At 38.1% G+C, this 129,453-nt stretch overlaps 1 protein-coding gene across 4 annotated transcripts; it reads left to right on the forward strand.

Annotated features, from left to right (window-relative positions):
- The first annotated feature begins 6,155 nt into the window (after window positions 1-6,155).
- Window positions 6,156-86,896, forward strand: BAZ1A (bromodomain adjacent to zinc finger domain 1A). 4 transcript variants are annotated; one of them, XM_012528778.4, is made up of 28 exons: window positions 6,156-6,290; window positions 6,736-6,906; window positions 18,972-19,250; window positions 36,436-36,576; window positions 42,441-42,542; window positions 46,557-46,644; window positions 51,000-51,134; window positions 53,975-54,074; window positions 54,595-54,761; window positions 57,531-57,626; window positions 58,380-58,518; window positions 59,664-59,810; window positions 63,239-63,334; window positions 63,456-63,680; window positions 64,433-64,598; window positions 64,697-64,810; window positions 67,204-67,328; window positions 69,572-69,897; window positions 69,979-70,168; window positions 70,768-70,928; window positions 71,634-71,788; window positions 73,588-73,736; window positions 78,417-78,664; window positions 78,754-78,977; window positions 80,339-80,811; window positions 82,361-82,503; window positions 85,415-85,502; window positions 85,888-86,164. In XM_012528778.4, exons 2-28 carry the CDS (start codon window positions 6,794-6,796, stop codon window positions 86,082-86,084), a joined length of 4,587 nt encoding a protein of 1,528 aa, XP_012384232.2. In that variant the 5' UTR covers window positions 6,156-6,290; window positions 6,736-6,793; the 3' UTR covers window positions 86,085-86,164. The 4 variants fall into 4 exon arrangements, with proteins under 4 accessions (XP_012384232.2, XP_004467953.2, XP_058149539.1 ...); XM_004467896.5 differs by having other exon boundaries at window positions 69,572-70,168; window positions 85,888-86,896; XM_058293556.2 differs by having other exon boundaries at window positions 67,204-67,319; window positions 69,572-70,168; window positions 85,888-86,896.
- Window positions 86,897-129,453: the final 42,557 nt, after the last annotated feature.

Raw genomic sequence — 129,453 nt, forward strand, 5'->3', positions numbered from 1 at the left:
CCTTGATTTGGACATTTCATGGCCTCAGAACTGTATGCTTTTACCCTAAATAAAATTTCCATTATAAAGCCAACCCATTTCTGGTACTTTGCATTGCAGCCTCATGGCAAACTAAAACAATACAATATATGGGGGTTCTCCTTTGTAAAGCATAGTGCCTGGTTATTGGTATCAAACTTGCAGTATTTATTTTGGTATTGCCATGTTTCAACCACTTAGCTGACTGGTGAAAAAAAAAATGGTCTTAAGGTGCTTAAACATAAGAAAAATTAAAGAACACAGCAGTCTTCTATAACAAGTTTCAAGTGCCTACCATGTTCCAGGCATTCTGTAAATTTTTAAGTGGATATGGCTTAAGCAGTTTGTCACCTGCCTACCACATGGGAGGTCCCAGTTTTGGTCTGGTACCTCCTAAAGAAAATGAGCAGACAGTGAGCACAAAGAATGGGGGGGGGGGGCGGGCAATAAATAAATAAAATAAATCTTAAAAAAAGAACATTTTAAAAAGTAGATAGTAATCTGTAAAAGGATGTGATAGGAGATTATAGTTTGAACACTAAAGGAAAAATGAGAGAAACAAAATATATTCCAGTATTTTATGCTCCAGTATTAACAGAAATTAGATAGCAAAAATTGCTACAACTTTTCTCAGATAGATAATTCATTACAGACAAAATAAAACTTACAAATTGGTTAAGCTATTGATTAAAATAAGAAAAAGAACCCCGTAACCCACATTTTAAAAACTTCCAATTGTTCCTTATATGTCTTGTTTTTAAAAACAATAATAAGTCTGTTTGGTTGAACATAGTATTGTTTGTTCTATAAATTGGTTCATAACTAATTATTAAAGTAAACAATCTAGAGTTTGTTTTTCAGAATCTATATTCTATTTTCACATTAAAATTAAAGCAGCTGCCCATCTGACTCTAGTTCTTACTATAATTAAATAAACTTTGTATTTTATACATCTATCTAACCATCCACCGAATATGTATTGAACTTCTGACATGGGATAGACACTATGCTAGGCCCCGTAAAATAATTAATACAGACATTTTTACCTTTTTTTGCAATTCTAAACTTTTACTTCCAGTTGCGAAGTAAAATACTTTATTACATATTACATAAACTATCTGTCAGAACCTGCCTCTTCCCCTTCTAATTCTATATTTTTAAAATGTTTATTCATTTCTCTATAGTAAAAAGTCTCCCTGACCCCTAGCCATCCTTTTCCCAGAGGCAACCAATGTCCTATTTTCTTGTACATCCTTCCAGATTCATTTTATGTATCAAACAAATATGTTTATATATTATACCCTAAACACTTTTCTGTGCCATGCTTTTAAAAAAATTTCCTCATTCATTTTATGTCTGCATACTATTTGATTGTATGGATATATCATAATTTTTTAATGAACTGTTCCATTGTTTTTAATCTTATGTATTCCTAACAAACACCAAACTGAAGAGTATGATATTTTTGTGAAATATCTTCCTATAGATGGAACTTCTGGTCAAAGTATATGTGCATTTGTAACTTTGGAAATATATTGCCTATTTGCCATCTATACAGGTTGTGCCTGTTCCTTCACAGACTTACTAACTATTCAGTGGTGATCTTTGCTAATGGAAGGATGAAAAATCATCTTACTGTAGTTAAATATTGCTTTTCTCTTATGAGTGAGGTTGAGAATATTTTTCTACATTTTAAGAGCCATTTAGGGGAGCAGATGTGGCTCAAGCGTTTGAGTGTCTGCTTCCCACATGGGAGATCCTGAGTTAAATCCTGAGCCCTGCTACCTGTATTTGCCTTTCTCTTTCTCTTGAATTATTGTAGTTATTATTTATAGGAATTCTTTATATATTAAAGAAATTGGTCCTTTGTCAGTAAGTTGCAAATATTTTTTCCCAACTTGATGTTTGTCTTTCAACTTTGCTTGTATTACTTTTTGTCATGCAGAAAACTTTATTTTTATTTTATAAAATTAGCTTTTATGGAGTCTGGGCTTTGTCTTCTAGTTAGTCTTTCCCTACTCTGAGATAATAAAAAAACAATTCGTCCATGATTTCCTCTAGTACTTTGATAGTTAACATTCTTAATCATTACAAGTTCTAAACTGTTTTGTGCATAGGATCAAATTCCCTGTTTTAATTTACACCTTAACTAGATTAGCAAATCTGTCTCATGGAAATAGAGAATAATAATAATGAGTGTGGAGTCTAGAGTTTATAAGACTAGAATTTGAGTTTTTCTGCTTCCAGGTTGTATGAGCTTGGGCATACTACATAATTAACCTCTCTGAACCATACAGTCTTCACCTGTAAAATGGAAATGATAAATAGTAGATTTTATTCTACCAATGCCTGGGTCCCTACCCCAAACATTGTTTTAATTGGTCTGGAGTAGGGCCAAGGCATAAGTGTTTTTCAAAAACCCATCAGGTGATTCAAAGGTGCAGACAGGGTCCAGAACCACTATCCTAACACGAGGCCAATGGTTTCAGATATAAAGGAAAACATATTTATTGCTTCTAGAGAGCAGTATGTAGAAATGTTTTATAGGTAAAATGCCATGAATTAGTTAGGTAGATATTAAAAAATAGAACATAGAAGAGTTCAGACAGCTATTACAGTTACATGAGAAAAGGGGATACAAAGTTAAAGATGTTCCTTATGTATTTATGAGGCATTTTTCTCAGAAGAGCCTAGGGCAGCTATATTCTAAATACTTATATTTCATTGCTATGTAAGAGATAAGAAACATGACATGCTCATATTTGTTAAATATGTTAAATGAAGTCTGGAGATAGATAATAGGACTCATACCAGTTCAATTAGACAAATTTAAGATTATTACCCAATTCACTTGACCTATCCAATGCTTTTCCTGGATACTGCTAAAAAAATAAATTGCTATTTCCGGTCATCAGTAATATATCTTATCTCCAAATGCAGTTTAGCAAGGATTTGGAATAGTATTTTTAGCTTATAAATAATAGTGTGAATAGGGTGATTAGGTATTAGGGAAATTAGAATTAGTAGGACGTTAGATATTTTCAAACCTAATGAAGGAGCAGTAAAGGTCTAAAGATTGTGGACAAGGAGTCAGGTGATCTAGATTCCAGTTCAGTCCAGCCACTAACAGTTATGTAAAATCGGTCAGCCAACTTATCCTTTCTGAGCCTCAGTTTCCTCAGCAGCAAGTGAGAGAATTTCAGAATTCCCAAAGGTTTCTTTTGGTTCAAAGTCTTGTGATCACTGTCTCACTAGGTCACCTAAGAAAAACCTTTCTTATATTAATCAGTCAATAGAAGACAGGAAAGTTATTCTAGCTCAAGTTTTTAAACTTATATTTCATAGTCTTGCTTTGTCTCTATCTAAGGTAGTATATCATCTCAAAATTGAGATTTTTGGGGGGTATAGTTCAGTGGCTGAGTGCCTGCTTCACATGTATGAGGTCCCAGGTTCAATCTCCAGTACCATCTAAAAGTTTTGGAGATTTTTATCCAAACTGATATTAGATGAATATATGTCCTGCCTAACTAGCATATGTACATTTTACATTTAAGCAGGGACCACTGGTACCTTCACCCAGAGGACTGACCAGTGAAGGGTGGGAGACTGCATCTTGACTCGCAAGGATACATTGGAGCATGAGCTTTCTTTTGACCTTCAATTCATACTACATAAATGACTTTGTTTAGAACCGATCCTAGGTCCCCCTTCTAGATTTTCTTCTAATCCTTCTACTTCTCCTTTTGTATTATATTACTCATGAGCATTAGGACTCAATTATTATATTGGCTGTCTTTCCATCTTCTCTTCCCTACAAGACTGTGTATTTTTTGAAACCAGAACACATTTATATTGAATTCCTAATGTGAGCTCAAGTAAATGTTTAACTGAATTAAAATTTTAAGTGATTTCAATTTCATTGTTTTTATCAATCTTTTTTGCTATCCTGTTTTTCGATAGTTTTCTTTACAATATTTCCAATTTTTTGACACAAAGTCCCATTTCATGACAGTACTTTTAAATTACTTTCTGAAGACAGCAATGAGCTTTTTTATTCTCAAAAGTCAAGACATATTAATCAATAAAGTAAGGAAGTAATCATGATACCAAAAGCAGAAATAAATAATAAACCAGGTAAGCTTTTAATACTGAATGTGTAGAATAACTTTAAAAGAAGTGTTATTTGGTGAGGCAATTTGATCAATTTATTCAAGTATTATAAGTACATCAAAACTAAACTTTTGAACATGTTAATTATAATTTCCTAAACTTTAATTTTTTGGAGTTAACAATGAACAACTATGTATAATATTTATTAAAAATTACCAATTAAAAGAACTCATACATATATATAACTCAAGAGAAGTGACTCATGATAATAAAATTTGAGTATGATAGTAAAAAAATTGCGTATGATAGTATTTGGATGAAACTGGATAAAATTTCAGTTGTAACTCAGCATGAAAAAATATCCAAACATTTAAAATGTTATAATGAAAATGCAAACAACATCGCTTTTGATCATAATATTAACAAAACAATCCTTAAACAACTTAATCAAATAGTGAGATCTAAGAAATATAAATACTTAAGTGTCCGGACAGCATTTCATCTGTTTTTAGTTTAACAAGTTGGGATTTTGAGTCGAGTTGTGAGGGTGACCAAGACAGGCTAAAATTATTTATCTCTATCCCCCTCCCTAACTCCATTTTGAGTCTACCTCTACAGGCTCTAAGCTTTTCACCTGGAAAATTAATAAATACCTTTTAGGTAGAGGATTCTAAGTTGTCAGTACACTACTTGGAGGCTACGAATTCTTGGAGTGCATAATTTTTTGAAAAGTTTAGCCAGGTGAAAATACATATTTGTTTACGAAAGCACTTCCAAACTTCTGTGACTTCTATACTGGTACAGTAAGGGGCATTAATATTACTAAAGATTTTTAAAATACCCAGGGAATATTGGGCCTTTCACAAAATGTTTGTTAGCCACTCTAAAAGCAAGCTAAAAGAAGTTAAAATATAACTCTTGAGATTCAGATAGATTTTTCATTTTCTTCTTCAATGTACACATGTGCATAAATTGAAGCGCTAAAGATGCTCCTACATTGTTTCGGTAACAACTATCATTTCACAATATTTATAATTACAAAAAAAATTTTTGTTGACTGCTTTCAAACTTTCTTTTGACTCATTCTGACATGTTAATTTTCAATAAGCAAATGTCAAGGGCAGTAGCAAAAAAACTTTAAAACAAAACTGGGACATTTTCCAGTTACTTCTAGTCACAAAAATTGTTTTAAATTCAAAAGTCATATGCATAAAAATTGGTTTCACAAAGAAAAATATTGATATAAGAAAGTTGCTTTAAGGGACATTTTTCACTAATAAAGCCATACTCTTTAAAATTTTGAGTGATTGAATTACATTATTTTCCCAAAGAATATTGGTCATTTGCAAAACATTTTCAGCATTGTATTTTAAGTATTACTTTTAAAGGTGGTTAAATATTGTGGGGGTCCTTTAGGCATAATGACAATTTCTACTATAAACTTTTTTAGTCTTTTCCTCTGCTAGTATTTGATTTGCTCTAAGTATTAAAAATAATTGCGGTCAGGAAAGGTATTTTCTCAAGAAAGATGTTTAAACAAGCAAACTATTTTTTTAGAGATACGAATTCTAATTTTGAAGAATATATTTCTTATTTCTCATTTCTCTTTCCATCTTTAAAATACAAGTTCAATCGTAATTTGAGTCTTGTTCCCATAGCGTAGCCAAGCGTTGGTACCGGACTTGAAGACGAAGGCTTTACTTTGCTAGCCATGTGTTTATGAAACCCCAGCTCTTTTCTTAGATCTTTTGGCTGATAATCTCAAACATGGAGGATGCTTCTGATTCTTCACAAGGGGTTGCTCCATTAATTAATAATGTAGCTCTCCCAGGCTCTCCGCCGTCTCTTCCTGTATCAGTGACAGGCTGTAAAAGTCATCGAGTAGCCAATAAAAAGGTAGAAGCGAGAAGTGAAAAGCTCCTCCCAACAGCTCTTCCTCCTTCTGAGCCGAAAGTAGATCAGAAACTTCCCAGGAGCTCCGAGAGGCGGGGAAGTGGCGGTGGGACTAGATCCCCCGCGCGGCGCCCGGCAGCGGCAGCGGGAGGAGCGGCGGCCCTAGGCGCAGCGGGGCAGGCGAGAAGCGACCCCCGGGGAGGACGGAGCCTCTCCTCGCTCCTTTCGTAGTTGAGAGGGTAGAAAGGTGGCAGTCGGCGTGCTTGCAGGTGAGAAACTCCGGCGGTCGCTTAGGGCGCCGGCCAGCGCCGGCGAGAAAGTGCAGGCGAGCGGGGAAACAAAGCGAATCGGGGACGGGGTCGGCCCGCCGCGAGCCCCCTCGTGGCGTGGGGCGGGCCGCTGCGCGCCGAGCACGTTGTGAGCCCGGCGGCCGCGGGCGGGGAGCCGGCGCTGGGGGAGGGGGCGGCAGCCTCCCGCACCGCCCGCCCGCGGCGGAGCGTCGGGCCCCATTGTGAGCCGCCCGCCGGGCGTGCGGAGGTGGGGTGCGCTCCGCGGGCCCAGGCGGCGGCCGCTCGGCTCGCCCGGGACCCCGGCGGCGGCCGGAGAGAACTCGGGTCCGGTGGCAGCGGCCCTGGCCCCGGCGCGGACCCAGCCCACGCCGCCGCCGAGCGCTCCCCACCTCACCGGCTTTCCTTTCCCTCCAATTTTTGATAGGGAAGCGGGGCCGACACGCGCGGCGGAGAGTCGGGGCGAGCCCGCGAGCGGACGGGAGATGCCGCTGCTCCACCGAAAGCCGTTTGTGAGACAGAAGCCGCCCGCGGACCTGCGGCCCGAAGAGGAAGTTTTCTACTGTAAAGTCACCAACGAGATCTTCCGCCACTACGAGTAAGGGCCGGGCCGGGCCGGCGCGGGCAGTGCGGGGACGCCCTCCCCCGCACCCCGGCTCCGCGCAGGTCTCCTCTCCCGCTCCAGCGCCCTTTTGTCTCCCTTTCCTCCCCCTGGACTTCTGGCGGGGCGATTTGAAAGTGACGGGTGGCCGCAGGCCCGCGTTTCTCCGCTCCCGAGCCCGACCCTGGAGACGGAGCGGGGCCCGCGGGTGGCCCTGGCGACCGCGTCGCGCGTTGGGGGAGCGGGTCCGAGCCGAGGCGGCTGGAGTCCCCGGCCGGCCCCGGGGACCGCTCGGAGCCTCGGCTGCCGCCCGCCAGCCTGCCGGGTGGCGGAAACTCCCCGCCTCGCCCCTCCCCGCCGCGGCCACACGCGCGCTCCGCGGCCAGTTCCGGGATCCCCGCCGGGTGGCCGAGGGGATCCCCGCTCCGGCCAGCGGCGCGGGACCGCAGTACCCCACTCCGGGAGGGAATCCCCGCCCCCGGGGGCAGGGGACGGCCGGGCTGGGCTCCGCTTCCTGGGTCGGGAGTGGGGTCTGACGTTGGCACTGTCTGGGTCAGGGCAGGACGGAGCAGAGTTGCGAGTCCGGGGAGCAGGGCTTCCCCTGGGCCCGGGGGTCCTGGGACTCGCGGGCCCCCCCGGGCGGCCTCCTGCGCGGCGGGGCTAGGCCTGGGGGCGGGCGACGCGAGCCGCGCGCTCCGTCACCGCCTCTTTTCGGTGACTAACTCCCGGCCCCGGGGAACTCGGCGTCTCCGCCCCCGGAGACCGGGTGAGGAAGGAGTCCGGGCCCGCCTGGGAGAAGAGGAAGAGGGGAGAGGGCAGGGCCTCGGGCGCTCCGTTTTCACTTTCGCGTAGCCGGGAGGGCGGCGGGGGGAGTTGGGCGAGGAGGTTAAGACAAGTTCAACTCCAGCCACCGCCGTCGCCTCTTTATCCTCTGGCGCTGGTGAGCCACCTGACATGTGCCACTCGCTATTGTTTTGTTTTGTTTTGTTTTTCCTTTTCTTTTGTCTCTCTTGTTTTGATAAGAACTCAGAGCTGCTGCTTGTGCAGTTTCAACCCCTAAATTTCCAGCTTCTTGCCTGGTTTTATGCTAAGAGATCCCCTTGTCCTGTGACACGAAGCAGAGGAGTATATTTTGGCAGACTTTAGGAACTTCAAGTGAGAACCTGAATTGATCAGTCACCTAAAACAGCCCGATCCTCCCTTTTTCATAGGCCTTATTCTCATCACTCAGAAGGAATCCCTTTGTGGCTTGGAAACTAAGTGTTATAGCAACCAAGTAAATTATGTGTAGGAGGCACCTTTTCTGAGCGGAGGCTTGATCCAGGGAGGTCTTTAACAAACTCTGCACCTGTCGGAGCAACGAATAATGAGGTTAGAAAAGTCAGTTCCTTTGAGCATTTACTTTATTTTTTGTCAGTTCCGCAGAAAAATGAGTTACAACTAAACATGTCAAATATTGTTCTAGAGAGAAGTTTTTCAGCAGGCAATACTTTTAAACCAGAATGCACATCTTACTCTGCTCCTGTACAGACTTGTTTTGTTACTCAAAAAGATTTTACTCTTGTAACTATTTAAATGAATGTGGATTAGGTAACTTGACAGGGATAATGTCTTTTTTTTTTTTAGTTTAAATCCTGAGGTTTTTAAAGTTGTCTTTGAACGGCAACAAAATAGTAGATTTCAAACTCTGCTTTCCCTTTTGATATAAGCAATCCTATCTTTTTAAGAGGATTTCTTCACTTTTGAGTGCAGGATGAATATGGCTCTCATCCTTTTTGATTTTGGTATTTTGGTTCTTGAGGTGAACTGCTCTAACGTGGAGAAATTTGAAATGCAGAAATGAGATTTTTGGTGTTACAAACCTACCTACCTATGTTCATTCGTATTAAGGAACTGCATCTCTCTAGACTTATGACATTTAAAAATTTTTAAATAATTTTTGTTTTTTTTTTCTTGTTGCTCTAGTGTTTGGAGTTTTGGAAATTATAAGCAGTTCAGGAGAGATGATTGGGTTTGGGAGGAAAAACCAGTTATCCCCAAACAAAGCAGTGTTACTGGTGTTCTTAGGATTAATCTTTATGATTTTGAATTGGCAAATTGAGACTTCTCCTTGTCCTTCTAAGTAACAATGACCACCGCCTCCATTGTATCTAGTATGTTTGTTATTATTGTATTGTAGTGCAATCTATTTGTTGCCTTACATTTTCTCTTCTTCAAGACCCTGAATTCTTTGAGAAAGACTTTAACCGGGATGAATCCTTAGTGATTATATAAAATAACTCCTTTGTTTCTTTGAACTACATGCTCCTTAATTGCTAACTGTTGTTTGGCCTGCTTTCATAAGTAAAGAAGACTCATTAAAAATAGCATTTATAGGCAAATGCATAATTTAGTTTCTTAAATAAGTTAAAAATTTTGTAATTTTGGTTAGCTGACAATTTTAATTTTTATTTAGTTTTGGCTGCGAAATGTTTAAAAAATGGAACAATCAGATCTGAATGCCAGAAATTCTAGATTTACGGGATAGGAAAATGATTTGTTTATTCCTCAGTGACTTGATCTTCTAAATAAAATTACTGTTTTTTTTTTTAAAGCCATTTAGACCTTGGATGTACATCCCATCTTTGTGTGACTCCAACCTTCCATCCAAAATATAGGAATCTCTTCCACAACATCACTGACAGGCAGTCCAGCTTAGGTGTTAACCTGGCCTTCCAGTGACAGGGATTTGATTAGCTTTTAGGGCAGCCAGTTTCCTTTGTTCATCAGATCTCACTTGTCAGTTCAGTCCTTTCAGCAGCCTTCTTTTACAGATGAGGAAGCTGGGGGCGGGATGGAAGGGGTTGGGGGGAATAAGTCCAAGATCACCCAGTATCCAAAATCATGTAGCTAGTAACTGGTGACACTGGAATTGTAACTCAAGGTCCTAAGACTCTAGAGTTTATGCTCTTATTTACTATCATATGGTGCTTATTATGGAGAATTCTCCCCATTATATATTGAAGTTTACACAAGTGTGCATCCAGAATATAGAAGCATTGCTTAGAATTCAAACTGGCTGCCTAGATTTTTGTGTAGGCAGCATCCTCTGCTGCCTGTACTCAGACATTTGACTTCTTTGCTATAACCCCAAATAATTAAGCTCTAGATTTTAATATACAAACCGGAATACTGTTTATCAGTTTACAGTGGAGGGGGAAGAATGCCTTTCACACAGACCAATTTCCATACCTGATAATCAGCTGTGTGTGAAATCTAATTACAAACAGAAGGCTATGTGGTGAACATGGGATTTTCAAGGGGTCTTGGATAATCTTCATAGCTAGTATCTTCAAACTAGCTCCACTTTAGGGGATAAATCTGTGCCGTGGCCCAGATGCTTAGGTCAATGGTTCCTTTTTCTTTTGGTATAGCAGAGAGCTTCCTAAATGCTTTTCTTTCTGAGTTTTACCTTTTGTATATTAATACTTTCTTTCTAAAGACAAGATAGATCAGTCTGTATTAATGTTTTCTTTCTAAAGACAGAATATATCAGCCAACCTACTTCAAAACTTAGTAGTGCAAAACAGCATTTTATTTGCTCATTATCGTGTGCATTGGCAGTTTGGTATGTGTTGGCCTCTGCTCACTCACTCAGCTGCTGTCAGCAGGAGGCTAGGTAGACGCTGGATGTGCATTAAGGTAGCCTCAGTCACATGGCTGGGACCTGCCTCATCATGTGGTCATTTATCCTCAAGGGCTATTCTGGACTTCTTTGTGTGTGGTTTCAGAGTTCTAAGAAGGGAGAGCAGAAATCTCTGTCATTTCTACCTCATTCTCTTGGTCAGGTAAATTACAAGTATAACTTACATTCAAGGGGTGATGAAATAGACTCCACCTCTTGGGAGAAGGAGCAGCAAAGGAATAGTTCATTGGAGCCAGCACATTTTCACCTCTCTTTGCAAAAATTTACCACTAAGCAGTTGATGAGATACTTTATTCTTAAATCATCCTAATTGGATTTGGAGTACTCACTGACAATCTCTGTAATTGATTTTATCCATCAAAACTATGAAAAACATCCTAACAACTTATGGAAATACCTTTTTGCTTGCCCCTGTACTACCTGTAATATTGATTTAAGTTCTGTTTTTTCCTGAAATTACTATCATTTCTAGGCTTGCCCACAGAAGCTGCCCAGAAGAAATATCTTCTGATCTTAAATCTGGTAACTAATTTTGCCTCTTTCTAATCCCTTTCCAATGCCAAACTTTATCTTCTTTTAAACATTCTCAAAGTCTTTTTTTCTGTTCCCTCTGACATGGTTTCTCTACCATACTGGTTATTCTTCATATTCTCCTACATTTTCTCTGTATAAATGGTGCCGTAACAATAATAATTGATGCTATTTATTGAGTTCATATATAGTATATTGGGCATTTCACTTAGAATTATGTTATTTAATTTTCACATTAACTGTTAATGGAAGGTGTTATTCCAAATTTATAGAAGGGGAACTGAGTTCAGAGAAATGATGTAATTTATCCAAAATCACTTATAACCTTAGTGAAGCTGGGATTCAGATACCTTTCCCCTTCCCATTCATGTGTTGGCTTTTTTTGTTTAGATACACATAAAAAGATTACCAGTGAGGGTACAGTTGTTTATCTTTGACATGTATACTTCTATTAATGTTAGAAAATGTATTCTGCAGACTTCTTTCTTCTTTTTATGAGTGCTATAATGTGTTGTGTGAGAATCTTTGGAGACTGAAAGAATGTGACCTAGAGAGATAAGGCAAATGAATGTATGTTTATAACATAATGTGTAACAGCCAGTGTAATGAGAGCACAGAAAATAGAGCTTGACAACTGGGGAGTTGGGGAAACCCTTAAGTAGGAGGTAACATCTGAGTTGGGTCCTGAAAGGGAGAGCACACAAGACACAGAAAAGGGAAGAGAAGGGCATTATATGTAGAGAATACTCTAAAGAATCCATTTAAAAGATATAGAAGTGTGACTTTGAAGTTCATCTAAAATTGTTTTACAGCCACTGTTGTTTGGCTAGGACTTACCCATAGAGCACTAGTTATGTTTCACCCTTACTGATTTCCACTTAAGGTTTTCATTTCTAGATATTTAAAAATCTTTATTGCTGTTCTTCAGCTATGGATCATCTGCAGATTTTATGAACCTGCCTTGTATGTCATCTTCTAAGTCTGTCTAAGGCAGCACCAAATAAAATACTGTACAAAGTATTGTTTCATTGAATTTGGGTATTGTGGTATTAAACTTCACGTTTTTATTAACCTTTTCCCCTGACCATCTATGAATAAATGTAATGTAGTTTTCATGTAGCTAGTACTTCTCTATATAAGGTATGCTAAATTTGGTATGTCTGTGTCTCCTGATACCCTACTCTTGTAACCCTGTCAGTGACAGAAATTGTTAGAACAACAGTTCTTATGATTACTACTATTCTACATTTATAAGCCATGCTTTTCATCTATTGCATGTCATGTCATATATATTTTTAAAGATTTATTTTTTATTTATTTCTCTCCCCTTCTCCCTCCCCCCCATTGTCTGCTCTCTGTGTCCATTTACTGTGTGTTCTTCTGTGTCCACTTGGATTCTTGTTAGTGGCACCAGGAATCTCTGTCTCTTTTTTGTTGTGTCATCTTGCTGTGTCAGCTCTCCATGTGTGCAGTGCTACTCCTGGGTAGGCTGTACTTTTATCGCGCTGGGCAGCTCTCCTTGAGGGGCGCACTTGTTGCGCGTGGGGCTTCCCTGTGTGTGGGGGGGCACCCTTTTGTGGCAGGGCACTCCTTGCATGATGCATCAGCGCTGCCCACGGGCCAGCTCACTGCAAGGTCAGGAGGCCCTGGGTTTGATCCCTGGACCTCCTATGTGGTAGGTGGACGCTCTATCAGTTGAGCCAAATCTGCTTCCTATGATATTTAATTCAGGAATTACATTAGTTTTTAACCCATGATGGCATTTCTTAGTAAAGCTAATTATTTTGTGGGCAGAGGAGTCAAAGTACTTTAGGTCTTTTTCTGCTCTTTGCTGGATCTTTACCTTGTCATATCTAAATGATTAACATAGTTTTGGCTCTTAAGTGGAGTGTATTTTTCTTAATTGTATTTGGTTTCTAATTTTTGTCACTTCATTCTTAATCTTATTTTACCAGGTTTTTAATTTCCCAAATACCCTACAAGTTAACAGAATATTGCCCTTTGTTCTTCAATTTGTTCATCAGAGAGTTGATTGGCTTTATGTTAGAGATAATGTTTTTAGAAAAATACTCATCTGGTCAGTAAGAAATAATCATAAAAAGCAAGATTTGGCAGACTTTTTCTGTAAAAGGTCAGATTATAAATATTTTTTGCTTTGTGGATCATATCCAATATTGTCGATGTAGTGAGAAAGCAACCATAGAAAATAAGGAATGGGTATGACAGTTTCCATAAAACTGTATACAGAGACAGGTGGAGGGCTGGCTTTGACCTCTGGGCCAGTAGTTTGCCCACCTCTGGTAAAGAGAATTGTTGATAGAATGCAGTCATAAAGTGAAGACATAGTAATGAATATTACCCTGAATTTATTTATTTATTTATTTTCTAAAGATTTATTTATTTATTTACTTTCCCCCCCTCCCCTGGTTGTCTGTTCTTGGTGTCTATTTGTTGCGTCTTGTTTCTTTGTCTGCTTTTGTTTCTTTGTCCGCTTCTGTTGTCGTCAGCGGCACAGGAAGTGTGGGCGGCGCCATTCCTGGGCAGGCTGCACTTTCTTTTCACGCTGGGCGGCTCTCCTCACGGGCGCACTCCTTGGGCATGGGGGCTCCCCCACGCGGGGGACACCCCTGCGTGGCACGGCACTCCTTGCACGCATCAGCACCGCGCATGGCCAGCTCCACACGGGTCAAGGAGGCCCGGGGTTTGAACCGCGGACCTCCCATATGGTAGACGGACACCCTAACCACTGGGCCAAAGTCCGTTTCCCTACCCTGAATTTATATTCATATAAAATACTTTGTATTTTATAATTTTTTTGCTCACAGTAGTAAAATGCACTTTTGGTGAAAGTTTCATCATTTTAGAGATACTGAAATTGAAGAGATACTGAAAATTGTTCCCTAGAGTTCAGTATTATTAACAAAATTCTGTATGTTTGAAAATGTATAATAAAGGATGCAGAAAATCAGAAGTGGGAGAAGGTGAAGATGTGTAATATTAGAAATCGTACAATGCTGGTAGTTGGTGGTGAATAAGGAGAAATAGCCCTTGGGCTTTTTCCTGGCTTCAAAGAACTTACTTTTAAACTGCTACTGTGGCAGACAGTGTTCCTGCTTCCCTCCTCCTGAGGGTAGATCTTTGTGCACAGAGCAGCTATAACCTAACAGCTGCAGATTTTGCAAAGCCATAGACACAAAAGAAGGGAACAGCACAAACACATTGCAGGAGACACTGGAACCCTCATGGGTGTAGAAGGGCACCTGTATGTCACTGGTTACTAAGTAGCCTACTTTTCAACCTGCTAATACATGTTTAATGGAGGCTTGTGGCACTTGTGTCATTGCCCTCCTTAATATATTATACAGTGTTAACAAATCTAAATAGTGTTTATTGCAACTCAAATTACACTTGAGCTGTCCCCCTGCCAGGCACTCCGTGGTCCACCAAATGCCCCAGACACCTAGCTGCTCTGCCTAGATCTGATGGCTAATACAGTAGCCACGTGTTGGCCACATGCAGCTATTATTAAGCACTTGAAATGTGACTAATCCAAATTAAGATGTGCTGTAAATGTAAAATATACACTGAATTTTGAAGACTTGGTACCAAAAAAGTAAAATACCTCAGTAACTTTTGTGTTGATTGCATATTGAAATGAAATTTTGGGGGGACATGTTAGGTCAAATAAAAAATACAAAATTATTATTAGTGTTTCTTTTTAATATTTAAAATGTGGCCCTGGAAGCTTTAAAACTATATATGTAGCTTGTGTTCTATTTCTCTTGGTACTAGTTTAGATGCTGGTTAATGTATAAGATATTGAGATTTGAAGTATATTTTTCTTAAACAGTACTAGGTATAGTATAAATTATTAGAAGTTATGCCTTATGTATATTATATACTAATTGTGTGTTAGTACTAATTGGGAAGCTCAGTCTTATAGATATGTTTTTATAAGAATAAGTTTAAAAGTTGTGTAAAACTTTCTAAGCTGAACTACAGTTTTGTTCAATAAAACTTAATAAGGCCTCTTTTAAAAATCCATTCATTTTATTCCACAATATTGATAACCACCCATTTGGATATTTACCTATCTTAACTAATTAATTATTTATCTTATCAGATTTTCTTATTAGAATCAGATTGCATTTATCTTCTCTGGCATTCCTTTCTTCAGCTCTGCTTATCCTTTATGATCTTACTGTTAATGCCATTTCCTCCAAAAAATGCTCTAGTATTTCCTGATCTTTTTTGCCCTCTCCTCTTTCTCTTCCTCAGAATCCCTAGGATAACTGCCTCTGTCTTATAAAGATAAACACCTTTTACTTTGCATTTTAATGATATACGCCCATTATTTCCTAATAAAGGAGATCATTCAAAAGGATTTATCCTTGTACTGACTTAGTCATATAACTTGGCATATGCATGTTTTTTCTTTAGATATCATTTATGTTAAGGTATGATTAGTTTCCCTTTATTTCCATGGGTTTCATTTTTGTTGTTTTGTTCTGTAGATGCATATACACATGTAATTACCTTAATGGAATTGTTCCACATATTTGGAGATCTGGCTACTGCGGGAATAACCTATACAGATGTACTAATCAGGAAGTGAATGTACAGCAGTTTTAATACTTTTAGAATGATGGGAGAAGGAAAGGGGGATTTCAAGAAGGAGAAGTTAGAGAATAGTAACTACTAATTATATTGGTTACATATAATTATAGAAAATTATTAGAAAGGTAGATCAAAGTATAGAGGAGTAGGGGGAAATTTTTAAATATACCTTACCACTTAGAGATAACCATAGTTAACCTTTTTACATTTTCTGTTGATAAAATATTTTATTATAAAATAATATATGAGGAAAGTGGCTGTGGCTCAATCAGTTGGGCTCTCATCTACCATATGGGAGGCCCTGGGCTCGTGTCCTGGGGCCTCCTTCTGAAGGCAGGCTTGCCCGCAAGCACCGTGGAGAGCCGACTCAGCAAGGTGACACAACAAAAAAAAGGAAGACAAGTAAAAACACAGAAGAGTGCAGCGAATGGACAGAGAGCAGACAACAAGCAAGACACAGGGTGGCAGGGGGCAATAAATAAAAGTAAATACAGACACATAGAAGAAAGCACAGCAGATGGACACAGGGAGCAGACAGCAAGCAAGCCCAAGGGGGGAATTAAAAAAATAATACATGAGTGCATGCTCATTATAAAAATGGAAACAATATAGAAATATTTAGAAAAAGTTTTACTATTAAGTGTAATACGTGATCCTAGATGGGATCTAATAGAGGAGAAAAGGCTCTAAAGGACATAATTGGTACTTATGAAAAAATTAAATATAGACTGTAAACTTTATATCAATGTTAAATTTCTTGAACTTGATAACTGCACTTAAGGTGATTACATAAGTGAATATCCTTGTTCTTAAGAAGTGTACATGGGCAGTATGAAGTGTTCAGAGAGCATGATGTATACAGTCTACCCTCAGGTATTCAGAAAATGGATTGGTACATATATAGAGAGAGAGATGATGGATGGACGGATAGATAGAATGATTTGGCAAATGTGGCAAAATGTTAAAATTGGTGAATCTGGGTATCTGTGGGATCAGGCTGTGCTGGAATTCTCTGTAGGGGATTTGTATTATTTTTGTAACTATCCTGTAAGTTTGAATATATTTCCAAATAAGTTTTTCTTCCTTTATAGTCCTCCTGTTTTTTCTGTAAGGAACATCTTACAGAATAGTATTGTATAAATACGCACATTATTATTGTAATTATTATTAATGTACATGGGATTGGGGTTATTTAGTGACTTTAGTGATTTGGCTTTTTCCTACTCCGTATGCCTTAGAAATCTTCCCATATTGTAGATCTCTTACGTTTTAAAAGTGACTGCCTAAAATTTTTAAAAGAAGTAGTGCTTATATTAAATTCAGAAAGGCAGAAAAGCACTGAGTAGAATTATCCCTCATTCCCATCCCCACTCCCCAACCTGTTACCTTGATTTCTGTATAACAGTCCAGAAATCTTTCTGCTTCTATATGTATCCTCCCACCCTCCCTCCCTTTCTTCCTAACACAAATGGATCATACTACATATACTGTTTTGATAAACCTTTACTTCCAAAAAATAAAGGAAGGATTAAGCTAGAAATAGTTATTTTTTCCTAGTAACCTATGTAAGAACGTTCCTTACGCTTTTTAAAAAAATTGTGGCAACATTTATGTACCATAAAACTTGCCATTTTAACCATTTTTAAATGTGCATTTCAGGGGCATGAATTAATTTACAATGTTGTGCTACCATTCCTATCATTCATTACTAAAACTTTTTCATCACCCAAAACAGAAACATTGTGTACATTATGCAATAACTCTGGTTCCCTTTTTCTCCTAGCCCCTACTAACCTCTAATCTACTTCCTGTCTCTATAAATTTACCTATTTCATATAAATGGAATCATATAATATTTGTCCTTTTGTATATATGGTTTTTAAAAAATATTTTATATATTTATTTCTCCGCACCCCCTCATTGTTTGCACTTGCTGTATCTGTTCATCCTCCTTGTTTCTTTAGGAGGCACTAGGAACTGAACCTAGGACCTCCAGTATGTGACGGAGGCACCTAATCACTTGAGCCACCTCTGTTCCCTGCTTTGTTGTGTCTGTCATTGTGTTTTTCTTCTTGTGTCACTTGTGTCATCTTGATGTGCCTGCCTGTCACACCAGCTCATTTGTCTTGCTTGTCCTCTTTAGGAGGCACCAGGAACCTCTGCTCCCTGCTTTGTTGTAGCTCTTATTATGTTTTCTTCTGTGTCTCTTGTTGTGTCAGCTTGCTGCACCTGTCCATTGTGCCATCTTCTTTAGGAGGCACTAGGAACCAAATCATGTACCTCCCATGTAGTAGGCGGGAGCTCAATCACTTGAGCCACATCTGCTTCCCTATATATAGCTTCTTTTACCTAGCGTGTTTTTAAGGTTCATCATGTTGTAGCATGTATCAGCACTTCATTTCTTTAGTGGTGGGATAATATTCCATTGAAAGAATATGGCATTTTTTTTATCCATTCATCTATTGCTGGACACTTGGGTTGTTCCCACTTTTGGGCTATTGTGACCAATGCTGTGAACTTTGCTATTATTTTATTGACTTGACTGCTTTATCAGGATACACTGACTATTTTTGTCCTTGTAACTGTTTCTGACTTGAAGTATATTTTATCTGATATTAGTATACCTACCCCAGCTTTCTTTTGGTTACTACATGTCTGGTTTTTTTTTTCCCCATCCTTTTACTTTTAACCTACTTATGCTTTTGAGTTTAGGGTGAGTCTTTTGTAGAAAACATATAGTTGGGTCACCTTATACTTTTAACAACTGATATTTTTTTCTGTATTCATGTACGGTATCCATGTATCATAATTTACTTAACTTTTCTCTTATTGTCAGACATTTTGATTTAGTGATTTTTCATTGTTTTGCTAACAACTTTAAAAATTCATAATTTATTTGAAATTGACTCCAGTGTTTCAACTGCTTTGGAACAAAAAGCTTAAAAAGAAAGATTGAGTTTATTTTCTTTAAAAACTGATGGAAATCAAAGTCCAATTTTGATTGAATATACCAGTACAATATAAAATATAAAATATAAATGTCTTGCTTAAATACACGTTTTCTTAGGTTTGTATTAATATGTAAATTGACCAGTTACTAAATAAACCCTTGTTTGATTTCTATGATTGTATATGAAGTTTTGCATTAAAGACACAATCCTTTATCAGTTTTTAATGTAAAATTTGTGTGATGATGAGTAATGGTTTTTTGTTTTTGTTTTTTAATCAGTGACTTTTTTGAACGAACCATTCTATGCAACAGTCTTGTGTGGAGTTGTGCTGTGACAGGCAGACCTGGACTGACTTATCAGGAAGCACTTGAGTCAGAAAAAAAAGCAAGACAGAATCTTCAGAGTTTTCCTGAACCACTAATTATTCCTGTTTTATACTTGACGAACCTTACCCATCGTTCACGCTTACATGAAATTTGTGATGATATCTTTGCATATGTCAAGGATCGATATTTTGTTGAAGAAACTGTAGAAGTCATTAGGAACAATGGTGCAAGGTAAAGTTCTTTTAATGTTTATTTTTGGATAAGTATACTTTCACATTGCTCAAAATTTAAAATAACCACGAGTGAACTGAGGAAAACTTCCCTTTTACTGTCCTTCAGCTATCCTGTTACCCTTTCCATAGTTAGCCTTAGTGTTGGCAGTTTCCAGCATATCTTGCCAAAGGTGGTTTATTCGTACTTTACTATATATCTTTTTTTTTTTTGCACTTAAAATATCTTGGAGATCAGTCTATTACAGTGTAAATTACATTTATCCTCCTTTTAATTTACTGTATAATAGGTTCCATTGTATGGAAATGCCATCTTTATTTAACACTAAAAAACCTTAGATAGAGATATCTACTGTGTCCTTTATTATGTTACCTAATAGTTTAAATATGCCTGCATTTCTGGCTGGTTTTTTATCTTTTGACCAGCTGAGGGCTGAGTTTGACATACTCCACCAAGTTCTCTTTTCTTTCATCCAGGTCATAGAGAATAGAGTGGATTTTAAATGACTTAATATAAGGACAAAGTTTAAAAAAAAAATTATGTATTTTCCCAAAGTCTTAATAAGCATTTGTGATTGGCTAGTCATTGACATTTGTCATAGTAAACTTTATTTTCATTAAAACTTTTTATAGCCTCTTGACTTTTGAGGGGCTGGCTATAAAATATTTTTTAGACATTACCCTCCCCCATTATTGACCCTAATGAAGATTATTTTCTATCTGAATCTTAAACTATAGCAGTCAAAAGTTCCTAAATTATGTTCTTTATTATTTTATTTTGGAGAATCATTAATAATTTATATGCAATTTATAATAATATGTTAGCAAATTTAGTTACTAAATGCTACTCAACAGGAATTTTAAGAAGTCAAGCAAAGTTTGTATTAAGAACTAAACTTGTTTGGATTTGAATTTGGCAAGTAATTGAATAAGTTCTTTAAAAAATTGTGGGAGCAATAAATGGTAAAAATTTAATCTTAATTAGAAGGATTTTCATATCTAATGACTTGAAAAAATCTATTTTTTAAAAATTAGAAAACATAGATAAAAAGTATGAGAGGTTAATATACCACCAACAATCTTACCAAGACAATATCATTTTAAAAAGGATTATGTTATAAATATTATTTTGGAGTATTTAATGGTTTATGATTTCACTGATATGCTTAGAAAATAGGTTGTGTTTGGAAATAATAAGGCCATGTTTGGGGACCATGAAATTTTTTCTCCTATACCATTGTTTTCATTTGACTTGTGACAAAAATGTTTTGGAATTTACAAATTGTTGTGATACGTTAACCTTTAATATTACGAAAATTGCTTACTTCTAGAAATTCAGTGTTTTCTATTTAGACTTTTATTGTTGTACCTAAAAAAAAATGGGCATCAGATTGTTGTTTCTGTTAATAACAGTAGTAAACTGGAGGAGTACATTGTAGAAATGGGAAATCTGGGAGTAATAATACCATTGAAATTTATTAGGAAACATAACTACCTGTTTAAGATGCTTTTTTCCTGAAAAATGTTAAGGCTTAATTTTTATAATACACATGGGCTGTTCCTTTTTTTTTTTTTTTTTTTAAGATTTATTTTTGGGAAGTGGACTTGGCCCAGTGGTTAGGGCATCTGTCTACCACATGGGAGGTCCCAGGCCTCCTTGACCCGTGTGGAGCTGGCCCACGCGCAGTGCTGGTGCGTGCAAGGAGTGCCCTGCCATGCAGGGGTGTCCCCCGCGTAGGGGAGCCCCACGCGCAAGGAGTGCGCTCCGTAAGGAGAGCCGCCCAGTGCGAAACAAAGTGCAGCCTGCCCAGGAATGGCGCCGCACACACGGAGAACTGACACAAGATGATGCAACAAAAGAGACACAGATTCCCCTGCCGCTGACAACAACAGAAGCGGACAAAGAAGATGCAGCTAATAGACACAGAGAACAGACACCGGGATGGGGGGGGAGGGGAGAGAAATAAATAAATAAATAAATCTTAAAAAGAAAAAGATTTATTTTTAATTTCTCTCCCCTTCTATAGGCTGTTCTTAAATCTCTGGTCATGCATAAAGTTTTCCTCCCTTAATTATAAGATTCTAGATGTGTTCTTTTAAAATAATGTCTTAAACCCTTTAATATTATAGTTAAGCATCTAATTGGGTTAGCATGAAAAGCATCTTTAAGAACACAGGAACATGAATTCAGTGCTTAGCTTTTTAACATAAAAACTAAGGATGGTTTCAGATATTAGATCCACTCCTTACATGCTCTTTTCCCAAGATCACTGAGATTATAGATAACGTAGAGTTGGCTTTTTTGGTTGGGGTGGGAAGGGAGGGTGGATTTTGAGACTAGAAAATGAACAGCATGGTTTAGGGTTTGTATATATGGTTTCTTTTTTTTTTAGATTTATTTTTTTATTTCTCTCCCCCCCCCCCCCCCCACCCCTACTCCCAGTTGTCTGCTCTCTGTCCATTCACTGTGTGTTCTTCTGTGACCGCTTCTGTCCTTATCAGCAGCACCAGGAATCTGTGTTTCTTTTTGTTGCATCATCTTGTTGTGTCAGCTCTCCGTGTGTGTGGCGCCATCCTTGGGCAGGCTGTACTTTCTTTCATGCTGGGCGGCTCTCCTAACGGGGCGCACTCCTTGAGTGTGGGGCTCCCCTACACGGGGGACACCCTGCATGGCAGGGCACTCCTTGCAAGCATCAGCACTGGGCATGGGCCAGCTCCACACGGGTCAAGGAGGCCTGGGGTTTGAACCGCTGATCTCCCGTGTGATAGGTGGACGCCCTATTCATTGGGCCAAGTCCGTTCCCTGTATATATGTTTTACTAACACATTCTAAAGGCCAGCATCTTTAACCAAATTATTTTGTTTGATAACTTTGTAACTTGCTGTGAGCCCTATTGAATAGGGGATGATGGGTAAGGAAAAAATAATGAAATAAAATACTAAGAGGTACCATATGGAAAAAAGTAGGTTGAATTTGATGGCATACAGGAAAGTCATGATTTAAAAGGAAATTAGTAAAAATTAAATAGAAAAGGGGGAAGCGGACTTGGCCCAATGGATAGGGCACCCGCCTACCACATGGGAGGTCCACGGTTCAAACCCCGGGCCTCCTTGACCCGTGTGGAGCTGGCCCACGCACAGTGCTGTTGCGCGCAAGGAGTGCCGTTGCCTCTCAGGGGTGTCCCCTGTGTAGGGGAGCCCCGCACTCAAGGATTGTGCCCTGTAAGGAGAGCTGCCCAGCGCGAAAGAAAGTGCAGCCTGCCCAAGAATGGCGCTGCACACGGAGAGCTAACACAACAAGATGACGCAACAAAAAAAGAAACACAGATTCCCGGTGCTGCTGATAAGGATAGAAGTGGTCACAGAAGAACACACAGCGAACGGACGTAGAGAGAAGACAACTGGGGGGAAGGGGAGAGAAATAAATAAAAAATAGATCTTAAAAAAAAAATTATTAAAATTTCACTTTTTTTTCAGTTAATAGGATAGGCCGACACTTAAGAAAATGCACTTTCTTTGTGACCATAACATACCTTACATAACTTATATAAATATTACTGATTTAGAAAGCATTCCATTTAAAGGTTATTTAAATTTAATAATTTATCAAACTAACATAATATTTGCTATAAATAAGTTTTTTAAGTGAAATAATTGAAATTATTTTTAACACAAAACAATGTTATAAAATTTTTAAAGAAATAATTGAAAACCTCCTTCCTAAGTAATTCTGTTATTCTGTATATTTTATAAATCAGCCACACTGCCCTATGAGGTATGAAATAGTATCATAATCTATTTTATTTTATTTTTTATCTACCCTCCAACCCCAAGATGACTCCTTCATCTGTTTGTTGTTGTTCTTGCTTGTTGTGTCTGCTCATTGTCCGCTCAGGGTTTTTTTTTTGGTTTTTTTGTTTTTGTTTTTTTTTTTGAGGCACTGGGAACCAAACCCAGGACCTCCCAGGTGGGAGTCAGGTGCCCAACCGTTTGGGCCACACCCGCTCCCTGCTCATTGTGTCTGCTTATTGCATCTGGGACCTCCCTTGTGGGAGGTGGGCACTGAACTGCTTGAGCCACTTCCACTCTTTTTTTTTTTAATTCATTTTTTAAAATACTACATTCAAAAAATATGAGGTCGCCATGTACCCCCCACCCCCGTCATCCACTCTTGGTAATCTATTTTAAAGGGATGTACCTATACATGCCTGTATTGCTTCCTTATAGTAGTCATACAGAAATATTTTTTTAATTCTATATGACAGATGCTGATTTAGTTTCTGGGGATATAACTGTGAACAGCTTCCCCCACTCACTAAGCCAGTCATTATCCTCAGATATGCCAGATGTGATCCCCACTTCAGGGCTCTTATACTCAACTCTTCTCTTTGCCTGGAATTCTTTCCCCCTGATAGCAATATGATAAGCCCCCTTTCTGTTTTCCCTCAGTATCACTCTCTCTTGCAGCCTTCTGTCAATCCTATTTAAAATTCAGGCTCTCGTTACCCCAACGTTTTACATCTCTCCCTTATATGCTTTGATTTTTTTCTCCTTAGCACTAACATTATATATTTTCCTTATCTATTTTATATATTGTTAGTCTCCGCCACCAGAATTGTAAACTCCATGAACACAGGGATTTTTGCCTGTTCTGCTCACTACTGTATCCTCAGTTCTTAAATTGGCACATATTAGGTGAGCAACAAAGGTTTGTTGAATGAGTAGTGAGGAATGGTGGTGAGGGAAACAAACAAGTATAAACAATACAAAACTAATGTCAAATAGAAGCAGTCTGAAGGCTGTGATACGAGTGATGGGGTTAAGTAGTTGGCACTTCAGCTTGTGTGGTCAAGGAACACTGCTTTTGAGGAAGTGACATTTGATCTGAGACTGGAATGTGGGGAAGGAACCAATTATGTCAGGAATCCTCTAGACAGAGAAAAGCCCTGAAGTAGAAAAATTTAAAACTTCACTCTGACTACTGATGGAGAAATGATTGAAGGGAGATCAAGTGTGGAAGCCCTGGAATCAGTTTGGGGGTGATTCCAACAGGCCTTTCTAAGGCAAAGAAGACCTTTGAGTCAGGTGGCAGCAGTGCAATTGGAGATTCAGAATATTTTGGATGAAGAGATACTGGGATTTGTTGATGGGTTGGATGGTGGGTTGGGCAGTGTTTGGGATTGAATCATGTCCCTCATGAAAGGCACATTCAGGTCCCAATCCCTGGTTCTTAGGGTGTGAACCCATTTGTAAATAGGACCTTTGAAAATATTATTAATTAAGGTGTGCCCAAACCAAATGAGGGTGGGCCTTAATTCAATATGGCTGAAGTCCTTATAAGCAAAGGAAATTGGACACAGAAGGAGATGCTATGAGAAGCAGCCAGTAGCTGGAAGTTAACCCGGAAGGGAAAGGAGAAGACATTGCCATTTGCATTGCACTGTGACAGAAAAGCCAAGGACTAAGGTTAACTGGCAGCCAGCCCCAGAATGCCACAGTCTTCAGGGAGAAAGCATCACCTTGCTTGGACTTCTAACCTCAAAATCTTAAGCCAGGGAAGCAGACTTGGCTCAACAGATAGAGCGTCTGCTTACCACATGGGAAGACCATCTGCCTACCACATGGAAGGTCCGCGGTTCAAACCCCAGGCCTCCTTGACCTGTGTGGAGCTGGCCCACGTGCAGTGCTGATGTGCGCAATGAGTGCCGTGCCACGCAGGGGTGTCCCCCACGTGGGGGAGCCCCACATGCAAGGAGTGCGCCCCATAAGGAGAGCCGCCCAGCGTGAAAAAAAAATGCAGCCTGCCCAGGAGTGGCGCCGCACACACAGAGAGCTGATGCAGCAAGATGACACAACAAAAAGAGACACAGATTCCTAGGCCGCTTACAAGAATGGAAGCAGACACAGAGAGCAGACAACTGGGCGCGGGGGGGGCGGGGAGAAATAAATAAATCTTTAAAAAAAAAAATCTTAAGCCAATAAATTTGTGTTAAGCCAACCCGTTTATGGTACAGGCATACCACGTTTTATTGTGCTTTGCTTTATTATGCTTCGCAGATACTGCATTTTTTAAACAAAGTTTATGGCAACCCTGTGTCAGGTCTGTTGGTACCATTTTTCTTTAAGAATATGCTAACTTTGTGTTTCTTCTCTGTGTCACAATTTAGTAATTCTTGGAATATTTCAAAATTTTTCATTAAATTTACTTCAGTTAGCCATTCTCATATATATTAATGTTCTTAGGAAAGCAAAAGCAATACATGAATTTAAGTTAAAGAATAATTTAAATAGTTATTTTATTCAGATAGATCTTTATCCTAAGTAGTCTAAACTATTATGGCTTTATTTGCTAAAGTACGTTACTTTCACTTTTTGTTGGTTTTTTTAAAATCAGGGAATGAATTTGCATATGATAAAATTTACCCCTTTTAGTGTACAGTTCTGAGTTTAGAAGCAGTCATGCAACCATCCATAATCAAGACACAGAACATTTTTATCACCCCCCAAAATTCCTTTGTGCCCTTTGTAGTCAACCCTTGCCTTTACCCCCTAGCCTCTGACAACCACCAGTCTGTTTTCTGTCCTTACAATTTTGCCTTTTCTACAATATAAATATAAATGGAATCAGATAGTATTGTTGCCTTTTGAATCTGGCTTTTCACTTGAATTGCCTTGGCACCTTTGTCAAGTCAATTGGCAATATGACTGTGGGTCTATTTGGGGAGTCTCTTCTACTCCATTGACCTTTATGGCTCTCCTTTGTCAATACTACAGTGTGCTGTAGCTTTATAGTAATACAGATTATGTACATTGCTTTAATCTTTTATTGATTTTTCCCCTGATGTGGAATGAATGTTTTTATTGGGATTAATATTTTCTTGATGCTTATAATTCATTAGCATTTTAATATTAAACTTTTTGTTTTGAAATCTGGTAGATCACATGCAGTTGTAAAATAATAGCATTCTCATATATCCTTTACCCAGTATCCCCAACGGTGATATCTTGCAAAACTATAGTACAATATCACAATCAAGATACTGACATTTATTTCTTTTTTTAAAGACTTGTTTTATTTATCTCCCTGCCCCCTACCCCATGGGAAGAGAGGCGCTCTCACCTCAGCTCCCTAATTTGCTGTGTCTCTTATTATCTTTCCTCTTTGTAGTCTCTTTTGTGCATCAGCTAACCACATCTGCCTGCTGCAACAACTTGCCTTCTCCAGAAGGCACCGGGAACTGAACCCGGGACCTCCCACTTGGTAGGCAGAAGCCCAATTGCTTGAGTCACATCTGCTTCCCAAGACATTGATATTTATAAGCTCATGATACAAGGATTTCTCATGTTGCCCTTTTATAGCCACGTTCACTTACCTCTTGCCCCCAGCCCCGCCTTTTGAAATCATAGTTACTTTTTTCTTTATTAGAGAAGTTGTGGGCTTACAGAACCATCATGCATAAACACAGGATTCCCATATTATTAACAACTTGCATTGGTGTGGAACATTTGTTAAAATTGATGATAGCAGGGAAGTAGACTTGGCCCAGTGGTTAGGGCGTCCGTCTACCACATGGGAGGACCGCGATTCAAACCCCGGGCCTCCTTGACCCATGTGGAGCTTGCCTACGCGCAGTACTGATGCGCACAAGGAGTGCCAGGCCACACAAGGGTGTCCCCCGCATAGGGGATCCCCACGTGCAAGGAGTGCACACCGTAAGGAGAGCCGCCTAGTGCGAAAGAAAGTGCAGCCTGCCTAAGAACGGCGCTGCCCACACAGGAGAGCTGACACAGCAAAAAGAAACACAGATTCCAGTGCCACTGACAACAACAAAAGCAGACAAAGAAGAAGACACAGCAAATAGACACAGAGAACAGACAACCGGGGTGGGAGGGGGAAGGGGAGAGAAATAAATAAATCTTAAAAAAATTGATGATAGCACATCTTAATAATTGTACTGTTAACTATAGTTCATTGTTTAATTTAGGGTTCACTGTGTATCTATGAATTTCTTTGTAGGATTTTCATTCTGTTAAAAATCACAGGTTATCAAACTTATTTTCCTTCAGATATTCAATTTTCTGAAACAAATATAACTTGAATTCTTGGACTATGACTTGAAATATTGCCAATAGTAAGATAACTTTCAAATTTGAAAATTTCATTCAGCTTTTATCTCCTGAATTGAGGAATCTAGTTCTCTAATTCATAAAGTAAATTTAATGTAGTTAAACTACTTATAAACTGATCAGTGTTTAATAAAAACACGGACTACAACTAATGTTAGATTGCCTTTCTTTGTCATTTCGAATTTGTTTTGGATGCATACAGTAGAAAAAAATTTAGTGGCATAAACAAAATAGCAATTTGTCTTCCATGTAAAATAAGTCCAGAAATACACAGTCTAAGGCTCGGTATGGCAGGTCTGCAAAGTTGCCAGGAATCCAGGCTTTTTCTTATTTTCTGCTCCATTATCCCAAGGTTGTGGTTCTCGTTTGCGTTGTTCAGAAAGGAAGTCTGCTTCTCTTCCTAATCACACTTCACACTGAGGCCAGATTAATAGTTCTAAAGTTTATTATTGTGTTGAAACAAACACTTTCTTGGTACCAAATCTGTGGTGGTGTCGTTTTTCATTATATTTAATGTTTTGTTTCCTCTGATCTTCATCTGTTGGACTTGCCAGTCCAGAGCAAGTTATCATGTCATCTTAACTATCTGCATCAGTATGCCAGGCCCTGCTTAATGCTGAGCCTTCAGAACACTTAAATACCTGTTAGTTTGAATACGCTGGTTGAAATTTCAAAGTATTTTGGTAAAGTGTAAATTAATTTGCTTGATACTTCAGCCAAACCTATTCATGTGGCTTTAATATGATCATTTTTAGTACTAAGGTGTTCTTTTTAAATAATTAAAATGTATAATATGTCAGATAATGTATATACAAAATTGAGGCAAGGAAGGACTAAGGGAATCGGGGGGTGGGGATTGGGGGCGTGCAGTTTTTCATTGTGGTTAGGGAAGATTTTGCTGACAAGGTAACACTGAGCAAATTCCTGAAGGAAGTGAGAGTAAACCATGACTATATCTGGGGAAAGAGCATTCCAGGTAAAAGGCACAGCAAAGGCATAGGTTCTGACCCTGTTTTTCCACAGTATGCCTGGCTTGTTTGTTGGACAGCAAGAAGGCCAGAGTGGCTGAAGCTGAGTGAGCAAGAGTAAGAGTAAATGGAAATGAGGTTAGAAAGGTAATTGGGCAAGATCGTAAAGGGCCTTATCTTATAAAGATTTTGTGTGTGTGTGTGTGTGTGTTTTTTTAAACTTAAGTGAGATGGGGAGATGGGGATTTTGAGCAAAGAACTTACAAATCTGATATAAATGTTCTACAATGGCTGCTGAGCTGAGAATAGTGTACATAATAAAGGGTAGAACCTGGCAAACTGGTTAGAAGGCTATTACAGTAATTCACACTAGAAGACAGTGGCTTGGAGAAAGGTGATAAAGGTGGTGGTGATAAGAAATATTGGATTCTGGATACATTTTGGGTGGGTGTTAATAGATTTTGCTGATAATTTCATGGGGGTGTGAGAGAAAAAAAAGAAAGGGGTAAAATATGCCCTGAGTTTTTGGCTTGAGGAACTGAAAGAATGGCTTTTCATCAACAGAGATGGGGAAGACTGGGGGGGCTGTGGTGGAACAAGGCCAGGAATTTGATTTTGGACCTAGTAAGTTGAGATACCTATTAAATATTTCAGGCAAGATGTTGACTGGGCACTTGGGGTTTAAGAAGTTCAGGGGAGAGGTCTGACTTGGAAATATAAATTTGAGAGACATCAACATATAAATAATAGTAAAGTGTGAGAGTGATTGACATCACCAGGATGACATCCAAGGACATGAGATACAGAGCTGATTGGAATAGTTCATCGAAACAAATAAGATGCTTTTCCTGAAGTTCATGTCTCCTTACACATTCCTCTGGTAGGGTTATAGACACATAAACCCTATAATACTAAAGAGTTTTATTTTATTTTATAATTTTTAATAGCTTATTTTATCTTATTTTTTATCTTTTTTCTAAAAGATACATAAATCACATAAAACTAAAGAGTTTTCAATAGCATACTGATAATATTTAGAACTTAATTAGAAGCATATAGGATTTAATATATTATATTTTATCTAGAATTTTCCTTCGAAGGATTTTTGGTTATGTTACTATCTATTTTAATAATGGATTAAGTCTACAATAAGAGTAGAATGATTCTTATTGTCTTGTGACAGTAGGTCAAATGCCAAATTGGAGAAATAATATGACCTGATTCTTTGGGCCCACAAAAGAATCTCAGAACACTACATAAACTGTTCATAAATACTCTGATCAATTTGTCTAAAAAAAAAAAAAGGAATTATAAATAAGTCACCTTTTTCTGACCAGTTCTTTCCCATTGACAAGTAATCAACAAAATTCATTCTTTTTGTTTGAAGTAGGAGACTTGTTGAGTGGTCTGGTTTCCTCCAGTTGAAATGAACTATCACAAAACCAAATTAATTTGAATTTGTTTTTGTTTTTTAACTCAACTTCAAATCAGGTTTGCTCTTTTCCTACCAGTAATGTCAAAGTAATTATCCAAGTGCAAGATACTTTAAAAGTGTTGTTCCTGTATTATAAGAAATTAAAAGGGTAATGATGCAGCACAGGGGCAGCAGATATGAGGTATGCCATAGATTTAGCATATTCCATTTTTAGAGAAACAGGCTGAGTGGGGCAGTTCTTTACTTCAAGTAGATCTCCCCAGGCTTCCTTCTCTCCTTTTGCTGTTAACTATTTATCTTCTACTTGAGACTTGAGTCTCTTTGGAAATCTGTTAGAAAGTCTTCACTTGATATCTTGAGTAAATGAAGTGTCACTAAACACCAACTAGATGTCCAGCCTTATTAGATTTTCAAGAAGTGAGTTGTGTGGTTGTGACACAAAGTCAATAGTAGTATCGATAATAGCTACTATATTCTTTACCTGTTAAACATTTACTACATTGTAGGTACTGTCCCTATGCTCTACTAGTTTCCTTCTCCCATCTTCCTTTGTCAGACAATTGTATTTCTGTTAATTTCCTGTTGGTTTTAAATAAATTAGATCTTAAGTTACAATAGCCGTGTGGTCCTACTAGGTCATACACTGTTCCCTTTAGTTGGGACTGTCAGACCATTTTAGGCACCACACCAACCCTACTTGGGCCTGGTGTAAACCCATTTACTTTATTTTTTGTTTTTTTATTCCCCCACCTTGCGGCTTGTTCCTTTCTTTGCTGTCTCTTCTCTGTGTCCATTCGCTGCATGTTTTTTCTGTATCTACTCGTCTCCCTTTGCTGCGTCATCTTGTTGTGCCAGCTGTTCTGCTGGCACCCAGCCATCAGCTCTCCGCGGTGCACAGGCCAACCAGCCTTCACAAGGAGGCCCTGGGACGCAAACCCAGGCCTCCCATATGGTAGACGGGAGCCCAACTGATTGAGCCACAGCCGCTTCCCCCATTTACTTTGATGTTCCTTTAAGACTACCACCATTCTCACTACCTTGGGCTCTGCTGCTAAAGAAGGTCTCTTTTTCTGACTTGGAGAACTTGACCATAGGTTCACCGAAAAGCTTCCTTGATAACTTTCTGGACATCTATGAAATAATGATGATCCCTGGATGTGATATCTAGCCCCCTCACCACCACCCCCCGAAAGTGGTTATATTTGATTCTTTTCATATTTATTGTGCAGTTCATGTCACTAAATTATGGAGCCTTTTTATCAATAGACTACATAATCACTTGATAAATTTTGATATGACTTCCTATTGTTGTTCTTCCTATTGTTGTTCCTGTTTCTGTTTGCTGTCTTTACAGGCTTGATAATTGAACTTTCTCAAGTTTTTTCTGTTAGAGCAAAAAAATTTTTTCCCCCTTTTTAAGGAGCAAATAAAAAAATGAAAAATACATCTAATTGAACTGGTATAAGTCTGAGAGTGAGAGGAAATGAAGGGAGTAAGATAAGATGCCTTGAGACCTTGATTTCACCTGCAGAGCCTATATTTTGTTGATTTATTAAACCTGGGGTACTGTGAAACCAATTGCTTTTTCTTCTATTTGCATGTGGTACAAAGTTAATAACAGGAAACATATGGTCCTCATTGTGTGTCTAAAAGCAACATCAGATAGTGCAGGGGATTCTAAAGATGTTTTTCTAAAGGTAAATATAAGCATATGCTAAAATGTATCCTAATAAAAATAAGTGCTATCATCTTCTAAAAGTCAACCAATTTCCCAAAATGCATTAGCACTAAATGTACTGTTCATTTTTCTGGAATTTTATGGTTCTCTTTATTTTAGCTGTAAGTAACAAATTAATTTGGAACAAACATAGGCCAAAGGAGGGATTTATCAGTTTACAGACTGAAAGGAAGGGTTAAATAACCAAACCTGTGATGGGCAAGGTGCAGCTAAGTCTGAGGAAGAATAGGAGTAAAAGAACTGATTGCCTCGAATATCTTTGTCATCCCTCCTTTCTTCCTTCTTGTATGCTTTATCCTTTCACTGCCCAGTGGCCTCCTCCACGTGACAGAAAACATGACTGTTAACAGCCATGTTTATGTCTTACTGATTTTTTGATGAGAAGAACTCATTTTTACTTTCTAGATTCTAAGTTTAAAAATCTTGTAAAAAATGTATTGGCTCAGCAAAAAAAAGGGCCAACTCCTTTATTAGCTAGTTCTGATTAGGATTTTATGAAAACATGGTAACTCCACTGGTAGCTGTGGAAGAGGGTGTGAGATATGGGAGATTCAAGTTTCTAAAAGAAGGGGGCTGGCAAATTGACAGGCAGTTCCATGGATGCCCGTGATATAGTCAAACTTTTTTATGGTATGGGACACCAAATGAATGGTACACTGGCAAAATTGTGTAATCTTTAACCATTTTTAACACAGAGAATGGCACTTTAGCCCTTTGGCAGATATAATCCTCATTATTTGTGGGTCCATATTTTCAAATTTGCCTTCTCACTGAAGTTTATTTCCAAAATCAATATGTGCAGCACATTCATCATAATTCACAAACATGTACAGAGTAGTGAAAATCTGTGTCATTCCATATGCATGTTCCCAGCTCAGACTGAATAAGGGGATACTCTGCCTTCTTGTTTCAGTTTTTATAATATAAACAAGTGTCCTGTATAAGCTATATTTAATGCCATGGTTTTTTTCGCATTTCTGTGCTTTTTGCTGGTGATTTTGTTGTTTAAAATGGCCCTAAGCAGACTAAAAAACATTACATAATGAACCCAGAAATGGATGAGCATTGTGGCTAATAGTACAAATACAAGAGTATCTTTCTATAAATTAGAACAAAATCTACATCACTATTGCAAGGAGGTAAGAATGTAGAAAAGCATGGGAAAAATACAATTAATAGAATCTATAGACTGTAGTTAATAACAATACTTTAACATTCTTGCATCAATGCCAAAGATATATTATGTTAATAATAGGGGGTATGGGAAAAATGTACACTATAGACCATAGTTAGTGGTAATAGTCTGATGATATTATCTCATAATTTGTAATAAATGTTCCACACCAATGTAGTGTGTTGGTTAGAAGGGTGTTGTATGGGAATTCCACACATGTGCATGATTGTTTTGAAGTTCACAACTTCTCAAATAAAAATTTATTTTTTGAAAAAGAAATGAAGTACTGACAGATGCTACAATTTGAATGAGCCTTGAAAAATTAGACTAAGTGGCAGTAGTCACAAAAGTTCACTTATTACGTGATTCCAATCATAGGAAAGTACAGAATAGGAAAATCTGTAAAGACAAAGTAAATTAATGTTGTTTAGGGTTGGAGAAAAGAATGGAGAAACAGGGTGACAGCTTACAGACTTCCTTTTTAAGGTGATGAAAATGTTCTGAAATTGTCTGTTTTGGTGGTTGCACCTATCTGTGAATATATTAAAAACTATTGAAATGTTAATTTAAAATGGCCCCTAAGCATAGTGCTGGAGTGCTGACTGGTGTTCCTTAAGTGCAAGAAGGCCATCATGTGCCTTTTGGGTGAAAATACATGTGTTATCAGATAAGCTTCCTTCAGGTTTGAGTTTCATAGTATTGTTGGCTATGAGTTCAGTGTTAAGGAATCAACCATTTATTTAATGAGCTTCAATTACCTGCCCCAAATACAATTTATGATTAAATTTACTTAAACTTATCTTCTGAGGCTTTGCTTAAATGTTGCTCTAAAATGTTCTGAAGGGAGTGATACTGTTTCTACATGACAGTAGATGGGGACAGTCTCTAAAAGTCTGGTGAAACTAAGAACTTCCTAGGAATTCGTTGTATGCAAACTTAAGAAGGCAAATAATATAAAGTGTCTTCTAACAGAATTACCCATAAAACAAGGTTATGTATTGATTGGTTGTTGACATATTATGACCAGATGCTCTCAGGAACCTAACCCTATATTTCCCTTAGCTGGTTCAGTATTCTCAGAAACTTCATAGAATATAACTACCATAAATAATGAGAAACAACTGTATGTGTTTAGGATATACTTAGTTGATAAAAACCTCCCCCTGGATTGCATAAGAGTTTAGGGGTGCCAAGATATAATTCTGTCAGTGCTATCTCTCTTTTTTTATTTGCCTTCTGTTATATCTTGCTTTTACTTGTGAGTCTGTCTTTTGTTTTTTAAAGGCTTTATCGAGATACATTTCACATCCATTTAAAATGTACAGTTCAGTGTTTTTTAGTATATTCATAGAACTGTACACAATCTTACGTTTAGAGCATTTTCAGCACACCACAAAGAAATCCCATATCCATTAGCAGTCACTGCCCATCTCTTCACCCCCCTCAACCTGTGGCATCCACTAATCTACTTTGTCTTTATGGAATTCCCCTTTCCAGATGTTTCATATTAAATGAATCATACATACAATGTGTGATCTTTTGTGTTTGGCTTCTTTCACTTAGCATACTATTTTCAAGGTTCATTCATGTTGTAGCATGTGTCAGTACTTCATTCCTGTTGTTTTTGTAGAATAATATTTCATTGTATGGACATACCACATTTTATTTATCCATTTATCAGTCAGTGGACTTTTGGGTTGTTTTTGCCCCTTGGCTATTCATAAATAATGCTCCTATGAACATTCATGTACATGTGTTTATGTGGACATATGTTTCCAGTTCTCTTGGGTAAGTAAATACCTAAGAATAGAATTGCTAAGTCGTATGTTTAGCATTTTGAGGAACTGCCAAATTGTTTTCCAGAATGGCTCTACGTCCTTACCAACACTTGTTATTGTGATGAAACTTCGTAGTTTAAACACACCTGTATTGACATGGAATTTATTTTTAATGACTACATTACTAGAAATTGGAAGTCAGAATGGAGATGGCAGTCATTTCTATAGAGCTTAAATGAAAGCAACAAGGAAAAGTATATGCCAAGAGACAGCTAATAGAACTTTGGGGGAAATTAGTACATTTGGTAGTGGGAGAACAAGAACCAGCCAAATAGAAGATGCGGTTAGAAAGATAGATAAAACGTGAAGGTTTAGAACCGTAAAAGTGGAGGTGAATTCTTTTGAAGGAAAGGGTATCATAGATTACAGAAGTAAAAACTGAGACAGGGCTGTTAGATTTCTTGACCGGTATATCATTGTGACTTTTGTGGGGCTAGTTTCTGTGTCAGATCACCAGAATTGCGAGGAATTAAGGAGTGAGTGGTGGAATTATATAAATCTATATAAACTATATAACTATATAAATCACACATTTATATAAACTATATAAACCACACATTTGGGCCACCTGGCAGTAGATGGAAAGAGAGAAGACTATTGAGTGAGGATATCAAGATATATGAAAAGGCTGTTTTTAAAACTTGAGAAGATGTGTGTAAGCACTGGGAATTTAAGATGAAGCACTAAGGAGCAGATTATAAATTGATGGGGAGTGACCAATTCATTTTTTAGCCAACGAAATAGTCTTTAATAGAAGCAAAATATATACAGAGTATTACTGGCACAGATACAGATTATCTTTACTTAGCTTTTCCCCTTACACTTTTTCAATCCGTGCACTTCCATGTAAGAGAACTCTTTGTTCTTGAAATCGAACTTGGCATTAGTAATGCCTGGTCCCCATGAGGGATAAGAGTGGACGTTTCTAGAGGGTGTGGAGAAAGAAGAATCCGTGCCCAGCTCTCTGGAGAGCTGAAGGTAGATAAAAGCTTTCCAGGATTCTGAAACAGTGGGAGGCTGAAGATAGAAAGAGAAATGTGATGGAGCTAGGGGTAAAGAGGAAGGAAAGGGATGGAAGAGATCCCTCTGATGTAGGAAAATGAGGAGTAACGAAAAATATGGACATTTGAGGTGGAGAAGAAAGAAGTCAAGGCACCTAAGCTAGGATCTCCTCTCTCGTTTTTCTAATATTAAGGGCTGGGATTGGGACTTAAGAGAGAAGTTTTCAGAAATTTACCTTGGGAAAGCAACAAAAATTGTATCAACTCTAACAATGAGATCCTAACTATGAATTTGTAGTAGACTTATAATTTCAAGACAGAAAAGTAAAGAACCTGGAAGAGGGAGTATGGAGAATGTGGGTAGTTTTTTGTTTTTTTGTTTTTCTTATTGAAAATGGCACCGTAGAAATGGGGTTGAGGCATATTTTAATTGGGGTGAGTGAGTCTGAAGCTACAGTCCGTGAAATCCAGATAGTGGGGACAGAGGTAAGGAAGCCAGTATCAGAGTAATAGGAAGTAGGAAGTTTTCGAGGGATCAGAATCACAATAAAAGTTATAGTGAGGGTAGAAAAGGTTATAGTCAGGAGAATTTCAAAATTTAAAATATTAGATGCTTTGAAAAAGGTATTATGCTAATATTTGATTTTTTCTAAACAGTTAAGAATATAGTTGTTAACAATCTTGGTAAGTGACCTTTAAAATAGTTTTGTATAGTTTTAAATGGTGTCTTACCTTAAATTGAATGATACAGATCTTTTTTATTAAATTGGTTATATCAATTGGCCATAGTTTCTATAAAACAAAATAGCTTTTCAGTCCAAAATAATTAGATTTCTCTGAAATGTTGGATTGTAAAATATCAAATATCAAATGATTTGCTTCTTTAATTATATCATTTATTTCAGGTTGCAGTGTAGGGTTTTGGAAGTTTTCCCTCCATCCCATCAAAATGGTTTTGCTAATGGACATGTCAACAGCATAGATGGAGAAACTGTTATCATCAGTGATAGTGATGATTCAGAAACACAAAGTTCTTTTCAAAATGGGTAAGTCATTTTTATTTAAATTGGTTATCAGATTGGCTAATGATATTCCTCTGAAATTTTTCTTTTTCTCCCTCCCTCTCTCCATCCCTTACTCCCTCCCTTGCTTTGATACCATGGTGTATTTATTACCCATTTAAACAATCTGGTTGAACAACAGAATTTTCAAAACTGAATCAGGAGAAAGGGGGATATAGTCAGCTGCTTAAGAACACTTGCAGCTAGCTTTCATTCAATTATATTTATACATCTCAGTTTTGTTTACCTGGAAAAATTTTTTCTGTACTTTATTAATACTTAATGTTGTATATAGTAAAGAAACTTTATTACCTTCTAACATTCAGTCTTTTGATAGCCTAGGTTTGTTGAGTGCTGTTGGAGAAAGAATATCTCATGTAGATAAGAACTGTCTACATGTGGTTTAAAATCTCAAATGAGTGCTCAACAGTAGTCCATGCATTTTGTTTGGACTGTGTCAAAAGATTGCAGCTTTTAAATGGAGTTAATTATAAATCAGATGAGTGTACACATAGGTATAGATATAAGTAAAAATGCTAGTATTAAGTTCATGTAAAATCTCATTTATGCTCGTATTAGTTTATTGGAATGCTTTTGGAAAATTTTGATCTAAGATATTAAATAAACTTGTCATTGTGGGCACTAACTGAAGCATTTGATTGAGCTAAGCAGTAGCTACACATTTACCATGGTAGGCCAGCTTTTGTTGGTGGACAGTACTCAAGGTTTAGGGGAGCAGATCAATTATTTGTTTTAAGGATTGGCATTAACACCTTAACATGTTCTTAAACTAAATTTGTGAAAGAGGCTATATGAAAGAATTGCTCCTTTTCCTTCTCATGACAAAGCCTACTCCATGTACACATTGCCACTTTGGACAGCTTTGTACCTTCTGACTCAGATTCTAACCCTTTTGTAGAATCTCTAATACTTTTATCAGAATTGGACTCTAGAATAAAGATATGAGGTCATTTTCTCATTCATCTATTTACCATGATATGTATCATAACCTTTGATACACGTATCTAAATATGCTTTTGAGTTAGAGGAGGCTAATTTTTATACTACTACTGAGTTTCTTTGTGTAGCTTATGTAATGGTGCCATAAATTTAGGATTATTCGTTTTATGCATCTGAAAACATTTTCTTTTAAAAATTGACTTCTTGGCTGTTATTTATAGTACTGGATAAAATTAAGAACTGCACTTAGAGACAATAATTTAATTTGCAACTTATAAAATTGAGCTAGAGAGGTTTAAGGTGTTGTCCCCTAGTCTTCTCTGAAGTGTATATGTGTGTTTTCTGTCAGTGTTCCTTTCTTTACATTTCTCTTAATATTTGCCTTCTAGAATGGGTTCAGTAATGTTACATTTATGTCCAACCTTTTCTTCAAAAGTAACTAATAAATTTCAAAATTATTTGTGAAAATCTTCACAGTGGTGAAAACACAATCTGTATAATTACTTGATCCAGGTGTCCCCTCTTAATATAACAGCCAAATAGTGAAGTTCATCTGCAATCACAAATTCTCTGAAAACTGAACTAAATTGATAGACATTCCTGACTAAAATATTTGCTAGCTTACTGTCAGGTTTCAGTAGCCAGGTGTGTCAAGTATGGGTGAAAAATTCTTGTAGGATTTATAGAAGAAACTAAATATGGTGTTTGTACAAACTCAGATTATTAGGTGATTGACTCTTTCCAAGTAATATAAAATAATCTGTTATTGTGATTTAAGGGTATAAAATCAGCAGAGCTGCCTCTTAGCTATTCTTTACAATGAACCCATCTCTAAGATAATAGATAATAAAAATATTACCCTGATCTGGAAACAGTACATGAATAACAAGCACATTTTTGGTAATATCCCATATCCTGGTGCTGATTTGTATAAGCACATGGGAAAACTAATTATTTTAGGAATAATTGAGAAATATATATTTAGTTTAAAAATATATATTTAGTTTTAAAATATTAAAGGAATTGAATTCTGAAAAATATATATTTAGTTTAAAAATATTAAAGGAACTGAATTCCTTTCATGGAATATAATCTAACTGTCATGATAACCTGCCTAATTGTTAGTAAAATTATGGAGACTGAATATTATTTTTAAAGAAGTAGACCTAATTATTTTGCTAAATGTAGTTCTTATGTGCAGATTTTAATGGGTGAGAAATAATATTTAACATTTTAAATTTCTGCAAAACATACCATCATAAGTAACCATCTGTGCCAAAAGCTTAATCGTTTGGTAGACTGTTATTGCAGAAAAGTTGTAGCAACAAAACTTGATCTCTCTCTTAAAAGAAACCTTTATGTTGAAAGTGTAGTTTTGTGTTTTTTTGTTACTTCTGTTGTGCTGGTATAGAAGTTTTTAAAATTATTTATTATCAATTTCCGTTCATACGATAGTAACAAAAATAGTTGTTATGATATTTTATGATAAAATAAATGTAAAATTAAAACTTACACACATAAGTAGGCATATTGAATGATGTCATTTATAAAAGAAAGTTTTGTTCTAATTAAATCATTGAAATAGTTATCTGATTTCTATAAATGTAATATTTGAGTATCGTGTGTTATAGAACTAAAAGGGGATGAGTTGAATGATTAAATGTATTTCCTGATTTATGTATATCCTGGGTTTCCATGTAAACATACTTGAAGGTACTTTGCCCTCCAACTTGGATTTAATGCTTCCATGTAAATATGGTTTGTGTTTGTTTTTCACTCATTTCTCTCTCTCTCTTTTTCTTCATTAGAAAAGTCATGGGTTTACACAATTGTGTCAAATACAGGATTCTCATATACCACCCTGTTAACAACTTACATTGGTGTGGAATATTTGTTACAATTGATGAGAGCACTTTTTTTTTTTTTTGAGATACTGGGGGCTGGGGATTGAACGCTGGACTTTGTATGTGGGAAGACAGTGTTCAACCACTGAGCCACATCGGCTTCCCTGACTTGGTTTCTTTCATTTGTTTTGCTTGTTGTTCATTTTTGTTTTTTCAGGACACACCCAAAACTGAACCCAGGACATCCCATGTGGGAGGTGGGAGTCCAACCATCCTATTTGTCTGTTTTTGTTTTAGGAAGTACTGGGGATCGAACCCAGGACCTTGTTCATGGGAAGCAAGTGCTCAACCACTTGAGCTATATCTACATCCCAGATGATAACACATTTTTATGATTGTTTTATTAATTAAAGTCCATGGTTGAACTTAGGGTTCACTGTGTAGTGTAGTTCCTTGGATTAAATTTTTTTTAAATTTTACCATATATACAGTCTAACATTTCACCTTTTAATCATATTCAGGTATGTATTTCGATGCTGTTCATTGCATTCATAATATTGTGCTACCATCACTACCACCAAGACATTTCTATCATTCCTAATAGGAACCATGTACAGTTTAAGCCTTAATTTCCCATTCCCTGTCCCTACCCTGTCTCCTGATAACCTATATTCTAAATTCTGACTCTGTGAGTTCATTTCTAATCAGTGAAATCATACAATATTTGTCCTTTTATTCTCATCACACAGCCTACTCTATGTACACATGGTGTATTTCACTCAACATGATGTCTTCACAGTTTATGTTGTCGCACATATCAGGACTTCATATGTTCTTAAGGATGAATAATTTTCTATTGTATGTGTATACCACATTTTATAAATATGTGTTTTTTTGTGTGTGTGAATGTCTCTTGTATCTTTTTTGTGTTGAAACCCACTCCACACCAGCTTTGTGAGTAATATATTTATATCACTTTTACTATAGCTTACTCTCATCCCCCAGTGTTTGTCTTCTCTATAACCTCTACTTACGTCCTTTTCATATATACTCATACATTTACAGAGGCATCATTTCCAGAATCCTATTCTCTCACTGCCACCATTACCATTTTAGTGTATACTGCCATCAGTTCTCATATAATTTATTGCAATAGCTTTCTAAATGGTCTCCTTGTTTGAATTCTTGATCCATAGTCTATTCTCCATATAGCAGCCAGGGTGATCATGCTGAAGACTAAGTTAAATCATTATTACCCCATTATTTAAAATACTTCAGTGGCCCTTGATAGCCTATTTGAAAGTTTTAATGGTGACCAATAGGGCTCTATATAATCTGGCCCTGCGGCTGCCTCTCTTCTTCTTTTGTCACCTTATTCATCCGGATTCTTGTGCAAACTAGGTAAGCTTCTTCCTTAGAGCCTTTACATGCTCCTCTCTCTAAGCTCATTTCCTGAAAATTTTCCCATGGTTCCTATATTTTTGCAGATCTCTGCTTAAATGTCCACTTCTCTTGGAAGATCTACCTCATCAGTTTATCAGGGATCACCCTATGTGAAATAGTAACCTCTGCACTGCAATACATTCTTCCCACTAGAATGTAATGTGGAGATTTTCTGTTTTGTTCACTATTGAATCTACATTGTTTAGAGTAATGTCCTTCACAATGTATGCTCTTAACTATTGATTGATTCAGTGAATGAATGAATATACCTCCAAAGTAAGAAAAGATGAGAAGTCAGCAGATGGAGGGATTAAATATGTAGCCCCTGTACCAATTCTTAAAATAGAGTAAACTATATTATCTCTACTTTTGCTCTTGAATTAGGTAGCTATGAAGAAGAAAGTTTAAAAGCAAAACCAATTTGTGTTTACGAGGAAAAAACACAAATTTATATAACCAAATTAGGTACTATGATTATTCATCTCTAGTTAATTTCTTCATCCTAGAAAAATTTATTGAATGAAAAAACTTATTGAGTGACTAAAATAAAATAGCGCCTGATGGTGGGTAGGGTGTGTCTTATAAAAACCTAGTTAAAAGTGCATAAGATTCTATTATAGTATATTCTTTTTTTGTTGTTTGTTTGTTTTTTTTGTTTGTTTTTTTAATTTTTTTATTCATTTTTTAAAAATATTACATTCAAAAAATATGAGGTTCCATTCAACCCCACCGCCCCCACCCCATCACTCCCCCCACAGCAACACTCTCCCCCATCATCATGACACATCCATTGCATTTGGTAAGTATATCTCTGGGCATCGCTGCACCTCATGGTCAGTGGTCCACATCATAGCCCATACTCTCCCACGTTTCATCTGGTGGGCCCTGGGAGGATCTACAATATCCAGTAATTGTCCCTGAAGCACCACCCAGGACAACTCCAAGTCCCAAAAAAGCCTCCGCATCTCATCTCTTCCTCCCATTCCCTGCACCCAGCAGCCACCATGGCCACTTTTCCCACACCAATGCCACATTTTCTCTGTGGACCTTGGACTGGTTGTGTCCATTGCACATCTATGTCAAGAGGAGGCTTAGATTCCACATGGATACTGGATGCAATCCTCCTGCTTTCAGTTGTAGGCACTCTAGGCTCCATGGTGTGGTGGTTGACCTTCTTCAACTCCATGTTAGCTGAGTGGGGTAAGTTCAATAAATCAGAGTGTAGGAGCTGAAGTCTGTTGAGGCTCAGGGCCTGGCTATCATATTGTCAGTCCAGAGATTCAAATCCCCTAGATATATCTTAAACCCCAGCACAAACTACAATTCCAGTAAAGTAGCATGAAAGTCTTGTGAAAAGAGATCCCATCTGTGTCCAGCTCCATCACGCAGAAACACCAGCTCCAAAGAAGGGCCAACTGACATGGCAGTGAACCCCATCTGCCATGACCATAGAACCTGTGGGTCTCTTTAGCCCTCGAAAGAACCAATACCTGGGGTTGTATCTACTTTATCTGTATAGTATATTCTTAAAAATAGGTTTCCATTTAAAATTTCACATTTCCAAAGAAATTATTAACCAGTTTGTCTTTTCACTTCTTTTAGGAAGAAAAAAGATGCAATTGATCCCTTGTTATTCAAATACAAGGTACAACCCACTAAAAAAGAATTATATGAGTCTGCTATTGTTAAAGCAACACAAATCAGGTAAAACTCAGTATCTTCTCTATAGAGTTTTATGTAGAATTATCTATGTTAGATTAAGGTTTGATGTATACCCAAGTGGTAGTATTGTAAGTAATTGCTTCCCTTTTAAAAATAAATGTACATTTATATGCTCACAGAATGATAAAATAAATCCTGATAGACTCCATGAGTCCTTTGCTTAGGTTACCAGCTAAAGAATTAAGAACAACTCTACTTATGAAGGACTTATAACCAGGGAATTTAGTTTTCAGACCCTAAGATATCTGATGGTGCTTGCAAATATGACAGATTTGTAGTATTTTATTCATTAGCCATAAACATGTGATCAGCCTGATCTCATTGCATAGGAAAGTTAAAGTTAAGGGGAAAAATGAGTATCTTTTAAAAATGTCTGTTATAGGCCTAATCAAAGGAAAAGAGACTGCAGTTGATATATTAAAGAACAGGCTTTAGATTACATAGATATATTTTAGGAAATATTTCTATTGTTGCCTGTTGAGGTTAGGTAACTACACATCTGAAGGGAAGTTGACACCAGCCAACTGTCAACTCACCTCTTAGGAATGTATCTTGCATTTTTATAGAATATATGTCATTCTATATTCTATAATGTTCTATAGTTATATTAAGGTGTGAATAGGTTTTTTGCTTTTTTTGTTTGTTTGTTTGTCTGGGTTTTTTAGGACCCATCATTAGTTTAAGGTCTCTGGAGCATTCTACATTTTACTGTCTGTTGAAAATTAGTACTCCCAAAGTAATGCTTGTAGATTATGCATACATAATTTTTTTCCTATTTATGGGCTAATGAATAGTATGAGTGACACTACAAATGTTCTAATCACAGTTGAGTTTTGTCTTTTGCTTTGCCTTTAGTTTAAGATATGTATTTTACATAATTTCATTTTTAATATTTTCCTATTTCCTATTTTTTTATTAAAAAACAAACAAACATATTATTCTGCTAGGCCCTGATTAGGCTTAACTCATTTTCTTAAAAGACTTGATATTCTAAAGGAACACTGACAAGTAGAACTTTCTGCCATGATAGTAATATTATATGTGCTGTCTAGTATGGTGGCCAAAACATGTGGCTTTTTTTTTTTCAAGATTTTCATTTTTTATTTATTTCTCTCCCCTCCTCCCCTGCTCTTTTCTGCTCTCTGTGTGCATTCGCTGTGTGTTCTTCTGTGTCCACTTGCATTCTTGTCAGCGGCACTGGCTATCTGTGTCTCTTTTTGTTGCATCATCTTGCTGCATCAGCTCTCCATGTATGCAGTGCCATTCCTGGGCAGGCTGCTCTTTTTTTGCTTGGGGCAGCACTCCTTGAGGGGCGCACTCCTTGCACGTGGGGCTCCCCTATGTGGGGGACACCCCTGCGTGGCATGGCACTCCTTATGTGCATCAGCACTGCATGTGGGCCAGCTCATCATATGGGTCAGAAGGCCCTGGGTTTGAACCCTGGACCTCCCATATAGTAGATGGATGCTCTATCAGTTGAGCCAAATCTGCTTCCCAACATGTGGCTTTTAACACTTGAAATGTGATTAGTGAGGATGAGGAACTGGATTTTTAATTGTATTAATTTTTTTTTAAGATTTTTAAAAAATTTATTCCTCCCCCCTTGTTGTTTGTGCTCACTGTCTGCTCTCTGTTGTGTGCTGTGTCTGCTCTTCTTCTTTTTAGGAGGCACTGGGAACCAAACCTGGGGCCTCCCACGTGAGAGGGAGGTGCCCAATCGCTTGAGCCAGCTCCACTTCCTACTTGTGCTTCTCATTGTGTTTCCTTGTTGGGTCAGCTCGCAGCACCAGCCTATCATGTCAGCTCACTGTCTTGCTTGTCTTCTTTAGGAGGTACTGAGAACTGAACCCAGAACCTCCCATGTGGTAGGCGGGTGCCCAGCTGCTTGAGCCACACCCACTTCCCAATTTTATTGATTTTTAATTAAATTTTAAGTAACTACATATGGCTAGTAGCTGCCATATTGGACAGTGCAATTGAGGTCTAGTATGTTTATTCTAAAGTCAATAAATAATTACCTTTTACTGTATGGTGCTTGGATATAGCAATGAACCAAAGAGTTCTTGCATGAAAATTTTTTTTCTTTTCTTTTTCTTTGCTGCAACTTTTTCTTATTATTTTTTATTTTCACTTCTTTGTCCTGGAATTTTTATTCTAGAAAAAGAATAGATGTTTCTTTTTTTTGTTTTTTTTTGTTTTGTTTTTTGATTTTCAAAGTTGTTGTAACATTTTAGGAATACATGTTCTTTTAGGACCGCTTCTCAAAAAGTCATATTGTTTATTCATCCATAGTAGCTAGTGATGTTGCTTTTTGTTGAAAGGAAAGTTTTGAATTCAATTATAAAAAATTGACTTTCTCTCTGTAATCTTGCCAAAAATTCTTGTGTGTTGTTTATTATGTTTGTTTTTTTATTGTTGTTGTACTTGTTGTTTTAGATATGGAGGCAAGAAAATACAAAATAGTATGTTTTTAGAGTCTTAATAAATTTAATTCTCTTTAATTTGCATACCACTAATTTATTAGCTACCATATGAGGTTTAAAGACAAAATGTTTTAAAATATGATAAAGCTCATGTTAAACTCTGCATACACTATCCACTTGAATGTTGATTTAAGTATTATATACTATCTGTTAGTCTACTGATTTTAATTTTTAACAGAAATTTTAATGATATTTATAGGGTTGGTGTATTAGTCAGCCAAAGGGGTGCTGATGCAAAATACCAGAAATTGGTTGGCTTTTATAAAGGGTATTTATTTGGGGTAGAAGCTTATAGTTACCAGGCCGTAAAGCCTAAGTTACTTTCCTCACCAAAGTGTTTTGCCACGTGTTGGAGCAGAATGACTGCCAAAATCTGCCAAAGTTCAGGCTTCCTAGGTTCTTCTCTTCCTGGGGTTTTCTTCTCTCCAGGCTCAGGATTCCTCTCTTCCCAAGGCTTGCTTCTTTTTCCTTACAACCAAGCTATTCTGTGTGCTTACTTCCTGGGGCTCCAGCTCAAGACTTCCTTCTCTGTGGTGTGGTTTCACCCCCTTGTTGAGTGGGGACTCAGCATCCTACTGATGTTGCCCAAGCGAAGCCTTAATCATTGTTTAATCAAGTAAAAGCAAAACCTCTGAATCCAGTACACTCTAATTTGCCTGGAAGGACAGACCAGTTTACAAATATAATCCAGTATCTTTTTGGAGTTCATAAACCATATCAAACTGCTATAGATGGTCATCTAATTTTAAAAGATTTATTTTACTTTGTGCAGTATATTTTCCTTGAGGTTTATTTGATTTCTATATGTAATGCACCTAAGCAACAAAACAGGTCATTTTAATGCATATGTTATTTTTGAAATGGATTTTTACGTCACCCCCCTCCCATCCCAAGATGGCTCCCTCGTCTCTTTACTCATTATTTTTTCTCATTGTTTGCACTTTTTGTCTACTCATTGTTTTTTGCTTCTTGTGCTTGTTTTTTTCTTTAGGAGGTACTGGGACCTCCCTTATGGGAAGCAGGCATTCAACTGCTTGAGCCACATCTGTGCCCTGCTTGTTGTTTTTTTTGTTGCTGGTTGTCTGTTGTTTGCTTGGTGTCTTTGCATTGTTTTTATTTGTTATCTGCTCATTGGGTTTTTTTGTTTGTTTGTTTGTTTGTTTTGCTTGATGTCTGCTCGTTGTCTACTTGTTTTTTTCTTTAGGAGACAAATCAGGAACCAAACCTAGGGCCTCCTATGTGGGTGCATTCAACTGCTTGAGCCACATCCACTCCCCTTGATTTTTTTTTTTTAATTTTTGAATTTTAAAGCCATTCAAGTAGATTGAATAACATTCTATAGGAATACTTTGTTATAAAGTGTCTCATAATTTCAAATAGATATGATTAGAAGCTGAAATATTCTTAGTTTCCCGGAGATGAAGTTAGGTTATGAATTTACAGAGATTATGGAGCTTTGGGGCTTGGGCTGAATTCTTTACCCTTTCCTCTTTCTCTTCCTTTTTCCATATAGTCGGAGAAAACACCTATTTTCTCGTGATAAACTAAAGCTTTTTCTGAAGCAACACTGTGAAGCACAAGATGGAGTCATTAAAATTAAGGTAATCAGAATGGTGGAATTATTTGTTAGAAGAAAGGGAAAAAGAGAAACACTGTTATGATTTTATAACATTGGAGAAATGTTATTTCAAAGATAATTGAAATAGTTCTCTTCTTATCCAGAGCCAATTTTTAGTAATTTTCTCTATACATGTTTGGATTAAATACTCTCTTTGCAGTTATTAGAATTCCTTGGAAACTCTGTTACTCCCACTTTTTTTTTCCTTGTAAAGAAGATCAAACAGGATTGGTCTGATTAGAGGGAGAGCTTGGAAAAGAGAAGTTACTGGGATAGGGTTGGGCAACAATGGCTTCAGGGGTGGCTTTGAATCAAAAATATAAGTAGATTCAAAGAACAATGCTAAACAAACATCATACTAGTTTAGAGAATAATATGATGAAAGGAGTATCATAGACCAATACTAAGTAGATAGACTATATTATATTCATAACTGTTTAGAAGAAAAAAATTAAGCTTAAAGACTTTTCACATTGTACACTAAGTGAAAAATTAAGAGAAGTGATTGGGCTCCTGTCACCTCTTGGTGAAGGCAAGCTGGTCTGTGCCACAGAGAGATGATGGCCCATATTGTGGAGAGCTGCCGTGAAGAGCTGGTGCATCAAGATGACTCAACAAAGTGAGGAGAGACAATGAGAGATGCAGGGAGGTGAAGTGATGCAAGCAGTTGAGTGACTCCCACAACAGAGGTCCAGGGATCGGTTCCTGGTCCTCCTAAAAGGAAAGACAAGAAGAAAAAGACAAGCAGACACAAAAAGCAAACACGGAGGAACACAGGGTGAATGGACACAGAGAGCAGGCAGCAAACGCAAAAAAAACAACAAGGGGGGGGATAAAAAAATTGAATGGCAGTGTGCAGTGCTGATGCGCTCAAGGAGTGCCATGCTGCACAGGGGTGTCCCCCCGTGTAGGGGAGCCCCACGTGCAAGGAGTGCGCCCTGTAAGGAGAGCCGCCCAGCGCGAAAGAAAGTGCAGCCTGCCCAGGAATGGCACTGCACACACGGAGAGCTGACACAACAAGATGACGCAACAAAAAGAAACACAGATTCCCATGCCGCTGATAACAACAGAAGTGGACAAAGAAAAGACGCAGCAAATAGACACAGAGAACAGACAACCGGGGTGGGGGGGAGGGGAGAGAAATAAATAAATAAACTTTAAAAAAAAATTGAATGGCAAAAGTAAAAATTTTTTTAAAAGGGAAATATTTAATTCACACTGGCATAGAATAGAATTAAGTAAAAAAGTAATAGAAAATTAGATGTGCATTTGGCATACATTAGCTAATATATGCTTAGTATGTGTATTTCATCATGTACAACTTATATCAAAAGAAGAGAAATGAGAAAAGTTTTCTATATGTGAAAAGTAGTTTCAGTTCCTTCAGGACAGGATGCATTGTTTATAAGTTAAACTGGGATACTTGGTTAACCATTTAGAATAATAAAGTTAGATTGAACTCCAAAAAAAGGAAAAGAAACGAAACAAATCTGAATGGTGTGCATGTTGAAGTACTTAGGAGGAACAATAGAAAGAACCATCAAAGATGAGATTGATTTGACATTATGAATTTATGTAGGCTTAAAAATGCCATGAATGAATTTCAAAGACAGGTCCTAAGGGGGAAAATACAATGAATTCTTCACTGAAATCAATGAAGAGCTCCAATGAATTAGGAAAACTTTAGCACCCCAGTAAAAAAAATGGACAAATTCCTATGATCACAATTTATAGTGGATCAAATGCAAAAACTTGGAAAAAGTCTGAGGAAATGATCAGATTCATCAGTAAAGAAATACAAGTCAAGATCTCAAGACTTATTCTATGAAACAGAAAAATATTAGAAAAACAAAATCCCTAAATGCCTTAATATCTGATAGGTGTTAAATTCTCTGTAAAACTGCTTAGAAAAATGCATCAAAACCTTTCAAAAACGAGTAAATTTAACTTACCTATTAAGAGTCATCGGAAGAAATAGTTTTTTAAAAAAAAATGTTAGCATACTTATGTGATTGTCTTGATAACAGGAAAAAACTTAAAATTATTCTCTGTCTATAGCACTGAATATCAGGTATCCTTGTAAAATGACACAATTTTTTTTAGATGCTTGTGATAGAAGACAGCGATAGAACAGTGGGAGTCTGTCACTTGACAGTCACTTGACAGACAGGCAGTGAATATATGAACAGTAGATTGTAAACAGCCTGTTGGCTAGTTCTTCTAGTTTACAAGATCTTTTACACAATACTGAGCAAGAACAATCAGTAGGGGGAAAAACTAAAATGGGTGAAGGTCATAAGCAGACATTTCACCAAGGAACATAAACAGTCAATAAACATGAAAAAAAGCTAAACCTTACTTAAAGTAAAGGAAATTTAAAGTGACCATAAACATTTTTCACTTAGAGTATAATAAAAGATTGTTAATAGATATTTTGGTCTACTTACGCATGTATTTGCAAGCACGCATGCACACACACATAACAAAACAAACAAAAAGTTTGATACCCAGTGTCGATGAACTAGGGTGTTGTTGAGTACCTACAAGTCCACAAAGATGTGGGTATTGTTATTGTGTGTGTATGAATGAGGAACCTTGGCAATTAATGCATAAAGATCTACTTTGGAGAGTAGATGTGGCTAGAGCAATTGAATGCCTGCTCCCTACTTGGGAGGTCCCAGGTTCAGTTCTCGGTGCCTCCTAAAAAAAAAACAAGAAGCAAACATGAAAAAACCAACTCAGGGGAGCCAATCCGGCTTAGTGGTTGAGCGCTGGCTTCCAACATATGAGGTCCCAAGTTCAATGCCAAGCAAAAAAATCTACCTTGACCCCTTTTGAGAAGAAACCCACTCATGTGCTTTACATTCATACCTAAAGGGCTCTCAGGTTATTTATGTAGGATAGTAGACCATCATCTTCCTGGAATCTATTTTAATGTTAAAATCTTAATGGCTTCGTGATTTATTGTGATGGCCAGAACTGATTGATTTTTAGATATTAAAAGCTATGTTCTACCAAAATATTAAACAGATAATTGAATTCTCAGTAGTGTTCCTATTTTTGTTAATAATTTAAAGGTTTTTTATCATTATTTTCTTATGCATTTCCCTAAAGATAGTTTTGTAAATGGCACACGTTTTCTTTGAGGGAAAGGATAATGATCTTGGCCATTAGGTACCCCCCAAAATTTTTTTCAGAATTGCTTATCAAAACTTAAAAGTCTATGATTGGATATGGATAAAAGATAATCTCAAGCATAGGATAGGAAATACAAGAAGAGGAACACTTTTTTTTTTTAATATTTATTTATTATTATTATTTTTAATTACATTAAAAAAAATATATGAGGTCCCATTCAACCCCACCGCCCCCGCCCCCCACTCCCCCCACAGCAACACTCTCTCCCATCATCGTGATACATCCATTGCACCTGGTAAGTTCATCTCTGAGCATCACTGCACCCCATAGTCAATGGTCCACATCATAGCCCAGACTCTCTCACGTTCCATCCAGTGGGCCCTGGGGGGATCTACAGTGTCCCGTAATTGTCCGTGAAGCACTATCCAGGACAACTCCACGTCCCGAAAACGCCTCCACATCTCATCTCTTCCTCCCGTTCCCCACACCCAGCAGCCCCCATGGCTACCGTTCCCACACCCATTCCACATTTTCTCTGTGGACATTGGATTGGTTGTGTCCATTGCACACCTATGTCAAGTGAGGACTTAGATTGCACATGGGTAAGGAACACTTTTATAGTAAGTAATTTTCCTGTAATCATACCACTTCTGACATTGACTTCTCTTAATTGAAAATTTCTGAGTTGAAACTTTAGGAATTTGTTAGTATTTCTGCTTTTCCCAGACCAACTTCAGAATTTGATTCATGAAGAATTTATCTCCCCAAATTAATGACAAAATCTAAATGCTTAGCAGTTGGGAAATAATTTAGAAAAATATTTTGGATTAATATAGTGGATTTTTAAATTTTAATTATATTGATTACTTACATAGAAAATCTCATACAAAAAAGAGCAATTAAATACCTCAGATGATTGTATAAGTGTAATTTTGAAATAGTTTTAGAATTCAATAAACTGTAGAAACATTCTTGGTATTTATGGCGAAGTAATTATTTAGGTTGTACCTTTCTTTCTGATACAGTTGATTAAATATCTAGTTTAAAAAATAATTGACTGAAATGTATATCATGGTACAATAAAGCATGATATTCCAGTGTTTTGACCTGAACTTTAACAGTACTTATATGACATGTTAGAGAATATCTATGTGATTTACTAATGTGTTATTATTGTACCCTATGTCTTTTTTAATGAAGGCGTCATCTCTTTCAACATATAAAATAGCAGAACAAGATTTTTCTTATTTCTTTCCTGATGACCCACCCACATTTATCTTCAGTCCTGCCAACAGAAGAAGAGGAAGACCTCCCAAACGAGTATCTGTTAGTCAAGTAAGTAGGGAATAGATAAAAATTATGTTTTAACTATAATAAAACAGTATTCTCTATAACCTTTAGGAAGGAACCCATTCCTTCACAGGAAGAATGTATATTCTATAAGTTGATAACTGCTCAGTAGCCAGGCTTGTAGAAGTTTGAAGTTTGAGTTGGACATGACTCTCATGCTGTCGCAGCTTTATACCAAGGCAGAAGCCAGGCATGTTAAGCAGGCTGAAATAACAGGGAATAAATTATTCCCAGTGTAATTTTACACTGAAGTGTAAAAAGCAATGAATTCTGACTGGGGGGAATTCTAGAAGGCTTTAAGAAAGCAGTAATGGGGAGGCGGACTTGGCCCAATGGATGGGGCATCCGCCTACCACATGGGAGGTCCACGGTTCAAACCCACAGCCTCCTTGACTCGTGTGGAGCTGGCTCATGTGCGGTGCTGATGCGCACGGGGAGTGCTGTGCCACGCAGGGGTGTCCCCTGCATAGGGGAGCCCCATGCATAGGGAGTGAGCCCCGTGGGGAGAGGCGCCCAGCGCAAAAGAAAGTGTAGCCTGCCCAGGAATGGCACCACACACACACGGAGAGCTGACACAACAAGATAATGCAACAAAAGAAACCCGGTGCTGCTGATAAGGATAGAAGTGGTCACAGAAGAACACACAGCGAATGGACACAGCAGACAACCGGGAAGGGGGTACAGGAGAGAAATAAATAAAAAATAAATCTTGAAAAAAAAAAAAAGGAAGAAAGCAGTAATGCTTGAGCTAGACAAAATACAAGATTTCTAATGATAAAGCAAGAAAGTGGGAAAGCATTTGAGGTGGAAGGAAGAACGTTTACAAGGAATCTTGTTTGTATGACATCAGGGACTTGTGTAATATAGTATAGCTGAACTGTAAGTTCGTGGAGAGATGTAATAAAAAATGAGAAAGAAAATCTGTAGTTGTTTTTGAGGTTCCGTAAATTTCTCTGTCCAAGACAATGGCACTGAAATGTTCTTTTTCATTAAAATATTTATTCCACATTATTCACATGACTGTTTTACTATTTATATTGTGTAGAGATGGAAAATAGGCTTTAGCCAACAAGTGGTGGCTTAAATCCAAGCATTGAGCAATGTAATAATACCATGTATGTAATGAGAGAGGCTTTACAATGCAATATAAGTCTTACCTGATGAAAATTCCCATGAAAATCCTTAAAGGAAAGGAATTCTTAGACCAAAAAGAGAATGGTTATATAGGTTAAATACTGTGCTTAATTTTTATTTGCCTACTTCCCAATTTTGTATCTCAGAACATTTAGCAATAAGGAATTTTTCTCCCTTGGGTCATTACCATTTCCTAATTTAGGGTGCAAAGACTGCGAGTTTGTGGAGCTGGGCAAACTGATAGCTAGATGCAGTTGCCTGGGTTGTAGAAAATTTATTTTAAATTATTTTTCCCTTTAATTCCCTTGCTTTCTCTTTTTATTCTCTCTTATCCTCATTCTCCTCATTCTGTTTTGTTCTTCTCTTGTGCTCTTAGAAGTTCCCAATGCTTCTAAGTAGTTGGTAGGATAATTGGTGTGAGTTAGAAATTTATTGAAGAGTCTTTAAGAATCTGTCAGGTTCTTGGGTAAGTGTGGGCTGAAAGAATTGCCTGTGCTGAGAGAAGAATGTTACTATAGCTTGTTCCTTTCTTTCCTTTTCCCTGTGCCCTTCTGTCTCTTCTCAGCACTTTCGCAATGGCTCTCTTATGATTTTTCTACCCCAAAGGAAGCCCATTTCCTTCTTGCAAATAATTTTCATGTAATTAACTACTTTCTATTTTATTCCTACTGTAAATACGCACTTTATTATGTATGTTGTCTTCTTTAAGCCTTACAATAGCCTTTCAAAATAGGTGGGATTCTCAATTTATAGATGAATAGGCTCAAAGAGATTAATTTCTCAATGTAACACAAAAGTTGGTATTTGAACCTGAACTCAAAACTGCTCCCCTGTTCTTTTTGCCTAGCTACAATGATAGTGATGTTATTGACTTTCTAGCAATTTAATTTTCAGTATGGAATTACTAAAGTCAAAATGATTGCCACCTTTATTTTCCAACTCCGATTCGATTGTAATAGTTCTTTTGGCTCTTTAGGATCTTCCATTTCAGAACTTAACCAAATTCTAAGATTTGATTGGTGTTTACTCAGAACTTTGAACTTAAGTTCTCATAATTGTTGCCATATTTTAATTTCATTATTTTTATAAGGTCTTATTTCCCTGCTAAACTAAACTGCGAGGGCAGGGACCATATCTATATTGTTTAGCACGGTGCTTAGTACTGTGCCTGGTACGCATGGTACTCATCTATTCAAATGAATTATTGTTTTATTTCATTTTTAAAATAGATAATAAGAATAGCACATTAAGTAGGTCGAGACATAATTCTATAAGAAATAAAGTGAAAATATAACTTTTTGACATTTAACATTGGCTGCAAGCAGGTTTCTGTCATCTTTTCTCTGCCTTGATCCTGTTTGATGTCTACACCTTCTAATTTACAAGATAATCTGGAAGGTTTTCTTGTTTTGCTAATGCATATTTTTAAGGCTCTCTGTATTACCACTTGTTTTTCCAGGGAGGTTCTGGTACTAATTTGTAGAGCTATAGAATTAATTCATATTAAATATCTTGCTATGATTAGAGTTCATCAAAGTTCAGTTATGTTCTAGAACAAAAACTCATTTTAGTATAAAGGTGTAATTATTGTGGGCTCTTAAGTTTTGTATCTGTTCTTACTGTAAGAACAAAGCATACTGTTAGTTTTATCAATTGTTTTTTCAACTTCAATTTCTTGATTTGATTTTTAGGAGGACAATGTTGCTAATAAACAGACTATTACAGGATGTAGGAACAAAGCTATCAGAGAAAGAGACAAACTTTTAAAACAAGAAGAAATGAAGTCGCTGGGTGAGTTTCAACATTCTCTTCAAAAACCATTTAACTACAGGATAAGATATTTCTTTATGTTTCTAATTGGACATTTCTGGTTTATTTTTTTGAAGCATAAATAGTAGTTTTTATCCTTAGGTAATTTCATCTTTATGATAAATGAGACCTGTTCATCTCTTACAACAGTATTTCCAGGTATAACAATGACTCATACTAAACTGACATAATGCTATATTAAGAACAAGTTGGAGTTTCCAGGGCTTGCAAACTATTTGAGGCCATTTTATTTGATTACACACAGTTGTTAGAAAACCTTGCTTCCCTAACTTAAATGTGCCTATGAATTATTTTGGGATCTTATTAAAATGAAGATTCTAAATTAGTATGTCTGGGTAGGGATTAAGATTCTGCTCTCTAAGAAGGTACTGGTCCTACAGATCTCATTTACCCTTAAGTTATTTTAGGGATTCTTTTGTTACATTAAAAAATGCCAGGTGTTCTTTTCTGTCCTTACTTTTAAGTTTGACCTTTTCCACAGCTTTTGAAAAGGCTAAATTAAAAAGAGAAAAGGCAGATGCCCTAGAAGCAAAAAAAAAGGAAAAGGAAGATAAAGAGAAAAAGAGGGAAGAATTGAAGAAAATTGTCGAAGAAGAGAGACTAAAGAAGAAAGAAGAAAAAGAGAGGCTTAAAATAGAAAGAGAAAAGGTATTTGAATACAATAGCTGAGCTCTCAAGATAAATTTTACTTTCCATACTTAAATTCATGGTTACTTTTCAAATATTACCACTTTCATTCAAATTTATAGTTGTGTATAGAGTACTGATAACAATATTGGTTTGTAAATATTGGCTTGAGACATTAATGAGACTTAAGATTCAGTATATATTTACATGCCTTACATCTTTTTAAAACCTTTAATATGCGATTCTAAAGTTATTTTCCTCATTATTTAGACTTCCAAACTTAGGGAAGATGACATGTATAAAACCTTCAAGGGTAAAATATGTAGTTAGAAAAATGTAATAATTCCATGACTAAAAGAATGTTTACTGTGTTTTTATCATTGAAAAAGTATCTGTAATAATAAGGTGAACAGGGAAACAGACTTGGCCCAGTGGTTAGGGCATCCGTCTACCACATGGGAGGTTTGTGGTTCAAACCCCGGGCCTCCTTGACCCATGTGGAGCTGGCCCATGTGCAGTGCTGATTCGCGCAAGGAGTGCCGTGCCACGCAGGGGTGTCCCCACGTAGGGGAGCCCCACGCAGAAGGAGTGTGCCCCCTAAGGAAAGCCGCCCAGTGCGAAAGAAAGTGCAACCCGCCCAGGAATGGCGCTGCCCAGACTTCCCGTGCCGCTGAGGACAACAGAAGTGGACAAAGAAACAAGATGCAGCAAATAGACACAGAGAACAGACAATCGGGGGAGGGGGGAAATTAAATAAATAAATAAATCTTTAAAAATAATAATAATAATAATAATAAGGTGAGCAAGTCTTCAGGGTTAGATTTTCCTTAGAGAATTCTATAGCTGATTTTCATGCTGACTCCAGAATCAGTCATTTTCATTGGTTTTCTGAGGTATGCATAAATAGTAATAAGGAATCATGTTATAGACTGTGTTTAAATTGCCTATGGTTTTGAGAATTATTTCAGATAGGTCATGGGGGTTGGGGGGATGTGTTTAATTAATTCACGTTGGCTCTAGTAAATGTAGAGAACAAAAAATCACCTGTAATCTAAATGGTAACACTCCATAACATTATTATAAGCATTCTTTATATAATCTAAACTGGAAATTTTAGTGACATAATTATTCATTAAATAGAACTAGCCAAGTGCTTTACAATTTTTGCCCGTAAATATTGGTACTATCTTCATGTATATACATAGTCTTTCCTTTTTTTGTTTGTTTGTTTTTTTCCTTTTTTTTTTTTTCTTTCCTTTTTTGGATTATGTTCAGTCAAATTTGTAGAAGTAGAATAATAGATCAAAGGATAAGAACAGTTTTTAATTCTTCTATACATATACATGTTTGCTAGACATTATTTACACTCTTATCAACAGTGAATGAGTGCCCATCTTACTATATCCTATAAGAAATATTTCTTGGGATCAAGAAAGCTTAATTCAGCAAATTGCTCAAAGCATAGTTAGTAAGTTCTGTTATTATTTATGCATTTTACATTGAAAATTTGATAAATGCATATTTGTTTATCTTTGGTGTACCTAAATAAATTTCCAAGTAAAACAATAACAACATCCATTAAATATATTTATGGGAAAAATAATGATAACATATTTTGTTTTCACTGCTTTATTAGAATTTTAGGGTTAATATTTATCTTGTACTTTCAAATCCTTGAACCAAGTAGTTAGGGTTTTGAAAGGACACTTGAGCAAGAGAGCCTCAATGAAAAAAAAAAAAACTAAGTTCATCAAATATATTCTAATATTGTTCCCTCTATGTATTGTTTATCTATGTGTCTTTAGGTTGATATGAGGTTCAAATGAGTCTTTTTTTTTTTTTTTTTAAAGATTTATTTATTTATTTAATTTCCCCCCCTCCCCTGGTTGTCTGTTCTTGGTGTCTATTTGCTGCGTCTTGTTTCTTTGTCCGCTTCTGTTGTCCTCAGCGGCACGGGAAGTGTGGGCGGCGCCATTCCTGGGCAGGCTGCTCTTTCTTTCCACGCTGGGCGGCTTTCCTCACGGGCGCATTCCTTGCGCGTGGGGCTTCCCCACACGGGGGACACCCCTGTGTGGCACGGCACTCCTTGCGTGCATCAGCGCTGCGCACGGCCAGCTCCACACGGGTCAAGGAGGCCCGGGGTTTGAACCGCGGACCTCCCATATGGTAGACGGACGCCCTAACCACTGGGCCAAAGTCCGTTTCCCTCAAATGAGTCTTGAAAACAACGAATATATGACAAACGTTTACAATAAAATATGCTTTTGTAGGCACTGATTATTTGTTACCTGGTTTGTCAGGAGCTAATTGATTTGAAGTAGGAGGAGAGATGCCATAATTAGGATCAGATTGAATTAATATTTATGCAGGAGCTACTATATGGTGGATGCTTTCAATCTTTGTAGCAGTTTTGTGAGATAGGTATTACCAGTGGTTCTAAAACTTTTGTATGCATTATGCTTGTGAAGATACAGATTGCTAGGCCCCAACCCCAGAGTTTCTGATTTGGTAGGTCTGGGGCGGGGCCCAGGATTTGCATTTCTAACAAGTTCCCAGATGATACTGATGGTGCTGGTTTGGAGACAACATTTTGAGAACCACTGATTTAGACTAAAATCATCAAGAAGCAACAAGCGGATAAGTAAATATAATAGAAGCTTTTTTGTTCTACAGGTAGATAAAGATAGGAAATGGGTCATAAGAGTAAATGACTCTACCATTACCTACCATGTAAAGAGTTCCTTTTTAAATAAAATTCTTGAAAGAGTTTTTGTTAACATTTTATTTTAGGAAAGAGAGAAATTACGTGAAGAAAAACGAAAATATATGGAATACCTAAAGCAGTGGAGTAAACCCAGAGAAGATATGGAATGTGATGATCTTAAGGTATAAGTATTTTATGTGATTGGCACACATGTTCTCTATGCCCAAATGGCTTTGCTGATGGACTCTTTCTTTTAATTGTAGCATCTTTTCTTCATATTTAACTGAAAGGGAATAAGCTAATTAAGCAAATGCTCATATTTGGAATTCCAAGGTAGCATTGTTAGTGTTTTAAAACAATCTTTGAAAATGATTCTTATTCTGTAGAAATAAATGATAATGTTTGTGTGATCCTTGGTAATCTGATAACCATTGGAACCATGCATGCATTTAATTTGATTGCTAGGTTAGTGTTCTGCCTATCTGTAGAAATTACCAAAGAATTCCAACTGTACTTATTCATCTTAATTTAAAAGGAACCATTTTTAAGTTGGTAGATGATGAAATTAATGCTGTTCTGTATTCAAGGGGATATCACAGTGAAGATAATGTTGACATAGCAAATGCTTGAAATCAGTCTAGGTTAATTGTCCCCCTTAACAAGGAAATGTAGTCAGAGATACTCTTTAGCCTAAAGTTACATTCTTGGTTTGAGGGAGAACAAAGGCCCAAGGGAATGTGATTTATAGAGATATGGAATAAGGCCAAACTCACTATAATTTTTAAAGTTCTGAAGGTGATTGTGATGCACATCTGTGGTTGAAAACCATTATTCCACATGGAATAACTTTTATTAGGTAAAGAGTATATCATATCTACCTTTTTAAATTTCCTATACTTGGTTCAGATAGTTACATAAATTATTTAATTTTGCAGGAACTTCCAGAACCAACTCCAGTGAAAACTAGACTACCTCCTGAAATTTTTGGTGATGCTCTGATGGTTTTGGAGTTCCTTCATGCATTTGGTGAACTTTTTGATCTTCAAGATGAGTTTCCTGAGGGAGTAACCCTAGGCAAGTGTTTCAGTCCTCTTTTGCTATATTACCATTCACTCTAAAACTTAGTGGCTTAAAAGAGCAAATTTTTTTCTCTCAAAATTATGTGGATTTACTGGATTTAGCTGTCCAGTTCTCTTTGGGGATCTTTCATGTGGTTACATTCAGACAGTGGCTCGAACTGGAGTTATCCAAAGGCTTGACTGGCTAGATGTGTAAGATGGGCTTCTTACACACGTCTGGTACCTCAGTGCTCCTCGTGGTCTCCCATTCCAGCAGAGAAGCCTGATCTTCTTACATGGCAGCTGAGGGCTCCAAGAGGCAGGAAGCCAAAACTGCCATCCCTCTTAAAGGAGAAGTCTGGAACTATTACAGAATCATTTCTACTACATTCCAATGCTCAAAGCAGTTATAGGCCAACCTGGATTCAAGGATATGGAGAAATAGTTCCTATTTTTTTTTGAAGGGGAAATCGTATGTGCATACAGGAGGAAAAGACTTAATGTGAGGTCCATTTGGAGACAAATTATTGCCTACCTTTTTTTTGTAGTTCTGTTTTGCCTGTTTGCTTTTATTTCGTATAACCATTTATAATAGAGCTAAATTAGTATAAGGGGAGATTTGCATCACAGTTTATCAGTGTGCTAGGTGAGGCATGAATCATTCATTGTGCATTATGGTTCGAGAAGGTATAATTAATGCTGGTTTAGGTAAGCTTAGGTAAGATGAGTTAAATAAGAAACATTTATTTATGACTTGGAAGCAATATTAGCAATAGAACCTAAAACTGATGATGATCTTCTTTGTGTACTATTGGCAGTAAAGTCCCACATACTTCTCAAGAATAATGGGACAGTAACTTTCATCATCTTTGCATTGTTATTCAAATTAGAATGATCTTAAAATTCTTAAATTGTGCCTTATTTGACATTAAGTTTAAATTATTTTACTCTGCTTTGGTTTTCTTGAAGGTGGTGACATTGGCATATGCCTTTATTTATTGTAATCATTATTGTTTTTTATGCTACTTCACTCTACTTTTATAATTGATCATTTTAATAAACTTATACAGGCCATTATTGATTAAAATGTTTTTTATTCCAGTGGCATTTATTTAGTACATGAACAGAACTTTAAATTCATTTTAAATATTTTATTCACAGAAGTGTTAGAGGAAGCTCTTGTAGGAAATGACAGTGAAGGCCCACTATGTGAATTGCTTTTTTTCTTCCTGACTGCCATCTTCCAGGCGATAGCTGAAGAAGAAGAGGAGGTAGCCAAAGACCAAATAACTGATGCTGACACCAAAGGTCAGAGTTCAACATTATTGCTAATTCAGCTGTTATTAGCTTTGTAGTGAAACTAATGTTTGAAGATTATTTTTAAATTACTTTGCTTTTACTGTTGCAGAATGTTCAGGTTACCTGATTCCGAGCCATATACTAACAATGTATTACCGGTTGAGTTGTTTTTAAAAAATTTTGTTTTAATATAACCTATTTAACCTTAAAGATATTTTCCCTCTAATCTATCTTGCTTTTATTCCTTTAGCTTTCTCCTCTGATTTAGGAGCATTGAGATTTCATTGACCAGTGTCTATAATCCCAAGAGATTATGCCAAATAGCACTGATTTTTTTCCCCTTTGGTCCCCACCTATAGAAATACTTAATTCTTTTTATTTTATTTATTTTATTATTTTTAGTATTACTTGAAATTGAAAACACTACAGCTGATTTCTTTTGAGACATGATAGTTTTTTAGGCTTGAGTTAAGTAGAATTTTTTTTAATCTTTAAATTTCACTAATTAGTTTAAATTAGAAACTTTGCTCTTTAAATTTTATTAGATTGTTAAGAATTGAGAGTCTGTGGTTTATGTTAGTAAAAAATAATTCTTGGAACAAACTTTTTCATTTTTTAAAACAGAATATATTGACTATTTTGTCGAGGATTTACCTCAGTCAAAGGAAGTTTTAAATTTAAGATTAAAATTGATTTGGCTTTCTGAATAATTCTTTGTGAACATTACCCTGTATGAAATTTAGGTAAAAAGGGGGAAAAAATGTATTCTAATCATAAGCTTATTAAAACAATACTTTAGTGTATTATATAAAAATCCACAAAAGAAATAACTCTTGGGAGATATCTTGAATTCCTGCTATATTGTACATTATTTGTTAGCAGAGAAAAGAAAAAGTATAAAGAATATAATGAATTTTTAAAAGAAAAGATAGCAGGATAAATATATCTATAAAACATTTAAAGATTTTCTGAAATGACAAATGCCAGTTATCTAAGAAAGATAATAAAACAAATATTCAATTTCAGTTTTTGATACTAGGTTATATTAATGACCAGTAACATTAAAGGGTATTGATCAGGTTCTGACCTTGCTGTAACACATAAAACTCGAGCTGAATCAGATGAATTTTGTAGTTTTGGAAGTCGTGGTGAAAAAAAAAAAGAATGGGATAAGAAGGAGATTGTGTTGGAAAATCAGCTTAGTGTAATGGAAAAATAAGTGACTGTTGGCATTTGTATTGTCATTACATTTTATATTTGTTTGATCTGTTCCTATACAGGACTGTTATTATATATTGTCTTATATTGGCCATTATATAAAGATTTTAATGCTCCATTTGAAAATATTTATATGTTAGAGAGAAAAGAAACATACTTTGGAATTTTTCACCCTCTTTCACTTCCTTGTTTTATTGGCCACATTTTACATGATTATTACAGTTTTCAGTAAGGACTCTACGTTGTTCCCCCAGGTACAATTTCACTTATCTTCACATTTTCTTCCATCTCAGTCACACAAAAGCTTTTCTGCAGTCTTCCTGAAAGCAGTTAAATAGAGGGAATTGAATATTTTACTCCATTTAGCTGGTTTTATTAATAAGATATTCCCTGCTATATCTAGGGGGAAATTGGATAGAAGAGAAAATAATAAATTTAACTTAATGTAGAGAAAACTGAGGTTCAATAAGGTTATTTACTGAAGATCACATAGTAAGTGATGTAAGGCATTACCTGTGCATTGTTTCATTTAATCCTCATATCAACCTTGTGAGGTAGGTATAATTATTTTTCACATTTTTCATATAATGAAACCAAGACTTTTGGAGTTCAATTAACTTGCCTAAAAACCCTCAGCTAATTAGGAAGTGATGAATACATGCTTAGTCCATAAGACCCAGAACCACATAACGACCATGCTATTTTGCTTCATAATACATCAGAGAAACTGCAAATATGAATATTTCTTTCCCTCACATTGTCTATAAAATTATCTGCTTTTAAGGAGACCCAGTTTCCTTGGCCTTTGGTCCCCTTGGCATTTTATCAAACCTTGGAAATTTTGCCCAGCAATTTTTTAAAAATTGCATGTTAATTATATAAGTTCCTTTCTTTAGTGTTAAAAGTCCTTCAAAGTATGGGAACAAGAGTGTTCTCCTTATAATATAGAATAGTTTTATGTATTTACTGGGATATCATTGTTTAGTTTTGGAGTTGTGTATACCTAATTCTAGATTATGATGATGATGAATATATCTGTTCTAGATAGTAATAACAACTTGCATGTGCTTCAGCTGTATTTACTAAGCAGATCCGTTATCTCTAAGCAGATCCAAGGGGTGATAGTTTCACAAGAGTGTGCCATTTGGTAGATAATTGAGTTGAATATATATTTTAGCATGTTAGTTTATTCGCACAATGAAAAACTGTAATTTTGTTGGTTGTTCATTTCCTAAGGCCTTAGAGCCTTTGCCTTAGGAAATCATAACTTACTATAGATAGTATAGGTTGGATGTTGTGATTGCTGCAAAGGAAGAAAGACAAATACATACTTTTACAGCATTGTATTTAGGACTGTTGTTAATTTTAGAGGGCCTATTTTAAAGTCTGTTTGACTTTATATGTAAGATGAAAATTGAGAAAATTTTAGGTCTAATGTTTCTTTTGTGAGGAAGTATATAATGTCTGTCTTTTGGGCCAACTTCATGGGCCTAGTAGAAACAATTTTGCCATATTTGCAAAATTTAGTCAGATAATTTTTCCTTTTATTCCTTTTGCCTTCCTCCTGCATGTTCTTGTTTATGCTTTAAATACCATGAAATTGTCAATGATTTTTCTTTCTTATGGACTCTAATTGGGAATATTTCTGTTAATGCTTTAAAATGTTTGTGCCAGTAGATTTGCTCATTGGTCCTATTTGTAAGCTAAGCACTGTTTTCAGAGTTAAGGCAATTTATTTAGGAAATCGTGCTATCTTTATAATTCTTGTAGCTTTTTTCTGTACTGATTTTATGATGATTTCAACCTATACTTTATGATTCAAATTTAAAATATTTGTAAAAGCTTGGGTGTCTTTAAAATAGATTCTCATTTTCGAAGTAGATTTTTCTCAGGTTATATTGTGTGAAGGGGTTTGTTTTTTATTCTAAAGTGCATTTTACCAATTTTTTGGAGCATGTATGTGTATCTTGTTGGTAACTTGGGTATTGTCTTCTCTGTGAAAAGTAAGGAAAATATTAGTGTGAAGTGCATGTTTTAGGATTTATAGTTTTAGGTGGAGACTTGGCAGAATGTGAATAATGCTTGTACCTTAGTGTTGATTCTCTTGAGGTTCCTGAATGTTAAGCTGTTTGCTCTTCTTTTAATCATTTTAAAAGGGCATTATTCCCAAATATTCAAGCTTTGATTTGCACTAGAATAAAGTATTTATTTCCTTAAAGATTTAACAGAGGCTTTGGATGAAGATGCAGACCCCACAAAATCTGCACTGTCTGCAGTTGCATCTTTGGCAGCTGCATGGCCACAGTTACATCAGGGTATGTGTGGGTTTTATTTTTTATTTTGTTTGGCTTTTTATTTTTAATTTTATAAAGGTACATTTTGCATTGCTAAGTATGCATATATTCTAAGTGGCTATTTCATTTTTAACAACTGTAGGCTGCAGTTTGAAAAGCTTGGATCTTGATAGCTGCACTCTTTCTGAAATCCTCAGACTGCACATCTTAGCCTCAGGTGCTGATGTAACATCAGCAAATGCAAAGTACAGATATCAGAAACGAGGTGGATTTGATGCTACAGATGATGCCTGTATGGAGCTTCGTTTGAGCAATCCCAGTCTAGTGAAGAAACTGTCAAGCACTTCAGTGTATGATTTGACACCAGGTAAATTTTGCAAGTTGGAATTTGTATAACCTACCCTCTTACACTCAGAAAACCAAGAGCTGAACTAAAAAAATGTTAGATGATAATCAGTTTTAATTAAGAGAAAGTAGTCCTAAAAAAGTATTTTTAATACAGAACTAAATTGGAGCTGTTATTATTTATATTAACTTGATTTATACTTTTCTTTTTAAATTTGTATTTGCTTTTATTTTTTAAATTTGTGGTCAGTCTGCTATATCTACTAAATCTAGAACGATAATTGAGAAATAGGTGGCTTTCTCTTCCTTTTATTCATTAGTACATCAGAAGTTTAAATTCTGATGTTTGCTTAAATAAATGTTTGAAGTATGAGATACAGTATGTAAGGTTTAATATGAAATTAGTTTTCACTTATTTTTTCTCAAATTGTTAATATACAAATATATTTTAATATACATACTTAGGGGAATATTTTTATGTGAACCCAAAAATTAAAACTTAAAAAAATCTCTTTGTAATTAGAAATTTTCATGTCCATTTAATTAGTACATAATGTGTATCTTATAGCTTTTTTTTGTGCCTTATATATCATATAGCTGTCAATTTGGGATCAAAGTTGCTTTATTTGAAAATATGCCATTGGCATGTTTGACTATGAGAGACTTATCCTTTATTAGGCCATTTCACATTGAGCCACAAATTAAAATTTTTTTAAATTCCCCCCTTTTTTGCCATTGATAACATAAAAAGTTACTTACCAATTTTTTTGACAGGGGAAAAAATGAAGATTCTTCATGCTCTCTGTGGGAAGCTACTGACCCTAGTTTCTACTAGGGATTTCATTGAAGATTATGTCGATATATTACGACAGGCAAAGCAGGAGTTCCGGGAGTTAAAAGCAGAGCAACACCGAAAAGAGAGGGAGGAAGCAGCTGCTAGGTAAGAGATAATTACAGTCAGTCGTGCTAATGAAACCTGTTTATTTCTTTGCATCTAAAGCCATGTTTTACATTTTGCTGTACTATTTTAACTTTTAGGATTCGTAAAAGGAAGGAAGAAAAACTTAAGGAACAAGAACAAAAAATGAAAGAAAAACAGGAGAAACTGAAGGAAGATGAGCAAAGAAATGCAACTGCAGATATATCTGTTGGGTATGATTTGACTTACACTATTTATCTAGCTTGACTTATTCATCTAAATAACAAAGAATAAAAATCAGATACTTAAACCCTAAAATGTTTTTAAAATTTTCGAAAACTAGTTTCCTGATGTACATAATAATTATTAGTGAACGTGTGAAATGTACATATAGACATTTCTCAATTGTGCATGTGTTAGGTTAATAAAAGTTTTTCTTTCAGTCTACTTTTAGAGAATCTAGAATTCATAGACTTAAATGTTAAAAATGATAATTTCCCAGGAAATACTCAGTAGCCTGTTTTTATAGTAACATACCATTTCTAGAATTAATAATAATTTATTTCCCCACCTCTGTCACCAACACCATCACAGATACATGGTTTTTCAGAGTTCCTCTTTATTGAGGGATAAGATGAGATATTAAAGTTTTTATTAGAAGGTATAACTAGGGACAGGATGTCAGTTGCTTAAGTAACTTATTAAGTATTTTGTTACAATTTGAAATATTTGACATGAAGTTAATATTGGCTATGAAAACAATAAATCTTAAAACCATAGATCACAAAATTTTTATATTGCCAGCAATAGTACTTTCAAAAATTGAATTGGGATTTGATAAGAAAGCTTATAGATATAACACTACAAGTACAAATAACCAGAGGAAAATAGATAAATTGGACTGCATCAGAATTAAAAACTTTTGTACTTCAAAGAGCACTGTCAGAATGTAAAAATAGAACCTACAGAATAGGAGAAAATATTTGTGAATCATCTCTAATAAGAATCTAGAATTCCAGAATATATAAAGAACTCTCAGGACTCGATAGTAAAAAGACAAACCAATTTTAAAATGGGAAAATAATTTTAATAGACAGTTCTTCAAAAAAGACATAAAATGGCCTATGAGCACATGAACAGATGGTCAACATCATTAGCCATCAGGGAAATGCAAATCAAAGCCACAGTGAGATATCACTTCACACCCAGTATTGGCTTTGATAAAAAAGACATTAACAAGTATTTTATGTGGATATTGAGAAATTGAAACTCAAAAATTGCTGGTGAGTGTAAAATGGTGTGGCTGCTTTGGAAACTTTTTAGCAATTCCTGAAAAAGGAAAAATATGTTACCATATGACCCAGCAGTTCCACTCCACCCAAAATATTATACATGAATATTCAGTGCAGCATTCATAATAGACAAAAAGTGGAAAGAGCCCAAATGTCCATCAGCTGATGAATAGATAAACACAAGGTATATATCCATTCAGTGGTATAGTCATACAGTAGAATATTATTCAGTGATAAAAAGGTAGGAAGTTCTGATATATGCTTTAATGTGGATAAACTTTCAAAACAGTTTGCTAAGTGAAAGAAGCCAGACACAGAGGCTATATATTATATTATTCCATTTATATAAAATGTTCAAAATAGGCAAATCCAAAGAGGTAGAGAATAGATGAGTGGGTTGCCAGGGCCTAGAGGAGAAGGAGGAAATGGAAAGTGGCTGCTAATATGTGGGGTTTTTCTTTGGAGATGATGAAAATGTACCAGATTGATATGGTGATAATGGTTGCACAACCTTGTGAATTTAGCGAAAACCGCTTCTTTGTACGCTTTAGAAGTATGAATTTTATGGTATGTGAATTATATCTCAATTTATAAAAATAAAGCTAAGCATAGTGGAGATCTGCCACTTCATATCACTATTACCATCTTCCTCTGAGCCATCATCATCTCCCAGCCAGCCATCTGGGCTGCTACAGTGACCTCTTCACCAGTCTGCCTTCATCCACTCTTTCCTCTCCAATACATTCTCCACATAGCAGCCAACATGCTTTCTAATCACATCACTTACCTCTTCTAAACCCTTCAGAATTTTTGGCTTTTGGATAATGGCCTATGAGGTCTGGCATGGTCTATCCCTGCCTTATTTTTTTCATCCATATCTTGGATTATCCACCACCTTGTTCATTATACCTGTCTCAAAATTGTAAACTCCTTTTCCCTTCAATCCAGTGCCTTTGTACCTGTTATCCCCTCTGCTTGAAATGCAGATTTTCTCTCATTTCTCTCCTACCCTCCCCAGTTCTCTCTGGTCTCTCAGTTTAAATGCCCCCTTTCCAAACAAGACTTTCATGATCTCTGAAACTAGTTTTGGTTCTCCTTTAAATGCTTTCATGGCATCTTGAATTCCTCCTTTTTAGTACTTATTATTTTTAATTTTATAGTGATTTATATAAGAATTTATCTGTTCTCTGCCATGAACTCTGTGTCATCACTGTGTCTTGTCACTACCTCCTGAGCATATTGCCTGGTAGTACTTAGTAGGCAGGTAATAACTATTTGAAGAATGATTTATAAATTCATTGATGAATGTAATCTTTTTTGTTTTTATTCTTAAGGGAAGAAGAAAGAGAAGATTTTGATACTAGCACGGAGAGCAAAGAAATAGAGCAAAAGGAATTAGATCATGATACAGTCACTGATGATGAAGATGATCCAGGATCACATAAAAGAGGCAGGAGGGGTAATACTGAATTTTTAAGGGCATATTTGTTTTGTGTGTTTGAACTGATAAGGCACTTGATTGATTCAGTTAAAATACATATTAGATTACTTCCATTTGTGGTTCTCTACCTTAAAATAATTTCATAAATTGTTGAGTCAAAGGGAATATATTTATTTACTCACTTACTTACTTTGGAAATTCATTTTTTTAAAGCTGTTTAAAGAAATTACTTTTGAGGCTCTTTACTCTCCCTCTACATAATAACTACTGAAGGAAATCCTCAAGTTTACTTTGTTTCTATACTGTGGATGGGCTCTTTTTTTTTTTTACATGTTTTATTCTATCTAGTTATTGTAAATAGAATTTCTCCTGTATCATGAGGAGTGTATTCTCTGATTATAATGCAATTGATTTAGAAATCTGAAATAAACTTGATATGGTAGAATCTAAAAACATGCTTTTAAATAATGGGTCAGAAAAGAAACCATAATGGAAACTAGAAAATATTTTTAAATGACTCAATAGTATATATTAACACTTATTGGAAACAGTCCTTCTACTAAGAGGGAAATTTATAGCTTTACTACATTCTAGGGAAAGGAAGACAAATTGAACTAGGCATTCATTAAAGAAGTTAGAAAAAGAAAATAGAAAAATCCCTCCAAAGAGATAGAAACAATGAGGAGTACAAATTAATAGGAAACCAAACTACGATAGAGAACAACAAAGCCCAAGTTCTTTGAAAAAGACGCACGGTAGACAACCATTTGTTTTTTAAAAAATTGACATTTTAAAGAGAGAGGACAACATAAAATTGGGACTGAAGTGGTAATTTAAGGATAGAGGGACTGTATAAACAATTTTATGGCAATAAATTTGAGAATGTTGGGAAGCGGACTTGGCCCAGTGGTTAGGGCATCCGTCTACCACATGGGAGGTCCGCGGTTCAAACCCTGGGCCTCATTGACCCATGTGGAGCTGGCCCATGCGTAGTGCTGTTGCATGCAAAGAGTGCCGTGCCACACGGGTGTCCCCTGCGTAGGGGAGCCCCACGCGCAAGGAGTGCGACCTGTAAGGAGAGCTGCCCAGCACGAAAGCAAGTGCAGCCTGCCTAAGAATGGTGCTGCCCACATGGAGAGCTGACACAACAAGATGACGCAATAAAAAGAAACACAGATTCCTGTGCCGCTGGCAACAATAGAAGCGGACAAAGAAGAAGACGCAGCAAATAGACACAGAGAACAGACAACTGGGACGGGGGGAGGTGTGGGGAGGGGAGAAATAAATAAATCTTTTTAAAAAAATTTTGAGAATGTTGGCAAAATGTGACAAAATCCTAGGATTATACAAATTAGCAAAATGGATTCATGAAAAAGTGAAAAAGGCCAGTGGTTTTAAACCATTAAAAGACTTAAATCAGTATTAAAAATCTTCCTATAGGTGATGTGTGGGACCCCTATATGATGTTATGCATGTTTATTTTGTACATTCACAACTTTTCCTGTATGTCTATTGCTTATGTATGTTCATGTGTGAATGATATACTTCAATAAAAAATATATTTTAAAAATCTTTCTATAAAGGAAACATCAGTCCCAGACCTAGACAATTTTGTAATTGAATTCTTCTAAATTTTAAAGAAACACAATTCCAATCTTATTATACAAACTCTTTTGGAGCTTAAGAAATAGAAACATTTCCAACTGTCTTAGCCAATTAAGAGTGGCTGAAATGAGGGAAGTTTAATTCTTCAGCATATAAAATCCAGGCAGGTCACCACAGGTCCAGATTCTTTACATCTTGTTGGTATTGCCATCCTTAGGGTTTTGCTGTCATCCTCTCATGCTCTCCATTCTGGCTAGCTGGAAAGGGGAAAGAAGAAAGGGAGGCATAACCCAGAGGATACACTTAGCACTCTCTCCACCTCTTTGACCAGGACTTCCTCATGTAGCCCTGTCTCAGGTTGGGGGGTGCAGGAAGGAGGACTGTGTGCATGTGTGTAGAATCTGGGAAATGATTAAAATTTTAGTTGAACACAGACATGCTTATTCATTTACTTATTATCTGTGGCTGCTTTCATACTACAACAACAGAGTTAAGTAGTTCTGGCAGAGACCATATGGCCCCAGAAGCTAAAATATTTACTCTCTGGCCCTAATTTAAATGTTTAAATTTTTTACTAACATAGTAACTTGGGATGCTTTGTATCTCATTTTTCAATGAAAACTTAAAATGTGGTGATGATGTTATTTAAATTATAGGGAAAAGGGGACGAAATGGATTTAAAGAATTTACAAGACAAGAAGAGATCAACTGTGTGACAAGAGAGCCTCTTACTGCTGATGAGGAAGAAGCTTTAAAACAGGAACATCGACGAAAAGAGAAAGAGCTCTTAGAAAAAATTCAAAGTGCCATAGCATGTACCAATATCTTTCCCTTGGGCCGTGACCGCATATATAGGCGATACTGGATTTTCCCTTCTATTCCTGGATTGTTTATTGAAGAGGATTATTCTGGTCTCACTGAAGACATGCTATTGCCTAGACCGTCTTCATTTCAGAATAATGTACAGTCACAAGATCCTCAGGTATCCACTAAAACTGGAGAGCTTTTGATGTCTGAATCTACCTCCAACATTGACCAAGGTCCGTGTGATCATTCTTTGCAGCTGCCAAAACCAGTGCATAAGCCAAATCGGTGGTGTTTTTACAGCTCTTGTGAACAGCTAGACCAGCTTATTGAAGCTCTTAATTCTAGAGGACATAGAGAAAGTGCCTTAAAAGAAACTTTGTTGCAAGAGAAAAGCAGAATATGTGCCCAGTTAGCACATTTTTCAGAAGAGAAATTTCATTTTTCAGGTAAATTTTCACTGAAAACTTTCCTTTTTTTTTTCTCACCATAGTCTCTGGTCATTTGGGAGTAACCATTTTTCAAACCATTAGAGAGATGTTTAAGACCTCTTATTGTTGCATTTGAACCATGTTCTCAAAGTTTGCAAGTTAAGAGTTTCAGAATATATTTCTTTATAAAAACAAGGTTCTCCAGATTTTAACTGTTGGGTTCTGTTTGAATTATGAGGAATACATCTGGCATGGTGAGAATATATATGTATATTTTTCCTGATTTCTTATTATTCCATTGTCTATAGACAGTGAGTGCCCAGGGTTCTAAGACACTGGTGTTACTCACTAAGGGTTTTGGCTGCGGGTCTGGGGACAGGTTCCATTAGTGATCACTTCTTTGGAGATGAGCAGCAAGGGCAGATCTCCTAGGTAAGCAGCTTTCCCATCTGTTGGTTAGTCCATTGATGGCAGTAAGGTGTTTTTAGTTGTAAGTTTTTATATTGTTAAAAGAGATTTTATCTCTACTTAAATGTAGGGACTTGCCATGACTCCTTTGTTCTCTTCAAGATTAAAAATTATATCACACTGATAAGAAAATTTGATCGTTATTTCAGACAAACCCCAAACTGATAAACTTATATATAGTCGGGGAAGATCTTCTAATGGATATGATCCATCTCAGATGTCTGCAGAAAAGCAGCTTGAATTAAGGCTTAGAGATTTTCTTTTGGACATTGAAGACAGAATCTACCAAGGAACATTAGGGGCTGTCAAGGTTTGTACCTGTTCCCAATTTTTGTTGACCTTATTTGCTTTACCAGAATTTTGGGTTGCATATTTTAATTTATTTTATTATAGGCAAAGCATTTGTATTTTGAATAAATACCAGGGAATATATATATATGTGTGTGTGTATATATATATATTTAATGAAAATTTCATTCCCCTGCATTAAAATCTTATTTATGGGCAGAAATCTTCCTTTAATATACTATATCACTTTCTGTTTTCTTAAACAGAATTTAATGACTACACTTGACCTTCCTATTAGTAATTTTTAGTATTATGAAAATGTTTAAGATATTCTTATCAGAGATATTGAAATGTATAGGAATATTTTATTCTCTCTTGTACAGCTGTTTGCTGCTATGCTGAGTCTTGGTTTGTTTTATTAGTTTCTTGTTACCTTTTTAAAATCTGTAAGTAATTCATGCTTGATATGTGTTCTGTTTGTTCCTTTGCTGTTGATCACATCACTTTTTTTGCTATCAGATGACCAATCAGAATTGTTTATAATTTCTTTATATAGACTGTGATTAAAGTATTTAAGCTTTCACCAGTGAGTAATGTGAATTCCATTTTTAGATCCCTTTTTTATTTTTAGTCTGTTCTAAAATACCCATGAATATTTCGTTTGTACATTGAACCTCATGCAATATATGCTGTTATCCAGGGTTAGTACATTTGGGTTATGTTACAGGTTACAGATCGACACATGTGGAGATCAGCCTTAGAAAGTGGACGATATGAGCTGTTAAGTGAGGAAAACAAGGAAAATGGAATAATTAAAAATGTGAACGAAGATGTAGAAGAGATGGAAATTGATGAGCAAGCCAAGGTCATAGTAAAAGACAGGTACAAAAAGGATTTTTTGTAACCATCATTTTTTCTTGCGACTTAAGCCTTCTTAAAGTAAATATGTTTCTACTCTTTAAAGTGCATATGTGTTTTTAAAATTTTGTTTTAAAAATTCATCATGAGGTCCTTCATATTTCTAACCACTGAAATGATTTTCAAAACCTGTCTCTAACCCAAATGCCAACTTGTTAGGGTAACAATCAGTTCTCAGTGATTCTGAAACAATCTTTTAACCATAAGGTTTTATTAATTTCAGAAAGTACTTTTATATTATCCATTTTTCTTTTCTGCAGGAAAACATACTAATTTTTTGTAGACTTCATTATTACTTGAACTCTTAATCAGAATCTATATCTGTTATGTTGAGCGAAACAAGCCAGACACAAAAGGACAAATATTGTATGACTGCATTACTATGAACCAAATATATTGTGTAACAGTTAAAAAAAAAAAGAGAGAGAGAGAATCTATATCTGTATGTCTATTGATAGATATACTTTTACTTTTTCAGAGTTATTTTGCCCTTAAGGAGTTTATAGTCTAGAAGGGTATGGTGGGGAGAGGCATTGAGGTAACAATTATGAAACAGGGTTAGGGTTCTATCAGAAGTAAATACTGAGATCAAATGGAGAATATGAAAGGGCAGTTTGTCATGATGGACCATGGAAGATAATGAAGGAAGTGATAGAGAAAGTGACAGCAAAGCTGAGACCTAGAGGTGGAGAAGATATAAGATTGGTAGGGAAGATTGTACATTGCCTTTGAGCGAATGGGTGTATTAGACAGCCAAAGGGCTGCTGATGCAAAATTCCAGCAATTGGTTGGTTTTTATAAAGGGTATTTATTTGGGGTAGGAGCTTACTGATACCAGGCCATAAAGCATAAGTTACTTCCCTCACCAAAGTCTATTTTCACACGTTGGAGCAAGTTGGCTGCCAACGGCTGCAAGGGTTCAGGCTCCCTGCGAGGGTTCCTCCTTTCCAGGGTCTTGTTTCTCTCTGGGTTCAAGGTTCCTTTCTTCCCAGGGCTTGCTTCTTCCTGGGCTCAGGTTCTCTCTTCCTGGGGCTGGCTTTTCTTTCCTCTGTGTGCTTACTTCCCAGGACTCCAGCTTAAGGCTTCCACATCAAACTCCAACATCAAAAACTCTCAGCATTAAAAAGCTCCAACTCTGTCCTTTGCCATGTCTTTTATCTGTGAGACCCCTCCCACCGGGGGTTGGGGACTCAATGCCCTAATGATGTGGCCCAATCAATAACTCAATCATGCCCAGTAGTAGACCAGATTACAAACATAATCCAATATCTATTTTTGGAATTCATAACTATATCAAACTGCTATAATAGGTTTGCACTTTTAAATGATTGTTTTAGCAGCAGTTTGGAGATTTATTACAGAGGGAACAAGGCTGGAAGCTAATGAACTAATTAGGAGGCAGCTGTAAGTGGCCTATCCAGGAAGAGTTGAAGTAAGGGAAAACAGAATAAGCTGACTGAGATACTTTTCCTTTTAGGCCCATCACAATGTCACCTCTAAAACTTTTCCCCTAAGCCTTGTCTCAACTTCCTGCCCTACAAGCATTTGCCCTTCTGTCCTTCTATATGACTTTTATTCCTATTTAGTTTAGCTCTCAATTCATATGTTTTTCTCCCTTCCCTACCAGCTGGTAAGAGTGCCTTGAGATTGAGGGAACTATTTCTTATACAGGTGCTAACTAAGCATTTCAGTGAATGAGTGGGCCCAAGTTTCAACTAATAACGTTTTTAAATATCATAAACTCTTTATTGTTTTAATTGTAGACTTTGTGGGATAAAAACAGAAACTCCAAGTACTGTCTCAACTAATGCAAGTACACCACAATCAGTGAGCAATGTGGTTCATTATCTAGCAATGGCACTGTTTCAAATAGAGCAGGGCATTGAGAGGCGTTTTCTCAAAGCTCCACTCGGTAAGTATCTGCTTTTATTTCAAAATATTAATAATATGTTTTAATTTTGACATTACCCTTTAATTAATAGAACTTTATTGATTGACATAATGAAACTGTCAATATGAACATGGTTAATACAAACTGAGATGAAACAACTTGAGATTATTATTTTCATTTTAAAATAGGAGTCCATTCAGGTGATATTTATTTTTGAAATACCACCTAGATTCTTTTAAAAATTCATTCTAGATATTCATTTTTAACAAATATATATATGTAAATAAAAATTTATTTTTTTTTCATTTTTTTTTAGAAGGTGCCAGGGATTGAACCTAGAACCTTGTACATATGAAGCAGGTGCTCAACCACTGACCTACACCCGCTCTGCAAGAAATATATTTTAACTATTTCTTTTAATCTCTCCTGTGAAGAGTTGCTAAATGAAAGATGACCAAAGCCTGCAACTAACCACTCTCTAAAATGGGGTACTAGAATAACAAAATTTTTCTTTTTGGACTCATTGAAATAACCATTTGAATAGACTAAATTCCTTAAGTAATTATTTGAAAGTCACCTTGTTGAGTAGCAAGAACAGTTTTTATAAATAGGTGATGCTATTGGGGCAATTTTGGAGTATGAATATAATATTTGGAAAATACATGTTTTTAAAATGAAGAGTATCTGACCAGTATTTCATTAGTGTTCTAAGCATGTTCATCAGTTTTATAAATGTCAATTCCATAAACTTAGTAAATCACTTCTCACATTGCTGTAAAAAATAAAATATGTATGATTACAGTTCAAAAAAATCATTACAGTTGGTATTTGCTATATCACTCTTTTTTTTTTTTTTTTTTTTTTTTTAAAGATTTATTTATTTATTTAATTTCCCCCCCTCCCCTGGTTGTCTGTTCTTGGTATCTATTTGCTGCGTCTTGTTTCTTTGTCCGCTTCTGTTGTCGTCAGCGGCACGGGAAGTGTGGGCGGCGCCATTCCTGGGCAGGCTGCTCTTTCTTTTCACGCTGGGCGGCTTTCCTCACGGGCGCACTCCTTGCGCGTGGGGCTCCCCCACGCGGGGGACACCCTTGCGTGTCACGGCACTCCTTGCGCGCATCAGCACTGCGCATGGGCCAGCTCCACACGGGTCAAGGAGGCCCGGGGTTTGAACCGCGGACCTCCCATATGGTAGACGGACGCCCTAACCACTGGGCCAAAGTCCGTTTCCCTGCTATATCACTCTTATTTCCTAACCTTCAATATTTCTTAGTATGTCCTTTGTCAAAGTCAACTTAAGTGTACAAGGGGTCCCTATTATTTCAACAATAATCTCAGTTAAAATTGAAAGTTGTTTATAAATTCAAGGGTGAAAAATCAAATTATGTTAACACTGGGAGATACTGCAACTTCTAGCAGGTTGTATGAGAGCTGAGAGCCACAGTATTCTTTATGTTAGTTTGATTATAGCAGTAGTAGATAACATTCATTTCATCCTGAAGCAATTTTAATTTGGGATCTTAAAAATAAAAGTTCAATATACCTCACTTAAATTGGCGATAAATATTGGTAAAAGTCAGATGTTGCTCATTTATAATGTGGGGTTGCTACCATATCAACCACTGATACCCCTTAGAAAACTTACAGAATATCTGATGTCTGTAGCTCTTTATTTTTAAGCCTTTGGATAGTCTGTTTTGAATGGGACAGCAGGAGATGGGGTGTCTTTGGGGGTTTTACAATAGTCTTATGTATTTGGAGCAAGGAAATCAAGACTATTCTTAATCTGGGAAAAAAGAGATGAGACATTCAAAACTTGATAATTTTTCAGTATTGTAAATTAATCCGATAGGAATATTTCAAGATTAGCTTCAGAGGGAAACGGACTCTGGCCCAGTGGTTAGGGCGTCCGTCTACCACATGGGAGGTCCGCGGTTCAAGCCCCGGGCCTCCTTGACCCGTGTGGAGCTGGCCCATGCGCAGTGCTGATGCGCGCAAGGAGTGCCGTGCTACACAGGGGTGTCCCCTGCGTAGGGGAGCCCCACGCGCAAGGACTGCACCCATAAGGAGAGCCGCCCAGCGCGAAGGAGGGAGCAGCCTGCCCAGGAATGGCGCTGCCCACACTTCCCGTGCCGCTGACGACAACTGAAGCGGACAAAGAAACAAGACAACAGAAGCGGACAAAGAAACAAGACGCAGCAAAAAGACACAGGAAACAGACAACCGGGGGAGGGGAGGGGAATTAAATAAATAAAAAATAAATCTTTAAAAAAAAAAAAAAAGATTAGCTTCAGAGATTATTTCAGATTCTTCAGAAACCAAGTAAGAAATTTTTATTCTAAATCTTCTACCTTCCCTAAAATGTTCCTTTTTCCCTAGTAATTATTAATATATTGATAAAAGTAGGTATTTTTTTTTATTTGGGGAAGATATCATATTTTGATTATTTTAGGTAAAATACATGAGAATGGGTAGCTTGGTTAATAATTTCATCATATATAAAGACTTGTTTATGGTTAAACCCTTAAGCTATGAAAAGATGCTTAACTATCGATTTGAAAGTAATTAACACAAAATTAATAAAGATCAAAAGGAAAATAAGCTCAATCTGGTGTGAGAGCTCAGAAATCAGCCCTCACATTAATGACCAACTGATTCCCACTCAGTTGGTTAGAATTATCTTTTCAACAAATAGTGCTGTGTAAACTGGATCTCCATTTGCAAAAGAATGAAGGTGGACCCCTACCTTGCACCATATACAAAAATCAACTCAAAATGGATCAAAGACCTTAAATATAAGAGTCAGACTGTGTATCTCCTAGAAGAAAACTTATGGAAGAATTTTCAGGACCTTATACCCAAAGTGCAAGCAACAAAAGAAAAAGTAGATGAATGGGACATGCAATAAATCTCTTTTACTATTAACTCATATTAACTTGATCTGTGGGAATTTCTTCAGAGAGAATTTGCAATGATTTGTACTCACTTCTGCCATTCCCCTGACCACCTGAGGTTACTACCAACCCTGGACCACTTTAAAATTTTGACCTGTGTTTTTTTCAGGTTCTCAAATTATTTGATGCCCTACTTGTAGTTTCAGATTCTCAGGGTAGATTTCCCTACTTTTGCCCAACACTGAAGTCCCATACAGCAAAGGTACAAATGGGCAGATTTCTTTACTACTTTCTTTCTATATGCTAACCTTTTCCACTCTGATGTTTGCAGATGTATCCTTTTGGGATCCTAGGTTTTTATTTTATTTATTTATTTCTCTTTGTTTGTTTGTTTCTTTGTTTTAGGAGGGACTCCATCTTGCATGGACCCTAGGTTCTATCTTCTGTCTCTCTCACATTCAGACAGGAGCTCAATGTCTACTAGTATTTAACAGGCCTATTGCTTTATGGTTTTAACTCATTGTATATGTTTACTCACCCACCTGTATTATAAACTCCTTAAAGGCAAGTTCCACAAAATAGATGTATTTCGTATTTTCTAAAGTGCTGCACTTAGGGGAACAATATAATGTAGGAATAATGATAATAATACCATTTAATATCTGCTAGGCACCTTATATATCTTACAGGTATTATCTCATTCACTCTTCCTAATAGCCATTAGATGTAAGTACTATCCATACATTACTGTTGAGGAATATGAGGCACGAAGAGGTTGAGTCACTTGCCTAAGCTCATTAGGAATAAAAATCATCTCAAGGCAGATTGACTGCAGAGCCTACCCTCTCTCAACAATTTTGGTACTGCTAAATGTTTTTATATTAGCATAATAGTAAGGAAATAAGATATGATATTAAGGTATGATAGAAGCAGACTCTGTATGGAGATATATCGTGCAGAACTTAGGCATGATTTGGTAAGTACTTCATAAATAAGTATTCTGGTTTAAGAACATTACGGTGGTAGCAGTATTAAAGATTAATTGAAAATGGAAATCACATGCTGATATAAAGTCATGGACTAGATTGATAGCATCTATTTAAGTGACTCAATATTTTTTTAGCCCAGGAGACTAAAGAATGGTGATGTAAATGACAGGCTTCAAATGAGACTACAGTTGACTTTTGTACACGACTGATATTTTTAATGTTTATTTTTAATATTTTATTGAGATATAATTCATATACCATAAAATTCATCCTTTAAAAAATGTACAATTCGTTTTTAGTATATTCATGGTTGTGTAACCATCTGTCTAATTTGAAATATCACCACTATCTAATTTGAGAACATTTTCATCAACTCCAAAAGAAACCTCATATGTGATTGATATTCAAGTTAGAGAGCTATCCATCTTTTATCTGAAAATGAGGAAGTAACATTTTTTATTCAAATGAATAATAGCTTACTTGTAATCTTATTTAGCCAGTTTTCTAAATTAGATCAAGATTTGATACAGAGACTAGATTAGGAACACATTGTCTAAGTTATTTTTCTCTTTCAACTATTGAAATCCCCAAACATTTGATTTATGGATTTAAGAAATTCCTTATGTCATAAACAGAATGTGGCTCAGCACGTATTTTATTTGGCATGAGGTTTTTGTTTGGAGTTTCAGCACAGTCTTTTTGTTAAGTATTAGAAGAGAAGAACTGTAAGATCTAAAACTGCTTTAACTGCCCAGAAAATAGTTTTAGTATATGTCTAGGGTTTGCTTAGAAACTTTCATCGCTTTTCCTTTTCATTTAAGATGCCAGTGACAGTGGACGTTCCTATAAAACAGTCCTGGACCGTTGGAGAGAGTCTCTCCTTTCTTCTGCTAGTCTATCCCAAGTCTTTCTTCACCTCTCCACCTTGGATCGTAGTGTCATATGGTCTAAGTCTATACTGAATGCCCGTTGTAAGATATGCCGAAAGAAGGGTGATGCTGAAAGCATGGTACTTTGTGATGGCTGTGACCGGGGCCATCATACCTACTGTGTTCGACCAAAGCTCAAGGTATTTTATTTCCTTCTGCCAATACTCAGAATTGAGACATTGAGATATTTTGTGACAGGTGATTAATGATTACTTATGTGATTCCTCAGACTGTTCCTGAAGGAAATTGGTTTTGTCCGGAATGTCGGCCAAAGCAACGTTCTAGGCGACTATCCTCTAGACAAAGACCATCCTTGGAAAGTGATGAAGAAATGCAAGACCATATGGAAGGTGAGGATGATGAAGTTGATGATGATGATGAAGAGGGTCAAAGTGAGGAGGAAGACTATGAGTTAGAACAAGAAGAAGATGACTCTCAAGAAGAAGAAGTCAGGTAAGTTTGAACATGCAATAAAATGAGAGTCAGCGAGTCTTACAAACTAGTTTGTAATATAGTGGCCTGGAGTTACCTTTACTTTATACATTAGAGACATTTGAAATTATTCCCATGGGAGTACAGTACTTGTGTGAGCTTGGCCAGGTCACCTATCCATCAAATTTGGATAGGAATGCTAATTCAAGGTTGATTTTACTTAAGTTTGCACCTAAAGCAGCAAATAAGCAGTATAAAGGATTTTTGTGAGGTAAAGATGAATGCAACTCCTTAGTACCTCTCTTGCTTTCTCAAGGAGGTATACCCAAATATTGGTGAACTTTGATTGGGGGTGCAGGGTCGGGGGAGAAGAGAGAGTGAGAGATGGAAGCATGGAAGCCCAATGTTTATATCTTCAAGAGATTTTCTGTCAGTAGATCTGGCCATAGCCAGTCACATCAGAGCCAGTCATATTGTGCTCTTGGTTCTCATCCCTTTCCCCAACTTTAACATTTGGAACCCATTTACATGGAATCAGGAAAATGAATGTCAAGTAAGGGCAAACTAGGACTGATAGAAATACAAAAGGGCCACAGTCTGAGGAGAGTAAGTAAAGAGAACGCCACCCCATCTGTTTTAAACAAGTTATTGTTTTTTAATAATACCAACTAATAGGAACCATCTTTTCTGTAGTTTGTGAGGGCAGTATTCTGTTGAGGATAAAGAGTTTAAAAAATTCTTGTGGATATTCTTGGTAAACTTTCAGAAGTCCAGGTATGTGGGGAGAAGGATAAACAGAAGCTTAATGAGGTTGTTTTATCCTTGTCTACAACTTAAAGGCAATTAAAAGATTGTGTTTTTGTATTTTATAATAAGAATCATAAAATAACAAAGAGGTTCTTGACTTGATATTTAGGAACCATATATTCCAGGTCTAATTCATTGGCCACCACTGCCAGAACTGTAGGTTACTTCATTGTCAACGGTAATGAAAAGTGACAGTATCCTTTAGCAGGAGACAAAAGAACTTCATTTTAAGATTAGTTCATCACTTTTAAGTTTCTCAACTTGATTAGGTCCATTTAATGATTCTCCTGAGGATTTTATTATAGCTTATCATAATTTAGTACTTGATTTTCATGATCATATTCTGAAGTTACTAATAAAATATTAAATATTGTCTTTGTGTTTAAAAGAAATACATGGAAGCACATTTTAGAGTTCCATGAAAAACTACTGGCTCTAAATTTAAAGAATTAAACATAGGATAAGTCTTGGTGATATAGAAAAGTAATTTATTTAGAATGCTTTGGCTGAAGAATAAGAATAATCCTGTTCAGCATTGTCTGTACAATAATTGTGTGTTCTAAATATACTTATAGCCCACCGAAACGAGGAAGACCACAAGTTAGATTACCAATTAAAACAAGAGGAGGAAGACTTAGCTCTTCTTTCTCAAGTCGTGGCCAACGACAAGATCCTGGAAGATATACTTCAAGGAGTCAACAGAGTACACCCAAAACAGCTGTTTCTTCTAAAACTACTGGTAGAAGCCTAAGGAAGATAAAATCCGCTCCTCCTACAGAAACCAAATCTTTAAGAATTGCCAGTCGTTCTACTCGCCGGAGTCATGTCCCACTGCAAGCAGATGTATTTGTGGAACTACTTAGACCTCGTAGAAAACGCAGAGGCAGGAAAAGTGCTCATAATACACCAGAAAATAGTCCCAACTTCCCTAACTTTAGAGTCATTGCCACAAAATCAAGTGAGCAGTCAAGATCTTTGAATGTTGTTCCAAAACTTTCTTTCCAAGATAGTGAATCCAAGAGAAGAGGCCGGAAAAGACAATGTACAGGTATGAATAAGTGTTCATTTCAGTTGTTCCTTAAACCTAAGAAACTTGAATAATTTGGAAAGACTTAAAGTTATACTTTGGGTCATTTTTTTTACTGCCACCAAGGTGCACAAAGATATTAGGGAGCAACCTGAACTGAAGTGTAATATTCATTGAAAGGGCAGCTATTTGGAGAATAAAAATGAACTTTATTACTAGTCTTCCTAATAGTGTAGCCATGGTAGTCTAAGAACAATGAATTTCTGTTGTGCTTTTCAGAGAGGTTTTTGGCTAGTATTTTAGCATTCTCAGTATAATGTATTATAATTTTTTGTGTTCTATCCTACCTTTTTCTTACTCAATACACACAAACAATTTGTAAGGTTAATAATTGATGTACTGAATTGCGAGGGATGAGGAAGGATGGGAGGGGCAGTAATATTTTTAGGGGGTGATCAGCTATCTTTTCAATTTTGATGATTGTTGCTATAGTAATCTTACCTCTTTATCTCTTTAATCCAGTAGTAATAAAATTTTGATGTTTCAAAAAATAAAATTGGACATAAAAAATACTTTTCTTTTTTTGAAGAGCTATAGATACGTTGATTATATTTCATTATACAAACACATGACAGGGTAAAAGAATTCATTGGTGAAAGAGTGGCACATAATTAGACTATTTATGCAGTCACTGGGCTGTCAAGTTTCAGGGGAGGAGTATCAGATAACTTCGTTTAATTACTGTTTCAAAAATAATGTTATTTTATCACAGTTTTACAATAAAAATAGTCTCAATTATGTACTTAATGTATGATTTTTTTTTTTTTGGTCTGAAAAATAATGAACCAATCAAGTTCTAATTTAGCTCCTTTTGCTTTCCCCTATTCTGAACTCCAAGTTATTTGGAGGAATAGTATACCTGAAAAAAAACTGCTGAAGATTATATTTCTTGTTAGTGATTTGTGAAGTTACCAAGCCAGGTTCTAAGGGCAAATAAAGGGGAAAATGTGTGAACTTACACTGTAAGTGGAGAATTAAACACCTAAATTCATATGGACCATACTATCCTTTTCTACTAATCCATACACCTTAGATTTTATTGTACCTTTCTTGCATTTATGGGAAAGCATTTTACTTTCAGGAATTTTTGGTACACTAAAACTAAGACTTGTAAGCATAATCTGTTATAATTGAAAGTTGCTTGTACAAAATGCAAGATTATATATAAACAGAGGCCTAGTTATCAGATCTGAAGTATCTGAAGGGAATACTTTGTTAAGGACATGCTTCTGGAAATACTGGAGAATTCTTTAGTTTCCCTTTATTGTAAATGGAAATTATTTTTAATAAAATGGAATCAAAATAATCCACAAACCTCATATTCTTGATTTTTCTTTTGTATTGCACTCTTTAGTATCTGTTTTCAATGAGTGTTTAATTCAATTGGAAATTTGTAAGATCAAGAAGGAAGTAATATTGAATTTGGTTTTTATTTATATGCCCAGATTAGCGTGTGGTAATCAGATATTTTGCTTTGTTATTACCTAAAATGTGTTCCTTTTTTACTCAGAGTCATCTCCTATGACACTGAATCGAAGGAGCTCAGGGCGACAGGGAGGAGTTCATGAATTGTCGGCTTTTGAACAACTTGTTGTAGAATTGGTACGGCATGATGATAGCTGGCCTTTTTTGAAACTGGTTTCTAAAATTCAGGTAATAATACTACTACACTTTATAATATACTTTCCTGTGTATTATCTGACTTAGTTTGCCTGGCAACTTTGAGATGATCAAAACAACTGTTTTTTTTGCTGCGGTTTCTTTCTCTTTCTTTTCTTTCTCTCCTTCCCCCCTTCCTTCCCTCTCTTGATTTGAAAGGTTTGTTTCTGTGGTGAAAAAAATGGGGTTAGAGAGCATTTTCCTCAGTCCCTTCTAATCATGTGAGTGATTGTTGTGAAAAATGGGTATTGAACTAATCTTAGTGGTTTATTTAATGAATATGAATAGCTAACTCAATTGAGTACTACTAACGGTATTTCTAGTATATGAAACAGTTGTTCTCAAACTTCAGCATGCATCTGAATCACGTGAAGGGCATGTTAAAACACAGATTCCTGGGTCCACCCCAAAGTTTCTGTTTCACTGAGACTGGGATATGCCTGGCCATTTGCATTTCTGACAAATTCCCTGATGATACTGATGGTGATGGACCAGATACTACTCTCTGTGAAATGCTAATATAAAAGATAAGTACCCTTATCTTTTACATTAGATAAGTAATAGTGATGCCTAACCTAACAAAGGAATATTAGATGGTACTATAGTAGTTATATATATATATATAGCAGAATATGGTATGCTATAACAGAGATAAAACAGTAGTATAATAGAACTTAAAATGGTGCTAACAAAAGTGGAGAAGAAGGGAGGTGGATTAGAGCATTTCAGAGGGGAGGGAACAGCAGAAATTGAAAATTTTTTTAAATGAAAGAATTATTGGGACTGGTTGTTGAAGAAAAAATTTCAACAGTGAGAAATGGAATAAGAGCATTTCAAGAAGAAGAAACTGTAAGTTAAAGACCAGAAATGAGAATGTAGGGAATGATGGATCGTTTGACTGGAGCACTGACTGTGTTAAAGGCTCAAACCCAACAATGTTACAGGGGGTCTCTCACTTGTCTCTGTGTGGGTGAAGGTTTTCGAATGAAAAAGTAACATCAGGAATAGATGTGGCTCAAGCACTTGAGTGTCCACCTCCCACATAGGTGGCCCTGGATTCAGTTCCCAGTGCCCCCTAAAGAAAAACAACCAATAAGCAGGCATCAAACAAAGAAAAACAATGAGTAAAAACAAACAGGGAGCAGGTGTGACTCAAGCAGTTGAGCGCCTGCCTCCCACATAGGAGGTCCCAGGTTCAGTTCCAGTGCCTCCTAAAGAAGACACAACAAGCAAAAACAATGAACAGACAGTGAGCAATACCAAAAAGCAACGGCATCAGAATTCTGCTTTGAGATTTCTGGAGCAAGAATGTGGATATTAATTAGCATTGAACAGTGTCTAATATAAGTTAATTATTTGAAAGCCTATCATCAGTAGGTATTAAGAGTGCTGAGGGAAGCAGACGTGGCTCAACTGATAGAGCATCCATTTACCATATGGAGAGTCCAGGGTTCCATACCCAGGACCTCCTGACCCATGTGACAAGCCGACCCGCACCCAGTGCTGCCGCACGCAAGGAGTGCTATGCCACACAAAGGCACCCCACGTAGGTGTGCCCCACATGCAAAGAGCATGCCCCACAAGGAAAGCCGCTCCAGGTGAAAAAAGTGCAGCCCACCCAGGAGTGGCGCCACATGGACGGAGAGCTGACAGAGCAAGATGATGCAACGAAAAAGAGATGCGGTTTCCCATTGCCGCCTGATAATGCAAGTGGATGCAGAAAAACACACAGCAAATGGACACAGAGAGCAGACAACGGGGGGAAGGAGAAATAAATAAATAAATCTTAAAAAAAAAAAGTACTGAGGTTTCACGGCAAGTGGTTAATTATATTGAGAAAACTGAAAGAAAACAGTTTCCCACCCCCCCATACTTGTTACTTGTTATAATCCAATTACTTGGGCATGCATAATAGGGAAATGATGATGGTATGCTTCCTATAAATTTCAGATTGTAATTCATGTATCTTGATTCATATAACCTCATTTCCCTCGCTAACACTAATGAATCACTTGTTCAGGTTGCTATAAAATTATCTTGACTTGAGTGTTATGTTTCCTTCTTCAGAAAGAGCAATATAGTAATTCTTTCAGAACCTCCAGAAAACTATATATACTAAGCAGTATACTAATATTATATATTACACTGTGCATTATAGAACAGAACATATTATTAGGGCAAACAATAAATGTCCCTTTTTTTCATATATATATAATTTTTTTTTCTCTCCTTCCCGGTTGTCTGCAGTCCGTTCACTGTGTGTTCTTCCATGTCCACTTCTATTCTTGTCAGTGGCCCAGGAATCTTTGTCTCTTTTTTGTTGTGTCATTTCGCTGTATCAGCTCTCCATGTATGTGGCACCACTCCTGAGCAGGCTGCACTTTTCTTGCGCTGGGCGGCTCTCCCTATAGGGCGCACTCCTTGCATGTGGGGCTCCCTTACACGGGGGACACCCCTGCATGGAGTTGCTTGTGTCTGCTAGTACTGGAAAGTGAACAAAGTTGTTAACTTTTCAAAGCAAATGTGCATTCCTCTAAGTTTAATGTACAAACACGATGTCAATTTCTAAACTGACACTCTTAATTTGATTCATTTTTCCAGAGTAGTTTTTGTGTTGAAAGAAGCTTTGGCACATACATTTAGTTCCTTACCACAAAAGCAATAATGCTCATTATAAAAATTAGAACAAAAACCATCATTTCTTTCTTTTTGTTAACATTTTTATGGTGTCTCAATTTAGACTTCTACAATATTATGACTAAAATACATCATGTGATTTCAATGGAACAATAGTATTCAAAGTTTAATATTGACTTGCTTTTCAAGTGTAAATTCTTAATGTGTTTGACTACTTACCTCCTATAAAGTTTCTTTAAGGAAAGATATCTTTTGAACTATTTTACAGGTCCCAGACTACTATGACATCATCAAAAAGCCCATTGCCTTAAATATAATTCGTGAAAAAGTGAACAAATGTGAATATAAATTGGCGTGTAAGTAAATAATCTTTTTTAGTGTTTATTTTTGTTTCCTTTTATTTGAATGACATATATTAATGGAGTTATGTAGAGGGCATCCCAAGAGGTACTGCTTACCAGTAGGAGATAAAAGATGAATGGAGAGTGAATGAGTTAAAGGTATTTTATAGAATTGATCTTTTTAAAGGAGTTCCTTTATAATTACATAATGTATGTAATTATATAATTATATGGTTTCAATAAAGTAGTTATAAAGTATAAACAAATTTAAGCCTCTGTTCTACTTTGTTTCAAGAGTGGGCTTCACTTTTCTTAATGAAGTTTACAGAAGTGATACAAACATTGTATTTATAATTTGGTTGCTTTTCTTCTAATCTCATTTTGTTTTCTTTCTTTCTAGCTGAGTTTATTGATGATATTGAGTTAATGTTTTCAAACTGCTTTGAATACAACCCTCGTAATACAAGCGAAGCAAAAGCTGGAACTAGGCTTCAAGCATTTTTTCATATTCAAGCTCAAAAGCTTGGACTTCATGTCACACCAGTTAATGTGGACCAAGTTAGCACACCACCAGCTGCAAAAAAGTCACGAATCTAATATTGTCCTTCTAAAGGATGTATTTGAGGAAAAACAAATTGTTCATGAAAATGGAACATTAAATCATGCTCTAAAGCAGACATATGTATAAAGCAATAACAGCTGATTTGACCACATTGAAGTGTGGCCTGCACTATATTCTCAATTTTAATATTAAGCACTCAGGAGAATGTAGGAAAGATTTCCTTTGCTACAGTTTTGTTCAGTATCTAATAAGTTTGATAGATGTATTGGATACAGTACTGGTTTACAGAAGTTTTTGTATATTTTTTTAGATCATTCATGTGTCCAGATATCTGGGAAAATGTTTTTTCCACCTATGATTTATTTTGTCATGGATTTTTTTTTCTTTTTAGAATTTGTGGTATGAAGGAAGATTTTTCTACACAGATGAATCTTCTGTTATAACACAGTTTAGAAAAATGTGTATATGTCTAAGAATTGTTTAATGAGCACATTCTTTCAACACTACACATGAATGAATCCAATTTTATATCCTTGAAGTGCTGTACCAGTGCTGGCTGGAGGTATTAAGTCTGAGTTTATTAACTAGATATTTATTTAGTATTCAAAGTAATTTGTGAATTTGTTTTGTATTTATAAAATTTGTACCTGGAAAATGTTCTTTAATTTTTAAACATTTTTATTGTGTTTTGTTTTATTTCTCTAATGTCCTTAATGATCAATCAAAAAAGAAAGGTAAAACCCTCCCTTTTCCCTTACAGGTCTTTCAGTTTTTCAGAACTGTATCGTAAGTTTCTGTGTACAACTTTTTAAGTGTACAAATAAAGTGATATCTTTTTTTCAAAGCATTCTGAATTCTGGAATTTTTACAAATCAGAATTGGACTTCTGCATGTGATACATACAGATCATAGGAACCTGGGAAGTGGACTTGGCCCAATGGATAGGGCATCCGCCTACCACATGGGAAGTCCACAGTTCAAACCCCGGGCCTCCTTGACCCGTGTGGAGCTGGCCCACGCGCATTGCTGATGCGTGCAAGGAGTGTCATGCCGCGCAGGGTTGTCCCCCACATTGGGGAGCCCCACACGCAAGGAGTGTGCCCCGTAAGGAGAGCCGCCCAGCACGAAAGAAAGTGCAGCCTGCCCAGGAATGCAGGAATGGTGCCACACACACAGAGCTGACACAACAAGATGATGCAACAAAAAAGAAACACAGATTCCTGGTGCCACTGATAAGGATAGAAGCAGTCACAGAAGAATACACAGCGAATGGACATAGAGAGCAGACAACTCGGGGTGGCAGGGGCCAGGGGAGAGAAATAAATAAAAAATAAAATCTTTAAAAAAAAAAAAAACAACATAAGAGGAGGAGCTATAAAGATATACAAGAGCCTCACTTTGGTAGGAGAGGCTTTTCCTTTTAGGATGCAAAGGCCAGTATCCTCTATATGACTTCTGAGGGGGCTAGAGAGAAAGCCTTTATTTTCTCACCTAAAATATTAGTAATCTTGAGTATACTGCATTAGCCTTTAGCTTGGTTACTTTATTTAGGAAGTTAATCTGTTTTCTCTTTCTCATGTACTTTAAGATTATCAGTTCTCTGAACCTTTTGCATGAATATGCTCATATATAGAATATTTGGTTAATCTGAAATCATTTCATATGCTATTAACCAAATGTGGAAATTTTTACTTAATAGCATTTAAATAATGAGAGAATTCTGAGATATAATTACATTTTAATAGAAAGTATTATTTCTGATTGCTTAATATTCTTTACTTTTTAATGTTAATACTACCAAGATCGCTATACTTGGTTTTCTTCTAGACAATAAACGCTAAGAATGAACCATTTCTAACCAACTAATTATGAATTGTTTAGTCTGAAAGTCGATCTTAAATCTGCAATTTATGTTATACATTGCCTTTCTCTAACTCAGTGAAAATAAGACATTACCTTTTAATCTGTCATGTCAAATTGTCTTGTATACAAAAGTCATCATTTATTCCTGTACATATCCACAGTGATTCAAATTTATTCAGCAACTAAGTTAACATAGACAAGGGCCATAAGGACCATATACCTGGGACTGAGAATATAATGCTAACATGGCCAAAAAAGCTGTCAGTCTTGTTTGGTTTCTACTTTACTTAACTGTTTTTTCAAGGAGAAAAGACTACAAAAAGAATAGATGAAACAGAAACGTAACTTAGAAAAACTGAAGTCCAGGATAGTGAAGGACTCACTTAAATCAACTGGTTATCTCCTACTAAGCTCAAGTCTCTAAGTCCAGATAAATTGTATTTCTGAAAGGACTTGATTTGTAATTGCAAAAGAGAGTGCCAGAAAAAAAAGCAATTATTAACATAATCTGTTATGTGCCAGGCCCTTTAATGCAAAAGTTTATATCGTTTGTGCTTAATAACTATGCAAAATGCTTTTTCTGTTAAATAAGGCAATTCTTTAAGCTCTTTGAATTCTCTCCATTTTTCAGGTGAGGTCGTGACTCAGATGGATTTTGTTTAAGTAAAGGAAATGACACTTTCTGTCAAAATTCTATCTTGCCATTACACTAAGGTACTTCCAGGAAGATGGAAAATATGTGGATTCATCTTTGTGAACAGTATAAAAGGACAGGCAAAAAGGAAAATATAGAATGTATATGGTCAGGTACATTCATATCAGATAATAATCTTTAGGCTCAAATAAATTTAAAAAGAGCTCTTTCAGAGCCACGTTTTAATCCCATCCCCTGCTATAATACATTCTTAAGCTAGGCTTTGGTACAAGTAACTATCCCCCTGACTGTTTAGTGGTGCTCTTTTTTTTTTTTTTTTTTTAATTAGGGAAGTTGTAGGCTTACAGAAAAATCACATAAAAAGTGCAGTGTTCCCATATACCCCTATTATTGTCCCAAATACCACCCTATTATTAACACCTTGTATTAGTGTCATATGTTTTTTATCATATATGAAAGAATGTTCTTGTACTACTAACTATAGTCCATTGTCTAAAATAGGGTTCACTGTGTTACACATTCCTATGTTTTCTTTTTTTATTCTAATAACATTTATGACCTAAAATTTCCCCTTTTACCACATTCACAATGCTGTTAATTATACTCAAAATAATGTGTTACCATCATCACCATCCATTTCCAAACCTTTACAATCACCCTAAATAGAAATTCCCATATGTATATGTATATACCATATTTTGTTTGTTCTTTCATCAGTTGATGAAAAAACGTGGGTTTTTTCCATCTTTTGGCAATAGTGAATAATGCCGCTGTGAACACTGGTGCGCAAATGTCTGCATCCCTGCTTTCAGTTTTTCCGCCAGGTCTTACGGCATTTCTATATTTAGCTTACTGAGGAACTGACTGTCTTCCACAGAGGCTGCACCATTCAACATTCCCACCAACAGTGAAAGAGTGTTCCTATTTTTCCACATCCTCTCCAGCACTTGTAGCTTTCTGTTCTTTTAATAGTGGCCATTCTATAAGATGTGAAGTGATATCTCATAGTTTTTTTTAATTAAAAAAATTATTGAAGTATATCATTCATACATATACATAAGCAATAAGTGCATAGTAAAAGTTGTGAACTTAACAAAACAAACATGCATAACATACAGGGTCCTCACACCACCACCAATACCTTGCATTGTTGTGACACATTTTTAACAAATGATGAAAGAGCATTCTAAATAGATTACTACTAACCAAAGCATCTTATATTTGGTGTATTTTACCCAAACCCACACTAGTAATATTGTATCATTCATACATGAACATACCTAAAAAATAGGTGTATAGTGAAAGTTGTGAACTTACAAAGCAAACATGCATAACATCATACAGGTGTCCCATATATCAACCCACCACCAACACCTTGCATTGTTCTGAGACATTTGTTACAAATTATGAAAGAATATTGTCAAAATCTTACTACTCCTGATTGACATTGCAGCAACAGATACAGGCCATTATATATCTTTTATGACCTGCAGAATTGTGTGGGAGAGAGTGTAACTACAATGTAAACTACAATCCGTGCTTAGTGGCAATGCTCCAAAATGTGTTAATCAATCGCAATGAATGTACCACAGTAATGAAGGATGTTAATGTGGGTAAATGTGGGTGGTGTGGGGAGTGGGGCATATTGGAATCCCCTATGTTTTTATGTAACATTTTGTAATCTAAATATATATTTTTTTAATTTAAAAAATCTTACTACTAACTATAGTCCACGTTACATTTGGTGTATTTTTCCCCCAACCCACCCTATTTTTTAAATATATTTTTATTACAGAAGTTGTGAACTTATAAAACATATTCACGTGCAGAATTCCCACACAATACCTCTCTGTCAACACACTACATACACCATGGTGGAATATTTGTTACAGATTATGAGATAATATCATCAGACTATTACCACTAACCAAAGTGTACCACTTGGCACACTTTTTCCATACTCCCTCATTATCAACAGTACATCTTTGGCATAAATGCACAAATATTACAATATTGCTGTTAACTGCAGTCCATAGGTCACTCCAGTTGTGTTTTTCCCATGCTTCTCCACATTCCCACCACTTTGAATAGTGATGTACATCTGCTCTAGCTCACAAAGGACATTCTTGCATCTGTACCATCAACCACAATTCTCATCCACGTCTGGGTGTACTGTTACTCAGTCCCTAGATTATTTTCTAGCTTTCTTTGAATTGACATTTACATCCCTAGGCTACCCTTTTCAACCACATTCCCATTTATAAACCTGCTGTTGTAATGTATTTCCATCAACTGTATACATTTCCACAATTTTACAGTAAAGTTAATTAAAACTAATACATACATAAGCCTTTCTCTTATCTCCTTTAAGAATTCACCAAGATGTTTTCCCACATTTTCTTATAGAAGCTGTATTGTTCTTGCTTGTATATTTAGGTCTTTGATACATTTTGAGTTATTCTGTATAAGGTGTGAGATGGGGGTCATCTTTTTACCTTTAAGCTATGGATATCCAGTTCTCCCAGCACTATATGTTGAATGGATTGCTCTGCCCAAGCTGGGTGGTTTTAACAGACTTGTCAAAAATCACTTGACCATAGATGTAAGGGTCTGTTTCTGAACCATAAGTTCGGTTCCCTTGGTCTATGTGTCTATCTTTATGCCAGTACCATGCTCTTTTTACCACTCTGGCTAGATAATATGGCTTAAAGTCCGGAAGTGAGAGTCCAACTTCACTGTCCTTTTTAAGATGTTTCTGGCTATTTGAGCCCTCTTACCCTTCTAAATTAATTTGATAATTGTGTTTTCCATTTGTTTAACAAATGCTAGTGGGATTTTTATCAGAAGTGCTTTGAATCTGTATATTGAATTGGGTAGAATTGACATCTTAATGATAATCAGTCTTCCAATCCATGAGCATGGAATATTCTTCCAATTATTTAGGTCTTTATTTCTTTTAACAATGCATTGGGAAGTGGATTTGGATCAATGGATAGAGCATCTGCCTACCACATGGGAGATCCAGGGTTCAAACCCAGGGACTCCTGACCCATGTAGGGAGCTAGCCCACGCGCAGTGCTGATGCGTGCAAGGAGTGCTGTGCCACTTGGGGGTGTCTCCCCCATAGGGGTGCCCCACGCACAAGGAGTGCGCCCCATAGGAGAGCCGCCCAGCACAAAAAAAGTGCAGCCTGCCCAGGAGTGGCCCCACACATGGAGAGCTGACGCAGCAAGATGATGCAACAAAAAGAGACACAGATTCCCAGTGCCGCTGACAAGAATGCAAGCAGACACAAAAGAACACGCAGCAAATGGACACAGAAAGCAGACAACTGGGGAGAGGGGGAAGGAGAGAAAGATAAATAATAAATCTTTAAAAAAAAAAAACATGGGAAGCGGACTTGGCCCAGTGATTAGGGTGTCCGTCTACCACATGGGAGGTCCGCGGTTCAAACCCCGGGCCACCTTGACCCATGTGGAGCTGGCCCGTGCACAGTGCTGATGTGCGCAAGAGGTGCCGTGCCACACGGGTGTCCCTGCATAGGGGAGCCCCATGCACAAGGAGTGCGCCCCATAAGGAGAGCCACCCAGCACAAAAAAAGTGCAGCCTGCCTGAAAATGAAGCTGCCAACATGGAGAGCTGACACAACAAGATGACACAACAAAAAGAAACACAGATTCCCATGCCACTGACAACAGAAGCGGACAAAGACGACGCAGGAAATAGACACAGAACAGACAACGGGGGGAGGGAGGCGGGAGGGGAGAGAAATAAAATAAGTCTTTAAAAAAAATAACAATGCATTATAGTTTTCTGAATATAAGTGCTTTATACCCTTAGTTAAGTTTATTCCTAAGTATTTTATTTTTTTAGTCATTATTGTAAGTAGAATTTTTCCCTGACTTCCACCTCAGATTGTGCATTACTAGTGTCTTTAAAGTCTATTTCAACAGAAGTAAAAACAAAAATATAAGAAAAAAATAAAGTATTTCATCTAAGTATAGCTACTTCAGCTATTGTTTTTTTTTTTTGTTTTTTTTTTTTTTTGGGTTTTTTGGTTACTGCATTTGTGGAATATCTTTTTCCAGCCTTTCACTTTCAATCTTTTGGTATCCTTGGGTCTAAGGTGAATCTCTTGCAGACTGCATATAGATGGCTCATATTTTCTTATCCATTCCACCAGTTTGTGTCTTTTGATTTGGGGATTTAAACCATTAACATTCAATGTTATTACTGTAGAGACAGTTCTTATTTCACCCATTTTGACCTTTGGGTTTATCTGTCATTTTATTTTCACCATTCCTTTGAGACAGTTAGTTACTTTTACTGACATAATCTTCATTTCTAGACTCTCTTCCAAGCCTCTCTTTCCTGCCTTTTCAGACTGTAGCACACCCTTTGGTGTTTGCTGCAAAGGCAGTCTCTTGGTTACAAAATCTCTCTGTTTCTGTTTATTTGTGAATATTCTAAATTGATCCCCATCTTTGAAAGACAATCTTGCCAGATATAAGATTCTTGGCTGGCAGTTTTTCTCCTGCAGTATCTTAAATATATCACACCACTGTCTTCTTGCCTCCATGGTTTCTGATGAGAAATCAGCATTTAATCTTATTGAGTATCCCTTATATGTTATCCATTGCTTTTCTCTTGCTGTTCTCAGAATTCTCTTTGTCTTTGGCATTTGACATTCTCATTAGTATGTGTCTCAGAGTTCTATTCATATTTATTTGGATGGGAGTACTTTATGCTTCTTGGACACAGATATCTATATCCTTCAATCAGGTTGGGAAATTTTCTACCATTACTTCTTCAAATATTCCTTCTGCCCCTTTTCCCTTTCCTTCTCCTACTGGGACACCCATGACATGAATGTTTGCACATCTCTTGCTGTCATTTAGTTCCCTGAGACCTTGTTCAATTTTTTCCATTCTTTTCTTCATCGGTTCATTTGTATGTTCTCTTTCAGAGGCCATTTCTTCAAACTCACCAGTCCTTTCTTCTGCCTTCTCAAATCTGCTATTATATGATTCAAATGTATCTTTAATTTCATTTATTGCACCTTTCATTCCCATAAGATCTGCTATTTTTCTGTGTATGCTTTCAAATTCTTATTTGAGTTCATCCTATGTCTTCCTAATATCCTTAATCTCTTTAGCCATCTCATTGAATTTATTAAGATTTGTTTGAACATCTATGATAAGTTGTCTCAACTCCTTTATGTCATCTGGAGGTTTCTCTTGTTCCTTTAACTGGGTTATATCTTCCCGTTTTTCAGTATGGATTATAGTTTTTCATTGGTGCCTTGGCATCTGACTTACAAGATATATTTATTCTGAGTGGTTTCTCTCTTAAGATTTATTTGTTTTTATTTATTTCTCGCTCCCCCCCCCCCCAGTTGACTGTTCTCTATGTCCACTCACTGTGTGTTCTTCTGTGTCCACTTAGATTCTTGTCAGCGGCACTGGGAATCTGTGTCTCTTTTTGTTGTGTCATCTTGCTGTATCAGCTCTCCATGTGTGCAGTGCCACTTCTGGACAGGCTGTAATTTTTTAGCATGGGGCAGCTCTCATTATGGGGTGCAGTCCTTGAACATGGGGCTCCCTACATGGGGGACACCCCTGAGTGGCAGGACGCTCCTTGCGTGCATCAGCACTGCGCATGGGCCAGCTCATCACAGGTCCAGAGGCCCTGGGTTTGAACCCTGAACCTCCCATGTGGTAGGTGGATGCTCTATCCATTGAGCCAAATCCGCTTCCGTAGTTTCTCTCTTTAGTTTAGGCTTTCTTGCCTTTCCTCCCTTGCTGGTTGTGTAGTAGGAGCCAAAGATATAGTTGGTGCTGTGAGCTCTGGAGGGTCAAGCTGCTCACGTTGCCCCAGAAATTGATGAAGCTTCTCCCACCTTTCTCCTTTGCCAGGGGTAGGGACAGAGCCATAGCCATGTATAAAGATCCAAGTCATGCAGGCCTAGACTATTTTTGCCCTGAGAGACTGATTAAATCATGCCCTTCCTCCCCTGCTTTGGGCAGAGATGGAGCTGCAGGTATGGGAAGCATTAAATGCCCTGTGGGTGTAAAATAACCACAGTTGCCCCAGTAGACTTGCAACTATTCAGTCTGTGCCAGTAATGTACCTGCAGTTACCCAGAGAGACTGGTGCAGGTTCTACCACCTTCTTCACTGCCAGAGGTTGGCCTGGGCTTAGGCTAGAGCTGCATAATCCAATCTGGATGGAAAGAAGCTGGTCCCTACCAGCACTGTGATTTTTAGTCAGCCCCACTTCCCCTCATGCCAGGGGCAGAATCAAAATGGCAGCTACTGGCTTCCTTCTGACTTGGATAGGTTCAAACTTTAAATGTTCTTAGGATTATTTACTGAATTTACTGATGAGTAGCTGAAGCTGGTGCACAATCGCCTCTTCTTCCCCCATTTTTTGGAAATAGAGCTTCCAATTCCGGCCATGGAATAGCTCCTGAGGCAGGTAGTGCTGCCAGTAGAAGGATGTGCACTGGCCTCCTCAGAGTGAAGTGCTCCATTCACAAATCTTCTCTGCAGATAGGCAGTCTCCTCCTTTCATTCTTTCAAGGATGTTGCAGAATGCTCTTCTGGGCTCCTGGAGCCTCCACACAGTGTTTTAGATAGCTCTGGGTGATTGTTAATCTCCTTGTACCTTGAGCTGACTCTAGGAGCTCCTTACTCTGCCACAATCTTGCTGGTTCTCACTGTCGTTTTAATCTGCATTTCCCTAATAGCTGTGGTGCTGAACATCTTTTCATGTAATTTTTGGCCGTTTGTATTTCCTCTTTGGGAAGATATTCAAGTCTTTTCCCCAATTTTTAATTGGGTTGTTTGTCTTTTTTATCATTGAATTGTAGGATTACTTTAAATATTCTGGGTATTAAACCTTTATTGGATATGTGTTTTCCAAATATTTTATTCCATTTGAGTAGGCTGCCTTTTCACCTTCTTGACAAAGTCATTTGAAACACAAAAGCATTCAATTTTATGGAGGTCCCATTTCTCTCTCTCTCTTTTTTTTTTTTTTTTTTTTTAGGTACTGGGGCTGGGGATTGAATCTGTGACCTTGTATGTGGGAAGCCAGCACTAAGGCGCATCAGCTCCCCTGAGGGGAGCTGTTTTTTTTTGTTTGTTTGCTCATTGTTTTTGTTTTGTTTTGTTTTGTTTTTTAGGAGACACTGGGAACGGAGCAGGCACTCAACTGCTTGAGCCACATCCACTCCCTTATTTTTTTCTTTTATTACTTGTGCTTTGGGTGTTTCTTTTTATGCTTTCAAATTCTTCTTTATGCTCACACATTGTCTTAATATCCTTTAGTTCTTTATTCATATTTTCCTTAATCTCTTTGAATTGATTTAGGAGATTTGTTTGAACTTCTCTGATTAGTTGTTAAAAATTCTGCATCTAGGAAAGCGGACTTGGCCCAGTGGTTAGGGCGTCTGCCTACCACATGGGAGGTCTGCAGTTCAAACCCCGGGCCTCCTTGACCCGTGTGGAGCTGGCCTATGTGCAGCGCTGATGCGCACAAGGAGTGCCCTGCCACGCAGGGGTGTCCCCCGCATAGGGGAGCCCCACGCGCAAGGAGTGTGCCTTGTAAGGAGAGCCGCCCAGCGAAAAAGAAAGTTCAGCCTGCCCAGAAATGGTGCCGCACACACGGAGAGCTGATGCAACAAGATGACTCAACAAAAAGAGACACAGATTCCTGTGCCTCTGACTACAACAGAAGCAGACAAAGAACACACAGCAAATGGACACAGAGAACAGACAACTGGGGGGGAGGGGGAAAGGGGAGAGAAATAAATAAAAATAAATCTTTAAATATATATATATATAAGAAAAATTCTGCATCTCCCCTGAAGTTTTATTTCCTTGACTAAGTCATATCCTCCTGTTTCTTAGTATGGCTTGTAATTCTTTGCTGGTGTCTAGGCATCTGAATATCTAGATGAGTTAACTCTGAAGGTCTGTTTCTCCCTCTTTGCTAGGGTTTTATTTTTGATTGGCTTGTGTTAAGGCTCTTCTTTTTCGCTTGGTCTGACCTATTCTAGACGGTTAGAATAGCCTGTGTTTAACCATTTAGATTTTCTTAGCTCTTCTTCATCTGATTCTTGCCCTGAATATGTGGCACAATTATCAAAGCTGCCATTTTAGTGCAATTCTTTCACCTCAAAGAGAAAGCTTCCTTTCCTCTGTTCCTTCTCCAGGGATCTTGATTTGTTCTGTTTGTTTTTGTGCCAGATATTCTTTCCAGTTCCTATGATTTGTTTAAATTCTTTCTCACTCAGTACCCTTTTTTCTTACACTTTTTAGTTCTGGGACCCTCCTGTCTTAAAGCAGTTCAGTTTAACCCACCACCACCCCTTTTTTTTCTTTGAGGTTTTCTGCCTCCAATATCTTCCCCATTAGGGTATCCTGCCCTAGGGGATTGCCTCAATCCAAAAAGGTGGGTCACTCCAGAAGAGTCCATTTTGCATTTAGGTAGTCCAGCCAACAGAAACAGGATTGAGTAAGTGCACCCTTTACCAACAGTTCTGCTGCAGTCTCTCTCTCTTTTTTCTCCCTGGGGGCCTTTTTTATTCAATCTGTCCTTTTTTTTCCAATTCTGTGGCAGTTTGAAATTGTTTTATGAATCCCAGAAATAGAAAGATTTTGTTTGTAAACTAATCTATTCCTATGGGTGTGATAACCTTTGATGGCATTAAATTCAGCTAAGGGGCCTTTGATTAGATTACCTGTTAAAATTGCTGTAGGGCTTTTTATTGGACTATGTCAGTAAGGTGTGACTCAGATTGAGTCCCCACCCCCTTGCTGGGTCTGATATAAATGGACAGACAGACACAGGAAAAGAGAGTTCTGCCATTTTTGATCCTGCCATATGATAGAAAGGAAAGGCTCAAAAAGCTGAGGTCCTAGAGAGAGATGAACCATTTGCCTGTAGCTTACAGCTGTAGTTGTGAAGAAAGCTGAACAGCCAAGACTGATATAGGAAGCTTAAGAGACAAATCCTATGCCAGCTTGCAAGTGAAATTGGGAAGAAAGCAGAGCAGCTGAGCCTGAGAGAGGAAGGTCAGAGGGAAAGGAGAGACCAAGAATAGATGGCCTGCCATCTTGCTTCAATGAGTGGCAGCTGACTTTGGTGAGAAGACACTCTGATGTTGCCTCGGTTTGGACTTTTCATGCCTTGATACTGTAAGCTTTTACCTCAAATAAATCCCCTTTATAAAAGCATCTGCAGGGAAGCAGACTAGGCCCAATGGATAGGGCGTCCGTCTACCACATGGGAGGTCCACGATTCAAATCCTGGGCCTCCTTGACCCGTGTGGAGCTGGCCCATGCGCAGTGCTGATGCGCTCAAGGAGTACCCTGCCATGCAGGGGTGTCCCCTGCATAGGGGAGCCCCACGCGCAAGGAGTGTGTCCCGTAAGGAGAGCCGCCCAGCACAAAAGAAAGTGCAGCCTGCCCAGGAATGGTGCCGCCCACACGGAGAGCTGACAGAACAAGATGACGGAACAAAAAAGAAACACAGATTCCTGGTGCCGCTGATAAGGATAGGAGCGGTCAAAGAAGAACACACAGCGAATGGACACAGAGAGCAGACAACCTGGGGGGGGAGAAGGGGAGAGAAATAAAAAAATAAATCTTTAAAAATAAAATAAAATAGAAGCACCCGCAGTCCTTTCACAACTAAAACAAATTCTTTTCCTTTATTTGTAGTTTTTGAGAGTGTTTGAGTACTGGGAAAGCTACTATCTACTATGTTTTAGATGTGCGCCCCATATATATACATATGTATTTTTTTTAAGACTTATTTTATTTCTTTATTCCACAGACACACCCCTTTGTTTGTGCTCACTGTCTGCGCTCTGTGTCTATTCTCTGTGTCCATTCACTGTGTGCTTTCTGCGTCTGCTCATCTTCTCTTCAGGAGGCACTGGGAACCGAACCTGGGACATCCCATGTGGGAGAGAGGTGCTGAATGGCTTGAGCCACCTCAGCTCCCTGCTTTGTTGTGTCTCTCATTGTCTTTCATCTTTGTGTCTCCTTGTTGCATCATCTTGCTGCATCAGCTTGCCATACCTGCCCATCACACCAGCGCGCTGTCTTGCTCGTCTTCTCCAGGAGGCACTGGCAACCGAACCCAGGACCTCCCATGTGGTAGGTGGGAGCTCACTCGCTTGAGCCACATCCACTTCCCCAATATATATTTGGCTACAGGGCCCTTGTTCATATTTAAGCATATGGAGAAACATGTCAGAAGCAGAAATTTAATACCTGTGCCAAGCTTTGAAGGTAACAGTTCTAGCATAGCTCATTCTCTCATTTGTTGGTTACTAATTTTCAGTGTATGAAAAAAAATTTTATGGTGAATTACACACATATAGACATATTGTTCCACATTAGACCTTTATGTTTACTGTTCAAAACAGCTTGTGGTTTTAAAGGTATCAAAACAAACCTCTGGGTTAGAAAAAATATACTGGAATGTCAGTATACACGTGGTATTCAAATGCTGAACAACCCCTTAATCTTTGATTCCTTATTTGCTCAGTAATATAAGATTTGTGTTGGGAGTCAGCAACCCTATTAAAGAAATTTCAGAAAATATATTCATAGTGTGGGTGGACACATCTCCGTGATTTTTTTTTTTTTAAGATTTATTCCTTTTTTATTATTTCTCTCCCCTTCCCTCTCCCCCCAGTTGTCTGCTCTCTGTCTCCATTCGCTGTGTGTTCTTTTTTTTTTTTAATTCCCCTCCCCTCCCCCGGTTGTCTGTTTTCTGTGTCTTTTTGCTGCGTCTTGATTCTTTGTCCGCTTCTGTTGTCGTCAGCAGCACGGGAAATGTGGGTGGCACCATTCCTGGGCAGGCTGCACTTTCTTTCACGCTGGGCAGCTCTCCTTATGGGTGCACTCCTTGCACGTGGGGCTCCCCTACGCAGGGGACACCCCTGTGTGGCAGGGCACTCCTTGTGCGCATCAGCACTGCGCATGGGCCAGCTCAACACGGGTCAAGGAGGCCCGGGGTTTGAACCGCAGACCTCCCATGTGGTAGACGGACGCCCTAACCACTGGGCCAAAGTCCGTTTCCCGCTGTGTGTTCTTCTGTGACCACTTCTATCCTTATCAGCGGCACCGGGAATCTGTGTTTCTTTTTGTTGCGTCATCTTGTTGTGTCAGCTCTCCGTGTATGCGGCACCATTCTTGGGCAGGCTGTGCTTTCTTTCACGCTGGGCAGCTCTCCTTGGGGTGCACTCCTTGTGTGTGGGGCTTCCTTACGCGGGAGACACTCCTCCGTGTGGCATGGCACTCCTTGCATGCATCAGCGCTGCGCATGGGCCAGCTCCACCCAGGTCAAGGAGGCCCAGGATTTGAACCGGGGACCTCCCATGCGATAGGCAGACACCCTATCTATTAGGCCAAGTCTGCTTCCCCATCTCCATGATTTAAGCCTTTGATTTGGTCACTATTCAAGGTATATTACTTTTCCCCCAGTAAAATGAAAACTGTATTTGTTCTAGTTATAAAATTAGTAAATGGTCATTGTTCTAAAAGATAGAAAACATTAAATATATAAACTAGAAATAAATCTGGTGCATGCTTTTCCAGATGATTTTCTCCAGCAAAAATCAGATCATGGTATACAAATAATATTTTAAGCAATGTTTTTCATTTAGTGCAATAAATTGTGGATATCTTTCCATATTAGTACCTATTTTCTTTTATTTGCTGTCCAGTACTGTTGTATCTAGAAATGCTATGAAGTATGCAGAGAAACTGAGTCACATTGCTGGTGGGGATGTAAAAATGATAGAGCTACTAAGGAAAACAGTTTAGCGGTTTCTTAAAACCAAGCACATAGCTACCATTCAACCCAGAAATTGATATTTATTCCAGAGAAATGAAGATTTGTGTTCAACAAATAATTCTGTATGCAAATCTTTATAGTAATTTAATTTGTAATAGCCCCCAAACTGGAAACAATAGGTTGGTGGATAATCTTTCAACTGGTACTTCCATAAACTGTGGTACATCCATTCAAAGGAATACTAATCAGCAATAATAATAAGGAAAGGACTATTGATACATGATACAACCTGGATGGATCTCTAGAGAATTATGCTACCTAAGAAAAGCCAGCCCTTAAAGGCTTCATACTGTATGATTGCATCTATACAACATTCTTGAAATGCAAAATTATAGAAATGGAGAACACATTCGTTGTGGGAGTTAAAAGAGGGGTGGAGTGGAAGGGAAGTAGGTGTGGCTATAGAAAGGCAACCTGAGGCCATGCACATGGTGATGGAAATGATCTATATCTTGACTATTAGTATCAGTATCCTGCTCTGAGGCACAGCGTCAGGCAATAGTCTGGCTTGCCTCTCTGGCCAGCTCTGGCGTGAAGTAGGTACCGCTTCCGCTAGGGTAAGGGTGGCTGGTACGGGCGCTCCGCCCTCGGCCTGGTACGGGCGTCACCGCCCTAGGCCCGCCCTTCGGCCCTCCCACCGCACGTCATCTCATGCCCCCCCCCCGCTTGCCGAGCCGACCGCCTAGCCTTATAAGGGCATGTAGCCCGCCCGGACCAATAGGGAGCTGGGGCCAGCAACGGCCCTCCCCGCACCAGCCCAGTATATCAGTGCCTGCAGTTCCGCAATAAACCAGATCTGCGCCATCAGCCAGTCTCCGTGGTCTGTCTCCTCTAGCCGGGCCGCGTCGTCCTTGCCTCCTGCGACCCCATGAAGCCCCACAGAGGCTTCAACTGGCGCCCCACATGGGGCACGAGCACCCGCTGCCCGTGAGCAGGTAAGGACCGATTCCTCCTCCGCTATGGGAGCCTCTTTCTCCAGCCGGCAGGCCCCGCAGGTTCAGGCACTTGCTGGCCTACTGGCCTGCCACCAATGTAAGGTTTCGGCCAAGCAGCTCCAGACTTATTGGGATTTACTGATCCCCTTCAATCCCTGGCTTTCCACCGCCAATCTATGGGACCCTGACACCTACCGTGTGCTGGTTGATCGTGTTTCCGCCGCTATGGAACATGAAAACAAGCGCTTCCCCCCCGGCCTTATTCCCACGCTTATTGCCATCCGCTCTTGCTTGCTCGGCGCCACTCCGCCTGTCACAGCCTATAACTGTGCCCGGCCAGACCCCCTCGAACAGGGCAATTCCGACCCCACGGATAATGATTCTGCCTCCTTAGTTTTTCAGCTTAATAACATCCTGGAGGAGGACGAGGCCACCCCGGGTCCACCGCTGCCCTCTAAAATCCAAAATGATCTTGCCCCAAAAGGCCACCTTGCCGTCTAACAAAATGGCGATTCCGCCGCCGCTGGGCGCCTCCCTAGCGCTCACCAAATAATACCCCCACCTCGCTTGTTCCCCTTCTCATCCTTCTTCTCTCCCTTGCCACAACAGGAGAAGCCGCTAAGCTGCGCAGCCAGTATGAGCTTTGGGCCGCTTTACAAGCCCCCCCCATTCCTCTTTCTGACCCACTCTAGCCCCCTCTTCCCCGCCCTCTACCACACCTCCTGCAACCTTGGCCTCCCATGCAACCCTATGTTCCAACCTTCCTCCTCCCACCTCAACATTTCCATTTCACCCCCCTGGGACGCCATTTTCCTCTCCCTCAGTAATCAGTCTGACTCGTCCTTCCCCGACACCCTCTACTTCCTCCCTCGCAATATCTGCGAAGTTTGGTACAATCGCACCTCCGCCTCCGCACATGCTTCCGGCATAGCCTACCAACTAGATGGCCTCTGGCCATCCACCTCCAACACCACCCGATCCAAACAGTTTGCAGCTTATGTGCAATGCCCCCCCATCCCCAATTGCAGTCCCAAAGGCTCCCTCCATGCTGCGCCCTTACAGTCTTTTCACTGGCGCGACTGCACACACCCCAACCCTACCGCCACAGGCCTCTTCACCCCCATGGCCTTGCTTCCTAATGAAACAAGTACCACTATCTTCCCCGACCCGCTCCGGGTCACACCCGCATACTCCTTCTCTACCTTGTCCCTCTGTGGGCCCTCTTCCTGCCTCAACCTGCGACCCTTCATCTGTCTCTCCAACTGCTCCCTCTCCAATGGCACTCTAATGGTCAACGGCTCAACGTCAACCTTCGCCAGTCGTTCCACTCAAACCATCCACACTTTTGCCTACGTTAAGCCCCCATTCGCCTTTCTCCTCTGCAGAACTCTAAGCTTCCCCTCCACGGCCTGCTTTCTCTCCAACTTCTGGAATAACTCCTTCCCATACGCTTTCCTGGTTCTCCAGCCACCCCTCTTATGGGTCCCCATCAACGCCTCTGATTGGGTCCCTCCCCAACTCTCCCCCCGCCCCCTGTCCCCGTCAGATCTTGCACCCCGCAGGGTTCAGCGCAACTTCGGACTCTCCACCGCCATCGCCGTCGCCTTCATCGCTTCCTTAGCAGCCGCCACTACCGCCGCCGTTGCCCTAACACAAACCTCCCTCACTGCCGGAGTCGTCAACAACATCTTAGCGACAACCCAAGCAGCCCTCGGCACTCAAATGGACATCAACCTTCTCCACCACCACGCCATCTTAAGCCTCCAGCAACAAATAGACTTGCTTGCCCTGGACGTTGATACCCTTTATTCCCTTGCCAACACCCTGTGTGATGGGCGCTACCCGTTCTCCCAGCTCTGCATCACCCCCGTCCCTGTCAACCGCTCCGCCCACCGGTCCACCCTCAGAAACCTAATACTATCTTCTTATAATGCCTCCTTCTACAACCACACCCTGGCGCTTCAGGCCTACGTAGGAGTTATTCAGACCTAGCTATTCCCCAGCTCGCCTCATCTGTCCTCGGGGAGCTGGGACAAAAATTCGCCAGCCTGTTCATCCCTGCCAGCCTGGCATTCTATGGCATTATCAGTGCCAGGCTCTTGCTCGTCCTCCTCCTCCTCTGTTGTGTCCGTGGCGCCCTGCGGCATGCGCAGCAAGAGCGACGGCTTATTGCCGCTGCCTCTCTGGTTCTTAGTAAAAACGAAGGGGGAGATGAGGCACAGCGTCAGGCAACAGTCTGGCTTGCCTCTCTGGCCAGCTCTGGCGCGAAGTAGGTACCGCTTCCGCTAGGGTAAGGGTGGCTGGTACGGGCGCTCCGCCCTCGGCCTGGTACGGGCATCACCGCCCTCGGCCCGCCCTTCGGCCCTCCCACCGCACGTCATCTCATGCCCCCCCCTGCTTGCCGAGCAGACCGCCTGACCTTATAAGGGCATTCAGCCCGCCCGGACCAATAGGGAGCTGGGGCCAGCAACGGCCCTCCCCGCACCAGCCCAGTATATCAGTGCCTGCAGTTCCGCAATAAACCAGATCTGCGCCATCAGCCAGTCTCCGTGGTCTGTCTCCTCTAGCCGGGCCGCATCGTCCTTGCCTCCAGCGACCCCACGAAGCCCCGCAGAGGCTTCACTGCTCATGATATTTACCATATTTTTGAAAGGTGTTACCGTTGGTGGAAACTAGGCAAAGGATACAGGGGATCTCTACTATTTCTTACAACTGCATGTGAATCCACAATTACTTTAAAGTAAAAAGCTTAATTTTTTAAAAAATTGGTCCTTGGGGGCTGGTCATAACTGAAATGCCTAGCAGAAACAAATGTAAAACTATTCTGGTAGATTGTACCTCAACCCAGGATGCAGAGTATTTCCACAGATCAATTTCCATTGAAAATGAATCTATAGTCCAAAACTACATAAACAATACACATGAGTGTCCATGAAATACAGTATGGTATGGTGGGGCACAGTGAGAATTTTTAATTCAGACAAATTTGGATTCAAACACTGGCTGTGTCTTGTCAACATCACAGCTCTGATCCTCAGTTTCCTCATCTGTAAGATAAATATAACACTATACTTCACATGACTTTTGTGAGGATTAAAGAAACACATGCAAAAAATCCTAGGAAATAGTACCCAATCTTTAATTTCTTAAAATTAAGTCAGTGAATTCCTAGAATTTTGTGCCTCACAAGCATAATGCTTCCTTTTCCTAGTTAATTATAACTATGCAACCCAAACAGTTTCCCTTTTTGCCTTTACTGCTAGGAAACTTAAGGCTAAACTTTAAAGTTTTATCATTCCTGAGCCTTTTTTTTTTAAATCGGAATTTAGTATACTTATAGGACTATAAGTGCACATACACCAACTCTGTCTTCTTTTTTTTTAAAGATTTTTTTTTCTCCCCACCCCCCACCAGTTGTCTGCTCTCTGTGTCCATTCACTGTGTGTTCTTCTGTGACCGCGTCTGTCCTTATCAGCAACACTGGGAATCTGTGTTTCTTTTTGTTGCGTCATCTTGTTGTGTCAGCTCTCCGTGTGTGCGGCGCCATTCCTGGGCAGGCTGCACTTTCTTTCGCGCTGGGCGGCTCTCCTTATGGGACCCACTCCTTGTGCATGGGGCTCCCCTACGCGGGGGACACCCCTGCGTGGCAGGTCACTCCTTGCACGCATCAGCACTGTGCATGGGCCAGCTCCACATGGGTCAAGGAGGCCCGGGTTTGAACCGCGGACCTCCCTTGTGGTAGACGGACGCCCTATCCATTGGGCCTAGTCTGCTTCCGACCAACTCTGTCTTTTAAGCAGCCTTAACTTCTTTTTTGGGAAGAGTTTACAGTATAAATCAATGTTCTACCCCTTACAGTCTCATTTCAGACTCTATCCTACAACTGAACTTTAATCAACTATCCAGATCTGTCTCTGTCATTCTTGTGTTTATCTAAACCTTGCAAGCAGTAAAAGAGTCAACACTTGCATGCTGACGCTAGGCTGTTGATCTAATGACAATGACATTTACTCATCACAATGTATTTTGTCCTCAGGGCAGGATGGAAGCTACAGAGATGGCCAAATATTCAATGTTTTCTAGCTTATTTTATAATGGTATTTATGGTTGTTAAAAGTTGAGGATTGGGGTGGGGGATGTGGGTTATATGGGAAACTCTTTACATTTTTTAATTTAACATTCTATGTGATAATGAATATGAATACTTAAAGAGTGTATAAAACTCCTGGAAATTTACAAAAGTAAAAAAAAAAAAGCCTCTCAAGCAGTAAATAAATAAATAAAAGTGGAGGATTGATAGAAATGAACATACCCCTTCTCCAAATTTCTTTCAAGTACCTAATCTTAACTAAAAGGAGAGCTAGACAAAAACTATTCGAATGTGCTTTTCTGAATACTTGTATGTCTTCTTGAAAACTACGGTTGAATTTTCTGCCTAGTCTACCATTAGGGTTAGTAATGGTGAGGTGGTCTGAAGCTATATGAACTCCAGAAAGGTATGTTCTTAAACTTAACCCATTCCTGTGTGTGTGGACCCATTGTAAATAAGACCTTCTGATGAGGCTACTTCAGTTAAGGTGTGACCCACCTCATTCAGGATGGGTCTTAATCCTCTTACTGGAGTCCTTTATAAACAATGAATAGAGAGAGACAGAGCCATGGAAAAAGCTAAAAACAATGAAACAGGGAAGAGACAGGAAAGACCAGCAGATGCCCCCATGTGCTTTGCCATATGGCAGAGGAGTCATGGCTTGCCGGCAGCCAATCTTCGGGAAGTAAACATGATGCCTCGATTTTGACATTTTTCTCTGCCTCAAAAGTGTAAGACAATAAATCCACATTGTTATGCCAATCCATTTCATGGTATCTGCTTTCACCAGCCTCACAAACATTTGGTTAAGCCTTTCTATAGAGATTTGGGCCAGGAGAGTAGAAATAATAGGCACATAGCAGTTACTCAGTAGAAATAATATGGCTGATGAACTTGCAGGGAGACAGCTAAGAGATGTGTGTCAGATTGTGTTACAGCATCATACTTAATGTTTTCCTGGGATCTCCTGGATCTCACTCTATTTCAGAATGAGAAAAATATTTTTTCAAGGCATTTGCTAATTTCCTAAAACTCTTCTTCAGTTTCAACTCAGCTTTATTTTCTCTATGTCAGAGTCTGCAAAGAATTGTATTTGACTTATTCAGTGGCATATGAATGTGTTCTCTTAGGATAAACAAAGATAAAGTGTTCACCAGTCCAGACCATTTCTTGGAGGGGAAATGGACAAACCACAAAAAAACAAAAGAACATCTGGAAATCCATCCTATATAATAGAAACTAAGAGATCTGCAACTAAAGCAAGTTACAAGTAAAAGGGCTCACTATGAGCAATTTGGCCACATCTGCTAGAATTAGAGAAAGTGTGTCAAGAGTTCACATGTGTTAGAAATCCAGGCAGATCAAAGGCTTTCAGCTTGAACTCTTTCCTAGTAGATCTAAAAACATCTGCCATTTCCCCCAAAAATGCAGAAGAAGCTCTTAGCCTCTCTAAATGAGCATGCTATTTTGTACACGTGAATTCCAAAAGCAGAACCTTAAGAGCTAATTCTTTGAAATGAAAGCCTTAATAAAATTAGTTTACTTAGAAAAATAATGCGATTATTGGATTTTTTGAAAAATAGTCTAACTTATGACTAAAAAAGGATTGTAGTCATACAAAGAATTTTTAAATGTTTTAATAAATATCAAATACTTCCCTTATTGTATTCATATTTCATAGAAAATAATGGGCTTCATTCTTCAAATTTGGATCAGAAAGTATGTTCTCATACAGCCAAGGCAAACTGGCCTCATTGGTTGTTCAGGGCTTTCATGGACAAAGTTTGTCATAGGACCAGGCCAACCACATAATAGCCCTCTTGGAACTCAACACACCAAATAGGAGAAATGAAAGGTTATAGGTTCCTTTATAACTCTGGCCCACGTTTCTAGAATGTAGTTTATCCTTGAACTTATAAGATCAGTTTATAATAACAGATTCTAAATAAAATTTGGTCAGTGGGTAACTTTAAAGGGATGGCATATAATGAAGAAGACTGCTAAAAATGAGTCCCTGATGTGAGTACTTTGGAAAATATAAAAATGATACAGTTAGGAAATGAGGATCTCTCAATGAATAAGTCTAATAGGCTATATTTAATAAACTAAATTTATAGAAAAGAGCACAGGAAACATAGTTGACATTAATAGCCTCATTCATGTCTACTTTCTGCAATTCCTTAAAAAGCTATTAATATAAATACAACACTTTTCTGCAGCATTTAACATTTTAGAATACCTTTTCTTTTCTCTTCCAATTTTTATTTATTATAAAAATGTATAAAACAATATATTTTTAAAATTACCCCTATAGTTCCAGCAACCTAATAATAAACTGCTTCTAATACTGACTTTTTCCCATGTACACACACATCTTTACTTTGGTAATTTGCATTAAATATTTGATTTCAGGGTGGGCATCTCTTGGTATAAAATTCTATTATAGATATTTTCCCCTGAATATTCCACAATTATTTTAATGGTTGCATTATGTTCTAAAGAATTGGTATCATGATTTATGTAACCATTCCTCTTGAGCTTACACCCAGTTTTTTGCTAATATGGTTAATGTTGCCGTGATTATCGCACAGTAGACTCTCAACAAATACTTGTGGGATTCGGCTCTTGCAGGTGGATACCTGGGCTGGTAGGGACTCATTTCAAGATAGGAGTTGTATAGAGACACCTTGTGGATACGCCTGTGCTCTTGAGTTGCCAGATTTAGTAAATGAAACAGGATGCCCAGTAAAATTTGAATTTCAGATAAACATAGAATGCTTTTTAATAAATACATCCTAAATACTGCATGGGACGTACTTTTACTAAAAAGTTATTTGGTTCGTCTCAGAAATTCAGTCCACTTCAATCTCTGAGGAAGTATTCTCGAACATGTGTGCCAATTAGAATATCTGCTTCCTTAGTTCCTATTTGAACTATTCTAGTAAATAATTCACAGAATTTAAAAAAATAATAAAACATTTCACTAGTTGATTTCCTGAAACTTTAACATCTGTTCCTAGAATAGTGCCCAGCATCCAGAATAGTGCCTGTCATTTGGATGATCCTCAGTAAATACTTGAAGAACAAATAAATAAATGAATGCTCCCAGCAAATGTAAAAGTATATTTGTAAAAGAAAAATGCATTCATTCTATTAAAAAAATATTTTTCCATGAGAAATAAGTTTCAAGCCTAAAATAGCAATTTAGCATAGATGTATATACTTTGTGGATTATATTAATCTCATAAAAGAACTCTATTTATTTTTAAAGATTCAAAATTTTACTTAGAAAATTTTAAACAATATGAACCTAGAAATAAGTGAAATCTTTTCATTATAATAATAGTAATAATTACAATAGCAGCAGCAGCAACAACAATAATAATAATAATAATGAACATGGTTCTAGTATAAAGAATTCTGAAATTCAATAGTGGCCTACCTGTCTGTCAAGAAACTATTTCAAAAACTATCTCCAGAACTGAAATTATTCTTTCAGGGATAAAATGCTTTATGTGAAAAGATACTTGCTTTCTGAGGGAATGTGCTACAGTGTCAAAACTCCATGACTCAGAACAGATGTTCATTTTTCTTGGGAAACATTGGACTAACACTTGATATACCATTTTGTCACATTTTGGTGAGGGAATGGATTTCCTGGAGGTGTTCTCTTTCACTTGCTCATAAATGTTCTAAAATGTTTTTTCTATAGAGGCTTCATTATCAGCACTCCTAAATAAAGATTTTATCATGACATATTCTAAATTTGAATGGGCTATTATAAAACAGAAGTGAATCCACCCAGCACAACTTAAAATATGCCCATTCCTGTCTTTGATTCCCTCCAGCCCCCAGAGGATATTACTTCCAGTCCTCTGTGGAACAGCCCTCAGGAAGGGTAGGTCATTCAGGATGAGATCTGGGTAGTGCATCAGTGGATCAATTGAGAGAATCAAAACCCGATTCTCAGGAATAACCCCATGGCCTCTACAGAAGGGTCAAAATAAATGGCAAACTTTTTCAATATATTTTTGCTTATTTATTGTTTTTTTCTTTCTATATATAATTTGTTTTTAATTTTTTTCAATATATTTTTATAAGCACATGACTAGGGAAGTGGATGTGGCTCAAGCAATTGAGCTTCCGCCTATTGGAGGTCCCAGGTTCAGTTCCTGGTGCCTCCTAGAGAAAACGAGCAAGACAATGAGCTGGCACGATGCGCAGGTGCAGCAAGCTGATGTGACAAGATGACACAACAAAGAGACAAAAAGAGGAAAGACAATAAGATATACAGCAAACCAGGGAGCTGAGGTGGCTCAAGCAATTGAGTGCCTCTCTTCCACATGGGAGGCCCCAGGTCCCGTTCCAGGTTCAGTTCCTACTACCTCCTAAAGAGAAAACAATCAGACACAGAACACACGACAAATGAACACAGAGAGCAGGAAGAAAGGGCAAACAATGGGAGTGGGGGTGAGTAAATAAATAAAATCTTTAAAAAATAACAATAATATATAAACACTTGACTAACAGCAAGATTGTAAGTTTTGGAATCAGCAAGTCTTGAGTTTTAATCTAAACTCTGCCATTTACCTTGTGGACAAGTAACTTAACTCTGTGCCTGTTTCTTCATCTATAAAATGGAAATAACAGTATTTACTTCATTATGATTAAATGTGCTCACTTACACAAATGTCACAGAACAATGCATGTTCTGTGGGACACTATTGCAGACTCAGGGATTACACTGACTTTATTATCTACTGTTCCTCTTTTATTTTCTCCATGTGACTGAAGAAAGAATCAAAAACATGCTGTGTTATATATATCATCTCCTAGAGCAACCACAATCATGTAAATAAGGCATTTCATTAGATGACAGAAAACAGCTCTCACAAGTTTAGGCTCTACCAGAAGATCCTAAGGTTCTTAAAGCAAGCATGGATAGGGGAAGATGAAGTCGGGTTAGGAACAAATGGAAACAAGGACTCAAATCTTTGTATTTCATAGCCTGCTTCTTTATGTGCATCAACTTTTTCAATTTTGCTAAAGACCTAATTCCTCCACATGATACAGATTATGGCTACGATAGCTCTTGAGACCCTCAGGCTTCAACTTCCACATTCAGAGAGGGACTGTGTTACAGTTCCCTTGGCTGCTAAAGGTTAAGAAATGCTTTTGAGGTTAAGAAAAAGTCTAAATCAAGGCCTCATTAAGGCAATGCTAACCTCTGGCAATCCTTGGTCCTTAGCTTGTCACGTGGCAAGGGATACCGCAGGCGGCCTCTCCTGGTCTCTCCCTTCTCTTCTGGGTTCTTCTGATGTTCAGCTTCTGTCTGCTTCCTCTGTGGCTTTCTGTCTGTGTCTGTCTGAATTTCATTCCACTTATAAAGGACTCCAGTAGCAGGAATAAGAACCATCCTGATTAGGCTGGGCCCCACCTTAACTGAAGTAACCTCATCAAAAAACTCTACTTACAATGGGTTGACACCCACAGGAATGGATCAACTTTAAGAGTACGTTTTTCTGGGCTCCGTACAGCTGCAAACTATCACAGATTGGTTTTTATTGTAGTTGGGAAAATCCAAAGGCACCACCTGGTTGAGCTAGTTTTGGTCTGATCAGATGCCCACACCTTGCTCGTGGCAGAAGGTGGTGGTGGATGGGGTGGGCTGCATCTCCTTCCACAGACAAGGCCGTTAGGAGCACATTCCAGTGACTTACCTCACCAACTTGCCATTAGGGCCTTTCTCAGGGGAGTTGGGAAACAACCTAAACTGGTGACTGCAATAGACACCATGAGGGCTGTGAGGAGGAACACAGGGGAAATTCCTCAACTTATCAGAGACACCCTACCCTTTTATTATCTACAACAATTTATAATTCCGTTTCTGATTCAAGAGTGCTGTAGAATTGTTGTTGAGGATGGATTGTTTGTAAACTTGATAAATTGAGAAATTATGTTTTGTTAGAATGGATGTGTGTTATGGATGTGTGCTGAAAATAAAACAAGCAGACTTTAAAAAAGGGGGTGCAGAGCAAGTTCATTGAGCTCAAGTTGCATTAATGCAGGAGTAGCACCAAAAGAGTGTCTGCTCAAAAGTTTGAGCTGGGGGAGTAACTTCAATGGCTGTTTGAGACAAAGGGAAGGTGTCAGGGAAATGGGGAGGGATAAAGGGGACTTGATTTATGCTTGATAACGTGCATTCCGTGAGTTCCATGTGCCATGGACTGTGGTCGTGCGGGCTATGGGGCTGTTTGAGCAGGGTGTCCTTGAGGCCCAGTTTGTTAATTAGCAAGCAGGATGTTGATGTAAGTTTGTGGCTATCTGGTAAAAATCCGCAGACCTTGCTGTGTCAGCTTGAACTCTTTGTTACAGTTCTTCCTCCCAGGCTGAAGTAGGGAGATTTCTCAGCATGGCAAAGGAGTATTGGTATATCAGCCTGCTTCAGTTAACCTCTGTTTCTTCTTGATATTTCCCTGGATAAAATGGAAGCTCAGGGGAAGCGACTGTGGCTCAATCAGTTGGACTCCCGTCTACCACATGGGAGGCCCTGGGTTCACATTCCTGGGCCTCCTTGTGAAGGTAGGCTCGCAGGCACACCGCAGAGCGCCACCCGGCCTGCAGACACCCGGGAGTGCTGCCCTGCCCACACGTGCCGCGGAGAGCGGACTCAGCAAGGTGACACAAAGAAAGGGAGACAAGCAAAAAACACAGAAGAGCACACAGCGAATGGACACAGAGAGCAGAGAGCAAGCAAGCTGTAAGGGGGGGAGGGGAAATAAAAATAAATAAATACAGACACAGAACGCACAGCAAATGGACACAGAGAACAGACAGCATGCAAAAAGCCACAAGGGGGGGATAAAAGAAAAAAAAGGAAGCTCAAGCAAATCACAATGGTTCATAAAATCATTTCTCATTCCAATTTCACAATATACACTCTTTTTTTTTCCTCTCAAGTCTTCCTGGTCCTTATCTTACTGCACCTCTCAGCAGCATTTGGCACAACTGATCATCCATCTTTTAAGTTTTGGGGTTTTTAACTGTTACATTTTTTTTTTTTTTTTTTAACAAACAAATACCTCCCTTTCCTCCTTCCCCAAATCTTCTCCATCTCCTGTTAACCTCTAATCAGTTTTATATATTGGTGAATTTGCTATTTAGAGTCATCACTTGTAATTTTTGTCCTTATATGTTTAGCTTATTTCACTGATGATAATGTTTTCAAGGTTCTTTCATGTTGCAGTGTGTCTCATAACTTCATTTTTTCTTATGGCCAAATAAGATCCCATTGTATGTATGTACCTCATTTTGTTTATCCATTCATTTGGTGTTGGACACTTGGATTGTTGTTTCCAGCTTTTGGCTGCTGTGAATAATGCTGCTTTAAACATTGGTGTAGAAGTATCTGTTTGGGATCCTATTGTCACTTTTTGGGTATATCACTTGACGTGTGCTGTGTCAAATGGTAATTCTATACTTAACTATTTGAGGAACTTCCATATTGTTTTCCATAGTTGTCTGCACCATTTTACATTCCCACCCATAATACACTTGAGTTCTAATTTCTCCACGTCCTCTCCAGGAGTTATCATTTTCTGTTTGTTTTGTTTTGTTTTTTCATAAGAGCCATCCTTTTGGATGTGAAGTGGTAACTTGTGATTTTGGTTTGCATTTCCATAAATAACTAATGACATAGAGCATCATTTCATGTGCTGCTTTTTGGCCATTTGTATATCTTCTTTGGAGAAAAGTCCATATACTCCTTTGCCCATTTTTAAATTGGATTGTCTTTTTGTTGTTGCATTGTAAAAGTTCTTTAAATTCTGGATATAAAACCTTATCTGAAATATGGTTCAGAACTACTTTCTCCCATTCTATAAATTGTCTTTTCACTTTCTTGATAATTTCATTTGATGCACAAAGCTTTTTAATTTTAATGAATTAAATGTATCTATTCTTTTTTCTTTTGTTGCTTGCAATTTTGGCTCCAAATCTAAAAACCCATTGCTGAATGCCAGGTCATCAAGATTTACCCCTATACTATCCTCTATGAGCTTCATAGTTTTAGCTCTTACATTTAGGTCCATGGTCCATGTTGAATTGATTTTTGTATATGGTATGAGGTAAGGATTGATATAACTTCATTTTATCTGCATGTAGATATCCAGTTTCCCAACACCATTTGTTGAAGAGACTAATATTTCCCCTCCACATCTTCTTAGCACCCTTGTCAAAAATCAATTGGCCATAGATATATGAGTCTATTTCTAGACTTTCACTTCTCTTTCATTGGTCTATTTGTCTATTTTTGTGCCAGTACCATGCTGTTTTTTGGGTTTTTTTTTTTAAAGATTTATTTATTTATTTATTTTAATTTCTCACCCCTTCCCACCCCCCAGTTGTCTGCTCTCTGTGTCCATTCACTGTGTGTTCTTCTGTGACCGCTTCTATCCTTATCAGCGGCACCGGGAATCTGTGTTTTCCTTTTTGTTGCGTTGTTTTGTTGTTCAGCTCTCCGTGTGTGCAGCACCATTCTTGGGCAGGCTGCACTTCTTTCGTGCTGGGTGGCTCTCCTTATGGGGTGCACTCCTTGCGCGTGGAGCTCCCCTATGCAGGGGACACCCCTGCGTGGCACGGCACTCCTTGCGCACATCAGCACTGCGCATGGGCCAGCTCCACACGGGTCAAGGAGGCCCGGGGTTTGAACCACGGACCTCCTGTATGGTAGGCGGACGCCCTATCCATTGGGCCAAGTCCGCTTCCCAACCATGCTGTTTTGATTACTGTCATGTTGTAATACAATTTGAAATCAGCAAGTGTGAGTCCTCCAATCCTACTCTTCTTTTTCAAGATTGTATTGGCTATTCAGGGCCTCTTGCAGTTCCATATAAATTTAAGGATCAGTTTTGCCATTTCTGGAGAAAAAAAAAAAGAACTGCTGAAATTTTAATAGGGATTGTGTTGAGTTTGTATATTGCTTTGGGTAGTTTTTGCATATTAACAATGTAAACTCTTCTAGTCCTTAAACAGGGGATGTCTTGCCATTTATTTAGGACTTCTTTAATTTTTTTCAGCAGTGTTTTGTAGATTTCAGTATACCAGTCTTTTGTATCCTTAGTACAATTTATTGCTAATTGTTTAATTCTTTTAAAGGCTATCGTAATTGGAATTGTTTTCTTAATTTCCTCTTTGGATTATTCATTCCTAGCATATAGGAACACAAATGTTTTTTGTCTGTTGATCTTGTACCCTGACATTTTGCTGAATTCATTTATTAGTGCTAATAGTTTTCTTGTATATTCCTTTGGATTTTCTGTATATAAGATTGTTTAAATTTGCTAAAGGCTGCCAAGGAATGTACTAGAAATGGTGATTTACAATGGTGATTTATTAGGTTAAAAGTTTACAGTTCTGAAGCCATGAAAGTATCCAAATCAAGGCATCATCAGGAGATGCTTTCCCCACGAGCTGCAGTTGTTAAGCAATTAGGCACATTGTGGTGTCTGCCAGTCTCTGCTTCTCCAGACTCCATTACTTTCAGCTTCTGGCTTATTCTCTCCCAGGTTCCACTGATTTCAGCTTCTTGCTCTAATGGCTTTCTATCTCAGCTTCTATGGGTTCCTTTCTGTCTCTGTATGGTTATCTCATTCACAAAGGACTCCAGTAAGAGGATTAAGCCCAACCTGGGTCCCACAATCTAATCAAAGGCCCTTAAATGATGTAATTTAATCAACAGTTCCTACCTACAATAGGTTTACACACATGGAAATGGTTTGAATTGGAAGACATGATTTTCTGGAGTCCAAAAAGACTCAAACCACCGCAAAGTTCATGTTGTCTGAAAATAAAGATAGTTTTACTTCTTCCTTTCTAATTTGGGTATCTTGTATTTCATTTTCTTGCCTAATTGCTCTGGCAAGAACTTCTAGTACAATAAAGAATAGCAGTGGTGAAAATGGACATCCTTAGCCCATTCCTGATCTTAAGGGAAAGCTTTAGGTCTTTCACCACTGAGTAAGATGTTAGCTGTAAGTTTTTCAATAATGGCCTTTATCATGTTGAAAAGTTCCCTTCTGTCCTACTTTTCTGAGTCTTTTTTATCAAAAAAGGATAGTGGGTTTTGTCTAATACTTTATCAGCATCTATTGAGATAATCATGTGGGTTTTTTCTTCCATTCTATTTATGTAGTATATTACATTGATTGATTTTTAAATTTTGCATTCCTGGGGTTCATGGGGTATAATGTTTTTAATATGCCATTGGATTCAGCTTCCTAGTATTTTGTCAAGGATTTTTGCATCTATCATCATAAAGGATCTTGTTCTGTAATTTTCTTTTCTTGTGATGTCTTCACCAAGCTTTGGCACTAAAGTAATGCTGGCCTCATAGAATGAATTAGGAAGTGTTCACTCCTCTTGAATTCTTTGGAAAAGCTTGAGAAGAATTGATATTAATTCTTCTTTAAATGTTTGGCAAATAAAAATTTGCCTCTGGTCCTGTACTTTTAGGTCAAAGGTTTTTGATTATTGATTCAGTCTCTTTACTTGTTTTGGTTTTGTTGATGTTTTATATTTCTTCTTGATTAAATTTGAGCAATTGAAGTATTTCTAGAAATTATTCCATTTCTTCTAGATTACCTATATTTTTGGAATATAATTGCTTATAATTTTCTTTTAATCTTTTCTATTTTTCTAAGGTCAGTAGTGATATCACCATTTTCCTTTCCGATTTTAGTTATTTGCATCCTTTCTCTTTTTTTCTTTGTCTAGTTAAAGCAGGGGTTCTTAACCTTTTTTGTTCCACACACCCCTTTGCCAGTCAGGTGAAAACCATGGACCCCTTGCTAAGTCCACACTATACTGTGTGTTATTTAATAAATATATCACACCCACGCCAACATGTCACCACAAGAAAAATGTTTTTTTGAATTTCAATTCAAGCTCCCAGACTCCTTGTTAAGAACCCCTGAATTAGTCAATTTTATTGATATTGGTTCTTAAAAGAACCAACTTTTTTTGGTTTATTCTCTCAGTTGTTTTCTATTCTCTATTTCACTTATCTCTGCTCTAATCTCTTCTTTTTCTAGTTCTTCATGATGTAAAGTGAAGTTATTAATTTGAAACCTTTCTCTTTTTCTTTCTTTCTTTCTTTTTTTTTTTTTTTTTTTTTTGTCTTAAACAATGGGAATTTATTATCCCAGGGTTTCAGAGGCTAGAAGATCATTTCCTCCCAGGGTCATTAGTATTCTACCGTTGGCTTGCCGCAATCCTTAGCATTCCTTGGCTTGAATCCCTGCCTCATCTCACATGGCAATTTCCTCTCTTCTCTTCTGGGTTCTGTTGACTTCTTCCTTCCAGCTCCTTTCGTATGGCTTCTCACCATGTCTGAAATTCTTCTGTTTATTAAGGACTCCAGTAATGCAAACTAAGTACCACCCTCATTTATGTAGGTCATACCTTAGCAAAAATAACATCTCCAGGAGATACTATTTACAATGGTTTTACACCATTGTACAGATTAAGATTCAGAACATGTCTAAATTAGGGCACATAATTCAATCTACCACAATGACTTTCCACCTTTAAGAGAGAAGATACTTGCTATAAATAAGATACTTTTGTATGCAAAATGAAAAATAATATAAAACATGGAAATCATCTGTATGGTTGTTTTGTTTTTGAAATATATGCACATTTTTATGACACTTGCAACACTATTGAAAGAAAAGGTTCAGACGGTTTGTTTTTGTTTGTTTGTTTTTTAGAAGTTGTGAGTTTACAAACCAATCAAGCATACCATACAGGATTCCCATACATTGCCCCACCACCAACACTTTACATTGTTGACACATTTGTTACAATTGATTTCATCTTTTTAAATATAGGCATGCAAAGCTATGAATTCTCTCTCAGAATTCATTGAATTATCTAAGTTTTGGTATGTTGTCTCTTCATTTTCATATGTCTCTAAGTATTTTCTAATTTCCCTTGTAATTTCTTCTTTAGCCTATTGGTTCTGTATTTGTTGTTGCAATTAATAAAAGTGTAGAAATGGCTTTGAACTGGGGTACTGGGTAAAGGCTGTAAGAATTGTGAGGTGCTTGATAGATAAAGGCTATATCACTTTGAAGAGACTGTGGAAATATGGACACTAAAAGTACTTCTGATGAAGGCTTAGACAGAAATGATGAATATTGAAACCAGAAGAAAGGCAATCCTTGTTTTTAAGTGGCAGAGAACTTGGAAAAATTGAGTTCCATCTCAGATGGAAGGCAGAATTTGAGAGCAATGAGCTTGAATATTAACCGAGGATTATTTCAAAGCTAAGTGTTGAAATTGCAATGTGGATTCTCCTTGCAGTTGACAGTAAAATGTGAGAGGAAAGGGATAAGCTTAGAACAGAACTCCTAGTGAAGCAGGCTAGTAAGATAGGGAATCAACAGATGGATCTGGAACCTGGCAGAGAGTCCACGTAGACATCAATATCCCCAAGATGGCTGCTGGAAGACCACCCCTCCCCCCTCCACCCGCCCACAAGATTCTGCCATTAGAACAAGATTTCCTCCAGAGAAGTCCCAGCTAAACCCCAAAGACTTTATAACTGGGCCCTCCTGGGGCATTGATGGGTTGGGTAACCAATCAAAACAGCAAACAGTTGGAATTCCCCCAATGCCATTAGTAAAGGGGTGGAATAATTGTTTAAAAAGCAAGCATGAAGACCTCTTGCTCTCTTGTTGTCTTGCCTTCACCCTGTCCCTGTGGCAGTCCCAGTGCTGGTCCTGCCCTGTTCCTGCTTTCTGTGCCCTGCTCTCACCATGTCCCCACACATGGATCAACACACAAGTAAAACCTGGGCATTTATAATCTGTAATGGGAAATTGTAGTGTGTAAACCAACCTACTTTTTCACTTTTCAGCCCCTTTCTCTCTACCTGGGACACATGATCTGTTATTTTCTCCCATTTCTCTTCCCTCCCTACCTTAATAAATTACTGGCCTAACTCACCCGACATGCTCTTGAAATTCTTTTCTGCCGCATAGTCAAGAACCTAGACAAAATCCTCTTACACTAAATACAAAGAAACCAGAAATTAATGATTTGGAAAATTCTGAGCTTCCAGAAAGTGAGTTCCCCAGAGAACAGTGCTCCATATGAGGATTTAACTGAACATGGAAGCATTCAACAGTTATCCAGGAAGGAGTTGTGTAAAGTCCTACTATATGATGGTTTGGACCCCTGTGTATTACATACAAAAAATGAAAGTCTTTCGTGAGATCTGTATGAACAGAACCACTACCAGCCTGGACTAAAAGGGACAGATTGAAGGAAAAGAACTTCAAGGGCAGAACCCATGAAAACTGAGGTCTGGACTGAAGACATCTTCTTAGGCCAAGAGAGCAGGCCCACTCATGTGTGTGAAGAGGGTGAAGCTGCCCCGGTGCTTGGAGAGGGCAGGCCTTCTGTCCTATTGTTGAGGAAGAGTGCTGCCATCCCCAGTCCTCAGAGAGGATGGAGTATATTCTCAGTGGATTTTGGAGAGTCTGGTTGCCACCCTAGTTTTCTCAGAGGGTGGAGCCTATTCCCCAGGGATTGTGGAGAGTTTGGCCAACCCCCTGAAGCTTGAACAGAGTGGAGCCTTTACCTTGTGTTTGGAGAGAGCTTGGCCACTGTGCAAACACTTGAAAAGGGTGGGACTGCCATTCCATCAGGGTCTGAGGAGAAAACATTTTTCTGTAGATGACTCTCAAGCTTTGAAATTTAATGGAGTTTGCCCTACTAAGTTTCAGAATTATTTGGAATAATAATTGACCCCTGTTTTCCTTCCAATTTCTCCCTATTGGAATAGGAATGTATATCTTATGCCTGTACTTCCTTTGTTTATTAGAAACATTTTTTTTCTCTAGGTTTCACAGATCTATTGATGGAGAGGAATTATGCCCCAGGACAGACTATACCTATAACCAATTTTGATGAGACTTTGTACTTAGCATTATAGTTGAAATAACTTAAGTCTTTTGGGATGTTGTGATGAATGAATGTACTTTATACTAGAAAGAATATGTCTTTTTGGAGTCCAGAGGGTGGAGTGTGATGGTTTGACACTCTGTGTACCTCAGGAAAAGATGTTCTTAAATTTACTCCTTTCCTGTAGGTTTATACCTATTGTAACTAGGATCTTTTGGTGAAGCTGCTTCAGATTAGGTGTGACCAAACTCATTTAGGATAGGACTGAATCCTATTACTGGAGTTCTTTATAAATGGAGTGAATACAGAGAGAAGAATAGCCATGAAAGCAAGAAGCTGAAATTAACAAAAGCCAGAAGAGAAGAGAGAGACCACCAGAAGGTGCCATGTGCCTTGCCATGTGGCAGAGGAGCCAAAGATCACTGGCAGCCAGTCTTCAGAAAGAAAGCATCACCTTTATGATGCCTTGATTTAGACATTTTCCTGGACTATACTTGTAAGCAAATAAATTCCCATTATTCAAGCTGAACCATTTCACGATAGTTGCTTTGAGCAGCCTAGAAAACTAAAACATATTGTTTACAAGAGACTCACCTTGGACCCAAAGACAAAAGTAGGTTGAAAGTGAAAGGATGGAAAAAGAGATTCCATGCAAATAGTAATTTTTAAAAAGAGCTCAGGTAGCCATACTATTAACAGACAAAATAGACTTGAAGTAAAAAACTGTAACAAGAGACAAAAAAGGAAACTATATCTTAATAAAGGAGTCAACCCACCAAGAATAAATGACAATCATGAATATTTATACACCTAAATACAGTGCCTCCAAAATACATGTGTTTGCAAACACTGGCAAAACTGAAGGCAGAAATGGAAACCTCTACAATAATAGTTGGAGACTTCAATACAACACTCTCATCAGTAAATAGAACATCTAGGTAGAAGATCAATAAGGAAAAAGAGAACTTGAATAATATGATAAATGAACTAGACCTAATAGACATATACAGAAACTGCACCAAAAACAGTAGGATATACATTCTTCACAGGCGCACATGGATTATTCTCCAGGATTTTGTTTGAGTCCCAAATCAAGTCTCAATAAATTTAAAAAGATTGAAATTATGCAAAGCATCTTCTCTGATCACAATGGAATGAAGCTGGAATCAATAACAGGCAAATAACTGGAAAATCCACAAATACATGGAAGTTAAATAACAAACTATTAAACAGTCAATGGGATGAAGAAGAAATCACAAGGGAAATCAGTAAATTACTTGAGATGAATGAAAATGAGAACACAACTAATCAAAACTTATGGGATTCAGCAAAGGCAGCACTAAGAGGGTAATTTATAGCCTTGAATGCTTATATTAAAAAAGAAGAAAGAATTAAAATCAAAGACCTAACTGTACACCTGGAGGAACTAGAAAGAACAGCAAACTAAACCCAAGGAAAACAGAAGGAAAGTAATAACCAAGATTACAGCAGAAATAAATAAAGTAGAGAATAAAAAATCAATAGAAAGCATTAACAAAACCAAAAGTTGGTTCTTGAAAAGATCAATAAAATTGACAAACCTTTAGTTAGACAGACAAAGAAAAAAGAGAAAGGATTCACATAAATAAAATCAGAAATGAGAGGGAAGATATTACAACCAACCTCACTTAAATTTAAAAGGCCATAGGAGGGGAAGTGGATGTGGCTCAACTGATCAAGTTTCTGCCTACCATATGGGAGGACCTGGGTTCGATCCTTGGGGCCTCCTGTTGAAAAAGAATAAGAGAAAGTGTGCCCACACAGCAAGCTAGTGTCCCCGCGAGTGCCCATGTGGTGAGCCAGTGCCCATGCGAGTGCCTGCATGGTGAGCCAGTGCCCCGTGCAAGTGTGTCATACAGCAAGATGATGACACATCAAAAGAGAGACAAGGGGAGAGTCAAGATGAAACACAGCAGAAACCAGGAACTGAAGTGGGGCAATTGACAGGAAACCTCTCTCCCATCAAAGGTCTACAGGATCAAATCCTGGTGAATCCTAGAAGAGAGAAATGAGAAAAGACAGCACAGGCAGCAAAAACAGCAGAGTGGGAGGAGGGGAAGGGGGGGTGCATAAATAAATAAATCTTTAAAAAAAGAAAAAGTTCATAGGAGGACAAGAAAATGACTGAATACCAACAAATTAGACAACCTAGATGAAATGGACATATTCCTAGAAACATATGAGCCAACTACACTGACTCTAGAAGAAAGAAAATACCTCAACAGACCAATTATAATTGAAGAGATTGAGACAGTCATCAAAAACCTCCCAGGGAGGGAAGCGGACTTGGCCCAGTGGTTAGGGCATCCGTCTACCACATGGGAAGTCCACGGTTCAAACCCCGGGCCTCCTTGACCCATGTGGAGCTGGCCCATGCGCAGTGCTGATGCGTCCAAGGAGTGCCGTGCCACGCAGGGATGTCCCCGCATAGGGGAGCCCCATGTGCAAGGAGTACACTCCATAAGGAGAGCTGCCCAGCACGAAAGAAATTTCAGCCTGCCCAGAATGGTGCTGCACACACAGAGAGCTGACACAACAAGATGACGCAACAAAAAAAAAGAAACACAGATTCCCATGCCGCTGACAACAACAGAAGTGGACAAAGAAGAACATGCAGCAAATAGACACAGAGAACAGACAACTGGGGCGGGGGGCAGGGGGAGGGTGTTGGGTGAGAGGGGAAGGGGAGAGAAATAAATAAATAAAATAAAATAAAATAAAATAAAATAAAATAAAATAAAATAAAAACCTCCCAGGGAACAGATGTGGTTCAAGCAATTAGGTGCCTGCCTCCCACATGAGAGGTCCCAAGTTCGCATCCTGGTGCTTCCTAAATAAGATGAGCCTGGAAGTAGATTTGGCTCAACGGATAGAATGTCCACCTACCACATGGGATGTCCAGGGTTCAAACCCAGGGCCTCCTGAGCCTTATGATGAGCTGGCCCACATGCAGTGCTGATGCGTGCAAGGAGTGCCGTGCCACGCAGGGCTGTCCCCCTGCATAGGGGAGCCCCACGCACAAGGAGTGCACCCCGTAAGGAGAGCTGCCCAGGGTGAAAAAAGTGCAACCTACCGAGGAGTGACGCCGCACACACAGAGAGCTGATGCAGCAAGATGACACAACAAAAAGAGACATACATTCCTGGTGCCACTGACAAGAATATAAGTGGACACAGAAGAACACACAGCAAATGGCCACAGAGAGCAGACAACTGTAGTGGGGGAGGGTGGGGAAGGGGAGAGAAATAAATAATAAATCTTTAAAAAAATAAAATAAAATAAAGAAGATGAGCAGATGCCGCAACCAGCAGGTAGTGGAAGTGACTTGAGCAGTTGGACACTCACCTCCCACATGGTAGGTCTCAGGTTTGATTCCTCCTAAAAAAACAGACAAACAAGGGAGCCATGTGGGTGGGGGATAAAAAAAAAATCCTCCCCAAAAAAGAAACGCCCAGGACCAGATGGTTTTACAAGGGAATTTACCAATCATTCCAAGTAGAAATAATACCAGTCCTGCTTAATTTCTTCCAAAAAGTTGAAGAGAAGGTCTATTAGTCAGCCAAAGGGGTGCTGATGCAAAATACCAGAAATTGGTTGGTTTTTATAAAGGGAATTTCGGGAGGGTAGGAGATTACAGATATCAGGCCATAAAGCATAAGTTACTTCCCTCACCAAAGTCTATTTTCACATGTTGGAGCAAGATGTCTGCGGATGTCTGCAAAGGTTCAGGCTTCCTGAATTCTTCCCTTCCTGGGGCTTGCTTCTCTTTCCTCTGTGAGCTTACTTCCCAGGGCTCCAGCTTAACGCTTCACATCAAACCCCAGCATCAAAACTCCAAATCAAAATGTTCCAACTCCGTCCTTTGCCATTGAAATAAACCTATGAATCCAATATAATCTAACTTACCCAGGGAAAAAGATCAGTTTACAAACATAACCCAGTATTTCTTTTTAAAATTCTTCAATAATATCAAACTGCTACACTCCACCTTCTGAATTCCAAAAAGACATTACAATATTTTTTAAAAACTTAAATCAGTTACAATGCAAGTACTAAATCATATCACAATCAATTTAAAGAAATATTGTTTGTCTTGGGGCAAAGTCCCACCTGGCTGTAGACCTCTGAAATTACAAAACAATTTATCTGCTTCCAGTACACAAATGGACAGACAAAGGATAAACATTTTCATTAAAATAAGGAGAAATTTGGAGGGAAATGTGTCACGGTTTCTCTACAATTTATTAAACCTACAGGACATTCTCCATTCTATTTCAGCCTGAAAGTCACTCTTAAGAAGATGGTTTCTTCTCCTTGGGGGAATATGGGGACCCACCCTTTCCACATGCTTGCCCAATGGCCATTTTCTTGGTTCCACCCTCGTAAAGAATCCAGGTGTTGACCAAGCTCCAGACCTCTCTCTCCAAGAGTGTTGGGATGATTGCACACCTTACCCCATCTTTGGGTTAGAGTCTTAACTCCCGTAGCACAATGATGTGAAGACAACATTCTCCCTAACCTTTGGCATACCGGCTCAACCCTCTCAGAGCAACGAGTTGACCACCTGGCCTTCCCTAACCTTTGAGGGACAGGTCTACTCCTCTCAGACCTATTGGGTGCTGATCTTAACTGCCCTAATCCTTGGGGAATGTGCTCCACTCTTTCTGTACCCTGGGGCAGCAAAACTCTCCCAGAACATCAGGTGGGAACATCCACCCTCTTCAACTGCTGGGGTAACCTCACCCTCTCGGTACACATGGGTGGGGTTCCTCTCTTGGCCCAAGGTGATGTCTTAATTACAGATCTCAGCTTCCATGGTTTTCCTCTTGAAGTCGTTTCCCCTTCAATCTCCTTTCCATGTCCCTTTTATTTCAGGATGACAGTGGTTTTGTTCATACAGCTCTCTCAAAAACTTTGTTTGTTTAGCATGCAGGAAGCAAGGGTCCAAGTCATCAGACAGTAAGACTTTCCACAAATCTTTCCTAGATAACTGCACATTCAGTCCTGATTTACAAGTTCCATGTTTAGTTAAGTCCTCCAATGGGGCACTTTCTTCTGGGAACTTGATTTCCAGAGGCTTGGAATTTCCAGAATCAGGTTCTGTTTTCTTTGTGCCCAACAGTTCAGTCCTCAGCATATCTCTCTCATCTAGCATTTTGCTATAAGCTGCAAGCAGAATCCAAGCCACATTATTTGGGTTTACTTTGGAAATTTCTTCAGCTAAATGCTCAGGCTCACCATTTTCAAATTTTGCCTTCTATAAAACACCAGGAGTTAATCTTGCTAAGTTCTCTGCAATTTTAATACGTGGATCACCTTTTCTCCAATTTCCAATAATAGTTTCATAATTTACTTCTAAGGCATCATAGAAAGTCTCTTTAGCATCCATATTACTATCAACAGTCTCTTCAAAGTGATCTAGGCCTTTTCCATCAAGCATCTCACAATTCCTCCAAAAAATACCCCTTACCCATTTATAAAAGCATTCCAGCATTTCAGTAACTACAAAAGCACTTCCCCACTCCTTGGTACCAAGTTCTATATTAGTCAGCCAAAGGGGTGCTGATGCAAAATACCAGAAATCGGTTGGTTTTTATAAAGGGTATTTATTTGGGGTAGGAGCTTACAGATACCAGGCCTTAAAGCATAAGTTACTTCCCTCACCAAAGTCTATTTTCACATATTGGAGCAAGATGGCTGCTGACATCTGTGAGGGTTCAGGCTTCCTGGGTTCCTCTCTTCCAGGGTCTTGCTTCTGTTTGCTCTGTGAGATTACTTCCTGGGGCTCCAGTATAAGGCTTCAGCATCAAACTCCAACATCAAAACTCCAACATCAAAACCCTCCAACTCTGTCCTTTGCCATGCCTTTTATCTATGAGTCCCCACCCACCAAAGGGTGGGGACTCAATGCCCTACTGGCACAAGAGGTTTACATAATTACTTAATTAAGTAAACCATGAATCCAATATAATCTAATATGCCCAGGGGAAAAGATCGGTTTACAAACAAAATCCAATATTTCTTTTTGGAATTCATCAATAATATCAAACTGCTACAGAAGGGAACACCACCTAATTCATTCTATGAGGCCCAACAGCACCCTAATACCAAAGCCAGATAAAGATACTACAAGAAAATAAAATTACAGACCAACTTCTTTTATGACTATAGATGGAAAAATCCTCAACAAAATACTAGCAAATCAAATCCAACAGCACATTAAAAGAATTATACACCGGGAAACGGACTTGGCCCAGTGGTTAGGGCATCCGTCTACCACATGGGAGGTCCGTGGTTCAAACCCCAGGCCTCCTTGACCCGTGTGGAGCTGGCCCATGCGCAGTACTGATGCGCGCAAGGAGTGCCCCCCCATGCAGGGGTATCCCCCGCGTAGGGAGCCCCACGCGCAAGGAGTGCGCCCAGTAAGGAGAGCCTCCCAGTGCGAAAGAAAGTGCAGCCTGCCCAGGAATGGCGCCGCCCACACTTCCTGTGCAGCTGACGACAACAGAAGCAGACAAAGAAACAAGACGCAGCGAAAAGACACAGAGAACAGACAACCGGGGGAGGGGGAAATTAAATAAATAAATAAATCTTAAAAAAAAAAAAAAAAAGAATTATACACCATAATCAGGTGGGATTTTCCCCCCAGGTACACATGAGTGGTTTGGCATAAGAAAATCAATCAATTCAATAAACCAAATTAATGAAACAAAGGGGGAAAAATTACATGATCATCTCAAACGACAAAAGTAAAGGCATTTAACAAAATCCAGCATCCTTTCTTGATAAAAACACTTAGAAAAATAGGAATAGAAGGAAACTTTATCAACATGATATAGGGCTTATATTAAAATCCCATTGCTAACATCATTTTCAATGGTGAGGATGCCTATCTCACACCACATGCAAAAATTAACTATATTGGATGAAAGACCTAAATATAAGAGGCAGGACTATAAAACTCCTAGACAAAAATGTAAGGAAGCATTTTTAGGACATTGTATTAGGCGATAGTTTCTTAGACTTTATACCCAAAGCTCAAGCAATGAAAGAAAAAAATAGATAAATGGGATCTCATCAAAACTGAAAAATTTTGTGCCTCAAAGGACTTTATCATGAGAGTGAAAAGACAACTTACTCAATGAGAGAAGATATTTGTAATTCTCATATCCAGTAAAGATTTAATATCCAGAATATAGAAAAAAATCCTTCAACTTAAAAAGACAAACAACCCAATTAAAAATGGTCAACTGACTTGAATAGATATACTCCCAAAAGGATATACAAATAACCAAATAAACATGAAAATATGCTCAACATCATTAGCCATCAGGGAAAGGCAAATCAAAACCCAATGAGAGGGAAACGGACTTGGCCCAGTGGTTAGGGCGTCCGTCTACCACATGGGAGGTCCGCAGTTCAAACCCCGGGCCTCCTTGACCCGTGTGGAGCTGGCCCATGTGCAGTGCTGATGCGCGCAAGGAGTGCCGCACCACGCAGGGGTGTCCCCTGTGTAGGCGAGCCCCACGCGCAAGGAGTGCACCCATAAGGAGAGCCGCCCAGCGCAAAAGAAAGTGCAGCCTGCCCAGGAATGGCGCCGCCGACACTTCCCGTGCCGCTGATGACAACAGAAGCGGACAAAGAAACAAGACGCAGCAAATAGACACAGAGAACAGACAACTGGGGGAGGGGGGGAATTAAATAAATAAATAAATCTTAAAAAAAAAAAAAACCCAATGAGATATCATTTCACACCCACTAGAATGACTTATTTATGAAAACAGAAAATTTTAAGTGTTGGAGAGGATGCAGAGAAATAGAAACACTCATGCATGGCTGGTGGCAATGTAAAATGATGCAGCAGCTGTGGAAGACAGTCTGGAGGTTCCTCCAAAGCTAAATATAGAACTGCCTTATTACCCAGCAATCCCACTAGTAGGTATGTATCCCAAAGAATTAAAAGCAGGGACTCAGGCAGATATTTGCTCACCTATGTTCACAGCAGCATTTTTCACAATTGCGAAAAGATGAAGGTAACCCAAATGTCCATCAAAGATGAATGGATAAATAAAATGTGTTGAGTGAAATTAGGCAGACACAAAAGGACAAATATTACATGATCTCTCTAATTTGGAAAAATTAGGTTAAGCAAACTCATAGAGTTAGAATCTAGAATACAGGTTACCAGGGAACAGGGTGGGGTTTGGGAATGGGAAGTTAAGACTTAAAATGTACATGGTTCCTATTTGGAATACTGGAAATGTTTTGGTAATGGGTGGTGGTAATGATAGCACAACATTGTGAATGCAATTGACAGCACTGAAATATACATCTAAATGTGATTAAAAGGGGGAAATGTTGAATTGCATATATGGTAACAGAATTTTTTAAAAAGTGCACTAGGTCTTTAAATCCAGGTAAGTCCTGGTAGATCAGGGTTTCTTAACATTTTTTGTTCCATGGACCCCTTTGCCAGTCAGGTGAAATGAATACTACTATTTATTGCATACATTCATAAGTGAAGGAAATGCTAGATATCAGTTAGAGATCAGAGAAAATAAATATAATAAGTTGATTTTTTTTTCAGTTCAAGCTCAAGGACCCCCTGAAATCTTTCCACAGACCCCCTGGGTGGACCCCTGGTTAAGTACCCCTGCACAGGTAGATGCTGGTGTGAGGCCAGAAGCTCTGCTGCTGAGACCAAGGTCAGAGTCTATGCCAAGAAGGAAAACAAACAAACAAATAAACAAACAACAACAACGAAGGCCCACAACCAAAGAAGGTGCACTGGTTCTATAAGTCCAGGAGGCTGGAAGTGCTGCTTCCTAGAGGGTTGAAACTGAGGACAGCTTCTGTGCTGGTCCCTCACAGATCCCCCAAAGTGACCTCAATCTGGACCCCAACTTTTAGAGGAAGAGGATTCCTCTGCCAGCCCTGGGCCCAGCAGAATCCACTTGCAGAATCCAGGCCACCTTGCTGCAGTCCCCAGCCCCGCTGAGGGGCTGAGCAATGGGGGCTGGTCACTGGTTTGTGCTTTCACTCACAAAAGCTAAACTCTCGGCAGCTTCTCTCGTCCTCTGGCATTCCTTTAGTTGTTCTAAATGTCCATTCTGGTTCTAGAGTTACCAACTAGTTAATTCCAGTCTTTTTTTCCTAGCTCTTTCATTTTTCTAATGAAGGGAGTGATTTGTTAAGCTTCCTACACTGCCATTTTGGGCCTGCACTCCTTCTATATGCACTTAAATGTGTGTGTTTATCTTTTAATACTAAATAAAGCCATGTGTTAAAATGGGAGTCCCCACCCTGGGAAAAAGATTCTGTGGCTGGGAACTTATTCCGATCATCATGTGTTATGACTATTAGAATAGGTTTCATAAAACAGAAAAGCCATTCAAGCCAAGTTAAGTGGATCGAGTAAGATAGAAATTTATTTCTCTGTCACATAAAACTTCAGAGGAAGGCTGTCTACAGTCATTAGGGACCTAGGCCTCTCCTCTCTTTGTGCTCCATCATCCTTGCCTCTGGGTTTCATTCTCAAGTTCACCTCCTGGTCCAAGAGGACTGGTGGCACTGTAACCATCAAGTCTGTGACCTAGCCAAAAGAAAGAAGGGCAGAAGGACAAAAAAGAACACATCTTTCAGTTGAGTCAATTCATTTCTAAGCAGCCTTCTGGGAAGTCTGCATATCATTGCCTAGAATTAGTCAGATGACCACATCTAGTTGTAGGAGAGACTGGAAAATAGCAATCTTTTTAACTGGGAGCATGGCCTCCAAATAAAATGGAGATCAAAATTCTCTTACTAAATTCAAAGGGGAAAATGAACACTGATAGCATCAGCAACTTTTGTTACAATGGTCAAATCCATTTGAAAGGCTTTCAAAATTTCAAGCCACTTATAAAGGAGATGCTTTGCAGGTCTCTTCTACTTTCAAAATCTGTTTATCCTTTCCAAATTGAAGCGAGTCAAAAGCTACC

Source organism: Dasypus novemcinctus, chromosome 3 (assembly GCF_030445035.2).
Source record: "Dasypus novemcinctus isolate mDasNov1 chromosome 3, mDasNov1.1.hap2, whole genome shotgun sequence".
In the NCBI taxonomy this organism is placed as follows: domain Eukaryota; kingdom Metazoa; phylum Chordata; class Mammalia; order Cingulata; family Dasypodidae; genus Dasypus; species Dasypus novemcinctus.

Coding starts and splice junctions, on each gene's coding strand:
- BAZ1A (XM_004467896.5), top strand. CDS start 6,794: ATGCCGCTGCTCCACCGAAAGCCGTTTGTGAGACAGAAGCCGCCCGCG. Junction 63,335..63,455: donor ATGGCCACAGTTACATCAGG/GTATGTGTGGGT, acceptor TAACAACTGTAG/GCTGCAGTTTGAAAAGCTTG. Junction 70,169..70,767: donor AGAGAAATTTCATTTTTCAG/GTAAATTTTCAC, acceptor TCGTTATTTCAG/ACAAACCCCAAACTGATAAA.